The following is a 144,179-nucleotide window of genomic DNA, read 5'->3' as shown; positions in this document are numbered from 1 at the left end:
GCACGTGAAAATATTTAGTAATATCGAAATACAGTTCTTGCAGAACCCTTGCACACAACGTAACAAATTCACGTAAGATATAAAATGACAAGTGAAATTTGCCCGCTTTCAATGATCTAGAGGACGCTGTTTAGAGAACGGCGATATCTCTTCTTGATGAAGGGCTATTAATTTGTAAACTTCATGCCTCTATTTTTTCCAAGCCTTCGAATACTTGAAAATCTTTTATATCAAAATTGAGGCCCTAAATCGTAATTGCGCTTCGAATAGTCACTAGAATTGAACTTTCTCTCTGAAATGCAACACATTTCATTAAACTCAGTTCGCGGGTTATCTCAGAAAACCATCTTCTTGCGTTTTATATGTTTTTGAATAGGCCAAGTTGGAGTTGGGGGGGGGGGTGTGCTGAGCTAAAGCTTCCTCTTAAGAAGCTGCATGTTCGTGCTGCCTACAGGTTATACAGGGTGTTTCAGCTAACTTAGACCAGTATTTAAAGAAAGCATCGGCGCTAGGCGTTTCGATATGGCACAGTATTGTTCTGAGCCATATGGAGTGCATCACGATATCTTTTTCAAATCCGCCAGGCTGAGTAATTTATAAAGATTACATAATCAACTTTTTAAATAGTAGCTTCAGGGAAAAATCCACGATATACATCTTGTAGCACTTGATCAGGAACATTGGAATATTTCTTCTATGCTAAGATAACTGTCCTGCTTATTTTTTCCCAGTCTTTCTTCAAAGTTCGCCCAATTTTATTATAACCACGTAATTTCTGGTTAGCGTGCCGTGCTTTTGGTGTCCTCAAATGTAAGTTGAACGAATTAGCAAGGCTGCTCCGCCTGCAGAAATCAAATGAACAGGCTCTCGGTGACTGGGATAGACGTGCAGTGGCAAAAGAGGCTTACATTTTTAAGAAAGAAATCTTCAACGTAAAAGCGACCGCCACATGCGAAAGCGATATGGGACTATGCGATATGAGATTGTGTCATGATATGTGCAAGTACGACCTCTGAATTTAATAGATGTTTAGTAAACGAAGAAAAACACGAGCGAAAAAGAAGCTTCATTCTCTAGCGCACAATGAAGGTTTTGTGCAATATGACGAATGTATATATATTTAGCTTTTGGTTAACGAAAAGAACAACTACTGTAGCTCACCGCACGGATATGAGTGTATACCAGCTACACCAACATCTAGAATGAGCTTTTTGAAAACTTATTTTCCCAGCCAACAAAGCAATAACTATACACGGATTAATAAACATGGCAATGTACCTTTCATTGGATGTGTCGTGTAATATGCTTGGCCAGAAATAGAGCTAGCAAAGCGCTTTTGCATTGCTTGATTAGCTGAGTTAAGAGAGAGAGAGGATATTCACTAGTCTGACAACTGTCCTAGGACACCAAAGCGGGGCGGAGGAGGAATTATGAGATAGATACGAGATTCAAAATTTATACCAAGTTATGTTTATGTGAAGGGAGAGCCGTTCTCGATCTATTGGGTATACTTTTAGTTGCGTTTTGGAAATTTTACGTGTGCTTCTAAACTACATGCTTAATACGCAAGACGGGGAGAAATTGAGAAGTCTATTGTAGCAGGATCGAGAACACGCGCAAGTGTGTAAGTCATCGTGTGTTCTAGAAGGAGTAGGATTTTAGAACAGTTTGCTTCCGAACCATTGTAAGGTCGCCGGTGTTGCTGCAATTTTTTCGGCAGTGTGTCGCTTTGCCGCATGGCATCGGGTCTTTTCTACGGTGGCACCACTATACCCCAGAAAGTCTTTTTGCTTAGATAAAATTAGGTATCGAATAATTGTACATTTTTTTCTCCTGCGAGGAGCGTTAAAATAAACCTTGTTGTTACTCTATTACTACTGCTTAGTACATGATAGTAGTCGGTACTAGCAGGAATCCTACAGTCTGTTGTTCTTAATGCGGACATTCCTACGTGTTGTAAAAAAAAAAACGCAGTTCGAGTCAGTACGCAATGCAAACAGGGCAGTTTTTGTCGGTAGGATATTTGTGCTAAGATCTCGACTAGTCGGTCTAGAACAGGCGAAGGATAATGTAGCTAAGCGGATTGGGAAGCTAGAAAACTACCTGAAGAGCGAACACAAGCAGAAGAAGGGCGTAGGAAATAAAACAACGAACGTAGAAAGAAAGATGAATGCCACTTTTGCACAAAGTAATGCTGAATGCTTCGATAAGAGCACGGCGAATGGGTCTGGCACCGAAACGAGAGCCGGTAAGGAAGCCGAAACCACAACGCCCCAATGCAGTGGAGGACACGTCAGTCATAGGGGCTACCACTGACGTGCCGGCCGTGAAAGTCAACAAAGTGAAGGGTGACAATGAGGCAGGGGGGAAGAGCATCGCGGCCTTAGGTGAAGCTTTCGGCGGCTAGAGTGAAAGCGACGAGTTGTCTTTACTGGGGATTCAAACATGCTTAGAGTATAACCAGTTATAATAGAGAGGCTAGATGCTGCCGAGGGAGTCCAGATTAACGAGCTTCTGGAGAAATCAATAAGGACAGTGATAGCGAAAGCCAAGGAGCACATTTGGAACACAGTGGAGTAGAGGCACCTAGTGATGATAATCGGCGGAGTAATTGACGTACTGCTAGAACGAGGGACAGGGATCGCGAAGCAAATAACCAAAGGGGTTACCGATCTAGCGAACATTTCAAAGGAAGTGCAAATCACACTGTGCGCGGTTGAAAGGCAGGGATATGCAACTGAAAGGGCAGTACTTGCAATAAAGAGGAAAATTTGGCCAATTTTGCGCTCATTGACATCAACTGAGAAGGGCACCGAGCCGGGGCAGGAATGCGCTTTTGTGCGTGACGCGATACATTTTAGCGATAATGTAGCAACACCAGTTGTACGTGGCTTCGTAGCATGGGCAGTAGAGTTTTTAGGCTGGCCCCAGGCACTCAAGAAGGAAGGTTAAGTATTGAATGTAGCGACACACCAAGCAAGAAGCAGAATTACACCGCAGTGAGTTAAGATGCGCAAGGGATCAGTATAGACAGAAACATGCAGGGAGGTTGCAAGCAGGAAAAATGGCTGGAAATTCAAACGCCGCTGAATTACTATACTATAAACGCGTTGTCATGGACCGAAACGCATCTAGGAGATTTGGAGCAGCCACCTGTTATTGACAGCATTGTATGGAAGGAGTGTAACAGAGTGATTGGGTCAAGGAGAGACAGAGGCGTAGACATGCTAATTAAACGAGGTGCAAAGTTTCGAAGATAAACATGTAAGGAGCATTTAAGGATTAGTGGCACATGGGAAGGCAAAAACAAGTGAGTTGTAGTAGCTTACCAGCGGACAAGTAGTGATAGCAGAGAGAAACATACATAATTTATTTATCCTGTTATAAGCGATCATAAATAGTTCAAAAATCGGCCCAGGTGGTTTAGTAGGTGATGTGAATGCGCACACAGAAGATGTAGACTGATATACGGATTGCAGCGGTTCTCTGGGGCTGGATCTGTGCGATGAAAAACATGTTATAGTAATTAAAAGGGATAATAAGTGTCATGGACAGGGAACGTAGCAATGCGAAAATAGGCAGTGATGTATTGACTGCGTGTTAGTCTCAGAAATGGTTTACGAGCGGCTAGACCCAGTGATGATGCATGAACATGGCGAAAATAGCCTGGGATAGCGATCCCGAAGGTTTAAGAATAACTACGGGAGAGATAATAATGCAGAAAATGAACTAATAGCCTCAGAATTTTTAACTCGAATGAAGAGCAAATAACATAGATCGAAAAAAAAAACATAGAAGAAAATGGAAGCGTTTTCTACTAGTCTTGGAAGATAAAGAACTAGTAGACATTGCAGCAGGAGACAAGAAAGACACGGCAAAAAAAATTGTTGGATTGGAACGCGTAAATCACGTAAGCGGTGGAACAAGGAAATAAAGCAAGCCATAGAAGAGCGTAAGCAGACGTCAAGGAATCACCGAGAAGCCCAAAAGTTAGGATCACACATAGCAGCCGTGCTGCTTACATGAAAAAAATACAGCGAGAGAGAGAGAGAGAGAGAGAGAGAGAGAGAAACAACTTCATGTAGTCGCCTGCAGAACGACACCATGACTAAATGGCGCCGTGACGCGGGCCCTGACGTCTTCTCAGCGGGTGGTCTCTACTCAAGTCCAGCGTGTGTTACTCCCGCGGTCGGTCGCCCTGAGGGGCAACGTTCCCTCGGTTTCGCTTGGCCTTTGTCTTTCAAGAGCCGCCGAGACCTGCTGGGCGGCCAAAGTTTGGCTTTCGTGGTCGTAGCACTCCGCCGCAGCCGTGAGTCACGGTGGAATCGCTGTACTTGTCGAAGCATCGTCGGGGAACTTGGCGCAATCCCACAGGGTGTGCGTCAGGGTGGCCCACTCGCGCTGGCACACGCGCCACACATCACTCACATATAATTTCGGGTATATATGAGTCATTAACACTGGGGTGGGTAACGAACCAGTTTGCAATTATCTGAACAGCACCGCCTCCGCTCGGCTCAGCCCCGGGTGCACGGGTGGGAAAGTCCTTCGAGCCAGGCGGTGGAACTGTGTAACCTCGTTGAACGTCATCATGGGGTCCTTGGCACTACACCGCCTTGGACGGTCGGTTGCAGCGGCGCGGTTGGTTAGCGCTCGCGCCACTGCGTGTGCCGTCTCGTTGTAGTTATCGTGCTTCTCCGACGCATCGTTGCCCGCGTGTTCGGGGAACCATTTGATTCTAATGTATCGATTCTCTCGTTGCAGGTCAGCCGAGCACAGAACGCGCACAGCCTCACCACACACTTTCCCCTTTGCATAATTTCGCACTGCACTTCGCGAATCGCACAACACTGTCTGGCACCCGGGGTCGGCAATGGCCAGGGCAATGGCCACCTCCTCCGCCTGACACGCCTCGCGCTCGTGCAAAGGAAATTTCAATGCAAAAGTTAACTTTGGGAGCATAACATTCGCAAAAGAGAGAAAGGTGCACCAAATATATTCTGGAACCACGTAAGAGCACTCGCAGCTCCAACTAAATTTCGCAAACGGCTATAACGGATGAAGACGGTAACAACTTCGAAGCAAATGACGTGCTGCTGTACATCAAAGACGTACATCAGAGATGTGCTGCGGCACATCAGGGATTACATCGGCGAGAAAGAAAGCGTAGTTTGGACTCAGATCCAGCAACAATACAGAATCCTGAAAGATAAAGAATGACCACAAAACACGTTTGCTCTACGAAAAGCACACGAAAATGTTCCTAATACCACGGCCACAGGACCTTATGAAATCCTCATATAGTTAATCAAAAGTCTCGCTCCAAAGAGCAAGGAATTGTTGATTAATGCCATAGAGCAAGTGATAAGAACGAAGAAAATTCGGGTTGGATGGCATGAAAGCAAGATGAAGCTCGTCTGCAAAGGCAAAGGTGTTAAGAATAAGACGAGCTTGCACAGGCCAGTTACGATAATGTCGGTGATATACTATAGAATGGCAATGCAAGCCAGAAAACTAGAACTGTCGAAGTGGGTGGAGCTAAATCATCTACCGAAGGAACTACAGAGTGTGTTCCGACTAGGCAGACGCTTAGAGGATAATATGTGTGTATTAAGTTAGTGCATGGATATTTCAGCAGCTGAGAACATACCTTTATAGTTAGTATTTCTAGCTATTGAAGGAGCCTACGACAACGTAGACTGGCCAGTTGTTATGGAATATTCTCAAGCACGAAAGCATAGGTGCTGAGAGATATATATAGAAACAATCGAATGCAAATTATATGGGAAAACGGAGAATTTATTGAGTGGTGGAAATTCAGGAATGACTGAAGCAAGGGTGTCCTTTGTTTCAATTGTTCTTCACAGTTTATGTTAATGACATAAAATACCGACTACAAACAATTAAAATAGAAGGGTTTGATTTATTCTACGTGCGTAGCGGACAAATGGTGCAACAGAAAGTCACAGGACTGATGTATGCGGATGACATAGTGCTACTAGCAGACAATGCAAGATATTTACAGAGGCTTAAGTCTGCCTTTGGCAACGCATCGACCAATATATACCTTAAGTTTAGCACAGAGAAGTCAGGAATTGTTGTCTTTAGTGAAGGTAAGAGCAATTACACGGCGTCAATTCAAAATCAAGTCCTAGTCCTAATTAAGCAATATAGATACCTCGGCGTATACATATATGAAGTAAAATCTTGCTCAAGTAGCCATTAAAATAATCTAAAAATAAAAGAGAAGCGGAAGACAGCAATATTTGAAACATAGAACATTCGGGGCCACAATATCAGGTGGCACGTGGTATCGGGAAAGGAGTGATTGTGCCAGCGCTAATGTTCGCAAATGTAATTTGTGCTTCAAAATGGGTACCTTGGCTGCGTTGGAAATTAGCCAATGATTGGCAGGCCGGTTGGTTTTGGGAGCCCAAGGTAAAACCATAAATGAGGCAGTGTAACGGGACACGAGTTGAGCCTCTCTCGAAGTCCGAGGAGCGCAGAACAAAATTGGTTTGGAAGAAAAGCACAGACTCATGGATCAAAATCCATGGACAGCTATAGTGCCCAAATATCTGTGCCTGAAAAGGGCTGGCACAGAATGGAGGAAGAGTTCAAGAATGTTGGCAGCCAACTATAGGGTATTTGAAAGTGTAAATAGGCAATCAAGAGTCATTAGGAACAATGCGAGAGAATCAGAGACATCCGAATGGGACGCAAAGAACGGAAACAAGAAAACTATGGACATTCAAAAGAACGGGGAGAGAGAAATTAGAAGAGACAATATGTGCAATAACATAAATGCGAGTGCCTTGCTCTTTCAAGCTCGAGCTGGTCGCCTAAGGACAAAAACATAGCAGAGCTAATATTCGTGTAGCATCCATCGTCATCTTCCTCGGCCGCCATTTACATATGGCACGCTCCAGCGCATGTGTCTCGGGACTCGTGCCGTGAGCTGCGAGGTTAGAAAAAGAAGGTAAGAAGAATAAAAAAAGAGCCTCTGCTCCTGCTATCGGTCCGAACGGTTCCCAGGAGTTTCGCACGTAGGCCCACACACTGTGTAGTGTACCTCACCCCAGTCCCTATAATTCGCAACATGATGAGGCATGTACAGGCTGAAAAAAAGAATCCGCTACACCTTCCAGAAGTGTTTGAAGCACCAACCGATCAGCACTCCAGATACGGAAAATAACTTTACAGTATGCGTGGGAAAGAGAAAAGTAGGGAAGAGATTGATACGACGGCATCCATTACAGGCCCAGGTAGCCGTACCAGGTAGATAGAGAGGTATTGAAGATAATAATATATTGCAGATGTAAACGAAAATGCTAGAATGAAAAACGCATACAGCGCCTCTGTATAAATGAAGCAGTCTAGGTTACTATTTATCAACGCTCTGTTTCAAAGAGCACGGGAAGAACTCATCATCATAAGTGAACTGCCCATTCGGCTCCACAGGGCAGTTCTTCAACGCCGTCAACGGCCCCGTGTCGCAGACAATCTGGACTCAGCGTCTCGCGTCCAGCGTCGACCGTCGCTTCTGGTAACCTCATTTAGCACTACGCATAACCTACCACGGAGGCACTCCACGTAGCGCAGTAGAACTTACTGGAGTAATCGAATTTATTACAGTAATATACTCCAGGAAAATAGTAAAGTACAACTTACACTCAACCTATAGACATAATAGCATAGTATTGTCATTTGAATATAGGCGAAAACATAATTCTGTTAATCGGAAAGTAAAACAAAAATCCCTTTTACAGCGTTTCTACCATTCATAGACCGGCCATGGTGTCCGAGGTGCGCGCGCGCCAGCGCGTGCAAATCTCGGAGGCTACGGAACAACACGCACGGTTACTTGCAACACCTCGAGATGGTGCTCAGCTCGGCTGAATCGCGGCCCACGTAAAAGGCCGCGTTTCTACCAGAACACTCGCCTTCTTGCATAGCGTTCGCCTCCACAGTTTCCCAGTAAAAATTATGGTTACATAAGTTGCCCTCACCGTGAACAATGAGAAGCAGTCAGGGATCTTTGAATGCTACTACGTTCCTCTCTTAAAGGCAAAGCTTAAGCTTCGCGACCTCCAAATTTTTTGAGACAACTAGAAGCTGCAGAGGTCGAAGCGGGACAAAGCACCATGCTACATGTATTCAGGGGGACCGCAACACAGCGGCAGCATAAGCGGGAATTGTCTCGCCTAAATCGGGACGTCTACTCACCCTTATCCACCCCTGCATGTGTGTTTTTGCAGCTGTTCGACAAGTTCCCTTACGTCGTGCTAGTGTACAGTTCAGGCGAGGATCCAGAATTTCAATGCCTGACGAACAAGCGAACTGAGTTGGACATGAACGCTAAGAAAGCCACGTACGTCTGGATGTTCAAAGGCCATAACGGCAGTGAGAGGTAAGTTCTTCCTCATTTTAAACTATTAGCGATTATTGTATTTGGGGAAAATGGCGTGTTTACCAAATGTACAGATTAACTGAAATGTGGTTATATGAATATGTAATGTGAATGCTAACGTTAAGCTGGAACATTTCTTCAAAAGACTACGCCTTCGTAAGCCCCACTTCGGAAATGCTAGAACACATATGGGGAAATTTCATTCATGGCAATCATCCGGTCCTGTACGGCTATTTACTGTTGCAGTGACAATTTTTTTTACAGCACGGTTAATATGAACTCCATCTTTTGTGCAGAAAAAACGTTGCTTTGCATTTATCCGCCGGCGACGCACCGGACAGGGTCGTTTTTACTTTGAATAATGGTAAGTTGGCCACTACTTGAAGCTAATTATTCTCTTAAGCACCACTATTCCCCTGTGTTATTGGACATTTACAAATATTAACTTAAAATGTCAGCGATGGCGTCGGAAAATGTGGTAACCTTGTAACGTATACTCTGAGTGCTTAGGTCCTCCTAAACGTAACAACTTCAATAAATTCTTTTGACGTCAACTTGGGTCACTGGACATGTGCTAATCTTTAGTGACAAAAAGTCCATCAAAAATAAACCGGCGCTGGGCGGAATGGAACCTGCGACATATAAATCCAATATGTGCGCAAGTGCCATGCGCGCACTTCAGGGCCGTGTCGCGAGATGGCGCAGCGTGGTTAGTGAGGAGTGCAAGAGAGGAGCCACTCTGCATACTCGCCTTATGCACGACGCGTTTCGGTGGTTGCGAATGCGTCTCTAGATTGCTTCAATGCTCACTGAATTGCATTCAACATTCGTCGACAGATGGGCCCGACCTGAAATTTTTCTAAATACTAGAGTAGAGCTCTAATGCTGTAGCTTAACGTGACTGTGGTTGCTTGCATGTGTATCTCTTGCAGACACGGAGCACACCATGGTTGCCCATTTTGTGTACACAGACTATAAAAACTGCGTCGTTGTGGAGATTCCCTACGACGGAGATCGTAAGTGAATTTACTGATACATAGGCGTTCCCTAAATGTCTTTTCTTCCGATTTAGTTTCCCACTTCTAAAGCGTTGATCCCGTTTCAATACAGCCTGACATTTCTGCCTGACTAACGCGTCTAGTTTGTCACTACTGCTGGAATTGCTCTTTCGGGCAAAGAACAAACATTTAGATGAAAGATTTTCGGGCTCTCATGGCTATTTAAGATGGCCTTAGCAGAATTTAATTCACGCCCGCACTAAAAGACTGCTATAGCTCGCAATAAAGCCGCCATTACCTGAGCAGCCCCTGTGGGAGCGAGCACACTGCAAGGCTTGAATAGCTTGAAGGTAGGTCTGACAAAGCTATGCCGCAAGACAGCTGAGCCATCGAAGGCACAGAAATTTGGCTACAATTTTGCAATACTATGTTGCAATGTGAATCACAGTGGGCAGTATCTCTTTTCAGAATGCGACAAGCCTTTCCTGCGAATGACTGGAATTGTAACAGTGCATTTGAGTGTGTTTTCTTTTTGTTCTGTAGAAAAGAGAATATTTGCAGCTACAACAAGATGTTTGAGCGATTATTTTAATTGCGTTCAACCTGAATGTGAGGACATACCTAAATTAGTAAAGATGTAAAGGCGAACCAGCCGCCAACAAGATAATTGCCGAACTTAACCTAAATTCGGCATCATAATGCTACATAGCAGTAAATGCGCCCGTTCTTAATTGAGAATGGCCCGGCAGTTCTGGAAGAGGAAATCCTTCCATGATATCAAGCGACATAAGGCGCTTACTACGGCAGTGACACATCATACGTCACGTACTTCTACACGTTTGTTAGGGCTGTACTAAAAGTTTTTGTAGAAAGCTCGATACACTTCTCAAGCTTTCCTGTGTCAACGAGAGCATTACAGGATATATTTAGGAGGCTCCTGAGCCTATTGCAAGCGGGCGCTGGAACCCGCTCGTCAAGATAACTACGGCCCCTTCACAAATACATATAATTCCACACAATAAATGAAGGTTATAACACACACGATCTGAGCAGGTAAAAGAATATCATTGTTTCGTTGTGCAGCTTTTCCATTTTAGACTAATGGAACTCGTTCTCATACCACACACACACACACACACACACACACACACACACACACACACACACACACACACACACACACACACACACACACACACACACACACACACACACACACACACACACACACACACACACACACACACACACACACACACACACACACACACACACACACACACACACGCACGCACACACACACACACACGCACACACGCACACACGCACACACACACACACACACACACACACACACACACACACACACACACACGCACACACAAACAAACACCTACGTGAACAAGGACAACTGACTTGAAGCAAGCAATGTGGTTTTTTAGAACAAAGGAACTGAAAGCTTTCAGTATTCATAAGTTCTATGTCACATTGTGTGAATGTTTTTACTTAAGCGGCGCTATTTCTTCTGCGAAATAAAGTAAAAGATAACAAAGTGAGGGCATTCTGCGGACGTCAAAAATTGAAATTCCGCACAGGGAACGAGAATCAAGATTCTAGGCCTTGCGCTAAGTGTTGCTTATAGGCATGTGGGAGTGTGCTCCATTCAAGTTGGGGCTTACAAGTCAGTGATACACAACCTAGATGCGCTGAAAAAAATATAAATATTCAGTGTGAATCGTTCTTAGTTGTTTGCTTATTATTGTGGATGTATAATTTGGTGTTTTTGCTAATACCGAACACTTGGGAATACCAACCAGTGTAGCCGGCTTGACAGGAGTGAGCACTGCTTATTGTTACCATTCCTTTTTTTTAACCAGAATGCCAGCTATGGGTTTCGAAGGAAGTCGAAGACAACATTCCCCAGCATTGCTTGGATCACCTCGAAGATATTTGTGACGTCTCCAAGGAAGAGTACTCGAAAGAGCTCTGCCAGAATGAAGTGGACGACCTTTGAAGGGTGAAGAGAACAAAGCCGCTATGTCCGGGTACGGCGCGTAAATACCTCTTGTAAATTTATTCTTATAAATAAAGAATTGCAGTCAACGTGCTGCCGCAAACATTTTTTTTCGAAGTAGTGTTATCATAACGAAGTGCTGTGTAAGTCTTTCACAAGCTTGTACTTCGTTTCGCCGATGACATCCGCAGTGCGTCGTCTGAAGCAAGGTCACAAGGCGACAGTCAATTTCTTTGTCTCTCTACCACGGCGCCACCTTTTTATCCAGGCAATAACCTAAGGTACATGCAGGCGAACCTCCACTCTACCTTCAGCTGTGCTTGCGCGCCTACAGTAATCTCTCAGCCGCTGATTTTGACGTCTGCTGCTTGCATATTCATTGGTTTTGCCACTTGTTGGAAGAATATGCCACTTGCCGTTGTAAGAACTGTTACAGCACGTCTTTCCGCATTTTAGCATCGATTCCTAATGGTGACGTTATCACGAGAAAAGCACGGAGTCCAACCCTTTAGCGGCATCTTTGTTTACATGGACCAGTGTGATCATCACTCGTCATTCGCGTGAGATATTACAAAAAAGGAAACCGGGGACACCTAAGCACTTCTTATCAGTTGTGAATGCGAAATCATTAATGCCCATTTGAACGCTGCTAAGCAGTCCTTGGAGGTATAATCTCGCGCGCAAGCGAGCGCATTAAGAGGCTTGACTGGCTTGGCGTGTTATTTGGAAATACTGAGACTCAGTTAGAAGGCATGTGAGATCAAGTTTGAGCCGTCATGGAACAGGTGGATAACACATGCTTCCGAGAGCGAGAGCGAGGGTGATGTGGTGTCATGGTGATGCCCTCTCCCCTCACGCAGCACCTGGCGCTTTTGCAGTTCATTGCGGTCGCAGGTGCTCCCTTTCTTTCGTTTTTTTTTTGTCGTTTAGGCGCGCTCGTGACGTGGCCTCGCAGCCAATGGGAATTTAGAAGCACCTTTTTCTTGTTTGTTTAGACGACAGCGCCGGCTTTCTTCCTCAATGGAGCATTTGATGTTTTCCCTTCAAAATTTGATGCCTTGCGATGAAATGACTTCGGAATGCAACTAAACGCCGATTGTCGCCTATGGGCAACGTCGTACCATTCCCAGAAGCGCCGGTATTAGCATTTTTTTTGGCAGCTGTAACAAGGAGGCCATTCTATTGTATCCCATTACCAATTATGGTAGGTGGCCTTCGCGGTTTATAACCATTTTCGAGCATGCAATTTGTGTATTAGGTGATTAGGTTGAGTAGCCTTAGATGAGATTCTGGGCGAATCATCGCTTGTTTAAGAGCGTGTAATCGCGAGAGCACCAATATCAGTAACGGCGCTGCTGATATTCAAGCAAAGCAAGTGTTACGCAGCTATACCGAAGATGCCACCTTTTGTGGCCTCTTTTGTATGTAGGCCACACCAGTGTGCCTTGATTTTTTTCGTTATGTTTCTTTAGTTTAATTCGTACACATGTATACTTATGTATAACTAGTTGCACTTTACGCAGAGAAGTGGCGCGAAGGGTGATTGGCAGTGTTCTGCAGCGGCTACATATCGATGTTAAGAACACTCCCCTTATCTTTCCACCTCTTTCAGAAACATCTTTCAATGAAGAGACCACTGTTAAATTATCATGGTATAAATTCAGCGCCAAGGTGCCTGTGTTTTTCCGTTATTGTTCCGTTGCCTTGCCGAACTTTTGTGTATATTGAAATACGGGTTTAAACCCAATTCTCTATTCTTTTATAAGAACTAGGTGAAATTTATAAGTCACGCGGCTTTACTACTAGTTTAATTATATTATCTGCTATATGCTACTAGCATAAGTATACGTGTGTGATGCCATCTAAGAATAGCGGAACTACTAAGTTAGTATGCAAAGGCATGACCAGCAGACGACGAACTAATGTTTCCAGTAACTTGATTTGTCCAGTAGATTGGTATGCTCCCGAAAAATGCACCGCACATCTTTGAAGCCTCCAGGGATGGGTGTTACACATCACTGGCAGTACTTTCTGCCAGTGAGTGACTTCTTTATATCAAGATCAAGAAGCCGCGTGACTTATAAATTTCACCTAGTTCTTATAAAAGAATAGAGAATTGGGTTTAAACCCGTATTTCAATATACACAAAAGTTCGGCAAGGCAACGGAACAATAACGGAAAAACACAGGCACCTTGGCGCTGAATTTATACCATGATAATTTAACAGTGGTCTCTTCATTGAAAGATGTAAAGATCCAAGGTACCTTTGCTCACTGCTGTACATTAGAGCTGGCACTTGTGTAAGGACCGGTAGTGTAAAGTGCGCAAAAAATTTTAACAGAACGAATAATTGTTAGCGCTGGTGGATGTTCATTGTTCGTCGTACGCCATCCACAAAACGAATGAATAAAACATCATCAAATAAAGCTAACACAAAATAGACGCGAAGAAACAAAAACCACCAAGTTGTATATGATCAGATAACATTGCATATTTGACTGTAAAGAAACCGATACACCCATTGCGTTAGTGTAAACATATGGCTGGAAAACTAAACAGCAATGCTTCGAAAATCAAAATGCCTTTCAAAGTTGTAAACACTTTCCTGCTTCCCATTTGAATGTAAATTTGCCGTGTACGAGCATGAAGGAAGTCGAGCTCACGTACTTTTTTTTTATTTATTCCGTACTGCCAGCCTGTTTCAGAGGCCCTAGGCAGGAGTGGGATATACATATAGGCTTTAAAGCCAATAACATGTGAAACACAAGAAAAAAAAAAGAGAAAAAGAAAGAAAAGGTGGAAACAAGCAAAGCGTCATCATGGTACAATGCAAAAGAAAGAAACAACAATAAAAAGGAAGGAAGATATCAACGAATTCTGCAATAAAGCACATGTTTACACAATGGCTTATATACATACACACACAAAGAAATTAACGGTGCCCTTAACATGATATGATCTATATCACATAGTGTATGGATTAGGATAGAAATCGTGGGAAACGTTTCGGTTCATAGATTAATGAGTGCGTGCATGAAGGACGATATGGTGGAGCTTTGAAGAACGTTTTCAGGCAGGGCGTTCCAGTCATGGATGGTTCGGGGGAAAAAGGACTGCTTAAATAATGTGGTATGGTGCGAATACTCGTCTAACCTGAATGAATGTGATGAACGCGTTGGGCGCCGGCTACAAGGGGTAATATACAATTTTTTATCTAGTTTTACATGTTCCCGATGAATTAAATATCACATTTTGAGCCTGTCTCTATACCGTCTTGCCTCTAGGGTTTCCAGGTTCGCCTGCTGTAAAAGAGCGCTAACTGATGTATGACGGCGGTAGGAATTAAAAATAAACCTGACTGATTTCCGCTGTATCATTTTAATCATATTTATGCTTGCTTGGGTGTAAGGATCCCAGACAGGAGTAGCGTACTCTAACAATGGTCTGATAAAAGTCTTGTATGCCAATAATTTTATATTACATGTAGATTTAGCCAAGGTCCTCCTCAGGTATCCGAGCTTATTCATGACTTTCTTTTTAATGTGAGCTACATGACTGTTCCACCTAAGGTCCGACGTAATTACTAAACCAAGGTATTTATATTCTGTAACAGAGGATAGGTTATGGCCATTAATGCTGTATACAAAGGGTAACGGCTTCTTTTTGCGTGTGATGATCATTGATACTGTTTTTGTTAGGTTAATGTTCATTTGCCACTCTAAGCACCAAGTCGCTATTGCTGATAAAGATGAATTTAGGATCGTCTGATCTGCCTCGCTGTGAATTTCATTATAAAGTACGCAGTCATCTGCAAACAGTCGAATTTTAACTGGTATATTATGCACTATATCATTGATAAAAATTAGAAAGAACAGAGGGCCCAAGACTGATCCCTGTGGGATTCCAGATTGTACATCGGATAAGTCTGATTTCGCATCTTCAACAACGACTGTCTGTCGCCTGCCCGTAAGATACGCCTCAATCCAGTGAAGTAGTTGCTCGTTTTTGAGAATAGGTTTTAACTTTGATAACAACTTTTGGTGGGACACACGGTCGAAGGCTTTCTCAAAATCTAAGAATACCATGTCAATTTGGCCTTGGCCGTCTAGTGCTGCCGCGATTTCATGCACTGTTTCTAATAGTTGCGTTACAGTGGATTTCCTACGACGGAAGCAGTGTTGTCGCGGGTCACAGAGGCCATTACTTTCTATGAAGACTGAGATGTGCCTAAATATTATGTGTTCTATCACTTTTGATGAAGTGCAAAGTAGGGAGATAGGACGGTAAGATTGGAGCAATGAACGGTCGCCTGATTTAGGGATGGGAAATATTTTTGCATGTTTCCAGTCACGTGGAATTTCTGCACATGAAAGTGATTTATTATAAATAACGTAAAGATATTTGGCGCACCATTCGGCGTATCTCACCAAAAAAGCATTAGGTATTTCGTCGACGCCTGGCGACTTCTTTATATCAAGATCAAGAAGCAAGGACAGTACACCTGCTTCGTTTACGTCGAGATCATCGATGGGTGGAATATCATTTAAAGCAGCTATGTGCGGTGTGTTTCCATCATCCCTCGTGAACACAGAGCAAAAGTACTTGTTAAGTTCATTTGCAATTTTCAGTTTATCTTTCACTATGAAACCATCCACACAAATATCAGATACGTGGGTTTTCTTTGGCGATAAGTACCGCCAGAACTTATCCGGGGATGACAGAAGAAAATTTTTTAAAACAACATTTTGATAATAGCCTTTCGCTTTCGAAATCCCAGTTTTTAGCTGTAGACGCAGGTTGGTTAGCTTTTCGGCGTTAGCCTTTGAGGGTCGTACTTTATGTTGCTTTCTTACTTGCTTTAGTTTTCGCAATTTTTTACGGTATCATTTTGGCCTCAAGCATATTCCTTGCCAACTTTTAGCTTTGGCTAGCGGAAATCGCTGTTTTGTAAAAGAAAGCGGTGTATATTTCCACGATTTCCAATGAACAGCCACATTGCTGAGCCCTTCGCGCTGGTGGCAGTTGTGTCTGTGTTCCCTAAATCTTTTCTTAGCATATAGTCTGGTCTACGTGTGGGTTGCTTCGAGATGTTTAAATGGGTCAGCAGTGTTGAAGTACTTGACGCGCTTTTCGTGACCTATGTTTTTTATCTAACAATTTTCCAGCCTACCTTGGTCACTGGTATTTATTTATTTAGTACATACTGCCAAACCCAACGCGGTCTATTGCAGGAGGGCAAAACAAGAAAGAAAATAATTACTAATAAAGTGTCAGTACGAAGTTACAGATTTTATACAATAATTTTTGGGGTTGAGGGAGCAAAAATTATATAGTAAAAACATTACGGACATACCGCACATTCAAGATTCAAGAATTGCACTAGTACAAGAGGCAAGTTCACGAGATGTTAGCTGGGGGGAGTGTGTAAGTGATTTTCAAGTAATGTTTAAAATTTACTCAGATTTATTCAAAACGAAGAACGAATATCTGAGATAGTTTGTGTTGAAACGGTATTCTTTTAAGGTTAGTGGATGTTTGTGGCGCGATTGTCTAGTTTCACATTTAGATATAAATCTTGACCTGACGATCTCAAGCTGCTTATGAAGGAGTTGGAACAGAATTTCTTTGAGTGCGAATTCAGTTCGATTACTTAATTTTAAGAGTCCAGATCTTTCAATTTATTCTGAGGATGAATCATACAGACCATATTTGTTGTAGACAAACCGAACGGCTTTTCTTTGTGCACCTTCCCGCTAGTCAATTAAATTGTTTGTGGCCATGAACCAAACTAGCTTTGCATATTCTAGAATAGGTCGAATGAAGGTAATGTAGGCTAGAGCTTTGTTTAAGGTGGTGCGTATCGGAGTCGCCTTTTAAGGAAGAATAATTTCTTTAAGGCTGATGATTTAACATAGTTTACGCGTGCCTCTCATCTAAAGACATTTGAAATCACTAATCCAAGGTATACAGCCGGTGGTAGAATTGGTAACGCATCCGGCCGCTGGGCTGACGTAACAAGGTTCGAAGCCAAACATCGGACCAACTTGTGTCACATAGTATGTGGCAATGTGTACATACGTCCTACTCATCAATGAATCTCTTTCACGCTGACACGAATCATTGTAGATGCGCGAATCAGTAGGCGTCAAAGAAAGTCTTCGATGGCGACTTGGAGTATTCAGTAGAGGCCATACACTCTGTACTGATCTTCAATGTACCTCTTTGATGCCAACTTGGGACATTGGGTATGTGCTAATGGGTGTGTGCTGCTTATCAAGAACGTCTTTGAAGTTAACTTGGGTAACTAGGTATGCGCCACGGGGAATTTGCGGTTCTACAATAACGAAATAGGTCCCTTAAATTTCTCCGAGGTTCAGTAGAATCGAACCCTTGTCACAAGGGCTCCTCAAGGACAGCAACCTGATGCATCAGCAGCCCGTGCCACCAATGCACTGTTTATGTGCAGCTTTTTCAATGAACCGCTCGCCAACCTGGGTCATTGAGTATGTGCCACTAAGTGCACGTGAGGTGAAGGAACGATTTTAAGCGTTCGCAGTCAGTAGCGCACCATGTTTCTCGTCATGGAGGCCAAGTGTAGGCTTCTCGGCAGTGCTAATATATTGCGGAGCATGTCCAGAAAGAAGTACGAGAGAGAAGCCCAGTTATCGAATGACTCGTTTTTCAGCGTTCGCATGCATCAGCGCTTTACGAATTTTGGAGGCTACGCGCAGGCTTCGCGGCGGCGGCACTAGATGGCGCTGAGCGTTCTTAGGGCAGCGTGGACGAGGAATGCCGCTGCCCTACACGCCTCATACCACGGTGAAGGATATATATATATATATATATATATATATATATATATATATATATATATTCCGACGAGGTGTAATGTTGTTCACAACGTTGTGGAACGCTAGGTAAAGGCACTACAAGGGCTGTCCGTAGCACGGGGCTCGCTTGTGATCACGGCACGGTCCTTCGTCTTCCTCATCAGTCGGCACATACACAGGGGCGTGTCTGCTTCATTACAATGCCCCGGGATCAAAGCGTAGCCATCCTGGCGACTCGAGGCACGGAGAAGATGAGCGGGTCGTAATACGGTTTCAGGTGGTTGACATGTACTGTCTCTTGTCCACGACGACGCAGGTCTGGTGACACTGTGAGCGGCTCGACGATGTAGTTGACCGGTGAAGTGGCCTTGATGATACGGTACGGACTGTGACTCGTTTTTCAGCGTTCGCATGCATCAGCGCTTTACGAATTTAGGAGGCTACGCGCAGGCTTCGCGGCGGCGGCACTAGATGGCGCTGAGCGTTCTTAGGGCAGCGTGGACGAGGAATGCCGCTGCCGTACACGCCTCATACCACGGTGAAGGATATATATATATATATATATATATATATATATATATATATATATATATATATATATATATATATATATATAGATATACATATATATATATTCCGACGAGGTGTAATGTTGTTCACAACGTTGTGGAACGCTAGGTAAAGGCACTACAAGGGCTGTCCGTAGCACGGGGCTCGCTTGTGATCACGGCACGGTCCTTCGTCTTCCTCATCAGTCGGCACATACACAGGGGCGTGTCTGCTTCATTACAATGCCCCGGGATCAAAGCGTAGCCATCCTGGCGACTCGAGGCACGGAGAAGATGAGCGGGTCGTAATACGGTTTCAGGTGGTTGACATGTACTGTCTCTTGTCCACGACGACGCAGGTCTGGTGACACTGTGAGCGGCTCGACGATGTAGTTGACCGGTGAAGTGGCCTTGATGATACGGTACGGACTGTGACTCGTTTTTCAGCGTTCGCATGCATCAGCGCTTTACGAATTTTGGAGGCTACGCGCAGGCTTCGCGGCGGCGGCACTAGATGGCGCTGAGCGTTCTTAGGGCAGCGTGGACGAGGAATGCCGCTGCCGTACACGCCTCATACCACGGTGAAGGATATATATATATATATATATATATATATATATATATATATATATATATATATATACATATATATATATTCCGACGAGGTGTAATGTTGTTCACAACGTTGTGGAACGCTAGGTAAAGGCACTACAAGGGCTGTCCGTAGCACGGGGCTCGCTTGTGATCACGGCACGGTCCTTCGTCTTCCTCATCAGTCGGCACATACACAGGGGCGTGTCTGCTTCATTACAATGCCCCGGGATCAAAGCGTAGCCATCCTGGCGACTCGAGGCACGGAGAAGATGAGCGGGTCGTAATACGGTTTCAGGTGGTTGACATGTACTGTCTCTTGTCCACGACGACGCAGGTCTGGTGACACTGTGAGCGGCTCGACGATGTAGTTGACCGGTGAAGTGGCCTCGATGATACGGTACGGACTGTGACAACGCGCCATGAGTTTAGAAGAAAGGCCAGGAACGTGGGCTGGTATCCAAAGCCACTTAAGCGAACCAGGAGCAAAGTTGGGCGGTGGTTGTTGAGCACGGTCATGTCTTGTCTTTTGACGTTCTTGTGTTTCACTAGTCAGGGCGCGTGCCGACCGACGGCAATCGTCAGCATACTTGGCGACTTCGGAAAGCGGAGTATACTCTGTAGCGTCAGGTTGGTACGGCAGTGTGGTGTCCAATGGGCATGAAGGCTCACAGCAACACACAAGGAAAAAGGTGGAAAAGCCGGTGGTCGCTTGCGCCGCGGTGTTGTACGCAAACGTAACAAAAGGGGGTACGGTGTCCCAGTTGGAGTGATCGGATGAAATGTACATCCGCAACATGTGGCCAACTGTGCGATTGGACCGCTCGGTCAGACCGTTGGTTTGGGCATGGTGCGCTGTCGATTTGCGGTGAATTATCCTGCATTCAGCGAGTAGGGCTTGGACGCCCTCCGATAGAAAGACACGGCCTTTGTCACTCAGTAGTTATCGGGGAGCACCGCGGCGAAGAACGAAATTGCGAAGGACGAAGAAACTAACGTCACGGGCGGTCGCTCCTGGCAGAGCTGCAGTCTCAGCGTAGCGAGTAAGGTGGTCTACGCCGACAATAATCCACCGATTTCCACGGCCGCTACATGGAAGCGGGCCGTAGAGGTCGATGCCGACGCAGTCAAACGGACAAGAGGGGTACGGTAGCGGTTGTACATGCCTCGCCAATAATAGCATTGACGCAACCGTGCTTAAGTTTTGAGGACGCCGGCATGAGCGCTTAGGGGGTCAGCGTGAAAAGACACGCAGATGTCAGAGCGCATATGACGAGGTATAACAAGGAGCCATTTCCGACCATCGTGCATGTAGTTGCGGCGACAGAGAATGTTGTCCCGCACGGAAAAGTGGTTTGCTTAGCGACGCAGTGCTCGTGTCGAAGGGACATCAGATGGAGCGGCAAGGTAGTCAAGCAACATTACAAGTGTTGGGTCCTTGCGCTGCTCTGTGAGCATGTCAGTGATGGTCAACGGCGACAGTGTGGACGAAGAAGGTGGCAAAGACGCCAAATCAGGCGTCAGTGGAGAGCGAGAGAGCCATCAGCGTCGGAGTGCTTGCGACCGGAGCGAAGCACCCAACGTCTCAAGCGTCCCGACGGGTCTTTGAAGGAAGAAAGCCAACAAAGGGCATGATGGTCAGTAACGCGGCGAAAGAACGGCCATAAAGGAATTCCTGAAACTCGCTTAGTGCCCAGATGATCGCTAGGCACTCCTTTTTTGCGACGGAGTAATTTAATTCTGCTCTCTTTAGAGTACGGCTCGCGTAAGCGACGACGTATTCATCATAGCCAGCTTTCCATTGCGCTAAGACCACGCCAAGGCCAACTCCACTGGTGTCAGTATGAACTTCCGCGGAAGCATCAGGTTCGTACAGGCGAAGAATCGGCGGTGAAGTCAACAAGTGGCGCAACTGCTGAAACGCTGCATCACATTCAAGCGACCACGCTGCTATGCCGTTACTGGCGAAAAGTAAACTTGTCAAGGGCGCCTTGATGGTTGCGAAATTGCGTACGAAGCGATGAAAATAGAAACATAAGCCAATAACACTTCTCAGGGTTTTGATAGACGTGGGCTTTGGGAAGTCTGCAACGGCGCGGAGCTTGTCTAGGTCCGGGAGGACGCCGTCTTTCGAGATAACGTGACCCATGATAGCTTACTCGCATCAAAACGGCACTTTTTGAGGTTAAGCTGTAGGCCGGCAGATGCGAGACAGGTCAGAATCCCATGCAGGCGAGCGAGGTGAGCGGGAAAATCGGTTGAGAAGACGACGATGTCGTCGAGGTAATATAAACAGGTCTTCCATTTGTGGCCGCGTAGGACGGTGTCGATCATACGCTCAAAAGTAGCAGGGGCGTTGCACAGCCCGAATAGCATGACGTTAAACTCGTAGACGCCACGGGGTGTAACGAGTGCGGTTTTCCGACGGTCAGGTTCGGCCACTGGAACTTGCCAGTACCTGGAGCGCAGATCCAAGTAACTGAAATATTCTGCGCCTTGTAAACAGTCGAGAGCGTCATCGATCCGAGGCAGTGGATAAACGTCTTTTCTCGTTATCTTGTTTAGGCGTCTGTAGTCGACACAAGAGCGAATGGAGCCATCCTTTTTTCTTACCAATGCGAAAGGTGAAGACCAAGGACTTTGAGAGGGATGGATGACTACGTTTGAGCATTTCGTCCACTTGCTCTGTGATGATTCGGCGCCCTTCAGCGGAGACACGATACGGGCGCTGTCGCAAGGGGGAGTGGGAACTGGTGTCGATGGTGTGAGAAACACCGGTGGCTTGGCCCAATGACGTCTGATGACAGTCGAAAGAAGAGAGAAACTTGTGAGGGAGAGTGACAAGTTTGCGGCGATGAGATGGAGAAAGAGCAGGGTCGATGGCGTTATCAAAACCCACTGAAGGTGATGAGTCCGAGACCAAAGCGATGGCGCCAACGTGACGAAGGGAGTCGGTAGAAACATCGAGATCGTCAACGTAGTCGACCACCTGGAAGTATCCTACGGTCTCTCCACGCAGTAGGCTGATCGGGTACTGGTAGTAGTTGGTGACCAGAATCACAGTTGATCCAGATGTTATAGTAAGCACGGCAAACGGAAGAACAATGCCTTTGCGCTGAGCAAACAAATCGTACGGCATGAACACTATAGTGGCGTCTGATGCGGCATCAGACGACAGGACAACAGTCATTGACGACTCACGCGTTATGGTTGCGTCGGTATCAACAATGAGTTTGTTGGCGAAGTGATGAGAGCTGGTCAGCAGTGATTCATATAGTGGTAAAAGCGACACTTCTGCACGCGAACAGTCAATGACAGCATGGTGACGTGACAGGAAATCCCAACCAAGGATAAGGTCGTGAGAGCACGATGGTAGCACGAGACATTCGATTATGTAGAGAACGTCGTTGATGACGACACTGGCCATGCATACAGCTGAAGGGTGAATTCGCTGCCCGCTGGCAGTGGCGAGCAGCAGGCCAGAGGGAGCTGTAGTCACTTTTCGTAATTTGCGACAAATGTTCTTGTGAATGACGGAAACGACTGCTCCGGTATCGACTAGTGCCACTGCGGGTACTCCCTCTGCGAAAATGGTAATAACATTTTGCGGCGAAGAATGAGGTCTTGAAAACGTCGATGTATTTGCAGTTCTTGCCTCGGGAACTTCACCAGTCAGTTTCCCTCTTCAGTGGGAGCTCGACGACGCCGGGTCGAAATCGAATGCCGACGAGGGGAAGGGGAACGCCGAGTTTCAGACCGGCGATCATTGTCAAGACGTCGCGGTGAAAATTGGGGCGTGGCGGCGTATTGTGGCACGTAGCTGGGCATGTCAAATGCGGTACACGTAGTTGGGGCGCGGCGGCGACAAAAGCGCGCCACATGGTCAGCAAAGCCGTAGGCGAAGCAGATAGGCGGGTTGTCTAGAGTGCGCCACGTCTTGGTGGGACGAAAAAAACTGTAGTGACAGTCGGGAAACCGGAAATGAAGCCGGATGCAGGGGCGATCAAAAAGAAGCTGTCGGCGCAGGTGGCCGTGAAACCACGGCTGCATAACTGAGCGTGAGCAACGTAGGATGAGTGGCAAAGTCGGTATGGGACAGCGGCACACTCATAGGATGGGGTGGGGGGGGGGTCGTAGGAGCTGCAGGAATCGCTTCGGATATCTGAATATCTGAGTCCGGATGGCTTGCTGCAGCATTGGAAACAAAGCTGCCGTAGGTGCGTCGCTGTGAAGCAGCAACGAGAGCTACCTGGCCACCTCTTCACCAATGAAACCTTTGATATGCTGTGAGAGGGTCGAGTTGGTCATGTCGGGAGAAAGCGCGATGCTCCAGACGGGATCGGCGTTCTGAATGTTCTGGCGGGTGATGAAACGTTGACGGCGCAGCTCGACAAAGCTCTGGCAGAGGTTAATGAAGACGAATACACTAGTTGGGCTTTTGGCCAGCAAAATCTGAAATGCGCTGTCCTCGACGTCCTTGAGGATATGTTTGATCTTGTCATGCTCTGACATGCTGGGATTTACCTGCTTGCACAAATCGAGAACAACCTCGATGTTACTGGGGAATGTCTCTCCAGGCTGCTGTGCGCGCTGGCGTAGGCGCTGTTCAGCGCGTAGCTTACGCGCAGCTGGGCGATCAAACACTTCGGCAAAAGGAGTTTTAAACGGGGACCAGCTTGTAAAGCCGAATTCGTGGTTGAATAACCAAAGTTTGGCTACGTCGGCGAGGTAGAAAGGCACGTGGATCAGCTTAGACTGGTCATCCCATTTGTTATGGGCACTTACACGCTTGTACGATTTCAGCCATTCTTCAACGTCGTGTTCGGCGGTCTCACTGAAGATAGGTGGGTCGCGTTGACGAGGGACGTCGGCGCAGATTACAGTGGGAGCCGATGGTGCAGGCGACGAGGCGGCGGGATCAGGCATAGTGCAGGGCGATCTTGTAGGAAGGGTTCAAGTGCGCAGCTCCAGGACGAGGCGAAGGGTCTCAGTAACCTCCACCAAATGGGACGAGGTTTATTGTCGTTCACAACGTTGTTGAACGCTAGGTAAAGACACTGCAAGTGCTGTCCTCAGCACGGGACTCGCTCGCGATCACGGCACGGTCCTTCGTCATCCTCGTCAGCCGGCACATACACAGAGGTGCGTCTGCTTCATTACAATACATATATTATTTAGATGGGGACACTTTTCGGCTTGCTTGCGAGGCACGTCCCAAAAGATAAATTAGCAACGGCGCGCCTCCCTCGGCGTGGTCACGGCAGCAACTACCTATCGGCGGTACGACGCAACTTCACGAGAGAAACGGTTTTATCTCCCTTGGTATAGCAACCGGTTATGCGCCGGAAGTCTGAAATGATTGAGTGACGTGGCAAAGTAGGTCACCGTGCTGAGGGGAGAGCTTGGGGGAGAGGGCCTCACCTCGACGAAGCAGAGACGGCGACGCATCGCCGCATGCAGACGCAGTTCTCTGGTTGCTTGTGTTATCTGCGCGTTCCTTGACCTGCACCAACGTCTCGCTGCCTTCTGAATGAAGTTGCGTCATCACGCCGATAGGTGTCCGCTACCATCACCGTACCGATGGATGCGCGCCGTTGCTGCAATGTCAGGTCGATGGTAACGGGCGAGTGTTTTCCCTTAATGAGTGCATATCTAACACCGTGCCTCACACATAACTCTTTTCGACGGCGGTAATACGCTGTTTCGCTATATTGATTCCATGGTTACGAAACGACATTGTTTGCGCGATGACGTTTTGTGTGGACAAGATTACTCGTGTGGGTAGTATGCCTAAAACGCGCATCCGCGTATTGGGTGACATGTATACAGCAGCTTATTGTGCCATATCACCATCACCTGCCACCGATTTTTTTCTGTATCTCCCACTTCCCCCTACCCCAGTGAGGAGTAGCAGGCTAGAGACATGCTTTCCAGGCCGACATCTACTGCTTTCTCTTCACTGTAATTTACTCTTCCTCTTCCTCCCGACAGTCATCGCGAGCGGGTTTCGCTGCAATTTATTCATGTCCCGTTTCCGTAAACCAAGACAACAGCGCAAGCCAGTATGGCTCATATGATTTTGCCATATTTGATCAAAGTTTAGGTGAACACCGCTAGACTGACAAGCAGAAAGACTCTAACTTAGCTCTTATTGATGCAGTAAGTATTCTATGTAATCAAAAAAAAAAAAAAAAGAGAACGAAAGAACGTCCCAAGCAACAATGGTTATGCTGGTCTCACGAGAATCAGCACGCGTAATTGAGATTATGGCACGAAACAGGGCTTTCTCACGTAGAAATGCCAATCAAGCGCCTTGACACAAAAGTTTAACAGCATTGAATTTATTTGTCGTGCTGCTGGTTCCATCAGTAAAAATGTTGCTAGGTTGATTGAACTGCGCTGTGCTACGTCCAGTGTTCGCGTAACCATTTATATCAACTATTTGTTAAAAAAGTGCTGACGAAAAGATCTCGCTAGTGCTTGCTATCTCTTTTCATATTGTGTCAGTGCTTGCAAAAAACCGCGGCTAATTGTGATTGATAAGGCGAATTAGGTAATTAAACCATGTTGTACTACGTTTTACAACAGTGATTGGAGTGCAGTTGATGGAATTTCAAACAGTATCTAGGTGTCTTCAACAGAGTTAACCACGCAGGAATTCTTTTGAAGGTAATTACAATTTCTTCTAAATGCGTTTACATGTTCCTGTTTCATAACACTTTACTTGTTTCCTGGCTATATTTTTGTGCTACTTCCACGGGTTATTTTCTTTTGCTGCAATTCACGGCTGTGTAAGTAGCTCCTACAGAATCCAGGAGTTGTCTTCCCATTCACAAATTCAAGACATTGTTTCACAGGTCGTGCAGGGACTTGCGTAGGCCTTTTGTTACAAAAAAAAACTTCATATTAAAGACACCGTGGCAGAACATAAGAATGAAAAAACAGCCGCATAAGATGCACTAGTGACAAGCTTTACGCCAAGATTTGGAAGACTCATGCGCTTTTCAACAATAAAAATTGTGTGCAGAACCAAAGTTTGTTAAGTGAGCTGAAAGAAAAAATTAATATTATACTAAAAGGAGGTGATGTGAGTTTATTACAGTGATATCATACTATGATCAGCCACCAGATGGCAGCATATGCATCCTCAAGCGAAATGCCGATGATTATTCCAGCGGTATTCCAGCGCCGGCGGCCATGCTGCGAAAGGTGGAGCCTCGATCAGCCAGGAGGTCATATATGTGTCCACATTCTATAACTCTTCCATCTCCCATGACGACGACTCTGAAATATAATGGCGACATCCTGAATTTTCTCGCATCAATTCACTAAACGTGGCCACACTAACATCTCTGGTTTATTTTGCATGGATACCGTGAGACACGGTGTTGTTTGTTCGAGCAACCCCTATTTATGGTTATGAGTGCACTGAAAGCATTACGTATTCAGAAATATGAACCGCATAAACGTGTTCTGTTGCAGGGTATACTGAGTGCGTGTTTCCAAACTGTCGTCCTGTGTATATGATTCGATGTTCTAGCTCCGGTGTCATGAAAGGTTCTTTTTTCAAATGTGATTTGGACTATGTGTAAGCTACGTAAGCTAGAGCGACTTCTCTCACTGTTAGCATCCGCGGCGCAAAATACTGCGTCACTTTTGAAAGAAATATATTAAGTACGCGCAGTGTAATTTGATGGAAAATTATGTGTCGTACCTTTATGGTCACGAAATATGGCGTATTTATTGTACAAAATACGTCGCACATCTGAACCTGGTTACCACGACATTAGCGGAGTGCATAATTCCACGACGAGCCACCCCAGTACATAGTGCTCACGACAAAAAATCGCACGTCGGCTATTAAAGGCACAAATGGACAAGTACTGAGTCATTCGACGTGAATTTGCATTCATCGACGTGGGTTGTCGTATACGAAGTACTTACCTTGCAGAAAACTATTCAGATCAAGAAGAGCTGCACTTTCCAACATCGGGAGTGAGACGTACATGGCCGCACAACTTATGTAACATTCGCGGCGCTGCCTCATGTGTATGAAACGAAGCATAGTGTGCCCGCATCGAAACCTATGGCACTGTTCGCCGGCCACGATATCTGCAGCAATTTGTTTACAGCGACACCTGTTACGAGTACTTTAGGAGTATTGCAGGCAGTTTATAGCTGTCTTTTTTTTTAATTTCCATGTGTATGCTAGAAAGTACCTCGCAGTACCGTCAGACTGTTAAACTCAACCTGACAATTTAGGATGCATGCAATGTTAAGAAAAAAAACGCATCTGCATTCCCATCAATTTCACATACAAAAGAAAATGGAACATATTTATTTGTTGCCATAGAGCGTAGATTTGCAGAAAAATAATGAAATTATATTTGAGGTATACTTTATTAGTAGAATATTTAAATTTTGCATAATTGCTTTGTTCTTCTAGCCCCAGCTGAAACTTCACTATAGCGTATCCGACAAGTACAACTATGGGTTTGTGGTAGGTTTCCCGCACTGAAATTAGCATTCTGAGACATGAAGCTCCGCAGCGTATGTACAAAAATTGTGACCTTACAGGATTCAATGCATTTACATACTATAATAGCCAAATTTGTCAGTTCTCTGCACTTTTATAATCTTTTTGAAATATTACCTACATTGACTGATGTACAAACGCTTATAAGAGTTTAACATTATGATGTCCAGACTCCCATTCTAATCCTTGATTTTGATTAATGTTGTGGTATATTTTGCGGTTGACCCACATTTGCATAAACTAGTCACGGGTTTAGATGATGACTGCAGCAGCTCTGCTCATATTGCTTTTTTTGTCACTGCAGTTAACTGGCCACGTCACACATTCAAAGTCAGAAAGATGCTTTCACCATGGAACACGCGCGACAGGTTTACAAAATCCACTCACCGAATAAAAGATTGTCTGTCGTGAAACATGTACGTGTGTATAATAACGCCCTTGAAACATTAAGGTTACTTTCGCTTTGCAATAAGATAACTTTGCTATTGTTTCCCCTCATTCGTCTCAACAAAAGCCTCATCAAAATTAGCCTTTCGTGGTGCACTGAGTAAATTTTATATATTCGTGCAGCTCTTGTCGCTCTTTACAAATGACTACATATAACGTGGTCATAGTTTGGTGAACTAAAACTGCCGGATTCTTGAATGTGAGAACATTTGGGATCATTCCCGCTGACGCTCATGTCCGCACATGGCAATAGGCAACGATACATTTGACATGAATTTCTCGCACTCAGAGCTACAACCCGTTCGTACTTGATAGCTCCAAGATTAACGTGCATAAAATCTTCAGAAATGACGATCATATGTAGAATTATTTGCCTGGAGCCACGTGTTTCGATATATGAACCAGTGTACAGATGAATAACTTGCATATACCGATTAACAAAGGTTCTCTAGGGCAAATGCGAATGCGTTCTCTAGCGAATTCCTCCTTTTCACTGGGATAATTTAGGTGTTTACTCAAAGGCCATAATGCCTTCAAAGTTTTAGAATGGTTTACAAGAAAAAATGCATGGGTCTAGCGAAACCACGCAGATTTGACACGACTGAAACAGAATGCCAGATGGAAAGTTTGCTTGGGCGTTATAAAGCAGGCGATGCTCTTACCGGTCATAATCGAGGATTGTGTCGATGCGGTGTGCTATTGTGATTAGTGTACAATGGGAAAAGCTTTCCCGAAGGGTCGCCTGCACCCGGCGATCTGTTTCCTGGTCCATCTGTGAAGTGGCTTCATCGAGCACTAGAATCTTTGTACCACGAAGCAAGGCCCGAGCGAACGACACCAGCTGTCTCTGGCCGGCACTGCAATCGATAAAGTATAACAAAAAAATATAGTTCCAGAAAGGGATACGCGCATCGTAAGAAATATCCGAAAACTGTCAATGAAATTTTTTTTAGTAAAGTAATGTCGCAGTGCCATTACTTATGTTAACAATGTTCAGCGACCTTGTGCTGGCTATGCAAACACATAAAGCAAGGAACACGGCAGAAGCACGCCACCATTTAAGTGATAGTAGCCTGTTTTCTGTGTCGCGTTGTAGAAATAAATTTCTACAATGCGCCAGAAAGAAATCAAACAAATAAATAGGGGATTAGGGGGGTCTTCGGGTCCCTAATACCAATTAGGTGTCTGTCAGTGGACATCACTGAATCTCGTACCAGCTTTGAGGAGCGCATTGGGACAGATTACTTAAAAAAAGAATACTCCAGATTTTACGATGAGCAAAATTACCGAGAGAAAAGCCCCGCGAGTATAAAGCATGTCGCGAGCGCTATTGATAAAGCCTTAATGGTGGGATTCACTTTCAATGTGAGTAAAGCAGAAGACGTGGGAATACGGGAAATAGTGTTTTCACATGGTCTCATGCTTGGAACAATTACATTTTTTAGCGTGTGCTCAGCATACATCAAGATATGGTATTTATATCTGAAAGGTTATGTGTAACTCAATGCAGCGTGCAGTGCCGTAATTTGTTATAGGTGTAATCTAAACAACGCGGATGGCGCTGCATAATTTAACGGCAATTTGTTAACGAACTATGCAGTTTGCGCAAAGTGCTCGTATGTCAAAACTTACGTACTTACTTCGAGCTTGCGCGCGCAAATCAAGGCCATGAAATCACTCGATACTTTTGTAACAAATACGGTTGGCTGTTCTCAAGTCAGTGAAGTTCAGCAGAAAATTTGGTAGCGGGGTATGGATAGAAATTGACAAACCGCGGTTGCATTTAAACGGCCCCTAACCTGGTCTGGCCATCTTGAGCTGAGAAGCGCAGTCCATACAATGTGCGCTAACGATCGTGTCTGCTAAGTATTGCATCGCTACGCGCCGCGGAAAGAGATGAAATTTCAAAGAAAACACCATTTGCCCTTCTCCTCGTGAGCTGCGTGCTCCCTGCCGGAGAGGTGACGTATATGCTGAAGTGCGCCTACATACATGTCTGCGCTGTGACGTCGCTGTTTAATTTCGTGCTTCAATAGGCGAATTAAGGCTGGGAGAAATGAACCACACAAACCGAATTTGTGCGTGTTTTCTGTTTAACTTCGTATCATAGCACAAGAAATGTACTTCTGTTTCTTCGGCTTGTTCCCACATCGTTCGGTCGCGTGCAACGACAACTAAACTGTGTCATTTTCCAATGTGTTCCAGCCCCTGATCATGGGGCCCTATAGCGTAAAACTATTCCGATATCTTTTTATTCCAATCTCCTGACGTCAAATCTACGTAACCGCCGACGCAAGCATTGACCGCTGACCCGCAGCGTTGCCTGAACAGCCCCATCAAACGCTCTCGTCGTTTATAGGAGGTCACGTTTGTTTGCTTTCAAAACGAATAACATCGTCTACATTGAGCGGTTTTTCTTATGTAATTGGCTGACAAGAGGTGAGGAGCACGCTCAAATGGAGGGGGTTTCAATGGGGCCGAGCCAGCGCGCTGAATAGCGATAACTGGATGAAGAGGGTGGTGTCGGCGTCTGCGATTGGTCCGCTTTCCCTTACTTAGCGTGCCGTGACTTTTTAAAAATCGTGGCGCCGTGCAACGGAGTGTTTAAAATGCCACTAAGAAGGATCCTGATGAACGAAGAGTTGGCAGAACGATTACGGACACGTGCCGAAAGGGTTTGATAACGTTATATGGCCGTTACATATAACGCACTGGCCATATAACGTTATATGGCCGTTATATAGCCAGTGCCTGAGTGAACTGCGGCAGCCATCTATTCCTTTCAGAACGAGGAAGTCTCCAGCTGTTGATGAAAAGTCCCATTTAGTTCGGCATATTATTGCATTTTTAACGCGTAAAGGCCACTCTGACGGCTTATTATTGCATATTTAACGCGTAAAGGCCAGTCTGGAGAAAATTGAGGGTATACATTATGTGGTATATGCCGACGACATAACCATATGGAGTGCCAAGGGTAATGTAGGACAGACAGAGACCAGATTACAGGAAAGTTTATATGTTGTAGAGAACACACTGAAAGACATGGGGTTGAAATGCTCGGCAGCCAAATCAGAACTCTTGGTCTTTAAACATCGCAGAAAAGGTCGCAAACCAAGAGGTTACATTCCGGATGATGAGCCAAGAGTTTGCTTATACACTCATGAAGGATCCGCAGTCAGGCTAGTTGAAACAATCAAGGTTCTTGGGTATCACATAGAGGAAACCATGCTAACTATAGAACAATACAACATATCTCGAATAAAACAGATGAAGTCATTAGGTTACTAAGGAGAATTACCAATAGACACAGAGGCTTAGGAGAGGACAGCGCTTTGAGGCTAATACACGCCTTTGCTCTCTGTCACAGCACTCTTCAGGAAATAGAACAGCAGAACCAATTGGCAGCTATAGTTGATGCAGCCTGGGTGAAAGGTAAAGAAGCATATACGGCTATTGTCTAAGATTATCAAGGGAAGGTGCAAGATGCTATCACTATTTTTACCAAGGACCCCATGGTGGCGGAACAAGTGGCAATTGCTCTAGCCATCAGGAGTAATAAGTGGGCCTACATTTACAGTGATTCGAAATCCGCTATAAATTGTTTTGATAAAGGCTACGTCGCTGGTGTTGCAGCTAAACTTTTTGAAAACATTGGGATTATGAGAACTGAAATTCGATGGTTTCCTGCGCATATGGGAAAAGTGGACGAGACTCGGATAAACCTCAATGAGGTTGCTCATGACTTGGCACGAGGACTTGCTGACCGTGACAGTCACAACCGAGCCGTTCACCATCAAGCCAGGGAATCTAGAGATCATTCAATAACATACAATGACATTACCAAACACTACTATTTAGGACGCAGGTAATTCCCATTGCCCCATTCAAAACTGAACAGTGCTCAGGCAGTCTCACTGCGCTTATTGCAAACAGGTACATATCCCACACCGTACACTATTAATAAAATATATCCAGAGAGGGAAATTAAGATGGACTGCAACGATTGTAATGGCATCATTGGAATCAGACATATGCTGGCGGGGTGCCCCGCGACTCTCCCCAACCTCGTTGAAGAATGGACACAGTGGGAGAAAAGGATCCAAAGCCCATTGTTTCAGGACCAACTAAGGGCCGTCCAGAGGGCCCATGATGTCGCTGAAAGGCTTGGCCTGTCAGTGCCAACAGGGAGCGGCCCGCCTTGACTTAAGAAGTCGAGCCTCCGGTCCTTATTCCAATAAATGTTTTCACACACACACACACTCTGACGCAACGAGTTTTAGAGGTTCTGTGACGTCGAGTGACAGACAGGTGAAGTGAGTGCAGCCTGAAACCTTCTGACCAATAGCAGATGGTTAATGTCGAAAAGGCGTCGAATCAGAAATGAATATTTTTCTTTTGTTCGGCAGAATCATGCATGATCAGTGTGTACGCGTCAAGTCAGAATGGGTGCTATCGGCGTTTTCGTGACGTCGCATGACGTACAGGTGAAGTGGGGATGGTCCAAAAAAGTTTTTGACCTATCGCGGCGCACTGATTGAAAAATTGGAATAAAAAAGTTTCGAATAGCTTTACTTTATAGTGCCCAGGCTCTGTGAGCCGGTTGTATCTCTCGCATTGTTCGTGTAGCACTGACTTACACTGCTAGTTAGTTGTTCTCATGCACATTGCGGAAAATAGTGCGCTGACGAAACGAGACAAACGCAACCGCTCGCTCGAGAAAGACCGTCAGCGGAAGTGCGCAGCGCAACAAAAAGCGAGGAGAGAAAAGAGGAGGCGGGGCCTGTGACGTTTGCGTCACGCGATTCTCGAGCTCCTATATGGGATGGGAGAACGCAGGAAATAAATTTTGACTTTGGAGGCTAGACGTGACACGTGGAAAGAGTGTCTATGTTGGCGGTGACGCTCGTGTCCTGAAATAAAGAGTTTGCGGCACTTAAATATTTCTACTTCCGCTATTAATGAACAGTTTTGAAAAATTTCTTGCGGTAGAACACTCCCAAGACGTAGCGCAACAACTTACAGCGTATGCCCAACATTTTAAATGTCACCTGGCGAGGGCCCATTTAACCTTTCATTCGCTATGCCTCTTTTGCAAGCGCAATTTATTGTGTGTAGTGGGTTCGCATGCATTTTAGTGCAACATTTTTAAATTTCACGATGTGCTTTTCCACCAAGACCAGCAGCTGTGCAACCAGAACTTGCAGTTCGAGCGACTGCGAGGGGTGGAAACGACAGATATCTCAGATGGTGTAGATGCGACTCATCCAATACAAACAATAAAAAAGCTGATGCATTTGAAAGAAGTGCACGTCATTCGCACAAGTAGACGGTTAGATATTCTGTGTTAAAGTGTCGGTGATCCTTGCCACAAAATGCTTTTTCGGTGTATGCGCTGTTTACAATGCACTAAGCACATAAGCGAACACATGGACCTGCTCCCATGAAGATCCGCATAGTTCGAATACGATAAACTATTTTAGCCCTTTTGTGAGTTGTAGATATATAAAGAGTGAAAAGGCTTGTGAACACTAGCCTGGCTTCTCATTTTTAGTATGTTGCAGTAATCGATGTAATAATGATCATTGCTACCGTGAGTGAAAACTTTATGACCTTATATACCTATGACTAATCCGGATAACCGATCACTAGCATGCATCTTTCACACGTACCTTAGGTTTTCTGCCTTTTCAGCTATCAGAAAGGACAGGCCGCTGGGGTTGCTCCTAGTGATTTCTTCGAGCCCCACTTTCTGCAAGGCACTCCAAAGCTCAGAATCGGGCATGCGACCTTGAGGATCCAAATTTTCGCGTAGAGTACCGCAGAACAAGGATGGGTCCTGTGAAAAAGTGAGATATATTGTTTCAACTATAGATATTGACTTTTGATTCACCACCGCTATCATTATCAGTTTATCTTTTTATATCCTCCTCCGGCAATTTTTCAATACCCCTGTTTCTAAAAACGGTTGCATAAAGGCTGGTTGGTCCTCAGCAATAGATGGCAGGCTGCGCTGCATTGCTCTGACAACACACATGCGAAGGAACACAATGACACACATGATAAACCGCAGACTGACAACTGTTTTATTCACAGTTCCACAAAAATGTCTACGAAAGGCAATAACGATGTGGAGCACAGATTTGACTGGGCAAACTTTATTAAAGATACTGCAGGACGCACGTCAGCGTGCAGTGGGCGTCTCCCACGCAGAGACCGACAGGGAGGATCTGGCGGCCGCTGTACTAGCCTGCTTGACGACCCATTGCTGGTTTTGTAGTAGCGGCTTTCGCAGGGTGTTGTTCTCCCACTTGTACGAGATAGAATCGGGCGGAGCGTTTCTTTCTATAGTCCAAGAGCACGTTTGTGAGTGTCGCGGTGTCCTCGCAGGTGGGACACGCATCGTCAGGGTAGACGTCTGGCTAGATGATCTGTCACGTGGCGGGGTTGGGATAGGTATGTGTCTGTAACAAGCGTAGCGTTAGCGCCTGCGGTCTGTTTAGATTGGGGTGCGGGGGCCAAGAGAGACGTCGTTTCAACTAAATGTGTTTAGTGATTTCGTTGTACGTTACTGCGGCGTCCCTCTTCGCCCCCAATTCATCGAGACGCGGTTGCCCGGGGGTGACGGCGCAGTCGGTAAGCGTGCGCGCAGCGTCGTGGGCTGTCTCGTTGAGGTTGGGCGGGGTGCCCGGGATCCGACCCAGGTGGGCGGCAAACCAGATGACGGTGTGCGGCCTGAGGATGCTCGGATCAGTGCCGCGGAGGACGTGTAACGCCTGGTTGGAGACGACTCCTCTCTCGAACGCTTTGATGGCCGGTCCCGAGTGGCTGAATACTATCTTTGGCTTGTCGTCGAGCATTGCCAGGGCTATTGCCACCTTCTCCGCCCTCTCGGGGTCACGTGTGAGTACCGTGGCTGCATTTAGGCTCCGCTGCGAGAACAAGACCACCACCGCGGTGAAGGCTCGATTGCATCGGTTGGCGGTGGCGTCCACGAAAGCGACGTCGTGTCGCTTTCTTTGTGCGTTTGAGGAATGCGGTCACCCGGGCTAGGCGCCTGCCGTGATTGTGTTCTGGATGTACGTTTCGCGGAATGGGCGCGATCGTGATCAGGTCGCCGAGCTTGCGGGGAACCGGTGTAAACTCCGGTGGATCATGGGTGTTCATTGGCAAGTTGCCAAGCTCGTGCAAGATGTGACGGCCCGCCTTGGTCGTCGTCAGTCGTATCGTCTATGCTCTCTCCTGAGCCTCAGTGATCTCTTCGAGCGTATTGTGCACCCAAGCTCGAGAAGTCGATACGCCGGCGTGGTGATCGGGAGCCCGAGGGCCCGCTTTACTACCTTTCGGATGAGTACATTGAGCTTGTCACGTTCCGATTGTATCCACTTGTGCATTTCTGCGACGTAGGTAAAGTGACACAGGACTAAAGCGTGTAGGAGACGTAGCAGAGTATCTTCTTCGAAGCAATGGTGATGGCTTGCCACTCTGCGTACGAGTCGTATCGCGCTGTCCGCCTTTGTCGTCAGCTTGTGGACCGTTTGAATGTTTGATGCACCCGCCTCGATTATCATTCCCAGTACTCGGATAGAGTCGACCCTGGGGATGGGGCGACCGTCTTTGATGGGGACGGTGATGTTGCGCTCTGTCGGGGGTTTCTACCCCTTAGGCTTTTTGCCTTGTCGTTTTGGACAGTACAGCAACAGCTCCGATTTGGTCGAGGAGCACTTCAGGCCCGTGTGCTTGGTGGTTTCAACTGCCTCCTGCAGAGCGGATTCGATAAAGCCATCCTGCCCCTCGGAGCACCAGATGGTGATGCCACCTACGTATACAGTATAGTTGAGGCCTTGTATGTTCGAGAGGCGTTCGGAAAGCCCGATCATCACAAGGTTGCACAGCTTCGGCGAGAGGGCGGAACGCTGGGGGGTGCCATGCTGTCCGAGCTCGACTTCTTTCGACGGGAGGTCTCCGGCACGGACCACTGCCTTGCAACCGGTTAGGAAGGAGCGGACGAACTCGTAGAACCGGCGCCCAAATCCTAGGTCCGCGATCGTCTTAAGTATTGCCGAGTGCTCGATGTTATCGAACGCCTTCTCCCAGACGAGGCCGAGTATGGCGCGGGTGCCTCAAGTGGCCCCGGCGTCTATGATCTGGTGTTTCAGGAGAAGCATTGTATCTTTCATCGAGAGCCCGGGTCGAAGCCGCTCATGCGGTGTGTGAAGCAGTCTTGGTCTACGAGATACCGGCCGACTGTGTTGAGTACGACATGCTCGGCCACTTCACCCACGCACGACGTTAGCGAGAAGGGGCGAAGGTTATCGACGCCAGGCTCCTTGCCAGGTTTTGGAATGAGGATAGTCTGGGCGAGTTTCCAGGCGCCAGGTACAGGAACACAGATGTTTCTGTAGAATTAGTGTTGCTGTTTTGTTTTGGCCTAGCATTAGCAACGTAATTTCCAATGTAATTTAGTTAAGCATGTGTATGTAGTGTTTCTTCGTGTGTGTCTAGTTGGAGCCACCCAGAGCATATCGCATCGATAACCCCAGTTCAGCGATTGATCGCACGATCCTGGTCCTGCATACTTCCTAATCGCATCTTAACACCTACGGCTGCTCCCTTTGAGTGTGTTTTCCATGAATATCCAAAATTCTATTTTAACTAAATAATCCTTTATGTGCCAGCAAGAATAAAATATGCGTTCAGGAAACAACACCTTTTAATGCAGGATCATTAAGTGTGTCAAAGTGGAAAAATGTTTATGTGTGTGAAGTCTAGGTAGTCGGTCACGTCGTAGAACTATATATAATCGTGTGCGAATTATCAAGAAGCGAGATTTAAAAATATACAAATGCCACGTAGGAATGTCAACAAAACCCATCGACACCGCCCATCACCGAACGACACCGCCCATCACCGGACGTCGAGCAGTGGGAGGCCCAGCTGGCAAGCTCGAGCCCTGAGGACCAGCATCGCCTGGTGAGCAGGGCCAAGCTATCGGCTCAGGCCCACGGCATCCTGGACTAGGGACGCCGCCCACCTGGGACGATTTCACCGTCGGCTCATTTCTACTAATAAAGTTTATTCCTCCTCCTCCACATAATTACATAATTAGTCTAAATTATTTACTCAATTTCTCATATATTATAGTTAGATGAAACACTCTGAATGGGAAAATCGTAGAGCAACATGAAAAACACTCGATACAGCCTTCTGTTGCTCAATACGTGCTACATAAAAATGGGTTTTTCGAGCGGGAAAGAAGCTCGCGTATACACGAAAAAATTGCCGTGCGATAGGCCTCTTAATGCACTTTGCATGTATTCGCGGGGTGATTGTTTTGATAATTAGATGATTGTTTGCCCTTGCTATTTATTGAAACGTATGCTGTTCTGCATGTTGTATGCGTGATTCCAAAGAATGTATGCCCTTTTAGAAATGGTTTTAGGAGCGAAAAATAGGACGCAGACAACATAATAAAAGACACGGACAGGCGCATTTGTTTAATTCATTCAATTTATTCAACATTTATTCTGTTGTCCGCGTCTTATTTTTTTTGCGCCTAAAACCATTTCTAAACCAACTATCCCGGCAGCAGTCGTTAGTAAATGTAAGCGCTGTCTGTTTCGCTTTGCTGACGGCTTGAAGCCTCTGCCTTATGGGAGCACGAGCCACTGCTCCTTGCCCTGTACAGTCCACATTTTTGCTGACGGACGCAGACACGAAAAACGCAACCAACTAGAGGCTCACAGCTTCGCTGTAAAAAGAATATGTCGCTTCTTCTGCCTTACCTGTGGTATGATTGCTATAGCCGAGCGCAGCCTCTTAAGTGGCACATCGTAGATATCTGTTCCGTCGATAGTGATCGCACCGGATGTCCTTTGAATCATTCGCAAAAGCGCTAGCACAAGTGACGACTTTCCAGCACCTGTTCTTCCCACGACAGCCACCTGGGATGTATGGACATGGGTATATGCTATTAAAATCTTGCTTGAAAACAAAAACAAAAACAAGAACACAAATCTTAGCCTGGCTAAACGCTCATTTGTCGAATTTTGAAATTGTTTGTTGAATATTTTTTCTGACGTCTTTTCAATTGTGCACCAAACATGTAGGTTTCTTTTTTTAAGCTCTGATGAAAAGATTATTATACTGAGATGTGTTCGAAATCACGCTCTATTTGTGTTTTTACAGTATCTTAGCGACAGCCGAGCTTTCTTTTCTGATGAAGTTCCAGCCAATTGAAGTAATTTGATTTGAACAGCTCACAGAGTAGTATTGTTCTAGCGCTATTCTGGTGCATGTGACTGAACGCAAATACCGTCTATACTAGCATAACCTAGTGGACATGGCGTCCTGCTCCTGAATTCTATATCGACATCGATGCTACGAGTGTCAGTTGTACATTTCGGATGCTTGTGAAGTCGGTTATTCATGCATATTAGGTTCAAAAATTGACAGCCGCTCTGCCATACGCCGAATAGGGTGAAGGCAAAAGCCTGAGCGCTGAAGAGACATTCAATAAATTACTCCACATTTTCATTCGAATGCGTTGGTATTTTTTATTACTCTTTTTCCCCCACCAAAAGTCATGGTTTCGGGTACCTCAATTGACGCTACCTTATTTAACGGTCCCTTAATTGCCTTCGATCTAATTAACACCAAACGTCGTGGCTTCGACACCCACCATAGGTCCACGGTGCGACTCCCACCAAAAACCTTGGGTATGAGTGCCGTAATTAACATTATATTATTTAAGTGTGTCTTCGACTTATCGCCAAATGTCGTGCTTTTGACTCCAACATAGAGGGTTCGACTTCCTCAGAAGGTCATGGGTTGAAGTGCCTGAAATAACTCTATAATATTCATTTGGCCGTTTTCTTTTTTTGGAATGATGAGCGGCGTCGGATCCACCTGTGGCAGCAGACGGCCACGTGCGCGCAAGCAGTGGAACATTGCAAGCGCGTCTCTGCACGAGGCGAGCTCACATGACTTTCAGTTCCGCACGCTGCGTTTTCAAGGCCAACGTCTGATTAGGCATTTAAGAGGAAGCTTTAGCTCGAGCCCAACTACGACGTGGCCTATCCAAGTACATGTAAAACGCAGAAACGCTTTTCTGAGATAACCCTGGTCGATTTTAATGAAGTTTGTTGCATGTGAGAGAGAAAGTTAAATTCTAGTGACAGTTGTAGCGGAATATTGATTTAGAGCATGAATTTTGTTAAAAAAGTTTTCAAACATGTAAAATTCAGAAAAAAGTAGAAATTACAATTATTACAAATAATTAGCTCTAAATAGAAAACAGATACCGTGGTTCTGTAAACGGCATCCATTAAATCACTCAAAGCGGACAAATTCGATATGTAAATTTATATCTTATGTGAATTTGTTACGTTGTGTGTGAGGGTTCTGCGAAAGCTACATTTCCATATTACTAGATTTTTTATTCATGTGTAACATACATAATTTGTCCGTTTTAGATGTACTATTTGATGAAATTCATATAATTGTGATGTCAATTTTCTTTGCAGAGTTAGAGTTGTAAACTTGACAGTTTCGTTTTTTGAAAAATTTCGATTTTTGGCGATTTTTAACTAAATTTGACGTCCTAAATTAAATATGTGAAACCAGCAGTCACTAGATTTTTAGCTCTTCTTTCAAATACACCCAAATCAAATCCAATACAATCAAATTTGGTGCATTGGTGGCCGACAAAAACGAATTCTCCTTTCACATGTATTTAGATAGAAGCACCCGAGCTGATGCTCCCTCTTAAGGGAAGCTTTAGCTCGGGTGCGCCCATCTAAATACATGTAAAATGAGAATTAGTGTTTCTCAGCAACCACTGCACAGAATTTGACGAGGTTTATTGCATTTAAAAGACAGACTTAAAATCTAGTGACGGTTTGTTTCAAATTTTTGATTTATGTCCTCATTCTTTTATTTAAAAATGGCAAAAATCAAAAATTTTCAAGGAACGAAACTATCAAGTTTACAACTCTGTAACTCAGTAACGAAAACTGATAAAATGATTCTGTCAATTGCATCTAATAGTGCATCTAAAGCGCACAAAATTGATAGGTTACTCATAAATCTGAAAAAATTTAGTTATATTGAAATGCAGCTTTTGCAGAACACTTGTAAACAATGTAACAACTTCTGGTAAGATATAAAATGACACACCGAATTTGTTCGCTTTCAACTATCTGATGGATGCCACTTACAGAAACGCGATATCTTTTCTTGATGCAGAGCTATTATTATGTAAACTTCGGGCTTCAATCTTTTTCAAACTTTCGAATTTTTTGAAAATCCTTATAACAAAATTCAGGCCCTAAATCGAAATTCAGCTTCCAACAGTCACTAGAATTTAAGTTTCTCTCTCAAATTCAACAAATTTCCTTAAAATTGGTCCAGGGGTTATTTCAGAAAAGCGCTTTTGCGTTTTACATGTATTTGAATAGGCCACGTCGGAGTTGGGCCCGAGCTAGAGCTTCCTCTTAAGGCTTTCGCCTTAATAAAAGTTATGCGTGGCTCTGCTATGGCAAACACTAGACACCAATGGAGCTTTTGGAAGGCTAGTAAAGTAGTGCCAAATCGCACACAATGCGCTCGAGCGCCGGCAACGCGTCCCTACGGCGTCCGCCAAAGGCGCCTAAAGCCTGTTTCACATGATGCGATTCTCGTCGCACCGGAAGTGCGATTTCCGTCGTTTGTGATGAAAATCGCAGTCGGAGTGCCGACCCGCCGATTTTCGGCTGCGACCAACCGGTTGGTCACACAGTCGCTCCGCCGCAGCGATCGCTGCGATTTTTGTCGAAATTGCGCGGAGAGCTATCGCGGAGCTATTTCGCTGGTTTGTTTTGAAAATGGCGTCTCGCACAACAAGTACAGTGCCGGAGACGTGGATTGCCGAATTCGGTACGTACGGGAAGGGAGAATAAAAAACTGGTCCAGCAGATTCCATTCTCCCACTTCTATGCGTTTCTTGACACGCTACGCAGCAAATGAAGTGCATTTTCACGTTTGCTTCGTACGCCTTTGCGAGTTGTCACTACTAAGTGTTCGTTCCCACCAGACGACGAGGTCGTCACAATTTTCTTTTATTCAGCAGCATGCAAAAATCGCGCTTACGAAGCTGCTTGAATTATTTCAACCTCGGTAAGGGCACATGACAAGACAGCAAAGTACCCGAAGTTTCAACGTTGTGCTAAACGCGGTACCGTTCAGTTGCATTTTCTTGTCTGTTTTCAAGCGTGAATTTCCCGATGCATCTTGAAAGCTTATTTATTATTAAATTTGACAACGCAAAAGTGTAGGCTATCGTAATGAATTTGCTACAATAGCATTAAATCCGTGGCTTGAATAAATATTACATGCACGTTAAGTTGCACATCTTCTCTGGAGAATTTTCTTTTCTTGCACAGAAACCAATTAACATTAACTATGTTGCAGACTTTGTATTCTTACTGCATCTGTAATAACACTTGCTTTGAAAGGTAATTAACACTACAGCTAGTAGATTAAGTAAATTACTTGCTTGCTATAGTGGCACCGTGACAACGTACCCTCCTGCACCGTCATGTAAAACTTGTGCGACAGTGCGAAACGCAGGCAAACGGCCTGTTCTTGTGGAGATAAAACAGTATAAAGCTACACGGTGAAGAAAACGAAACAAAACTGTGCAGTGAAGTCAGCCAGCACAAGCAGTTCTTGCTCGTTCACAGTTGATCAAGTGTGCAGAATCATTTTTGCCTTACATGTTTCTAATAAGTTCGTGATTGTATATCTTAGTGTGTAAACCCATATAACGATATCTGCTGTGATTACTCTTTATAAGTGGTTAAAAGGTTAACAAAAACCCGGGGCACTTCGCCGACCAAATAAAGATTTATCTGGTCGGCGAAGTGCCCCGGGTTTTTGTTAACCTTTTAACCATGTTTCATCCCGACCAGACGGGCTTCCGTCAAACACTGAACTTCACTCTTTATAAGTAATGAAATACCATGCTACTTCCAAAACATATCACCCGAGGAATTTAGAACAAATTTCTGCATTTCAACTATTCACAATATGTGGTTTATTCAATGAAGGACCACAAACTGGGCTTTTTTGCAATGGCAAACATATTCCAAATTTTACTTACATGCAGGCAAGAAAAAAATCTAAAATCTATAGACAAAAATATTGTTCCTCACTTTATTACCCTGCCACTGTGGCTATAGCATTCTGCTGCTAACACAAGGCGAGGGGTTGATTTGCCAGCCATGGAAGTCGCATTTCGATGGGAGTCATGGGTAAAAAAAGCTCTTGCACTTAGGTTTAGTTCATCACCTTTTATTGAACCCTTAAACTTCAACATACTATTGCATAGGGAGCATGCTTATGCGAAATCTAGCACCAATAGAAAGCAAAGGGCAGAATTGTAAAACAACCATCTTTTGTGATAATTCGAGTGAGTAAATATTCATTGCATCAATATGTATTGTTCAACAGCACTGCACAAATAAGCGTAATCAGGTATAGCAAGTACTCAGTCAGGAAGCTGGTTCTACAGAAGTATAAATGTCAAGGCATGAATGCTCATACTATGTCCCACACATAGCACAAAGAAAACCTTTTTCAAGAATTGTCCCTTCTGGCAGATATGAGTGGGCCATAAGCAGCAGAAACATTATTGGAGGACATCGTGTAATACCGCTCATGAAAGAATGAAGAGAGTGAAGAGGCTTTTAACAGCAGTACCTCATGCTACTCTAATAAGAGCTACGATGAGCAAAAACATTTCAGGTAGAGCACTTAAACAGTAACTTTCTGAAAAACAGAAAATTCCAGGCAAGAGTTGGAGGTACATTTGACCCACCCACACCAACAACACAGGCATACTTCAAGAAACACTACAGCCTATGGTGTATTACAGTCTATGGGAAAGCTATCTTATACAGAAATCAAGAATGATGCAACAAGCCCTCGGCAACACTGCAAACTTTCTTGGCCAGTCTCGTCTCTCGCTTTCTGTTAAGTCGGCTTACATCGACGTCGGAAAAAAGACTACAATCAAGAACTACTACAGATTGCACATTGTGCTCCCAATAGATGGAGAAACATAGCTGCAAGTCAACATCCACAAATCCTCAGCTAGCGTAAGACCATGACAGCAGAGCCAGCATGTGGGTGAAATAATTATGCCGTGCCTGGATGCAAATTCTACACCTGGTGAAAAGAATAATCTTGAAATCATGGGGGCTGGACGAGTGGATACTATGGAAAATCGCAGATGCTGTGCTTGTGTCCAAGGTATGGTACGGTATGAATTACCAGCGCCACACAAAAAAGACAACTCGTTGAATACAGGCATCGGGTAACAGGTATTTAAGGCTTTACCATGCTTGAAGACTTCTATGAGAAAGAGCAAACGAACAAGCACCTAGACAGAGTAGAGTTGCAGCCTGCAGCACAAATTCTTTGCCTCTAGAGCTCAGAACCTGGTCCCAAGATACTGTGCCAGCTAGCATATGAGATGGAAGGACGACTACCCCTCCCTTTAGAAACAACGTCGGAAGCACCTGAACTTGAAACACAACAGGCCCATACCGTGAAATATGGGGTCAAACAGTTAGGCCAGGAGACTATATGCAACTGCCAGACACAGAGAGGAGGTTGCTAATCATGAATATGCAAGCAAACGTCAGGCACACATAGTACACTGATGTGGAAATAGCAGTTTAACAGTAGTATGACACTACATAAAACTAAACCCCAAATAAGTGAGTACCATTTCAGGTCACCCTACACCTAGAAAAGCTGAACTGAAAGCAATCAAAGCAGCACCCTGCACAACATCCTGCATGGATTCACCAGAAACTGTCTGGGCCTGCACATCACACAAGATTGTCAGGAAAATCAGGAGATTGACACGTGACTTGTAAGCACATGGCCAGAAATTAAACTACAGGATACATAGCCACGCAGATATTCCAGGACACAAGCTGGCTTATAAGCCCGACATAATAACTGAAAACTGGATGAGTTTGTGTGTTCTCATTATTAACTAAAGTGCAACAGATAGACAACCGACAAGAACGAAGCGCTCTGTGTGTTGACTTTCTTCTTGTCCATCGTATTTCTGTTGCACTATAGTTATAGAATTCCTAAGGCTGCGCAGGAGAAGAATGATACCTCTGCCCAGGGGCCCGATTTCACATCCAAATCCACGCGTGCACCACGCACGCACGCATGCACGCACACACACACACACACACACACACACACACACACACACACACACACACACACACACACACACACACACACACACACACACACACACACACACGCACACACACACAAAAATGTTGAAAGAGTGCATAGCATGAACCAGTATCAACAGGATGAGGACTAACTTTCAACTGTGGTTCATTTGTAAAAATGTGGCGAGTTATACAAACTACCAGAAAAAAAGACAATGAGCAAAACGAGAACAAGGTGAAAGCAGGAGCCAACGTTTCGACATTTGGACTTGTCGTCTTCAAGGTCCACTTGTGGAAACGTTGGCTCCTACTTTCACCTTGTTCTCGTGTTGCTCATCGTCTTGAATTTCCATCTTCCGCCTTCCCCGTGTTTTCCTCAGAAAAAGAAAGACATCTTTGAAGGATAGATAAAAACTGGTGCTTGATGCTGCAAAACATAAACAAAAATGCTACAGAAAGAAAATACAGAAAAATTCCAAGTGCAGGAAAAAAATCATTACAATTGCCAATCCTGCATGCCAGCACCTTTCAAGAAACACTGTTGTTATTCCAGTAGACAGACTGACAGCTTGCTTACGCAAGCACATTCTTCCAGTTCCATGCCATTGGAAAAAAGAATGAGTTTCCTGGAATGTATCCCCATGCAGACTTGGTGATCACAATGTTTTTTTCCCTGTACTTGTATATCTATATGTATTTTCTCCCTTTCCCGCTTTTATGTTTGGTTTCATCCAGCACTAGTCTTTATCAGGTTTTATTGCTGTACTACTTTCTGATAACCTTTATAGATCACTGCATTTTAACAATAAACCTTTTAATTTGAAGTTAGCGTACCCTGTGCTTACTGCTTCACACTATACATTCTTGCTACATTGGCCAAATAAAAGATTTTATAACGTATATAGAAGCATCACAAGGGCCATTAAAGTGACTTGTTACAGTCTAAAAAAATAATGAATAGCCTGGCTGCAAATGGCATCAGAGAACACATAGGACGAACAAGAAAACCGAGATGATCTAACAACCAAAAGTTTAATGTACACACCGAGTAAACGCTTGCTGACAAGCAATAGACCGAACATACACAAAAAGGAGAAGCAAAAATTCATGTGCGTTTCCTGACAGCAAATGCATCCATTTCTAACGGAGGCCGTGCTGGAAAGATTCTCCCAGCATTTTTAGATCTACAGCTTCCAAAACTTCTCCAGGCAGCCGATCTGCACAGAATGCTAGCTTCTTCCTCTAGAATGCACGCTCAAATGTGGAGAGTGCATTGTAGAGGAAGAAGCTAGCATTCTGTGGAGATCGGCTGCCTAGAGAAATTATGGAAGCTGTAGATGCAAATACACTGGGAGAATCTTGTCAGCATGGCCTCTGTTACACTTTCAGAGATCGATGCGTTTTCTGTTGGGATCTGTAGGAACACACATCAGTTTTTGCTTCTGCTTTTTGTGTAACTTCGATTTATTGCTTGTCAACCAGCATTTACTCGGCATGTTCAATAAACTTTCACTTGTTAGCACGCCTTGGTCTCTAGCAGAAAGGTGTTCATTCTTTTTACAGTGAAGCTGTATATGCCTAGGCAAAGCACTCATGGTCCGATACCAAAAATCCTAGTGCAGGGGTGTGAGCCATTGCATTCGTCTTGCATAATGGACAGAGAAATTGCTTGTTGGGTAGACATAGAAATGCTTATCCATACATACATTTATTTACGTATTATTGCAAGGAAGGGACACAGAGGGGGACGGGGTTAAGACAAGATCATGATGTCATTATTATCTCGCAGCAAAGGTGTGGTCGGCCATTGGCTAGACCGACAGTGACGTCGTTTCTCTCTAGCAGCAGAGCGCGCATGCAGCAGTTTCTCTTCGACTTTCCGATAGGTTCAAAAGTGTGTTCCTGTATTTAATTAAATGAAATGTGCAGCGCCGGTGCGTCACTTGGTAACTACAGTGCATAAATGAGCCATAACCATTATGATTACCGCATTACAAAACACAAATGCGTATCATAATTCAGAAAGACTTTGATAGACCCGCTGGATTAACACAATGAACCACTCATTGCACTTTGCATGATGGTGATCTTGCAAAGTGCGATGTGTCGCATTCCAAATAAACAATGTGATAAACCCAAGCCAAACATGTGCATAATCTCATTAAGAAACACAGACGTAACCAATAATATAGAAAGACTTGAATAAACCATTAAAATTCACCCAGTGATAAACACCGGGGCCGCACATTTCAGCTTCACTGGTTTACCATCTGTACAAGGTGCATGGGCAGTAATTTTTTCTCTTATGTTTGTTAAGTATTGTATAATGTTGTGCCAGTAAAACACGTTGGGCTAGTTGGTGCAATGTATTGGTACTGCTTTTTTTGCTGGTTCTTTCTTAATGTTGTGCCCTTTTTCCTTTTGTAACAACTTTTTTTATTACCCCTTGCATAATACTTCAACCTTGCAGCCTGCGAGGTATGTAAATAAACAAGTACATAAGCACGTCATTCATTCATCTGCATACATCTCGCACCATTCCTTGCTCAACATACGTCTCTGTTTTGATGTCTCGCAGCGTGCATCTACATAAACTGCCGTTTGCGTTTCGGTATGGTTTGTGAACAGTGCAATGCATAAAAATTACATACCATTAAGGTTGTGACCTATGCTGTGCATAAGCAAACCTTGGAAAAGATGAAATGTCGGATTGTTGAAAATAAGACAAATTGTATATATCGCAGTTACTTTAACAGCATTTAATTGACCACTTGACAAAAACTTCACTTCACATAGATTCCAACACGTACACTGAATCTGCAGTTCTTTTTGCTTATTAATGTAGTCGTTACTCCATGGCCACATTGTAGATTTGAAAACAAAGTTAAATAAATTCGTTTGTTGCAATATAACAATATGTGTAGATCACTGCGATTGTACACCAGAACTTGATACAAACATGCACACTATAGGATGCAGACAAATGCTCAGGACAAACTCCAGAGTGTTTGCATCCTGATACTTATGAAATTGAACGGTTTCATTCCATGGCTGTCAATGAGAGGGAGAGAAAAACTTAACTGTGTTCGTGGAACAAAAACGCATTGATAAGCTTAGACATATAATCATTGCTTAACACTTTCGAAATGAATAATTATAGCTTGCTATCGACATTGAAGCAGCCTTTCGACAGCAAGAAAAGGAATCAGTTTTTCCACCTCTGAACATTGAATTGCAGAAAATGCAAGCAGGCATAAAATTCTGCCAATATAATCTGTTTAGGAATACCAAATTGGAATAAAAATTGAGACTTTCACTTGTACTTTCTCTGGCTGAGCAATCTAGTTTGAAATGATTCCCATAAGCATGTCGTAACAATGTTGATCTAAGACAGGTGAAATGCCTGACTAGCTTAAGAAATCTGGATGATTGCTATAAATTATAGTGAAAAAACTATAATATCTAATAACATTAATAATATAATAATAATATTTATCTCCACAAAACAGGCTAACCGTGAGAGGCGTGCGAGGCTGAGCAGAAAGCTGAAAAATTCTACGGCAAGTGCGCCTGCCGTGGGCCTACGATCCTGCTTTACGAATAGCGCGTATTGATATGGTCTTCTTGTTAGAAGTTCCGAGTATACTACCAGCGCGACACACGGGACAACAAAGTGGACGAGAAGCGTGTCTTTTTGAATGCTATGTTACAACGTACAGGTTTTTACAAAAGTGACGGTAACTGCTCGAAACATTTGATGCGTGGGCTTTTGCGCCTTTAGAAATATTTAGAGACGGATCCCATGTACATATTCGCAGCGCAAGCACGGCGATGGATGAACCAGGCTAGCGCTAAGGTAGAATTTCACCACACAATTCTTATTCCACGTCGTAATCACACAGATCGTTTGAGGCTTCGTTCAGGGGCACACGCGGGCGTTCGGGTTGGTGCTTCTTGTTGCGTTTGGCGTTAGAATATGGCTAGGAGCCGGCACCACATATGCGCAATCACAGGCAATATACACGCATCTTTTCCCCAGAAGCTGACGCCGAGCACAGGTAGCGCGAGGATCTTGTTGGGCTGGCACGACTTCGTGGCAGCCGAATTTCGAATGCTGCATATGCGGTGAGGGTAGCTATATGAACTTGTCGATAGGTCACCTTGTAGATTGTTGTAGCGCAGGCAGGACGAAACGGTCATAGAAGGTAGATAAGACAACAAACAGCACTGAACCGTAGAATAAAGAACCGCTGTACCACCTGCGAACAGCTGTTTACGTGCGCGATGTCGCACTGAACTAGAGAAACCGCCGTCGCTCACTCTAAGACAAATCTTAACTAACGTTATTAAATTAGTAAACGTACATATTATTTGCTTCTAATCAAGAGAAGTCAATAATATTATAGTGTAAATGTTTATTCATTACAATAAAAGAATTATGCAGCGTGTGCCACGAAACCTGGCAGTAAGCAACCCTGGGCGTCGCACCAGTCGCATTGTTGAAATCGCAATCATGTGAAATGAGCCCTTTAAAAATCGCATTGCGACGAGTGCGACAGCACCGATTTTCGTCGTTGCAGTCGCAGCATGTGAAACAGCCTTAATACGGCTTCCGCGATTCGCGTGGCTAACGCAGTAGTGGACGCCCCGGTTCCCTCCACTTTGTACGGAGCGGCGGGCAAGGAAGACAATGAGGCATCCTAGCAGCCGCCGAAGAAGAACGCCCATCCTCCCTCACCTCACTCCCCTGCCTCGCGCGCCACAGGAAAGGGCACGCATCCGGGCCGCGTTCCTCGCTCGCGTGTGCGCCACTCCTTCTCCCCCAGGAGCTGAGTCGTGCTGCCAAAGCGCTACAGAAAATAGCGCCTCTACCTCTTCACAATCCACCTCTCTCTCTTCTCCCCCTACTAGGCTCCACCCACCCTCGCAGAGTCACTATGCAGGGCGATGCTATCTTATACTCTGTTTTAACTCTCTCTGAGCTCTCTCTCCCCCAGCTCGGCGAAGCTGCGGACGCAATGAGAAACCCAGCGAGGTTCTAAAATCGTATTTCCTTTCTTTAGATCATTGTCATTATCTCCACTGTAAAAGTAACAGGCCTGCGTGTGACAGAGTCACAGGGCAAGATGGAGGAGAGGCTCCATAGGAGATGGATTTTCAGCACGACGCACTAGTGGGTCTTCACGGCGAAGTCTCTTCGCGTCGTTCTCACGAGAACGATCTCAACTGTCCGTCCGGCGTCGACGGCGAGCTGTGGCTTGCCCTGCACCTTGTCCTGCTCTCTGCACAGCGGTCTGCTGAGCCCGATGTTGCCTGGTTGCAGCCGCGCGCGTAGCTCTATTATTCGCGTCTTCAGCCGCGGTTCGTACCTTGCGAGGAGGCCCCATAACTTGTGGCAAAGAGTAAACACAGGTCTCAAGACTTAATGGTGCACATGTCACATTCCTCAACACGGGGTACCGTACGTTGCTACTGCTGATGATTACGTTGGCTCACTGGCATCCCTTTTGACATGGGGCGGTGACAAATAGTCACGTAGTCTGCTTGAATTCGCTAGGTCCAGTTACATGCAGCATACAAGTGCTATATGAAACAGCTACATGTCGGGACACCTGATGGAACATAACGGAGCTGCAGTGCAAAGTTTGGACGTATCTACGCTGCGCAGTACGCATGTCACATCGCGTGTCAAATGGCACGATGCGATGCCACTCATTATGATTATGATTTAATTGCATTTCCTTTGAAACGGGAGGGTGGCAGTCACCTAGCTTGCTTGAATTAATCCAGTATGACATGCATGTTTTCCATTACATCAATATTTATACATCTGCATAATTTTCTTTTTCTTACTCAAGATTTCTCTATCAACGTTGTACCGCTATTTTTGCAACGGTTACATGGCGTGCCACCTGGTGTAATAATACGCAACTTCATTGCAAAGCGCGCACGTACAGACGCTACGCGGCGCGCATCTCACATCGCAAGTGGCACGATGTGATGCTATTGATGATGATGAAGAAGATGATGATGATGATGGTTTATTGGCATCCCCTGCCAAACGCGGTGGTAACATAGTCAATTCGCCAGCTTGATTTAACCAGGTACACAGTATATATTTTTGTATCATTCTTCTGCATATCTCCTTAAACTTCTTTTTCTTCCCCAGACCTACTTTAACTGTTTTGTACAGCTACCTGTGCATCTGCTACATGGCGTTATACCTGGTGTAATAATATGCCCCTGCAATGCAAAATGTGCACGTAATGACGCTACGCGGCTCGCATGTCACAACGCGTGTCTGCTCGCGAGCTAGAACACGTTTGTAAGGCTTTCTTCCCCTGCATACCAGGAAGCACTGGCATGGCTCAGTAGTAGAGTACCTGACTACTACGCAGTGGACCAGGGTTCTAAACCGGCGGGAATTGGGCATTTTTTCTCATTTCCGGTGGTAGCTGTTATGGATACCGGGCACCAGTGGTGGCGGCGGATGCGGACACCATCGCCAACCGAAACAGGCTATTGGAATAACCCCATAACAGCTCACGCTGTAACAATCAACACGTAGCATTTATGTTCGTGCACTAAATTGTGCACCACACAAATGATCTTACAGTGGCAGCTTGTCGGCTTATCGCAGTATTTTGAATAGTAACTTGTAAAGCTACGGCCCTTTTATGACATCTGTATTTTATGGTAAGACAGTACAAGGGCCAAAATAATTTGTTGCTGTTACACCCGCGAAACATTTCAAAGAGTCTACTGAATATGGATTGTTCGCAACTTACATCACGGTTCGGACAAGAGATCTGGAACACTCTGTAGAATGTTTTTTTGGTAAAGCTCAGTAACACTGTTACTCCTCAGCAGCAATGACTATTGATTCAGCATCGAGATGCGTGGCCAAACGATGCTGCCGATGGACAACCGGTGCAGTGTCATAGTGGATAATCGTGCAGACGTGTTTTATAGTAAGTGCCAGTTGCATCGCCTGTGCCAATGGGGATGGTCAGTTGCAGTACATTTCTAGGGCGTAGTAATCCCTAATAAAGGTTCTAAATAGGGATAATGTGCCTCAAGCACCTCATCCATGTTTACAACCTTTATGCCTCAATGTGGTACTTCATCAGTCAGCCCCCTTCTTGATTTTTTGATGGCAAATAAGAAATTCCACAATTTCATCTGCGTCGACAGTTTGATCGCAACCTTCCTATTGAGTATGAATTCAGCCCCACATAGCCTGTTATCTTGGTAATCTTAGGTCAATTTACGCAAAAACCATTACGGTCAGTCAGTCTTATCGGGCGCCGCATTTCTGAGCGAGAGAGCAGAGGAAATCTTTGTAGCCATTGAAATTTTGTGATCTGGTATAGGAAATTGTGCACGTAAGATTATGCTCGCGAGAGCGTCATGTCTGAAATGATAATATAAGGTTCCGTTCTTTAAACTGTTTATTTTGGCAAACGCACTGATTGACTCAGTCACAATAATACAATATTGCTTCCTTAAGATCGCTTATAGTGTCCCTATGCATATACTCGCGTGCCCTCAGTGCTCACGCTCTCCCTATTTTACTCTTTCTATTCCCCTTTCTGTTACCCCCAGTGTAGAATAGCAAACCAGACGCTTGTCGGGTTGACTTCCTTCCCTTTCCTATCTTTGCTTTACCTCTCTCTCGTAGATGCAGCCATATTGTAACGTTGTTGAATTTCCAACCTGCTTGTTACACGGCGTTACATTTACCTAAGAAATCTACGAAATCGCTCATCTAAAGTCTTTCACAATGCAGGCTACGGCGAGTAACTCCTGTATAATGACCACATTTAGGAATTCACGTGTAGTTACACTGGATGGCACTTGGAAACACACGTGCACGTACCTCTGTTTTAACTTTATTTTGCACACAGTAAAACCAAAAGCCCGCACCTTCTCTCCGGCGTTTGCCTCGAAGCAGATGTCTTTTAGAGTATCTTCTATGACGCCAGGCCGGTAGGATGCACTGAAGTTCTGGAATTTCACGACACCCTCACTGGGCCACAAACCGTCGTAAGGCTTCAGGAATAGCCGTGCGTTCGGCATGTCTAGTTTACCAAAAGGGGGCACTATGTTGCACAAAGTATCCTGCGTAAAAAACAAAGATATATTTGAAGATTTGTACAAAGCGTTATACCACCCACGCCAAAAAATATTGTGGTACAAATTGTACGTCAATCGCTTATCTTAATACACAGCGTAGTAGGGCAGTCAGCTTTAGCCATTTAAGGAAGTAATTTTCTTCATAAGAAGTTACCCTTTTCTTTATCACCGAGAAAGTTAAGAGCTCTAACTTAGGTAACAACAAGTGCGTTTCATCAGGGAAATGTTTCTTATCAACAACCGCATAATTATAAAAGAAACTTTTTTTTACTGACTTGGTTTCTTTGTTAAATTGTCTTTTTTTTACAGCGCCAGCTACTAGCCCTTTTAAGTCGCATCTTTTTGCTTGCACAGTTGCATAAAAATTACCGCATAGTTTTTTTATTCAATGTAAACGTCTAGGGAAACGAGTTTGAGAAACAGCGTTCTTCGCAATATATAAACGTCTCGGACAATCTGTCCACATATGACAGGAAAAGAAGTGCCAGCGAGAAAATAAATGATTATCCAGAATCAATGCGCATTTCGAAACTACGAGAAGCGATACATTCGTGGAGCTGGTGATTAAACACCGTGAGACCGCTCATCTTCTGCACCACGTTTTGCAGTAAAGCAATTAAGTGTTTGCTCAGCTGGACGTAGACAACCCCCAGCAGGCCACCAACGTTACCCACAAACCGCGCATTTCACTGACTCTGCAACCAGCCCAGCTTTCGCCATCTCCAGGATCGGCACAGTTCACTAGTCCTCTTTCTCCGAGATTAGCCCATTTTACTCGGCAAGAAACATACCGAAAAGCAGATGCGCAAACCTCAGGGAATGAAAGCGCAGAAAGATTCCCCTTCAAACTAGACTTACGCATCGGAAGTCGTATATTTATTGCATTGAGGATATTTGCTTACTTTTAGTCGTTTAGTTGCGCAATTTTGTGGGCAACCGAGCCACGCACCAGCACATGTGTAGGTTAGCACCTATGGCTATATATATATATATATATATATATATATATATATATATATATATATATATATATATATATATATATATATATATATAAATGTAAGCCGACGAATTATATCAGTGCTTTTGTGTGTGTGAGCTACTCAGCTTGAACATTAACAGCAGCAGCACTCTGCGGGCCCGTTTATCAAGGTCCGGGAGCGTTTGCAAGGAAAAGCTTCGTTTTTATATGCCAGATAATAAAATCCCAAACTGAGCAGTGGATGGTGGGAAGGGCCACCACCCACCATGCAGCAGTGAGTCTGAGAGATTTTTACCCTCTCAGACGTTGCGTACACAATTGTGTACTACAATATACTGCATCAACAGCAAACGCACATATGAAAGTAGTGAACTTTAATATGTGTCGCACTGATCTTGAAACACTAATGATTGGAATTACGCTGGAATGTTGAATAACGGACCTGGCGTTGGGCTGCTGAGCACGAGATCACGGGATCGAATCCCGGCTGTGGCGGCCACATTCCGATGGGGGCGAAATGCGAATACACCCGTGTACTTAGATTTAGGTGCAGGTTAAAGAACCCCAGTTGGTCGAAATTTTCGGAGTTCTTCACTACGGCGTGCCTCATAATCAAAAAGTGGTTTTGGCACGTTAAACCCCACAATAAAAAGAAATATTACGTGTTGAATGTTTTAACAAAACGAGTGCGAAGGTGGAGGGTTGGGTGTTTTTTCTCGGTGTCGATATATCTAATGTAGTAGGCTCGCTTCTTTCATTGCTTTTCATAATATTATGCACCAGGCACAATTTTCAAGTGGCTGGATAAGTGCCTGTCAAGATTTTCAAAACACGAAATATTTTGTGTTCTCATCTGTGATGTTCCTGTAGTGAGCTTTGCATAGACTCCGCACTCTGTAAACTTCACACAACTCACTAAACAACTGAAATTCTTAATTTTTATGTAGCTGTACCTTGTTAGATTTTGAAGATGCAAGCAGTGCGGTGAAAGCAAGTGTTCTACAACTTGATGAAGTGGAGTCTGGAAGGGGTAACTTGTTCACTGCAAGCAAACCAAACTGTGGCATGGACGAACAGAATTCAGCGGCTTGTCATTAGCAATATTTGTGCTTTAGAAGGCGCCCTCCACCACGTCATGGACGAAGGCTCGCTGTAAATTTTCAAAGATCGCTGTTGACGAGGTAAAGTCGGGGGTGCCAGGTGGTGAGAAGATTAGGCTTTTAATAATTGTCTCAGCGGCAACACGAGACCCGGAACGGAAATGTACTATCCATGCCTAAAAAATAAATTATGGAGTTTTACGCGCCAAAACCAACATACGATTGCTTTTGCCGAAACCAATGCGCATTACAAGGTATGCCGTAGTCGGCGGGTCTCCGGATTAGTTTTGACTGCTGGGGGCTCTTCAACGTGAACCGAATCCACGGTGCACGGGCGCTATTGAATTTCGACCCCATCGACAGGCGGCCGACCTGGCTTAGTTTTGATCCGGTAATTGAGCTATGAGATTGCGGGAAGCGGTGCGAAGAGGTAGCGCCGTAGGCATGCATTATTTAGGATGGCCAGCCGTGGGGTCTCGGGAACGGCCGCTCAGATCGAGCGCGCTAGCCTGTTAGATTTTTGCGCTACATGACAGTGAACCGTCTCCATCTTTACCGGCTCTGGAAGCGATAGCCGCGCGGCTACATCATTGGATTATTTTTATGGATATGAGCAGAGCCATACGAAAGTGAGTACTGTCATGTTCTGTGCAGGTGCGTCCACACTCTTCCAAGGAAAAAAAACGCGTGCCAAGAAAAAACGTGAGTGGCAACATTTTCCTGCCGCAGCACGAATGGGCCAGCGAGCTACTTCTTGCGCCATCCCGCTCGCCGCTAATGGTGGAGACCAGTGATGACTAGCCGATTCATTGGCTTGACCAAACACCTCGGGGAACTACTCCCTACACACCCCTCTACCACCCCCACCACGCTTTGCACCCCTCTCAGGCACAGTGATTGCTGCTGAGATCGAATTGCTTGCTTGTCACGGTGCTGAAGACAGCCGCAAGTGGCGGCATGCCAGTGTTGGTGCGTTCTGTGCCCTGCGGCTTGCCACAGGCGCTTTCGGGCCAGACGTGCATGTTCCTTATGAGCTGCGACACGAGAACCGTGACCGGAACGACGCTCTCGAGCAAAATAAAGGAGTGAAGGCCGTTTCAGCGTTTCGCCATTCCAGCAACTGGCATACTCCCATTCTTTTTTACCGTCTGCTTTCTTCGCGGAGCGGTAATGCACGGGCCCACTTAGGAAGCTGCGGATGTCAATAGCCCTTAGCGCAGCTTGCAACGTAATGACGCACGGCTGCCGGCGCTTCGTAACTACCCGAATTTTTTTTCGAAGACAAAGGGTTTCTTAGCGAGTTACCCGTGCTATTCCGCATAAGGTGTGTTTTAAGCCTCTGTCGTGGGCCGATCCAGAAGATAGCGCAACCAAGAAAAGGCCGTAGGATCACTTGTCGCCGTGAAGTTCCGGATATACATGCGTATATATGTGTGCAAATAAAAAATCACCGCCAAAGCACTCCTTACAGATTGCTAACCGAAGCTGAAACGCGTGGGCCCGGTATTTATCACTGGGCTAATCCGGACAGTTCATTAAACAACGGCTTCGTAGGCTGCCGGATCTTCGGTACGCAGTTGCTGCTTGCGCTCGGCTACACGAGCCTGTTCTCGTGTGTTCTTGCTGGTTCTGCTCGTGGCGTTGCTAATCGAAAGCTGCCTGTTCCTCAGGAGTATGTATGACGCATGGCCTTCCCCTTTGAAGCGGGAGAGAAACTGCTGCGCGCGGTCAGCTGCGACGGAGAGCAATGACGTCACTACTGGCGTAGCTATTCGCGCGCCTCTTCGCTCTTTTTTGTTCGCGCATGCGCATGGAGTCGCACCGGATGATTTTTCGGCGTGCAGGCGACAGACAGACGCACGGACAAATCGGCTAGGCATATACAGCTTCGCTGTAATAAACATGTCCGCCGGTTAGATTCTATCATGGTACAGCCAACATAGAAGCAGATGACTGTAACAATTACAACACAAAGACATGCCTCAAGAAGCAGAGTGGAACATGCTTACGAGTTTACCGCATGTACACAGCTCGTGTGGGCGATTTGCTCCTTTACTGAACGCCAACGGTTTCCCACCGGTCTCACTTCCTTGCAGCGTCCATGTGCGACGCACGCAACATCACTGCTGGTGGTCTTCATCATGCCAACGTTGTCAGACGCTTCGTAGCTGACAGGGCGTCCAGCAGTAAAAGCCTTAAGTGCGGCGTCGCGCCATAATGTCGCAACGGCGAATATTTTGAACATAGGTTGAGGAGTCCAAACACAACCATGCACCTTGCTACTGCAGCCAACGGTACGTCCTTCGTATAATATATAAATATATGAAATTGTCCGATGACCTAATTGGAAACCTGTAGTGTAACCCTGTAGTGTAGTGTAACCTGTAGTGTAGAAACCCTGTAGTGTAACCATTACGCCATGGACGATTTTCCCACACAACTGTGTGCCTCATAATCGCACCTCAGTTTTTACATGTCAAAACGCGCAAATTATTAATATATTTGACATGTAATCATGAAACTAAATGTGGCCTGATCTCGAAAATAGTTCAGTCTAACAGTGTGAGCCAATCCCTAAGATAGTTTAGACTAAAGATCCGTGCAGATCCCGAAGTTAGTGCAGTAATACATTCGGGCTCCCGACGCTCCTCTTCCTTCGCGCGAAGGGTGGCGCGATATCGTGCTGCGCGCAGTTACTTCGCCCTTACCTCAACCCCAACACACTCAGGAAGACTGAAGCATCGACTTCCACTGGAGGTGGAATCACCTTCCAGCTTTTCATTTTTTTCTTTATTCTGTGTTGGTCCGGCAGCTGCACAGTGGTTCGACGCTTTATTTCAGCCAAAAATTGCAGACGACAGAAGTTTCGCTTTTCTAGCATTCCTGGAAGGGCGAAACACTCTCCACTTTTTTTTTGTTGCGATAGCAAGTATACGGACACTACAGGTGCATTTATGCCGTCGCTGTCGGTGTAGCGATTGCCGTGATGTTCCGTATAAACTCCAAGGGCGATAACATCGCCTCCGCTCGCCCTACCTGTATGCTTGACTGAGAGCGTGTGAGGGGAGCCGAAGATCGCGGCTCCCTCTCGCCCGCGCGTAAGGGAGGAAAGCGTGGAGCAAGCGCGCCATCTTCTGTGACGAGGGATTTACCCAACGTTGCGAGGAACCGGGGGGAGGGGAGGAAGGGAGGGCAGCGTTCTACTTTGGCTGCAACTGCGCATGTTGTGGCTGCGCGCAGTCGCGCGGCCGTATCTTCAGGGCGTCGGCGGCTCGAAGCTTTATGCGTGCTGTGTGTTCCCGCGCTCAGCTTGGGTTGAAGCGCCAGAGAGCACGCAGGTCACTTCGCTCGCTGCTACTGCCACGTTCCTCACGCCAGCGTTTTGACAGTGAGTGTCCGCAATAATCGAGAGTTCGCTGTGCGCTCTGGCACCATGCTTCATAATTTACTTAGCAAGCGAATGTTTGCAAGTTGATACATGCTACAAAAATATCATCCTTACTTCGTATGGGTGTCTAATAGTTTGCTATCGCAATGAATACTTCGCCTTTCGGGCGATACTATGACTTTTTTTTTGCTACAGCGCTGCTCAAGCCACTGCTTCCGCATTATAGCTCATACTAAACGTTACAGTACGTTCACATTTGATAGCTTTATTTTTACTGTTCATCTTCGCCTGTCTTCAATGAACGATAAAGAATGGTGGAACCTTTTGTACAGCGAAGCTATCAGTGGCTAGGATCCCGGGATTCGTTTGTGGCGTAACGTCGACAGAAAACTGTCTTCATAAATTGTTCATACGCCCAAAATGCAATGGCTCACACCACCGTAAGGCAGAGGTTACAACCACTCAGCAAACTGGAGGGAGCAGAGAATACATCCTTTGGAGTCGCGCATACAGTATAAAAAACAGCATACGTTTCAACAAAGAATGAACTCAAAATAAGCGGCGAACCATGCACATAACTGATGATAAAGCTCTCCTGCACCTACGTGCAATGCGAAGCACGTAGCGCTGCCCGCATAAGCCTCCCGGTAAACATTGCTGTTGTGCAAGCTGCCGCAGCGACGTCAGCTTGACTGTAGCATACGAAGCAGAAAGTGACATAACTGCACTTTCATACGTTAAAGAAGAACCTGCCTTGCAGCTGATTTCTGTTGCGACAATGCTGTAGGAAAGCCACGTGTAGTGAGGACTCCCGAAGAGCACTGCGCATACGATTCGCGGCAGATTTCTCTTCTCTGTCTGGTCCACTCTTGGTATACGCGCACGAAGTAGCGGCTCAAGCCACGTCGCAGGCTGTCGATACGTTTTAGGCTAACAATTAGGCAAAGTGCTGGTGAATGTCGCCACTTGAATAATTTCAACCTACGCCGCAATGAGTTATCGTTCTTGTTGTCGTTTTACAGCTTCGATTATCAACCACTGCTACTAAGCATTAATTTATCATTTGTAATCAATTGTGGTCATTACAAGCCGTCCTTAGACATATTGGTCATATCATAGTCATTAGTAGTCATTACAAGTCATCAGTTACCATTATTGTTGGTTAGTAGTCATTATTAACTTCTACTAATCTCTATTATAATGTTATCGTTCACTAATTGTGACAATCAATCTATTTTCACTCTTTTTACTGTCTTTAGCCTGTCTTCGCATGGCGTGATGACGCTTCGGCGGACACTCCGACGCTCAGGTTTGCTGGCACAAACTTCACCATGAGCCTAGAAAGGCTTTCGCGTGGATTGGAAACCATTTTTGTTTCATTTAGTGTTTATATACTGATATTTAATCAACAAAATAGACGCAATTAGGATTTGCAATATTTTCCCTATTTATAAAGCAAGATATGTTAGGAGTTTTGAAAAGGGATTTGGACAGTCCCAGAGAATGCATGCAGGGTTGTCTTACCTCTTCAATAGGCAATTCCGTGTATTCCAGTGCACGCTCCAGCGCCACAAAACCCAGAACAGCCCAAAATAGGACCATGAAGACACCCGTCATGGCAAATGGTACCTTTATGCAAAAAGAAGGTTTTAAATTTGACAAACCTGCGTGCATTTCAGTTAGTTTATTAGTGAAGTGCCTTACAAAAATATATGCACTGGTGAAAGATTCTTGTTCACCCATGAACGTTTTTAGTAATGCAGCAGAAATGAATAAAGTATTCAAGAGCTGCTGCGCATTTTTAGGACCTATTATAGCTTAGGATACTGAAAAAAGTCTATTTAATTGGAGCGTTGAACTAAATGGAGCATAAGATACCCACTTAAGGCTATTAAAACTGTGAGGTGTCACGCCAAAACCCCGATATGATTATGAGGCACGTCGTAATGGGGAGCTCCGGTTTAGCTTTGGCCACGTGGTTTTCCTTAACGTGCACTAAAAGCCCAGTAAACGGGCGTTTCTGCATTTCGTCCCCATCAAAATACGACCGCTGTCACCAGAATTCGATCCGGCGACCTCGTGCTTATTGTTAGTAGCACAGTGCCGTAGCCCCTAAGCAACCACGACTGAAAAAAATATTCTAAAAAATTAGAGGGTCTGTTAGGATCTATCCTAACAGGCGAACGGCGAAAGCCATTTCAGTCATTATTAGTAATTACTGGTAATTACTAAGCATATGTAGTAATTTGTAATGAATCGTAGTCGTTACAAGTTGCAGTTAGACATATTGGTCATTTCGTAGTCATGACTAGTCATTGCAAGTCATTTCAGTCATTATTAGTCATCGCTACTCACTACTAAGCATTTTTAGTGACTTGTAATCAATTGGGGTCATTACAAGCCGTCGTTAGACATAATGGTCATATCTTGGTCAGCAGTACTAATTACAAGTTATTCCAGTCATTATTAGTCATGACTGGTCACTACTAAGCATTGTAGTCATTTGTAAGCAATTGTGGTCGTTAGAATTCGTCTTAGACATGCTGATCATTTCGTAGTCATTACCAGTCATTACAAGTCATTTCAGTCATTATTAGTCCTCAACACTCACTACTAAGCATTTATTTATCATTTGTAATCAATTGTGGTCATTACAAGCCGTCCTTAGACATATTTGTCATTTTAATAGTCATTAGTAGTCATTACAAGTCATTAGTTTCCATTATTGTTGATTACTGGTCATTATTACCTTCTACTAATCTCTATTATAATGTTATCGTTCACTAAGTGTCACAATCAATCTATTTTCATTGTTTTTTCTGTCTTTAATCTGTCTTCGTATGGCTTGATGACGCTTCGGCGGCCACTCCGACGCTCAGGTCTGCTGACGCAAACTTCACCATGAGCCTAGAAAGGATTTCGCCTTAATAAACGTTGTATTAGTCAAGATAATTTACAAAGGGGCCGCTTGTATATTCATAATTATTTGAGTTCACTTAGAAATTTATATTGTAGCAGATTGATATAAATTTGCTGCCTTAAAATTAGGCTACTAACGAAGCACTGGTCATGTTCACTGGTAAAGAACTCACGCGCCATGTAAACAGGATCAATTAAATAACCGATATTAGAAAAAAAGAATGCGGTGCTGTGAATTCCTAAGCTTTTGTGCATTCTAGAAATAGCATTTGACGAGATGTTATGAAAGCCTTCTGTTTTCGGGGATGCAAGAAAAATAGATAAGCATCAGTAAACATGTCTTTAATAGAGTATTCACGTAACGTGTTGCACTTATGAAAGTGATGGTGAAGAAACTACATTTGCGAACCGTCGTTGCCTTCTGATGTCGCACGCAGCCGTTTAGCCATCGTGTCGCCGCAACAAGGAAACCGATTCCGTAATGTGCAAAGTAACCAGATACGTGATACTATGCATTAAAACGGAGAAGGGAAGCAATAAAAGAAAGTGAAATGAAAAAAGACGCTTGAAACAGCATCCTACGAGACCACGTTGAATCACTTTAATTATGCAGTACCGAAGAAAGGTGCGTGATTGATTGAATACGCGGGCTCTTAATTTGCACAGCCTTTCTAACCTGCGGCACCTTTGCATTATATCAGAAGCGTATCACATTTTGAAACTTTGCTCCTGGGGAAAGACTGGAGCTGCCGTTGGCGTGACGGGGCATTAGAAATCATGCAGACACAGCTAGACGAGAAAAAGAATAAAACGGGGCAATGGAGGGCAAAACTGTGCTTCGTTGAGTCAGCTCTTCGTTGCCCGAATTTTCTGTCTAGTTTTCCGGTATGAAGATGTGCCAATGTTATAGAATAGGGAAGCTTTCAAAATATACCATATGTTGTGTATTTTGATAGATTCAGCACGCTTTTTTTTAAAAATAATCGCAGGCGAAAGAGCAATTTAGCCAGTTCAAGGGGATTGTCTGAAGATGCGGATACTATTTGAATGATAAATCACACTGTACACATAGCTAATTAAAATATCCGCGAGTTGCCTTTCAATGAGTAACTATGGTACGTTCGGAAATAATTACAATGCGCAGCATTGAGCTAAAATTTGCTCACCAGAAATCGGAAGGCCAGTGCCACTTAGGCCATATTGATCTTTAAGATGTTTTAAGATGTACTTTCTTTATCTCTACTTTGTTATCACTTCCCCCCTCCCCTCTCTCGCCAGTGTAATATAGCAAACCGTATTTTCCCATCTCGTTAACCACCATGCCTTTCCCTTTTCCTCTCTCTCTCTCTCTCTCTCTCTCTAAGATGTGGCATAAAATTAAAGGCGTTCCGGTTAGCCGTCTTAAGAAATCCCCATAACGGTGTGGAATAGTACAGGAGAGTCAATAGATGTTTCAGCAGTATTGAGGGAACGAAAATATCGAAAATGATACTATGCATGTACGACTTCAACAGTTCCCGGTTTGAATTTTGTAATTTCCACAAGTGAATAACAGAAGAAAGATTATCAGGGAATCTTTTTATTTAGCAAAATAGAAATTTCAATTCTTTGTAAAAGTATTGTCTACCTCTTCTAGTATTCTACCAGTAAAAGCCAGACTGCGTTATCTTCCACAGGCTATGTTAAAGAAAGGCCATTCAAAACAAAATAAAGAAAGAAACAGCTGGTACTGATTGCAGGGAAACAAACATCACATACTGATGTAAGTAGAAACGCGCAGTCACTTGCCTAAGGCAGTATGATTGCCGTATTGAGTCGTCGTTGACTTTGGTTGTACAGACACTATACAACACTAACATTCTTCACATTTTACTCTCTCAACTATTGCTGCTTTTGCACAAGAAGCCAATTTGGTGGACATACTCACAAAGTGACAATGCGTTGTATTTTGTAGAGACAGTGTCTGCAAATTATTGTTTACTTTTGGTTTGCCCAGGGCCATTATTATGGCAATGAACAACTTCCATAACTATCAGGGCACTTACAGAAACGCCCAAATGGGTGCCTGCGCGGTGTTTCAATTGGACGCCTGCAATGAAACTACACATAGCGAACCGTGTTATTTCTCATACTTCGTTAACGAGCCGCTTCTAATGCATTGTGCCAACGTATGTACTCGGGCCCAGTTGTGGTGTATGATAATAATATATACATTAGGAGTACTGACTGCTGGGCAGAGTTGGTATTCCATACTGACGAACAACAGCGCGTGAAAAAGAGACGAGAAGGCAGTTGTGGTTGTATTGGAAGGTGTTGTGCTAACAAAGATGCACTATGCTGCCAATTATTTTGTTTTTGCTGGGGCGAATGGTTGAGTACGTGCTACAGTGAATGTGGTGAGCCTATTTAAGGAGAATGTTCGTGGTGTGAACTTCAAGTTTAAAGTACCTAAGTAGGGTTGCATCGAGTTTTTGGATCTACATATCCGGATTTGTTGTGATCGCACTTGTTGGTTGTATTCGCCGAGGTCTGTGAAGCCTACTGTGGATTTGCGCTCTGGTCACTCGAAGTTAGTGAAGAACGGTATCTGCACATCTTGTTTGGAATCTGCTTTGCGCGAGTGATGCCCACATCGAATGACTGAAGCCTTTTCTGGTGAACTAAAAAACCTAAGCAGTCAAATTATCCAATGAGTTCTTTGGCTTCCCTCAGTGAACGATTATTAAAAAGTGAAAATTGAGAGCAAAGGGTGCCATGACAAGACAGGTTAACGCTAAAGAAAAGCCAGTCGCTAGTATTCCGCATCTGCGCGTCTTTTCTCACTGCATGAAGAAGTTGGGAAGCCGATATAGCATAAACGTTGTCCTTTCGACAAGAAATAAGTTGTGCCGCGTCTCCACAGCACTAGAAAGGAAGTCTGAAGGCGATAGCCAAAACTGGAGTGATTGTGCTGTTACAAACCCTGATGCATGCACTACATCACCCTGATGGGATGTAGTGCATCACAGGCTCTTCTTCTGCTGGAGGTAGAATATCGTTCAAATCAGATGGTGTTTGAATAACCTATTAATGGACCACAGAGCTCCACTAAAAACGCAGCCGCCATATAATTTGTGCCTACATTGCAGACAATGCAAGTGTAAACCGTTGATACAATAAACTAAGGTATTGTCCCGACGCAGACTTAAGACCAACTACAAATGGAAGCTATGACACACACTGGCGCCAGTGTGTGTCGTATCTTCCTTTTGTGGTTCGTCTTAGGTGTTTGCGCTGTAAGTTTAAATTCAGAACTAAGGTATTCTCACGGCACAAAGATAGGATTGCGTGGGAGATTGCTCAAGCATTCTTTATTGACAAATCCGGTGAGATGTGCGCTTCGAAGTCATCTGTGATGCTGGATAAGCAATAAATGGATTATTTAGCCACTAATCTTTAAGATTTTACACGTGTTGTGCCAACGTGTAAATTTGTGTTTCTGTCAATAAATTGCAGTTGCAGTAGCAGCACCTGTATCGTATTTGTTTATCGTTCCTTGTCTTCCATGCGCTATTTCTCGTCATTATATCTTGCACCATGTGTCAGATACAGGTGGGAACATTAAAAGTCTTGACACGGCGAAAAGAAGGTGCTTCTTCTTGCTTGAGCACACGTTCTGAATACACGCCAGAGGATCAAATTACAAGCGCCTGCGCCAAAAAATTCAGGAAACTGTTTATCGTCACGAGACAGCTGTATACACATTTTCGGTAACTATACTAGAAGAGTAAAAGCAGGCCTGCTTGTAACCCATTAAAACACATTTGTACTGCATCCAGATCACGTCGTTTATGTGGCCGAATTTAGTCTCATGATACGAAAAAAGAGAAAATGTGCTTTTTTAACAGCCACAAACGGAGCAGCCGCAGCCCAGTACCGATTGTTATTTCGCAGCAATGACGATGCCGAGATCTGAATAATGACTGAGCGGCCTTTCATGAATTGTAAACATGATCGCAATAGCCTGGGATGTTGGAATACCTGTCAAACTTTACGGCAATGTTATGCCTAAAATAAATATTTTTCAAACAGAATGGGGTTTCTAAGTTATCGTATTTTTCGAATTCTCAAAGCACTAACGAGCTTCAGAAAGACTGGGGAAAAAGTTATTACTGAAACGGCAGTTGAGGCTATCGCCCTTGCTTTTGAGGAATCACACTTGTAGAACCTACCGTCAAAGCCGATAGAAGCGACAGGCCAACCGTGGCTGCAGATTGTGGGTCCCCTTGATTCGGCGCCACAACGACGATCACAGCGAGGAAAATAACAAGCACGCCAAAAAAGGTCACGATGAGGCGGGTGAAGGAGTATGACAAAATGAAGGCATTGAAGGCTTCTGTGTAGTCATTGATGAGTCGCCTGAAACGGGCGCAAAATTTCTCCATTACCCGGTAGCAGCGAATCATCCCCACAGAATCCAGAGTCTCCGTAAGGAGCTGCAGGAGCCTAGACAGTCTTGTACTCTCGTATTGCCTGCCAATAATCGTTGCTGTGATGACGTGGCGCTGGAAATGCGAGAAAAGCAGAGCATGCTATTTTACTTTTGAATTGATAAAAGAGACTGATAGCTCAGTGGCAAACTCAAGTATTCCTTTCTATAAATATTTGTTGTGGTTCATTCGTCCTTAATTTGAATTCAGACTGTGGAACAAAGTGAGATTTATTTAACCGCTATTTGAGTATTTTTTGATCTTGTATACCTAATTATTACATTTACAGTTACTGTACATGACCGAAGATTTCTTCATTGATTTTTGAGTACTTCGTTTCTGTTTTTTCACTTTACCTTTTCAATACTGTATGTGTGCGATTCCATTTACAATGTGGGCCTGAATTCACTGTCCATGTTTGCATTAGTCCATGTTTGCAGACTCTCTGTGCCATTTTCTGTTTATTTTCTTTGCTTCTTTGAACGCATTGTATACACGAATAATATATTTACAATTTCAATATATTAAATTGCATCGGACATGTGCACTTTGTGTGCTTGCAAGGTTGGGCGGAGTAAGAGCCCTCATCTGGCTTCGTGTCTTTAGCTCATACTATATTTTCTTTCATGTTCAAAAGAAAGAATAAACTTCACGAAACAATATAAAATTTTTATTACCATAACATAAAACTCAATAACCAATACAAATGATTGTATATGTTAAGGTCTAATTGGTTTCATTTAGTTGTTTGTTAACCGACACACTGTCCAAACTTCAAAGCATGAATTGAAAAAAAGTATTGCACTTTTGTGACACTAGCTTTCTTGTTCTTCATTGGTAATCTTAAAATATATGGTATTGACTTTTGCGTGAATTCATATTGATATTCCTTACAGGAGTAATTTTCACTCTCTCGATGACTGCAGTTTTCTGTGTGTATTACAGTAAAATGCTGCGATGCGTTTGAAACACATTGTAGATGTAAATATACATATCCATGCTGCGCGGAGCATAGCAGAAACGCGGCACTACACGACTCATGCAAGCAGCCACTGCACGTGCCATGCTCAGGGTGCCACGATTAGTCCTGTGAGCAGCTGCATCGTTTAAAAAAAGGCTATTCATTTGCTGACGTGAAATCTGTTTAGCTACATTTACGTGGGTGGTGCAACTGCACATAAATGTAAATTGATGATAGCAAAAAAAAACAAAAAAAGGAAAGTCTATTTCGCTCACGAGAAATTTTTCACTTGACCCTACAGGTAACACTTCCATTGAGAACAAAAAAAAACTCTTTTGCCTAAAGAAGAAATGTTTTTCAATCAGAATAATTTTCTGTCTCGGTTCAAACGAACTGTCCAAAAAACGTACTTTTTAGTTTTTCTCAAGATAAAGTAGTCTTACTAGCTGTTTCAATGGAATTGTATAAAAATTGGAGGACGCTTAAGCTTCGCCTTCAAGAGTGGAACGCGACAGCGTTCCCGTCGACCCGCCAAGGGGTGTAAGACAATGGGCTACGGCGCAGCGACTACGCGCCCCGCATCGGACGCGGTGAGCGTCGAGCAACGCAGCGTTCGGCGCGATAACGAAATGTGCGCCTGAGCAAGCGACGCACGCCTGAGCCTTAAAAACAGCTCGTTTCTAAGACAACACCGCGTTCACTAGAGGTGCTTTTGTACCGCTTTGAAGCATCGAACTGGTGGCTCAGTGGTAACGTCTCCGTCTCACACTCCGGAGACCCTGGTTTGATTCCCACCGAGCCCATCTTGGAAGTTGCTTTTTATTTATGAAGTGCCTGCCGTGATTTATCGCTCACGGCCAACGCCGCGGACGCCGACACCGACGACACCGGATTTTCTGCGACACGAGCTCCTTAACGCTATCGCGTTAAAACGAAGTCAATTAGAAGTTTATAGTGTCTGTTCAATAGGAGGCATTTAGACATCCTCGTGACTGCAATTCCTAAACACTGAAACTCAATTGCACTTATCGTATCAATGCGAATAGCATTTTTTGCCCACTTCCGCCTTTTTCTATCTATCTATCTATCTATCTATCTATCTATCTATCTATCTATCTATCTATCTATCTATCTATCTATCTATCTATCTATCTATCTATCTATCTATCTATCTATCTATCTATCTATCTATCTATCTATCTATCTATCTATGGATGCAACCATCCTCTTACGCCGACGCAGCCCAAGTTGTCGGCCTGCTTGAGCCATTAGGTATGTGCCCCGGGACCTGATACCGTCGTAGTCCTTCCATTATCGTCATCTAGCTTCGTAATATTGTCGGGAACCAAGGAGTCGCAGAGGAGCGCAGCGCCAGAACAAAAGGACCACCGTAGCAGGCTTCTAGAACACAACTGTCCGTGCCGTGCTTGCGCATCGAGCACGTACAGCCCATCTTTTTTTTCCGCTACTTTTGCAGCCGGCAGCAAGGCGCCGGCTCAGCGCGCTGACCTTAGTCCCCGCAATGCGGCGTCGGTGGGCACTACAGCGCTCCTCGCCAAGAGGGAGCAGTGAAATGCAAGCGTCGACGAGGCGGGGATAGGGCTATCTTGGTGGTATGCATATGAGTGAATACGTTGGTGACATCTGTGGGGAATTGTGTGGGAGGCGTCTTCGAGGTAGGCCGGTTTGAAGTGGTCTAACGAGAAAACCTTTTCCCGGCCATTTAATAGCATGGCGACCGACTTCAGCGTCTTCTGGAGGACATGATCGTAAGAGGGTGCAAACAATACCTCTACAGCGTTTCGCCTGAGAAAACGTGTGCTGAAGACGCAAACTCCGGATGTAGAAAGATGCTATGGTCTGGTGATCGAGTCGGGACAGGGCACACTTGCTCAGTGCCATGCTGTAGGCGTTAGAAGTACTGCAACGGCTGGGGCAAAGGGGCCGAAGGAACAAAGAATTCTACAGCAAGCCGCGGGGTTCAACGATGACGAGTTCGGCCGCTGAACCGTCAAGCTCACGACGACAAAGAAGAAGGACGGTGCGTGGGCCAAGAAGCACCATACGAAGGTGGTCGATCCAGTGTTCTCGATACAGGCACGCAGTGAGGGCAGCCTTGAGCTCGCAATGGAACCGCTGAACCTTGCAATTGGCACAGTGACGGTATGCCGTAATAAAGCAGTGCCTTGTGACAAGCAGTCAGTTGAGGGAAGTAAAGAAAGTACATAAAAAGTGCCGGCCGCCATACGTTTTAGCCATGCTGGGGCATCCGAAACGGGCAATTCATGCTGAAACGAAAACTTTGCCACCGTTTCCGTAGTGATTTCCAGAATGGGCATGGCTTCGGGCCAATGACTGAAGTGGTAAATCATTGTCAGAATGTACCGGCAGGCGTGAAGGGGAAGAAATCGTGCAACCAAATCGAGTTGCACGTGTTCAAAGCGGCAGCCAGGTGACAAGAAAATCTGTGTGGTAGACTTGGTGTGGCGGGTAACTTTGACGGCCTGTCAAAGCAAGGCACGAGGGGGCCAACTAGCGAACATCGGTGTTAATACTCGGAAAGACGTACCGCAGTGTACTGAGGCACTGCGTGGCTCGGATGCTGGGACGACAGATTTCGTGAAGTGGCTGGATAACCGCTTCATGACAGTTTGCCGAAATGAAGAGACGAGATGCAGCCGCTGACACATCGTACCAGAGTAAGCCAGGCACAAACGGACGAAGAAAAAGCTGCAGACGGAGGGAACGGGAGTGATCACGTAGCGGTTGCAACTCAGGCTCTTCCATCTATGCCCGACCTACGGTTTCCCAATCCGCAGCAGATGTAAAAGTGCCTAGGCAAATAATGCGTGAGAGCGCGTCAGCTGCCTTGTTGTCGGTGCTTTTGATGTGCCGAATATCCGTTGGGAACCCTGGTATACAGGCCATTTGTCGAAGTTCATGTGCGACATACTTGGAAGAGTTTGTACGGAAAACGTCTACTAAAGTGTTGTGATCGGTTAGAACATAAAACGGCTGGCCTTCCAAGAAGTGTCGGAGGTGTTGTATGGTGGAGTACTTAGCGCGAACAACTCGCGTGCAAAAGCATTGTAGTGAGCCTCGACAGGCTGTAGCTTCCGAGAGAAGAAAGTAATTAAGGAATGAATTTTCTTTTGGAGAACGGCGCCGATGACCACTCTTGAAGCATTCACCATGGTGCGAGTGGGCACGTTAATCCGTGGGAGGATGAAAAGTACTGAGTCGGTTACGGCTTGCTTAGCAGCCCTAAAAGCAGCTTGAGCTTCGGGAGAGCAAGAAATTGCGTATGACGCGCTCTTAGTTGTGTAAAGGTCACTTTGTCGCTGCAGAAGCTTGGCATAGAGCGGAATACATTGGCGTGAGAAATTCACTAAGCCCAGGCATTCAGATGGACTAGGGTAGTGGGTGCAGGGAAGCCTTCTGCTGCCTGGACGTGAGAGGGCTATGGACGAATTCCCAGCGCCGAGATATATGGCACAGGAACTCAAGTTCGGAAAACGTGAAGACGCATTTCTGGGGGTTGATAACTAGGCCAAATTGTTGAAGGAATTGAAAGAGTTCCGAGTGGTGACGCCCACGAGCTTGTGTAGTTAAATTTCCGGACTATACATCTCTTCAATGTAGGCAAATATAGCAGGGAGGCCACGCATTACCTTGGTAGGAATCTTTGGAGCGTTGGAGGTGGGTTGCGTAGCACAAAAGGTATGCGCTCATACTCAAATAGGCCGAAAGGTGTAGTAATGGCCGTTTTCTAGATATTGGTAGGCTCAAAGGAGATTTGGTGATAAGCATTGACAAGGTCCACTTTGCTAAAGATGTTGCATCATTCTGAGTGGCTGCGAAATCTTGGGTATGTAAGTACAGGTGCCTTAAAAGTGCGGTCACTTTTGAGAATACCACTATGCGGACCTCAGCACCTGTGTGTACAAGGTAGCGCACGCTGGGAATGCGATCCGTGACTAAGAAAAAGGCGACCGGGTTGTAAGGCGAGGTCACATACCGCCATCTATGATCTCGTGGTTCGTATGTTGACAAGGTTCATGAAGACTTGGACTGGCGGGCACGGTGCTTGAAAGTGAGGTGATACCAGCAAACAGGCAAGCTTCGAGGACTGCGCGAGTTAAGACAGCTTGGGGAAGACGAATGGCGGCTAAGATTTGAGGTGGAGTCGCGCTGATCAAGAGAGGATGTCCTCAGGTGGTCGATAGGAATGGTGAGTGAGTGAATCAGGGACATTAAGCGGTACATGACTGAGGACTCTGGTGTTGAAGAGAGGGCGGTGACCAAAGAAGTCGTGTCCTGGAAACGATCAGTGAGCTGGGAGAGGCGCTCGAGGGTCTAGACCATTGGAGCAGCGAAGACAAGCTGAATGGACTACGGCAAGCGCTACAGGAAGGTCTCCCTCAACAGCGCACCGTTCGAGTTGAGCTTGCTTGTGCCCATGAGCTGCCACATGCTGTTGAGCAGCTCGGAGGGGCAGTGTTCTGAAAGCTTCTCGGATGTGAGCAGGCGCTGGAGGCGCGTGCTCGCAGATGCCGGGTGCGATCTAGAATGCTCTGCTTAAGTTGCTGGTACGGCGCATCGCCCAGCAGCGCAGCGATGATGTCCGCCACCTTCTGGACCACCTCAGGAGAGAAATTGCAAAGTAAATGGCGAAACTGAGAAGTCTCTGAGATGATGTTGTGCCGATCTAAGATGGCTTGGACCTGGGCGAACCAAATCTGTGCGTGCTTGCGCCAGGACGTCAGCAGGCGGAGCTGGTGAGCTGCGACGTCCCGTGTGCGCGAGGTAACTCCAGAAGCAAGGTTGCCTGGGTGTGGTAGGTTGCTGTAGTCAGTGGGTCACCTATTCGGCCGTAGACACCGCTGTCGGGAACCGAGGAGTCGCAGCGGAGTGCCAGAACAAGTTGACGAGCGTAGCAGGCTTCTAGAACAGAACTGCCTTTGCCGTGCTTGCGCATCGAGCACGTGCCACCCATCTTTATTTTTCGCAATCTTTCAGAGCCGACATCAAGGCGCCTGCTGAGAGCGCCTATCTCAGCGTCCCCACGTTCTCGAGTCGGTGAGTGCTGCAATAGCTTACTCTCGTCATGCCGTTGTCGTCACACCTTCTACCTGATCCAGTGATCAAATTTGCTCAATACCTTGCGCCACAAGCCCAGGCGCCATCACGACCAGAAGACCATAGGCTTGTGGTCGTGAGGGAGCCGTGGTCGTTGTATGGCCGTCCTTCGTGATTTGTCGTCTAACACCCGTAGCGACACCTTCATCATGTCATCAGCGTCCCACAGTCGTCATGACTTCATAGTTACTCTGACATAGTGGGACATTCCGGGGCCGCCATTCCAGCTTCGTGATTTAATTGTCGTCACACTGTCATCATCACGCCTTCTACTCAAACCCCGTGACTCTAGTTGCCTAATAGCTCGGGCCCCTAGATATGTGTTCGGGGTCGTGATGCCGTCGTAGTCGTTACATTGTCGTCATTACAGTTCTCATCCGACTCTCTTTATGCAGTAGACATCATGACATGGTCGTAAGACTGTCGTTGTCATGCCGTCGTCGTCACGCTGTCGTTTTATCATTGTCATCACAACAGTAGCGTCATTCAATTGTCACACCGCGGTCGTCATATCGCCTTCATCGTTCCAACGACGTCAATATTTCATCATTGCATTGTAAGCGGAACGACTTAGCAGCAGTGGTTGCGGTAGCTCGGGCACATGTGTAAGCGTCGTTCTTCGCTGTACAGTTAAAATAAACTACTATGAATAAAAAATTTCTAATGCTGGTAACAACATCAAACGGCAATGACGAGTGTGCCATGTCATTGCACACTCGTCGTCCACACTTTGCCCTCATGCCATTGTCAAGCCATGGTGATCCCTACATTGTCGTCATAGAGCCGTCGTCCTCTATACGTTGTCGAACAATCACCGGGATCGAGTTACGATCGTTCTACCGTCATCATTTTAAGTTAGACATCGGACTCCCACGAAGCCGTCATCGTGGTACCATAGTCGACATACCACTGTCGACATACATGTCGCCAGGTTCAAAAATGTGTGCCTGTCTTTAATTGAGATGTGCCGCCCCGGTGCGTCACTTGGTAACTACATTGCATAACCGAGTCATATATAAACACTATGATTAACGCATTACAAAACAGAAATGCGTAATATTTTCAGAAAGACTTTGATGAACCCGCTGGAATAACATAATGGACCGCTCATTTCACCCCTCCATGATGGTAATTATGCGAAGCCATATGTGTCGCATTCCAAATAAACAATGTGATAAATCCAAGCCACACGTGTGTGTAATCCCATTAAGAAACACAATGACGTAACCAACAATTGAGAGAGTTGAAGAAACCGTCGGAATTAACCCAGGGATAAACACCAGGGCCGCACGTTTCAGCTTCGCTGGTTTGCCATCTGTACGGGGTGCATGGGCGAAATTTTTTTGTTCGTCTTGCTATTCTAATCATGCTATCGCCAGTCAGTCTTTATAAAACTGCCATTATCAAGACGTCGTCGTCATTGAGTCATCGTCACATAGACTATACAATGCATAGTTTGTCATAATGGATAGCTTGTCATAAGGTATAGTTGCCTTCACGAATGCCTATTCAGCGCTAATTGGAATGGCTGATAGTCCTGCATGTGATGTTTGCTGATGTGAGGAGACAATTGTCCACTTATTGTGCCATTGTCCTCAATTTCAAGCACAAGGACAATCTTTGTCCGACACATTGAGGAAAATAGATGATCGTCCTCTGAGTGAACAGACATTACTAGAGCACCGTCCCCACGGATCCTCGGCTCAGAAAGCAGTGAAGGCACTTCTGTGCTTTCTCAGAACCTCTGGTTTGCGTGAGCGGCTTTAACTCAAGTACTGTCCGTACACGTCTCTACACCTTCTCTGCCCCTTCTCTCTCTTCGCCTTCGCCCTTCCCCCAGCGTAGGGTGGCCAACCAGAATCTTCACTGGTTAACATCCCTGCCTTCCTATATTTCATTCTCTCTTTCTCTTGTCATGCTATCGTTATCATGCCATCTTCGTCGTGCCATTGTCATCATTTCCGCTTTTTCTTCTGCTTTCGTCATACGTTGTGGTCTTGTCATTACACCACTCCACCTTCGCCATCCGACTCTTTATGGCATTGTTGTCATACAAGTGTCGTGACACAGTCATCGTGACACCATTTTAATTATACATTCGTTTTCATCGCATTGTTCTCTTGCCGTTGTTGTACCATCGTCGAAAACCCATCGCGGTCGTTCCATCGTTATCATTGTAACTTCTACATCCGATTTGTCATACCATCGTCCTAATACCATTGTCATTATGGCATCGTCGTCACGCTGCCGTTTGATCGTCGTCACCACTTCACTTTAGCCAATGTAGCCATAGCATAGTCGTCGTACCAGATTCGTCGATCCATGAACGTCATTTCTTGATCTTACTGTTATTGAAATCATGTAATCGTAATTAAGTCGTGATAACTCTACTGTTCTCATGAAATCATTGTCATTGCGTCGTCTCCATATGGACAATACCATTAATCTTTGGCCATGCCGTCATCATCATGAGATCTTCGTCGTGCCATCGTGGTCGTGCCATCATCGCCACTTCAGTTTCTTGAACCGACTCTCGCCATGCCGTTTTCGTTACGCTATTGTTTTCACGCAATGTCATAATAGAGTCATCGCCACTCCACTGTGATTATACACTCGTCGTCACCCCATGCTCCTCATGCCGTTGGCATGTCATCGTTGACATACATACGTTGTCACACCGTCGTTGGAATGGCCTCTTTGTCAATTGTCATCATTGTAACTTCGATATCCGACTTTTATCATGCCACCGTCATGCCACCATCGTCCCACTATCGTTACGCCATCGTCAACACTTCAGTATCGTCATGCCATTGCTGCCACTCCATCGCCGTCGTAAAACTTTCGTAGATGTATTGATGCCATTCGTCATTTATCGTTGGTTATTTTATCCTAATCATGCTGCCGTCATTCAATCGGGATTGTGCCGCTTTGCCGTGCCATCGTCGTCATTACGCCATCGTCTCCTATACGCTGTCATGCATCCTTTGCGACACCGTCGTCCTCATGCCGCCTTCATCGTGCGGTCGTCATTCCCGCTTCTTCATCCGGTTGTCGTCCTATTGCCGTGGTCACGCCATCATCGCCACACAGTTCTCATCTCGTGGTCCTTATGTCATTGTGGACACGTGGTCGTCGGTATTCCATCACTATAATTTAGGAATGAAAATCTCCTTGCTGTCATGCCGTCGTCATAATACGCCTTTGTCATTTGAAAAATATGATTCCTTCTATATTTCATCGTCTATGCGCCGGCGTCATACAGTCGTCGTCACTCCGCCATGCTGATTGTTGACTTTGGCAAGAGCTTGCAATAGCAAAGTTGGACGATATCGGAGTATGTTTCACATATGTGAAGTAACGAAACTATAATAATCACCACTACACGTTTTAAAGAAGTGCGACTTAAGGAGTATGACCTACCACTACATTGCTGGTTGGGTATTCGCATTAACCTCGACAGTCATCTTGAGATCAGTTCTGCCGTAATTTTTTCATAAGGTCTGAATGCGTGTTTAGTATTTTTTGAAAAACCTTTTCTATGTTGCAGTTGCCTAAATCAGAAACTTTAATTCAAAGTCGGCTATCGATAGGAGTATTTCCATCTACTCAGATGTCCTAGTTTGGTTTAACAAACTAAATTTCCATTCAGCATGCTCAAACATGTCTGCTTCCGTTCGCAAACTAGCCTGCAATGGGCAAATGCACCACATACGTTTTAATGTTAGGGATAGGCACTTGCTCAAAGACGCCGTTGTCAGATAATATGAACAGCTTCATTCACCGACGCCAACATTTTTATGTTGGACATACCAAGATGGAACACCCAGTCAAACCGATGCAGCCACGCGGTAAGTCCGAAAGAACACTTGTTTGATTTGCATTATTCTTGAGAGCAGTACTGGGACGGCGCTAACGGGTAGCCGCGTCTCTTTTCTATATTACCGGCCTTCCTTTTAAAGACGGAAAAATAAAAACTATGCATGCAATATATAACGCGTCACAAACGATTTAATTTTATCAGTTCACACACCAATTGAATTGGCATAGTTGCCCTAAGTATAAATAAAAAAGTTAAAGTATAAGTAAAAAGCATTTATTTGGAACAATGCTCAAACAGTAGTTGCCACTTCACGCTGCCGTCAACAACATAAAGTTGGTTTTGTCCTCACAGGCAACCTTGCTTTCTTTAAAAAACTTGTTGCATTATAGTTGAGGCACCCGATATGGACAAGATGTACTCCAAGCCATGATTTGGCCGGCAAGTAGTCTTTAAAGAACTGTTTGAGGCTTCTTCAGAAACGCTAAGCACCAATCTTTAAAATTTTCTCGCACTAGCATGAGAAGGTTCACTTTTTAGAGGCTGTATAATAAAAACTAACAAAAATATGATTAAGTAAGGAATGTCGCAAGTCAGACATCAAGCAGCTCTGAAAGAAAGAGATCATGGACATGGCTCCACATGACAGATGCCTGACAACTTAACAAAAAGTACCGTGAGTAGAGGTAGCCCTAGCTTTCACCAATGCTTGAATAATTTCTGCACTAATTTTCACACCTCGGCCGAAATTAGTGTTACGAAGATTTGCTTACTTCAATCTGTGTAAATAGACTGCCTATTGACCACCAAAGAAGAAATAAAACTACGCACGCAATGTTTCCTGGAGGTCGAATTTTGTTCATTACATCTGATTATTGGCTGATGCTCCCGATGAGTTAAGTTTCAGCGTCCGGTTATACGCTGGTGCTTGGCAATCGCCAATGACGGGAATAATGCTTTCCCTAAAAGCATTACGATATTTCTGCTTCTGCGTCCTCAACAAGCATTCCTCAGCTGATAGTGATTAAAGCGCGATAAGAGGTGAACGAAAACCGCCGTACTCACCAATATGAGGACAAGTACAATCTCTGCACCACAGGCCAGGAGAAAAACGATAAACGCCTGCGTTCCGATGACGGCGAGCCGTGCAACGACGCTGAGTAATGTCTGGTACAGTTGCTTCATCGCGACGAACCCGCGGCTGTCGTTCATTTCCAGGTCCACGGAAAAGCGGTTCAGTATTCTTCCGCGCGGCGTGGCGTCGAAAAACGACAGCGGGCTGCTGGCCACGTGACTGAGCATCTTGTCGTGGAGGCTGAGGGAACAGTGCCGAGTGCCCCGAGCGAGCAGAATTCCCCCGACCAGTCGGGACAGTACTGCGTGGCAACATAAGAGAGAGAGAAAGCAAGCTCTGGGGGCGAAGGGGAAACGGGTCAATACTGAAGCAGCGAGAAAAGCAATCTCAGCGCAGGGGAAACGGGTCAAAACTGAAGCAGCGAGGGGAAGAAGATGAATTGAGGCTACCCTCCGCCGGTAGCTTAGTGGTTGCGGTGTTGGGCTGCTAAGCACGAGGTCAAGGGATAGAATACCGGCCGTGGGGGCACATTTTATGGGTGCGAAATACGAAGACACCTGTGTACTTAGATTTAGGTGCACGTTAAGGAGCCCCAGGTAGTGTAAATTTCCGGAGTCCCCCCCTACGGCGTGCCTCATAATCAGATCGTGGTTTTGGCGCGTAGAACCTCATAATTTATTCTCTTAATGAATTAAGGTTAGTACTGAGAAGAAACGTGGGAGCATATTTCACTGAATAAAAAGTTCCAAACTTACAACTAAAAGTTACCAGGTATTGATATAGGTGGTTGTATGTAAACATTTCCAAGAATGTACGAGAGAAAACGTCAGCATAGATACTTTTGCGTAGATTCGTTAAGTAACGCATCTTATCAGCGTGCCGCAATACGTTGAGCTATACATGGCCGCAAGTGATGCATGAGATGTGAATGTTGGACCCGCTTACCATCTCCTATGCAGGTCAAGGCAAGCCACACTATTACGTTGCGACTGGAGTGGCTCACATCATTTTCACGGGTCTTGAGTGCCGCCCACGCTCTGATGCAGACAAACTGCCCGGCCGTGAACGTGGCGCTGAACACAAAACAAAGCAGTGCCAGCACTGTGCAAGGGCCTGAGTGTTTTATGTATGCTATGAAAATGTCCAGTTTGCCCTATATGTGAGAAAAGAAAATATAACAATGGTAACTTGTGGAGAAACGTGCGAAATTTTATATCAAAAAAGTATATTTTGTGATGGAAAATATTCTAGAAAAATTACTGGGGGGGGGGGAAGAGGGGCTGTGGTCCATAAAGAATACGAAGTAAAAATGAACACTGCAAAAAGAATTACAGCACGCATTTGCGCGCACCAATTGATGATTATTCATGTAGGAAGGCTGGTCAGCACATACTGCACTGATATGACTAGGGCAGCAGCAAATGGTGCAAAAAGAACTTTGTAATTCTTTTTCAAAGAACGTAGCAAAATATAACGCGTGTGATGGCTAGGCCGATGTGCCTGTATAAGGCTTGTGGATCTTCTAGCACACTACTTCAAATAAATTACAAGCTATGGCTTCGGAAAGAAAGTAATAATTGCCCATTTATATTCTGCGCATCCCATCATGTTGTGAAATATATCCGTCGTCCGTATATACTGCTGTGATATTTCAAGGTATTTTATAATGACCAACGCAATGAAGTTTTGTCGACAAAATTCGTAAACAAAACAAACAGAAAGAAGACGTTACCTTATTAGAAGACAGACCCTCTTCTTTAAGAACCGTTACTGCTTCCTTGTTTGTCACCATTCCTACGTCGTCTTTCCTGAAAAAGAAATGATCTGATCAGTACTCAATATATTTCTCGGCACAAACTTGGGAATTTATTGTTATGGGAGAAAATATTTTATTTTGATGACAGTCAGTTTGCGGGTAAGAAATGGCAGTGCTTTTGTGCCACATATATCCAAGTTTATTGATCATTGAAATAGTTGAGTTCTGGCAACGTATTCACTACTGGTAATGCACATGGCATATTAATATACGTGAGGTTTCTTAGTCTTAGGGTGCGCATAAATAACAGCTCCCTTGGCAAATTACTAGTGGAAAGTATCGAAATATATGAGGTGCTTTTGAATGTGAGAACAAATCATCGGCGCACTGCTAACGAGTTTTGTGTACATCATCGGAAAATTACATTGGCACATTTAATATTCCATTACAGGCTAATTCTACTGCTATAAGTTCACACAACTTAGCGTTTTTATCGAAATGATACTATGACTTAATACTGTTTTAGCGCAGAGTTTACAAAAAACACAAAGGGAGGCGAGCGAGACAGGCGCTACCATTCAGCTAACAGCAATTTCAGCTCACAAACTCTGAAGTATTCAAAGACCTTGTAGCTAAACATTCATGGGCTTTGCACACGACGCGAAGAACTTGCAATATGATCTTCGTGCATGTAACAACCGCACGTGAATTAGTGTTCACCTTATTAGGTGCCATCTAAATGTTTCTTTAGTACCGAAAAGCTTTGTGCTTTTCCTTACCTTTCCTCCGGTTCGATTTGGCGGACTGGTTTACCGTTCGATTCTTTGAACAGTTCCGTTGGTGCTCCCGAGTGCTGCTTCAGCTTGTTCAGATCTTCGAAGAGCACTGCCGTCCTGTCGTTCATAAGGACCCATTTATCGGGACTGAACGGTAGCTTGGTGTTGTTGGTTACAAAGAGGCGTGTCTGGAGCATGAAAATCAAGGCGTCAAAGTGAAGAGCTACATTGGAGAATTACAGCTAAAGAGTACTGAAAGGGGGTAGTGTGTCCAAGGGGGCGGGGCATGCGCCATGCATTGCCGTGAGGCGGCAAGAGTTTAGAGGGCGGGCACTTGGATGCCAGCCCACACGACAACAGTGCCCCCTCGAGCATCGATAGATCCGTCGCTCGTTCCTGTCAGTTGTGTTGGTAGAACGCCGCTAGCGCGTATGTCGATGTTTGAGTTGTATGTGTTTCTTTTTAGTTGATGTAATTGAAACGACGCATTGGTTAAAATAAATGCTGGAATTATCCACAGCGGTTACCACCGCAATATAGGGAGCTGAAGGAGATTAATTACTTGCCGAACTATTGAAATATGTTTAATTACTTAATTTTCGAAGTAAGTCAGATAATAAACTTGTGATTATTAATTCATTAATTGATTATTTGAAAAGATAATATTCTGCTCGTTTGCATTACTCATATTATATAAAGAATTGAGCAAATAGGTGAATAATAATTTTGTAATTAGTTACTTTTGGTATATCCAATAGATTGTTGATCCAGTGATTTAGAGATAAAATAGCCAGTCTCCTTACATAATACTTTGAGTATCGTATCAAGTAAACGGATCCTGGCTAAGCCACGATGCATTAGAGAACTTTTCCAGGATTTCCAGACAATCCTGTGAATAAAGTGATCATCCCACATCAACATAGTTCCTGATTGTTATAAACTGCTTGCCATATTATAGCATCGCAAAGGCACTCAGCTCGGGCAACGTAGAGCTGGATTAAGAAATGAGTTCTCTTCTTCAGCCTTGCGATGGATCCAACCGAGAAGCCAAACCTAATTATTTGAACGATGTCGTCGAACCAGGGACGTGTTATCGTTGGCGTGTTAGCAATTAAAAAGCAGATTCTTAGGCGTGTGTGTGCAAAGCGCCGTAGCGCATCTGAAAGGGCGCATGATGCGACAGCTGATGCTCTGGTGGTGCCATCTCGTGATTTTTGACATCAAGTGCGGCAGCCGTTAGCCCTCGCTGAACACACTACCCATATTCTAGTACACTACACTACAACTCTACAAGCAGAGCACGAATAATAGGCGGCGAGCGAGTTATGTTCACAATTCCAAAGTGTAATTTTAGCGACCATATCAATTGGTCGTAGAGCATGGCAACGCTCATGCACCGCAATTAAAGGGCGCTACAAGCAACAGAATAGTAGACTTGGTGAGTTGGTGACCACTCACTGCATGGCGGCAACGCTAACGAGACGAAAATACAAGGAAGTAGAATAGGCACATGCGCTGGCTATCAGCTAATCTTTTGTTGGAAAATAAAAAGGTTAGCATGCCTACAAATAAAAAAAAAAAGTCATATGTGCAAGATATGAGGGCGTCGCGATCGCGACTGTGCAATAAAGTAAAAGGTTAAACTGATGGTATCCTGGATGTGCTAGACACATATTCAAATTATTTGACGCTGATAGTAATAGACGCTTGAATAACTCAATCGTTCGCTGTCCTAATATGGAAGGCTTCAGCGACTTCGCCGAAAGGCGAGCTGTGTCTTGTGAGGAAATATTTTGGACCAGTCATAGTCCGGCAGCTGCCCAGAGGGAATAATAATGGAAGAAATTCTCATGTGGCGCCCGCGCTTGAGGTTTCAAAGAGTGTCTGTGGCTCAGCCGAAGCATTCGCGTGATCGTTGTGACGGAGGATGAATCTCACCATTTGTCGCGAATTTTTATTGCATTAAAGGAAGACTTCGCCCACTATAGCAATACCTAACAGAAAACTCCAGGTATGTGCAGCGTTCACGATAGCGTCACAGTACGGACGAAATCGCAAGGGAGATTCGAGGTATAGAATCGTTGCATCGATGAATGGGAGTGCATTGTCATGGCGTGTGCATTACCCACACGCGCGCAGCTGTCGAGACATCAAAATCATCCCAATCTAGGTATCCTCTCGCCAACTTAGAGATGCTATGGTGCTGAGTTCTGGACTAGTTATTTTTCAATTGTTCTATATCTTGAAACGTAATGCATTTTCGAGGGGAAACGCCAGGTGTGTCCAAGGAATCCCCGAGTCTGCGCTACCGCTGAATTGTGGTAGGCGAAAGGCGGCACCCATCGCGTGAATGCGAATTCTGGCGCGTCTGCCCTGCAAGAGGAAAGTCTGGCCGGTTTGACAAGGGAGGCATGCGTGCATTTTAAAATTTCTGTATCGTAGCGTACATTGGCGTAATACTTCCCAGACACGATTACTACCGCGTCATCTTTGCACGGAGCTTGCTTGGCTGTAATAACCAATGATAACGCGGATTACATGTATTAGCACAGAACGGGCCATTACGGTGCCGAATGAAACTTGTCCGTCCATGAAACGGCAGCACAGGGCTTTATAATGCTCGTTCTAAAGGTAAAGTGCGCAGATAAAATATTTTCGCAACGCTAGCGCTTTTTAATATGAGGGGTTATCCGTGCACAATATAGCATTGTACAACATTTTCTAACGGAAGGTCCAGAATTGCCATTATGGGGAATCGAATAAGGTAAGCACAAGATTGCACTTGTATAGTACAATGTATATACGCAGTACTGTGGCTTTACAGGCCCTAACAGCATTTTTGAAACAAGTTGTCGAATTGCCTCACAGAAACACCGAAACTACTATAAGACGCGTCTTTCTTTCCAACGAGTGAGTGAGTGAGTGAAGTAACTTTATTTCGGTCCAGAGAAGACGCAGGGGAGACCCCGCGCCACCCGGCTAGTCCCACGTAGGTACCGCCAAGCCGACTTGACGGCCCGATCGAGGGCACTCTGGACGGCCAGGGTTTGGTCACTGAGTTCGGGGCTGCCCAAGAGCGCAGCCTACCTATCCTCGCTGAAGGAGGAGCCGATGGCTTCACACTCCCACAACACATGGTCCAATGTTGCCCCTAGTCCACAGGCAGGGAAGTCCGCACTGCGATATCTTTCAGGGTATATGGCATGAAAAACCGCGAGGTTAGGGTACGCACGGACATGTAAAAGTCGAAGGGTAACCACCCGCGCCCTGCATAAGGCGAGAACAATATTTTTTACATATTTTAAATTTCCTGGCACGTCATATTTTAACGTGGTTAGCATCCCCATCAAACATCTGCACCAGAAACTACAACGAGGGAATAATTGTTCTTTACCGGGCGAAATCGTTACTCATCTTTATGTCGTTTCTCACATGGTCACCTGAACTGTAAAAGCAATAAGTACCTTTAATGCGAAAGCATCACATGCCTTATTTGGCGAAAATGTGGCAGCATGTGGCCAAAGAATGGTACGAAAAGTAGCCGACGGTGGAAACAGTAAAAATGGTAGGCGACCCTAATCTTTGACTTAGGTGTCTCTTAGTGGCATTGGCACCTCGGAGTTGGTGCTCCTTAGGTTAAGCGAGCCAACGTATTTCCTTTGGCACGATATGTGGGCGACGAGCGAGGGAGGGCGAGGAGGAAGCGCAGTGCGCGCCACCTGGCGGGCGTAGCCTCCAAGCGAGCGACGCACGAAGCGCACCTTACGAAGCCTCTCCGGTGTTGACGTCAGATCATGTAACGAGCGCGCGCGCGAAGCTGTTGCGACCAGGTGAGCTCTGGAAGAGGAGATGCGAGACAGGAGGGAGTGGCGTCACATCTCCTCTGCTATACAGACGCTCAGTCTACGCCAGGCAACCGCTTTCCATTAATTAGCCGTTTAAGTATCGTGCCACCTTCTGTGTGTAAAGTCATTAGTGACGTCAACACTTGCGCTTTCGACTTACGGGTTTGCAAGAATTTCGCCAAAGTCGTGCTCACGTGGCGGGTCTCTAATGTCTACGATTCGGTGCTTCGGTGTGCGGTAACTAGTGATTTTTAATTAATTCTAATTATTCAAGACACTTCAGTAACTCAACTTGTTACTAAACAAATGCTCTGATATCATATCTTTAATGAAACCCACGAATATTCTAAAATACTATATTTTTCTATTCTTTTCTGATTTCTTCTGAATTTCATCTTGGGTCGTGTCAGGTGGTGAACCGGAAGTACTGCGCTATAACATAGAGTGTCAATTGATGCTCGAGCCACTAAATACGCGCCAAGAGCTGCCTGGATTAACGCCATATTTCTCAGTGTCTTACATAACCCGGCATCGCGACTTCGCTATTTGGAAAGGCTAATGCAACACTTGATGATGATGATGATGATGATGATGATGATGATGATGATCTTAATATATTTGGCTCATACCCACTCACGACGATTGGCTAAGAGTCGGCGAGATTTTACCTATGTGTTAAAGTAGTAAATTTAGAAAGCTGTAATTTCGATGGATAAATTAAAGCGAGTAAAGTTCAAGACGACTCAGTTGGCAGCCATTCAATGTAAAAAAATGTATATATAGTTATAAATGAGGCAATATTGGAAGAATGAAATGAATAATACGGTCAACAACGAAATCGGTTTGATTAAATAATATATTTTGATGACGTGCGGGTCAGCGTCGTCGTCGTCGTCTTCTCTCACGCTCTAACAATCCTTCAACGCGAAACGACATCGCTGTGCACCGCGTACTCATTTCTTGGCCAATCGTGCATAGCATGTAGAAGCCACATACGTGACAGGAAAACATGACCAACAACGAGAACCACCGTCGACGCCCAATCATATGTGTGCGAAATAGGGTATACGACCGCCATCATGTCTCAAACGGAACGTCGTGCAAAAGTTCATAACGTGAACAACGATGCGCGGATGAATACCTAAGTAAAAGCTTTTCACCAAAGCGACTCTTAAGTGTCTCTGCCGAATGTTATCATCGTGCACGGGCAGTGCTGCTATCTATATCAGACTATACGGGGGAGTAGCGACACATAAATATTCAAACAAATGCTATAAAATACCAATGATGACGTGCAGCTCGAAAAAAAAAATGACAAAAGTGTCTGACTTCTCGAAAATCCTTAAAATTGCTCTAACGGAGAACGCGGAGGAGCAAGTTATATATGTTTCGCGACAAAAGTGGTGCCTCGCAGGACGAATCAAATTGTTTCTAGAGACAGGTTTGTTTTGCGAGATGTTCGCTCTTCTGGAGACGTTTCACCACCGTGTATTGTGGGAAAGCAGGCGAGTCGTTTGCCGATTATGATTATTTATGCGAGAACGCAAAGCGGGTCACGGCACATCATAAAATATAATTTACAATTTACCCAAGATGGATGCTCGAAATCCTGAGATCAGACGGACGGACGAAGGTGACTAATTTTGACAGCGGCGCTTCGATGGGGGTGAAGTGTAAAAACGCCCGACTACCATGCATTGGGTGCCAGTTAAAGGACCCCAGGGAGTCCCGAAGTACACCGCAATGGCATGACTTGTAAACCGCTGTACAGTTTGGAAACATAAGAACCCCACGAGTGAATTTTTTTAATGCTTATGATGGCACTGTAAACTTGTCTAATTAAATTTTACGTAAGTTTCACACCGTTTAGCGCGATGTAATGATGTATACGCAAATAGTTAATGGCCGCAAATACCTTTATATGATGTGCACTAACAAACACATATTTCACCTTTGTTACGAGCAGACCACGTGGCCCAATGACTCGCTCGAGGATACCGCGTGCAACACGGGCATCTTGAGAGCTGGTGGGATCGTCCAGAAGGTAAATGTCGCTTCTTGAGTAGACCGCTCGGGCTAAGGCTACTCGCTGTTTTTGACCTCCACTGAGCATTTCACCCTGCACAGGGTGAGAATAAAGTAACAATTTCGGCGTCACGTAAGAGGTGACAGAAGAGAAACATTCACGAGCAAACCTTTCGCACAAATTTCTTGGAAGCAAAGGTGCCAATCACGGAAATATTTCTTTATAGCGAAAGCACCAGGTAGCAGCAGCTGGACTCGAAACAAGTGGTAGGACCAGACGTAAACTAGGAGTAAAAATATTCAGAAACGTCTGTTCGACTGTGCTGGCCAGTGCTTTTCAAGTAAGCGGTAATAAGGCGCTTGTTCTATGCTTTACCGATATAGCGCGCATTTAGATACTTAATATACATGAGATACTTATGGTACTCGGCTTAGCCAGCACTAAGCTGAATTATGTAATCGGCTCATGTTCTTCCGTAAATATTAGTCACCAATGCAGTCCAACCTGCGACAATAGTATAACAAAGGCATCAAGAACCAAAGCTCGCAAGTCATTGCGAACTGCTTAACTCCAAATTATATTGCACATTTGAACACTTCATTTTGTTTTACATTATAAAATATTACGCTGACGTTGTCCAAGCGAGCGCTGCCCTTATCAGGGCCCCTAACAAAAACGAGCACATCAAGCGAATACTTTTCTGGCATGCGATGACGAAAAGAAGCCATTTCTCGCTAGAGTTATTTGCGGAGAAGCGAGATGCATAATCTGCCTCTATCAAGTGCGATTGATCCCAGGAACTACACAGTTAGTAACAGCCGCTTCAGAGTAAGAAATAACACATTGGTCATGGCTTGCGCGTTATTCAGAACCACTTATTTAGAGTATTTACCATCTATTGAATGTATCTATTGAATGTATAATTCGCGCACAATAAATCCTACACCAAAGTTCTGAAACGAAACAGATGTATCAAACGAAGCTGCAAAATTATGCATTTTCTCCGGCATGCAATATCGTATCCGTTATCGCTACTATACTATCAGCTTTATATAAGAAAACGCACGCAGAATCACGAGCACATTCAGGTGCCACAGGCTTGTAAAAATGATTTCCTAAAAGGAGTGACTTGGTATTGTACTGTGGTTACACCCTGCTTTAGCGTAAAGTCTGTCCCAAATATTATAACACCTCTGAAAGCTCTGCATTTGTGATGCCTTATCTGTAACCCCCTCCCCCCTCCGGTATACTGTCACCTTACCTTCTCTCCTGCTTCAGCCAAGTCGCCAGCCGGGAGACTCTCGATGTCTCGAATCATTTGACAAGCTTTCAGCACTTTCCAGTAGTACAATTCATCAACCTTGCTGCCGAAGATTATGTTGTCTCTTATGGTCATGTTGAACACATGAGGTCTTTGACATACAACACCAATTGTGCCCTGCGTAAACGTACCGCAGTAAATAATTGGGTGCTTGTGGGAATACAGTTACAGTATTTTTTTGTCATCCTGGCGATAAAAGCAACTAGAAACGGTTTCTTTGCAACTTACTCGATAGTTTCGTGGCAGCTCCATTGACTCAATCAAACAATTGTGATGCAGGAGCTGTGTGTACATAAAATTTTTTCTAAATGCCAAACCACAGAATGTTTTGCTGTAGTGACGACGAAGAAGCAAGTACTATCCAATAGGGGAGTTACGAATTAGTATTGTGTAACTTGTTCCCAGAAAAACAAGAAACAACCAAATCACAACTGCGGCGAGCACAATAATTTGTCGTCGAATGTGAGCTGTCGTCGACGGCGTAGTGGGGGACTAAGGTTTAATGTTTACTTGGTGGCATTTAACGTGCATCTGAAAAATGGCACACAAGGGTCCTTGCATTTTTTTCTCCATCATGCAACCACCGCGGCTGACATTTAATCCACGATCTCGTGCTGAGCAGTGCAAGGCCACATGTGAGTCACCACAAGGGGGTGACAGTATTATTAACAGGTTCCACACAGGATGTTCGAAAAGAGCACACCGAATTTAACATCACGGTGGCACTCACCAGGTAGTGCGTTGCTCGACACCTACTCTACAATGACAACGACCGTTAGCGAAACGTACTCCTTCGTGCGGTTTCCTAAACCCTGGGGCCTACCAATGGTCTGATATGCATTTTAGTACGTCTTTTCTCGCATGGCAATGCAGGTATGAATGCACTACGTCATAAAAGCGAAAGCTCCTGTGGGAAAGATGGCTGCTCTTTTGTAGTTTACAGAAAAGATCGGCAGGCAACTATTTTTTTCGACACTCGCGGCGTTTCTAAGTGGTTTGTGCATAGTGTAAAGGAACGCTAAATTGTGAACAAGCGAACCCATACAAACATGCATAGATGAACCAAAACTCCAGAGTAGGACAAGCGTCCACGACACGGGAAAGCGCTCAGCGAGGACAAGACCTGATAGTGGCAGATCGTTCTTGCTGTCAAGTGGACAGCATGCTTGAATATTACGGCTGATTAGACGTTGAAAAGAGATGCTTGGCAAAAAGTAGATCTGCAATGAGAGTGCTGAACTTTCTTGAAACACCGTGCTAGGGAGTGATGAGCGTTACAAAAATTGGTCATGCGCTAACTTTCCGTACTTGAGTGGGAGTTTGACTTTACTTATCACAAAGTGATAACGTACAACGTGCAAGGCGGTAAAAAAAGTGCGGTAATGCATAACCACTGGTTCCGCTTTTAATATTACATTAAGCTGTACAGGCGGCAAGTAACTGACATATAGCAGGAACAATCTCAAATGGACGCAACACAGTGAATACACTAAAAAAATTACCTCTATACAAAACTAAATGCGCATTTTGCAGTAATACTTTACAGCTGTCATCACTTTTCTGTGCTTTTAATAGTTGCTGGAAAATAAAAAATTGTTGCAGACATTTTTCTGTGCCACTAATAAAATAAAGAGCAGTTGTGTCATAAGTAGAAACGGTTGTGTTGCACTATCAGTCGCTTGCTGTAGGCATTAGCACTCTCTCAGGAGAAAAAAAATGCAGTGGAAGCAATAATTGTAAATTTAGACCCTACTGGCCTCGAAGGCTAAAGCAGTGACGGACGGAAGTATGCGCTAAAGAAATGCAGAGGAAGAGGTCCCTCATCATGTCGAGAACGCTGAAGCACGTATTAGCTGTAAAGTTGCCGTGTAATGCTCAGGGTTAAAAACAAGATTGTAAATAATCGATTAATATCTACTGGCCACCTTCTGATTGTAGTTTCCTTGCCTACTGTTTATACCTGTTGTTATCTATTAACGGGAAAGAATCGGGCTTCTTCTCGTGCAGGAATTGGTTTCCTGACCTCTAGCTTGCAATATTATCAGAATAAGCGCGCAAATCGGAATGCAGCTGTGCCATCAACTCATCTACAAACAGGTGACAAAGAGACCTAGTTCGTTGATCACTCACTCTAAGCGCTGTGGATCCCCTCAGGCGTCTCATGTCACCGGAGACAGCAGACAAGAGCGAAGACTTCCCGCTTCCTACAGAACCCACGATGCCCACAATGGAACCACTGCTCACGTTGAGGCTGATATTCTGAAGAACGGGAGGATCCAGCTTCGAGTCTTCTTTTGCCCAGGCAAAGGAGCAGTCACTCAAGGTGATTTCTCCAGCTGCAAAATAGTGTTATGCAGAATAGTTATTAGCAAAACGCGACTGACAATTGAGCCCCCTATGCTATAGCAGTCGATAATTTCACGAGCTCAGCATTAACGCTAGGAACATTGTACAATTATTTCAAAGCGGGTAAAGAGAAGTGAATTGGAGCCCTCTAACGTAAAACTATTCCAATACGTTTTTATTTCAATCTCCTGACGTCAAGCCATTGGGCGGTCACCCGCAGGGTTGTCTGAATAGACCAATCAAACGCTCCGCTCGTTCATGGGAGGTCACTTTTGTTTGCTTGAAAAACGAACAACATTGCGTACACTGAGCCGGTTGTCTTATCTAATTGGCTGCCAAGAGGCGCGGAGCAAGCTCAAGTGGAGAGGGATTCAATGGGGCCCCGCAACTGCAGTGAAAATCAACAACTGGATGAAGAGGGTTGTGCCAACGTCTGCGAACGGTCCGCTTTGCCTTACATAGCTTGCGGTGGTTCGTCAACAATCGCGGCGGCATGGAACGGAAGGTTAAGAATGGCGCTAAAACTGATCCTCAGCAAAGAATAGTTGGCAGAATGAGGTCGCAAACGTGTCGAAAGTTCACGAAAACGTTACATGGCCACGAAAAAGTTTTGTTACACGCAAATCACCCCTTGCTTTCTGGCAGCGGCGAGTAGCCAGTGCCTGAGCGATCGGCGCCAGTTATATTTTATTCCTTTCGGAACGGGGCATCCTTCGGCTATTCAGAAGAAAATTCAGTTTTGTTCGGCATATTAATGGATCTTTAACGCGTACACGTAACATTGACGCGGGGATCTTTCGCGGTTTCGTGACGTCGCGTGAGAGGCAGGTGAAGTGGGTGCAGCCTGAAACACTTTGACCAATAGCCGAAGGTTAATGGGGAAACGGCGTCGAATCAGAAATAACTATATTTCTTTTATTTGATCAAATTATGCATAATCCGTGTGTACACGTCATATCAGATGGAGAGCTATCGCAGTTTTCGTGACGTCGCGTGATAGACAGGTGAAGTGGGGGTGGTAAAAAAAAAGTGTTATAGCAATCGCGGAGGGCTGACTGCAGAATTGGAATAGAAAAGTTTGGAATAGTTTTACGTTAAAGCGCCCCTGAACTGAATATTCTAATAACCCAATAACCCTAAAGCGCTTCGCCGAAATTTGCAAATTATATTGCAATGTTACAGGTCTCGTAATTTTCTAGTGATATTATCACAGGCTATTCCCGCATTCTGAAGAAGGCGCTCAGCAGGACGATGAAGAAGACGATCGAAAGAGCTCGTTCGTGGTTCGGATTATTTTGCCATCTTGGCTTGGAATTTACGTAGCGGGGGCCTTAGTCCTTGGCATAAGAGACTTGGAGACGGTCAGTCGTGCGTGAAAAATTGACGGCATTTTGCATATATAATTTTCCCTACACTTTATCTACGTCATATCTTTCGTGGAGGTTCGGGGTAAGAACTTGTTACGATGGAGCTCCACAGCGACCGTCACTTGTATTTTCACATAATGGCTGAAGAGACGGCCACTTCGTCAGCGGTGGTAACGTCAGGGCTTTTCTTTGCGCATCAAAGAGATCGAGGCGCGTCTTCTGGATCCGATGACGGCGATATTGACGACTGGTTGGCCCTATATATGAGTGTGTAAGTAAAAATAACCGATGGGACGGCACGGTCATGCTGGCAAATGTTATATTTTAGTTACAATCAACAGCAAAAGTCTGGTTGGGGAATAAGAAACCCGAAATCGTAAGTTGAGATTAGTGCAAAAGAAATATGCGCGATCTGTTTGGAATAGCCATTGTTCGTAGGGCCGCGCCAAAGAAGGCGCTGGTGTCACGGCCCAAAGATATACGGAGTCCTATCTTTCTGATACACAGGACGTGCTGGCCCTTTGTCGCGAAGCTGAAGACAACACCACAGAGTCACACGAAGTGGGGCATGTTTTAAATGAGATAGCAGATGATTCATTCAATTTCCTCATTTGCAAGAACGGAAACACTGAGTAATACTTGTTGGGGAGCTAGTTGGTGCATGTTTCCAGAAGAGGGCTATAGCGCCGAAAAAACACAACACACAGCAAGCGAGACCCGTCTCGCTTTCTGTGTGTTGTGTTTTTTCGGTGCTATAACCCTCTTCTGGAAACTGAAACACGACCGACTCCATCATACGGGAGTGTAAGCGATTTGAGAAGGTCAAAAGTCGGTGCATTGCTCACGTTCGTGCGACGGCCTAACACGACAGCAACATCGTCGTGTGAAGACGTACCTGCACCACAGGTACCGTTCACCGCGGCGCATGTCACAAAGATTATCGGATGCAAAAAGGCTGTTTCCTGCTTGCACGTGCTTCCGCGCCGTTGAGTCTACGTCCCCGAAGTTACCACGTGTCCAAGGCATGGCTCGTCAGGAGCTGCCCAATGTTGGCTTGGACTCTGTGTGTGCTGTCGCCTGTTAACACCCGACTGACCGTCTCCAAGCCTCCTATGCTCAAGGGCCAAGGCCCCCGCTACGTCGTCGAAAGCGGGCCGAATAGAGGACTACCGATGACCGGCCTTTTTGCTTTAGTTGCGATAGTATAGGTCACGTCATCCACTATTGCTACAGACATTGGCGCTGGCCTTCTCATGCACCCTGTGCCCATAACCGTCGCCCTGAGAGCAATTCTGACTGTTTAGAACGTCACTCTGTGCAATCGCATACCACCACGCTCCCACCATGTCACATCGATGCTCACCATCTCTGCCTGGACACCAGTCCTGTTCGCCGCTCTCTAGTGGTCTGTCATCTCGCTCGCCATAATTCCGCCGCCCGTCGTTCGCCTACTGGACGTCTGCCTTCGGAAAATAAGCGGCGCAGCGCCCGGAGGTGATGCTGCATTAAGGAGTGGTCCGCAAAATCCTGACCACTCTACCGATTACACGTAACCTAATAGACGCTAAAATGTACGGTGTACGCGTTGCTGCTTTCATCGACCACAGCACACAGATGTGTGTGATGTCTCCAGAGGTTCGTCATCGCTTGAAAAAGGTCCTCACACCAACCACGTTGTCAGCCAGCCGTGTCACCGACGGTGGATGTCCCTGGGATGTGCTCAGTACGCATCAGTGTCGTCGACCACTCCACGACAGTACTACTTTCCGTGTTCGAGCAGTGCTCCCGTAAGCTCATCCTTGGCATGGGCTTTTTATCAGCCCTTTCCGCCCTGTTTGATTGTGGAATTGGTATTCTCCCAGCTCGACCTGCTTCTTCACTCTGATGCTCCGCCCATACGTCAACCACGTTTGTGCTTGGTCGATAACGTTCTACAGCCACCGAACGTGAACTTTACTGCCCTACCTTCCATTTCCGTCAATAATCATTTCTTGACTCCGATAGGTGTATACCCAAAATATTACGGTTCCTCCCACCCTCGTTACAGTCACTAAAAACAGTGTCACTGCCCATCTTGAACGTTAGCTGGTGCAAGAAAATTATTCTAGTAGGTATGGCTCTGGCCAACGTCTCTTGTGTCGATGGACATGCCATTTATGAATTCGCTTCACATGATTCTTCGTCTTCCGCTACGCCCACCTCCTCGTCCAGTTCAACAGATGTCAGTTTTTACAAAATGATAGCGCCTGACCTAGTCCCAGCACACGTAGCAGACCTGTGGCACCTGTTGGTGTCCAATCGCGACACCTTTGACCTTGACGACCACCCGTTGGACACGACATCCGTTGTAACTCATCGGATCCATACTGGAGACCTCAGCCCCATCAGACGACGTCCTTATCAGATGTCCCATGCTGAGCGGCAAGTGATTCAGCGCGAGCTCGACTAGATGCTCACCAAAAACGTCACTGAATTTTCCTGTAGTTCCTTGGCATCACCTGTCATCCTAGTAAAGAAGAAGGATGGCAGCTGGCGCTTCTGCATAGACTACGGGCCCTTCAACAAAGTCCCACGTAACGACGTCTACTCGCTGTCACATTTTGATGACGTCCACGACTGTCTTCACGGGTCTAACTAAGTCTCATCCATCGAACTTCTATCAGGGTATTCGCAGATTTTTGCTGACGACCTGAACCGCGAAAAGACCGCATTTGTAACACCCGATGGTCCCTTCCAATTCAAACTTATGCCTTTTGGGTCATGTAATGCCGCCGCCACGTTTGAAAGAATGATGGATTCTCTGCATCGTGACAACAAATCTTCGACAAGCCTTTGTTACCTTGATGATGTGGTCATTTTTTGCCAGTATTTGAGAGCCACCTGAGCCAGCCACCTACTGGCAGTGCTTGACGGTTTCCGACGTGCTGGCCTTTAGTTGAACTCTTTGAAGTGCAGATTTGGCCGACATGAAATTACTGTCATAGGCAACCATGTGAGTTTTCGCAGCGTCTAAACTAATCCCAACAAAATTGCATGCCGCTTTCGGCCAAGGACGTCCAGAGCTTTGTTGGCTTCTGTTCTTACTTGCGGCATCTTGTGAAGAACTACGCCGACATTTCCCGTCCGCTAACAAAGCTCCTGAACAACAAAAGCCGATTTTCATGGGGTCCTATACAGGCCGATGCATTCCAAATGCGCACCAGGTTGCTTGCGACTCCTCCCATCTTTGCGCATTTTGACCCCACAGCGTCTACCCAAGTACGAACGGAGGCGAGTGGACTCGGCATTGGCGCTATGCTCGCAAAGCAGCAACAAAACGAAGACTGTGTTGTCACCTACGCCAGTCGCCTCCTCTCTCCTCTAGAGCGCAAGTTCTCCATCACTCCAGTAAAGTTCTGTTTCAGGTTATTATTCTTTAAAGACAATGAATACGCAAGAGACAATACACAGACGAGAGTCCCAATGTGAAAGATTGCAATGGGACCCTTGATTATTAATAACAATGGCGAGATGTATTAAAGCGGAGCAAGTTAATTAATAGAAACGCGAATGCCTTGCTCTCGTTAGGGCGATCGCAGAATTTCGACCGTACTTGTTTGGCCGCATCTTTTCAGTCATCATGGACCACCCTGCGCTGTGCTAGCCTTCGTCTCTCAAAGACCCGACTGGACGCCTTGGTCAATGGATGCTAACCTCCATATTCCTAAATGCACCTTAACTTGAAGCCCATGCACGACTTGATTTAAATGACGCTTGTCGTGAACGCACCATAACAAACGCAATGATTGTCTTGAACGTGTTGGCACTAGGCATCATTTATATCAAGTCAAGCATGAGCTTTCAGTCAAGATGAATTTCTGAATACGGGCGTAATTCAAGAATACAATTTTGATCTTTACATGTTCGGCACCGCCTACCAGGACGCCCATTGCCTATCACGCCATTCCGTGGACTCTCCCGATTCCACCGCCCACGATTCCGACACCTGCGTCCTCGACATCTCCGACATTAGTGGCATACACAATCAAGAACTCAGTGATTAAAATTAGCGGTCCATCATTTATCGTCTACGCTGTAATCGCAACAACCAATCCCTCCACCTGTTCGTGCTAAGCAACAATATTCTCTACCATCTCAGTACCAACTTCGACGGTACCGAGCTTCCGCTCGTGGTACCTATGACCCTCCGTTCTACTCCCCCAGCTGCACGATACTCCAGCAGCCGGCCACCTCGGAGCATCCGGTAAATATGACCGCGTGCGGCATCGATTCTTTTGGCCAGTCCGTTACAGTTCTGTGCGCCGGTACGTTGTTGGTTGAGAGTCCTGCCAACGCCGTAAGCGTTTGTCCTTGCAGCCTGCCTGCCCACTGCTGCCTGTACACATTCCAACTAGACTGTTCATTCTACCACATCAGCCTTGATCTCGTTGGGCCGTTTATAATTTCTATTTTGGGCAACAGGCGGATCGCGGTAGCTGCTGACTACGCGACACGATACGCCATCACACGGACACTACCGACCAGTTGCGCCGCGGACGTTGCTGACTTCCGGCTGCACAACGCCATCCTCCACCATGGCACTCCACAGCGGCTGGTGACAGACCATGGTCGGTCTTTTCTTTCGCACATTGTCGGCGATATTATTCGTTCTTGTTCCACACGTCACAAGGTAACCTCCGCCTATATACCACCCCCAGAACGCCTTAACCGCAAGCTCATCACGATGCTATCCTTGTAGGTTTCAGCAGATCACCGTGATTGTGACAAAAGTTTGCCTTATATGATATACTCATACAAGTCCTCCTATCACCACACAGCTGGGTTTTCCCCCTTTTATCTGTTGTTTGACCGCCACCCCACCTTGTCCTTTTAGGCACTACTTCCATCAGCTCCGCACGCTGTTACATAATATGCTCGCCACGCTATTGCTCGCGCTCAGACTGCTCATAACATCGCACGGGACCGTCTCTCTGCCTGGAAGCTGACTCAAAAGACCCGTTATGAGAGCCACCGCAGAATCGTTCATTTCGAAACAGGCTCCTTGGCCCTTCTTTGGATCCCTTGCCGCCACGTCGGCATGTCTTCGAAAATTCTTTCCCGCTACTCCGGACCCTACAAGGTTCTACAGCAGCTCACCGAGCTCACATACGAGGTAATCCTGTTGTATGGCCACTAGTCATCTTCAGTTCCCCGCATCAATTTCGAGCATGTGTCCCATCTCAAGCCGTGCGTTTCAGCCTACAGCCCTTCCCTTTTCTAAGCGCGTATACGGCGCTCCGACCGCCTGGGGTTATGTCACAGGCCATTCCCGCGTTCTGAAGAAGGTGCTGAGCAGAACAACAAAGAGGATGGTCGAAAGAACTCGTTCGTGGTTTTGGTTATTCTGCCATCTTATCTGCGAATTCTCTGTATATATCTATTAAATATAATTTTGCCTACTCGTTATCTACGTGACATTTTGAAACAACTCGGTTGATATGATTTAATCAACAGACGACACATCAGACATTTGTCGGCCACATAATTGAATAAGAATGGTGTTGGAGGTGGGGCGAGGTGGCCATCGAATTAGTAGTACTCTGTAGAAAAAGTTTCCTATGCAAAATGGCCTCCTCGACTGATATTGTGTGAAATTACGGAAATATTAGCCGACAGCTGCTGCAATAAAACCCAATTGTTGTTACCAGTTATCACTGCTTGGTGCTTACTGCTCATCGCCACTATGGCCGCTTAAATTGCATATTCATTTTTCAAGCAGTTCATTCTTTCAACTTCCGGGTGGGAAGTTCATCTGCATCGCACTTGTTTTTTTCGGCTAAGCGCTTACATTTGTATTTGGCTGGAAAGCGACCTAAATACACGAGGCGAAAGAAAGAAATTACATGTTTCTCGTATTTATTAACACACTTAAGTTATTCACAATATAACTAATATTCACGGGCCCGAAGACAATGTGAAAGACAATAAGCCAAATTACGCGTACGTTTGAATGCGTCATTTCTCTGAACCTTTGCCGGTCATTGTAAAATACTGCGCCTTTTGAGGTCTTCTGAGTGATGTGCATGGTTCTACTAATTAAAATGTGAGTAATGCGCTGCAATGCTGGGCTCTTTGGAAGACCATTAGATAGCTGTTGCTTCCTTCCGCACATCGGGCACATCGGCGTCGGGTTGCCGCTCCCCCCCGCACCCCCCCAAAAGAGAAAGAGACACGAAACAAATAACATGTCATGCGTGTTCCCAGCCTTTGAAAGAGCGGAGGAACTGAAACACGGTAAAAGATTACAGTATAGGGCGAAAACGGTCGTGGAACGAGAACTTGAGCAAAGGAGAAGCGTAGGTAAACCGCTCACTGATACAGACGCGCCGACAGTGAAGACAAGTTACCGTCCAGACGAGTGATATTTTCATATACAAGAGCAAGTTGAACACAAAGAGAAAAAAAGTTGACCACATGTGTAAAAATATTTTGTAGCAGCGGATTTTTACACGGTACAAGAAAGTGACCGTTTATTATCTCAATTACCTCTTCAAACAAAGTAAGTAATTACACTTACCGATTACTGTCCCACAACGCTGAGGAGTTATAAAAATGTAATCGATTAATTTTACGTTGTTCTCATCCCTATTTTCTTTACCGTTGCACAAATTCAATAAATCAGATGAGCTGTACTAACGTTTCCAATATGTCCTCTGCAGTCCTTCACACGTTGTTAACATTACGAAGAATTGTTTGCCAAAAATGTTATTCGGTAACATTCCCTCGTTTTCTTGTGAGGACATACATGCAGAGACACCGAAAGCTCACTCACTGTGTGCGCCGCAGCGAATGGCTGTGTAGTAACGCCCAAACACTTTGCTCAAGACATCGTGATTGCTCAATGCTCTGTAGGTTGTCACGAAGAAGAGCGCTTCAATGTTGCTCGGCCTAATGGTAAATGCTCCCCACAGGGCCAGTGAAAATAAAAAAAAATTATGTTAGGGGATGAGGAACGTTCTAGGGGGCCCCAGCAGCACGGATTTAATTTGATTGCCAACATGTGGTAGACTTCCTCTCGGCGCCCATAAATCGTTTTCCATTTATGCTTGAAAGAGGAATCGCAACGGACAGCTGCAAACTTACACGTTTCTTGATGAAGGGGCCAAATATGCAATGTTTTCATTATGATGCTGCATATTCTTGCCTTCTAGAAATACTGTTCCTGTGCTGCAATTAAAAAAAATGTGCACTCGAGTCCCGTAAATTAAACCGATAGAAGCCCATGAAAAGCTTCGGTGTACATCAGGGAATTGATTCACTACATTAAGCGAAAAATTGAGGACCAGCTCTAACTGCTTTAAAAGGCCGCCGTCCTGCGCCTCCAGGAGAAACGGAAGTACATTTATTACTAGATGAAAGTACAGACGTCGGAAATTCAAGAGAAGCTGCAAATACGGAAGCCTGCCATGTTCAGGTGATTTATTCGCGGCTGCAAAACGGTTGATACTGGGAAAGAGGCAACCTATGCACATGTTTTCATCCCTGTGGACTCTGTTGTAAAACACGTTGTGGGGCTAGTTGGTGCATAGCTTTCAATAGGTGAAACGCGTTAGGTGAAATAGGTGAAACTCTGTTATTCACACCAAATCTAGGCGCTCAAAGCTGCATCTCCTGTCAGAGCTTCTTTCGTCACAAATATAGCGGATTACATGTAATTGATGACTAAAGAAAGCAACTCAATTACAGTTAGCTTACTCAGTAAACAAATTAGACATTAAATTACAGAATTACCGAAAACATAATTGCTCACGAGTTATATGTGTTTTATATGTTTACTCACAAATGTTTAATACTATAACATGCTTTTCACTATTTCGCATTTCCTTTTGTACGCTCGTGCAAGTTAAGAGTGTACGACAAATATGTTGATGCACGTGATGTATCTTACTTGCTTTGTACTTGCAACTGTTATTTATTTTTCATTGGACCCGAAACTAGCCTGTGGCTATGGGCCCAACCAGTTTTGGTATTTCTGTATGTTCTAAGTCTGCCAATAAAGAATTGAAATGAATTAAAGGTAATTGTCTACATGCAAGTCAGCGAAGCGGATATCATGTGCAAGCGGTTAACTTCAGTAACAATAATAATGGACATACATATGGCGCCGCTGTTGTAATTATCCTTGCTTCGCATAATGTTTATTTGACATGGTGTGAGTTCTGCCGGACATTTCTTCCACTAAAGGAGCAAGGCATTTAGAAAGAGGTGGGTGATAGCGTTAGATGAAAAGAAATGTTGTACCACTCCATTCATAGTCAATTTGAACGCTTGCACGATTCCTAGTACATTACGAAAAAACAAAATTATGTGCGCAACTAATGACGGGCCGTCAACTTTTCTACTGTAAATTCTTTTAGTCTCAAGAGAAAAAGACTTACTGGCAGTTTCACGTCCTCCAGTGCTTTCAATTGCTTGAGAGTTCCATTCTTCACAAGCGAAAAATGACATTAGTCTTCGACAGCTGCGAAAAACCTTAACAACGTAAAGAAGAACGGAATTGAGTCATTAGGAACAGCTCCACATAACCAATAAAAAATGAAAGATCGCTTGATAAAACCGTTCTGCCGAATCCCGTTATTTGGACAAAGTGTCATGCAAGGGAAAAGTTTTATCCACCCGATTGTAACATGAATTTGCAAAGGACACTCATTCTGGAATCTCAGGAAGAAGGCTTCGTAGTTGTGGAGGCCCCAGCTAGCCTCTCCGGTTTTCTCAGAGGGCAGGGCAACCGCCTCTCGAAGGCGTGGGTGCCAGGTTCGAATCCTGCAGCAGGACAAATTTTTCTACAACTGCGAAGCTTTCTATTAAATTTGTTAAATGTTAAATTTGGGTGAATATCATGTTACCTATGTGTTTATTTTTCAAGTGTCTTTGCATCACGCCTTTCATATTCTCTTTCCTTCTTTTTCATCATCATCAGCCTGGTTACGCCCACTGCAGGGCAAAGGACTCTGCCATACTTCTCCAACTACCCCGGTCATGTAATAATTGTGGCCATGTTGTCCCTGGAAACTTCTTAATCTCATCCGCCCACCTAACTTTCTGCCGCCCCATGCTACGCTTCCCTTCCCTTGGAATCCAGTCCATAACCCCTACTGACCATCGGTTCTCTTCCCTCCTCCTTGCATGTCCTGCCCATGCCCATTTCTTTTTCTTGATTTCAACTAAGATGTCATTAACTCGCGTTTGTTCCCTCACCCAATCTGCTCTTTTCTTATCTTTTAAAGGGACAGTAAAGCGAAACAATAAATAAGTTTAAACTAGTGAAGCATTGGTTGTGAACCCTGCAGGTGGTCATTAAAAAAATTAGTTTGATTATTAGATGAGAAAATGAAGGTCCAAGTATCAGTATCTGAATTTCGCGCCGAAACCCCAGCGCCGGTACGTCGGCGTCACGTCAGGGATTCAAAAGTATCTTTTCGCATTTGGTTGCCGAAACTTGCCTTGTTTAATATTTTGTTCCTTTAGAACAGAATGTAGTCAATCTATGCCGCTGTATATAATTAGTAGACCCTAGAAGATGCCATCAAAATCCAAGACGTCACAGCCCCCAGGTGCGGTAACTTAACTAGGCGTCGCCACCCGTATTTCTTTCTTGCGCTTTTTCTGGCTTACCAAACGTCTTATCGTTGTAAGAGTGGTGCTGTAGAACTGTAATTCACTGATGCAGAAGTCATAATTTTTCACTTTAGTGTCCCTTTAACGTTACACCCATCGGTCTTCTTTTCATAGCTCGTTGCGTCGTCCTCAATTTAAGCAGAACCCTTTTCGCAAGCCTCCAGGTTTCTGCCCCGTACGGGAGAACTGGTAAGACACAGCTGTTATACATTTTTCTGTTGTATTCATATAGGAGGTTGTGCCGAAGTACTGCACCAGGGTGTCCAATCCTGCTCTGGTGAGGGAGTGCGTTACCGGTTCTGGTCACCGGGATCATGCCGCACTCCAGGCCTGTTTATGCTATTTTACCAACACGCGGACTTTTTTTTTAATCTGGTGGAAAATTGCGCGGCACCGGGATTCACACCACAGTTCTCTTGCATGCGAGGCAGATGCTCTACCTCTACACCACCGCTACATTCTTTCTTACCTAACCCTATAGTAGCGTCAACTGTCTTCCTGAAGCCAGGCTTTCTTTTTGTTTTCCCTCTATTGCGTATATCTGCTAGTTTACAAGGCTAAATGGGTAATGTTCAGTTAGATAATAGGTAATATTACCCTTTTCAGTATAACAACGCCCATTTATTAAGTAACAATATTCTTTGACACCATTACGACACTCGACATCACTAGGTGTCGTGCATACAAGATCGCAAGCAATTTGAGTGCTCTCTGTCAGCACGGATCCAGCGTTATTCCGTCCTACCATGAGGTCGGTACCTACACAAATTTCATATCGGTAAAGGTGGCCGCTGAGACTTGTTGACAGCTGAGTGAACAATTCCTCTTCTTTGCTGTTGCTTACAACGTTGCTTGATTTCATCCGGGTTTCCTACTTCTCTGTAATTTTTTCTTAGCTTTATTGGTGTTACAAGTTGAAATCGCACCTATTTTCATCTGCTGGTGGTGACTGAACCTGATTACTACACCTGGTTTACCTTGGTACGATTCATTACTACGCAGGTAGGTTGCTTCGGACAACTGCCCGTATCTTGTTTACATATCTGACCTCCGGCTTAAGTTTGCGAAAGCAGCAGTTATATTGTTTAGCTCATTGGTTTTTGGCTATCCTTCTGCTTATTTGGTAAAGCAGAATTATTTCCCGGAACCAGCATCCTGTATCCATATTTCGAGCTCTATGAGCTTGACGTTCATTTTCATACAGGCTTCCCGCTTTCTCCTTGCAAATGAAACCTAGGAGCACTGCATTGGTCAATGCACCTTGCCTGGAAAGACGACAAAGATGTTGAGTTTTACGAGTGGCTAGACATCCTCTCTGGAACTATTGAGAACGCGAAAATACGCAGTGCTGAGCCAACTCTTCGAACGAAGCACTACCACAGCATTGCCGTCGGCACACGCGTTGAGCCGCAGCAAGCAAGTTTGGGGCAATTTTTACCAGCCTCAATTGGCAACAACTTGGAATTTCACTGCGTAATTAGCAGCAATTAACTACGCTTCCTTGTTGTGACGACGGCCTACACGGTAGCACAACTACATGTCTCAGATCGTATACGATAGGAGTGCTACAGGAGAGCGCAGTAGCGTAAATGCGTAACTCCCTTCATGTATGATGAAAAAGTGGGGGCGTCAGTGAGACACAACGAGAACGCTGTACCTAGGCGCATGCGAAGATTAAGAGGTTTCTGTGGGCCCTGTGGGATGTGTTCTTAATGCAATATAGCCGTGATGGTTAATGAGATCTTAAAATCTCAATTCGACAATGACACCACTATTCCTGCCTGTATTTAACATTCATTTCATAATGCGCATCGAGCAGGGCACTTCTTTTTCTTCTGCTTCGATAGAGTGCTTTTTTTTTACTCACCGGGCTCTTCAGCCTGACAGCATGGGCCATTGTATTTGTGAAAACATCCATCAGTGTCAAGATGTACATACATGAGTATATTGTAGCTGGGCTAAATATTTTCTCCGGGTTCATGAACGTAACGATTGCAAAAGCAATAATGATCATCTGAAATAAACATTTTAAATTTGAGGTTCCTATATTTTGGAACTACAGCAAACGAGAAAGAATTATTCAAAGCAGGAACATCTTCAACGTTAACTTCTTTAAAACCTTGTTCGGTTAACCCTCCTTCTAAACAATACGCTGACACACGATAGCTATGTAGGTTCAAATCTACTCAAGGTATATTGCTTCCTGAGGGAAAACATCACAATCCGGTTTATCACCACTTACTCTGGAAATGCAACAAAGATTGCAGTGTCTGTACACTGGCACCAGGCTTCTTCACCTCGGCTTGAGCGCCCGACAATCCACTGCCACGGCAAAAGCCACCACGTCCCTGGACCGAGTAACTCTGCCTCATTCAATCCTTCTTTCTGCTTAGCACACCATCGGGATTTTCTGAGTCCTTGTTTTCGACGTATGCTGCTTTCAGTTAACATTATTTTTCATCATCTACGGTTGTATTGTGGAAGCCCTTGAACGGGAACAAAATAAATGAAGCAAACGTAATGACATACGCCTAATCCGACATAAAACAAGAAGGCAGTTATAGCTTAGCGTGGAAACGTGAGTGCCAAGTTGAAAGCGAGCATGTTTTATCAAGGACGAGGCAAAAAAGGGGTTATCATTTCTCTTTCCCGTTTTTTTGGACTTGATGTCAACTTCGCAACATAGATCAACTTATCTAAGAAATCAATGAGCTAGCAATATCATCATCAGCGCGCGTCGAGTGTAGCACACAAACAATTTGAAAATTTCCCAGGTAGCCGGACACTTGATATACAAAAAACACTCCGTAGCCACGCATGTCGCACACTCGCTACTTCATCAAAGATTCTCGTGCCGTGGTCCGATTTGCATTTCCCTTTTCACATTTCCGGTCGAGAGACTGCAGCGCAGGTATTTAGGTTTGTCAATTGTTCTCGTAGCTACCCTGCAGTGAAGTTAATATGGTGTCAGCAGGATACCGGCGTCTGTGTTGAATATAAAATGTTTTTCACTACTTCGTGTAAGCACACTTCATTGTACCTGCTATGTATGTATGCATATATGTGCGCGTGTGTGTATGTGTGCGCGTGCGTCCGTGCATTTTTGTGTTTTTGAACAGATGCGGACACACCTTTGAGGCATTTAAGGTGAGACTTCTGCCGTCTTCAGTTCAAATCCACTGCAACTACAACGCAAGCGTGAAGCTTGCGAGTCATACCTAATGAATAACCTGTTGTAACTAATTGTGTCAGCTTCGGAATGCAGGAGTTATGCTCTGCAGCCTTTTTTCGTACACTGCTAGAAGATTAGGACTGTGGAACTACGTACGTCTTAAAAGCATTAACGCCCGTGATCGTATTACTATGCTTCGGACAGGCCTTAGTACGGGCACTACGCCCGTGGTGTCCATATATAGTCACGACGTGTTTTCCGTTTTTATTTGATGTTGAACTGGGAGCTTTCTTCGTTTCGTTTCAAACTAGTTACTCTGCAATGCTGCACAAGGACTGTAGCATAAATGCTCGAAGATGCTCTCGTTAGGCATGCCAAATGATTCTTGATAAAACAGCGTTCCCCGCTGAAACATCGCAAAAAATAAGTGTAATCTTTTTCAACATAGATTTCTTCACGAATATATATAGCCGCGTAGTTACTAACCATTTGTGCATCAGAAGAAAGCAACCACGTAAAAACTCGAGGGGTAGATAAAGAAGGCTTCACTTAAAAAAGAACAAAGTATTCGTAGGTTTGTATATCAACCGCAATACAATGGAATTTTAACGCATGGCCACTTAATTTTGGTGGCTTGATGCTGCGAGGAGATATTACCCCACAAATAAGTGCGCTCGCGTGTAACGCTTTGATCGGTGCTGGATTCAGCCATTATAGACGTTGACATGGACTGTTCTCTGCTCCTTAATCTTCTATTTTCGCTTAAGCGCTACCACACTATTTCTTCGCCTTTAGGTGCCCCTAACTACATCACATGAATAAACTTCTTTCTGCTAATCTGTCAACAAAATAAGCAACGGAATCTTATCGTTAATATCACAAGCAGTATCTTACTAAATTGTATATACACAAAATACAAATGACACAGTTCACCTTCTTACCACAGATGTAGATGCACTAATGAAAGTCTCCAGAAGGCTGTCCAGTACATTGACGCAGTACGCTTGGTCTATCTCCTTCAGTCTGAGTTCAAGGAGCTTACTTCGAAACACGTCTTCAAGTGCAGACATCTTCACCAGACGAAAAACGGACAGAAAATCAGTGAACTTTTTCAGTCGCTCATCTCGATATCTGTAAAGGATGTTCTGCAGAAAAGAGGAAATGTGCAGAAACTGTAAGACAATTGACGAAAAACTGTGAAATATAGTTATTTAGGAAAATGAATAGACAGGTTTGCTGCCGAAGGTTATTCAGAGCACTCATTTGCAGTACACGACGTTCTCTTTCTTAGCTCACTGTACGGATTAGTTTCGGTATATTTTCTCGGCGTGTGAGCGGCGATGGTTGTCTTCCAATTTTTAAGCGGTGGCACGCTTTGGTGGCATTTTCAAGAACGTTTCATTTATTAAAGTAGAAACTAATGCACCGCTTTCTTTTTTGGCTGCTAAACATGCACTGCCAGTGCGGTGACACCAGACGCACGAAGCCATAAAATCGGTTCATCTCACTCGGTGCTAAATCACGTGGCCGTAAATAAACACATCTACTCTTTTCCCCCCATATATACAGGGTCTCCAAACTAAATTTAGCCAGAGCCTAAAAATGTGCCGATGCACCAAACGCATGCTGCTTACTGTTGTATGTAGTTAATCAGCCTATTTTTTCTGTTCTGCTTTTTTGATAATTAGTCCTGAACAACAAAGTTCAGCGAAAAATTCGAATTAGAAAGTTGTAGAGTGCTTTCCAAAACACCCAATTAAGCAGTTTCTTACTTTCTAGATCATCATCATCATCATCATCATCATCATCATCATCATCATCATCATCATCAGCTTCATCGTCATCATTATCATCATCAGCATAATCATCATCATCGTCAGCCTATATTTCGTCCACTGCAGGACGAAGGCCTCTCCCTGCGATCTCCAATTACGCCTGTCCTGTGCCAACCGATTCCAACTAGCGCCCGCGAATTACCTAATTTCATCTCCCAACCTAGACTTCTCCTGTCCTCGACTGCGCTTCCTTTGAGTTCAGTTGAGTTGAGTTGTTGTAGGCTACTGGTGGGATTAGCCTTGCAGTTGCTGCCGGCAATTGCTCCACCGTAGCGACACTTCAAATAAATATATCACTTAATCAGACAAAGACCTCACAATTACAAATCGTCACTCCTCAGTTCACCATGTGGAGGCCAAATCCTTGTCCTGTAGGTAATTTAAAAGAAGGCGAGAGACCTCCTTCCAACACAACCGGTTGCCGCGCGGGAAAACAATGCCCTGAAGAGAACTGTGAGTAACTCCTGTCTTCTTGAGGGACCCGAAAAACACCCTCCTTTCCGCGTTATACACAGCACAGCACATTATGTAATTTTCTATATCACCGCACACACCACACGTTGAACATAATGGTGGCCAGTCTTATACATCCACGAAGGGGTGCGAGCAGAGCCCGTGCGAATGCGGAGCAGTAAGATGGCTTGGTTTCTTTTGCGACCCTTGATCACACATGGCTTGTGAGGTGAGCTCCACAAAGCACAGAAGTGGAACAACACCGCTTCTCTGAAGAGTATGTTGTCCTCTTGAGGCACTCTTCTCAATGGATTCCCAGACAGCACTCTATGGGCGAGGCTGTCCGCCATATCGTTGCCTATGATACCTATGTGCGAAGGCACCCATTGGAAACGTATGGAGAAGCCTTTGATATGGAGATTGTGCACCGAGAGCAGGGAGCTAAGACATAAGGTATCAGTAGGGAACCCGTGCTCTAACCTTTGAAGGGCAGATTTTGAATCTGTGAGAATGACAACAGGTTGAGGCGCACAAAACCGTAGTTTCTTCAGAGCTGCCTCAATTGCAACGCTTTCAGCCGTTGTGGAGGACACTACTGCAGTGAAGCGAACAGGCCAATCATACTTCAAAGAGGGAATGTGAAAAGCAACTAAACTAGATCCTTTGACCTTGTCCACAGAGCAATCAGTAAAGATTTGAAGATGCCGTGCGTATTCAGTCTCAAGATGTTCCAGTACCAGCGAACGCGTTGCCGCCAGAGGAGAACTCCGCTTAGCGCGAACTAGAGGAATTGTCAACGAACAGTCGAGACACGCGAATGACCAAGGTGGTTTAAACCTCTTAGTTCGACCTCTAGCGTCAAGAACCACGTAACCAAGAGTATTTAGTGCCAAGTACGCTCGGGACTCAGATCTCTTTCGAAAGCGCTGTAGAAGGGCACGGCCGGCTGTCGTCTGTTTGAGGCGGCCAATTTGCATCAATAACCTTTGTGAAGCACCTAGGCTAAGAGGTCTCGATAGAGATTCATAAAGTACTGCATTGTTAGGAGCAGTCTGCGGAACGCCAAGAGCCCTTCTTAGGCCCTTTCTCTACAGAACCTCAAGTCGCTCCAGCTGTGATATCGATGGGGAAATTAAAGGGAGCTGATACATTATTCGACTCGTCACTAGTGCATCGTACAACCTGATCATTGAAGAAGGGTGCTTACCCCATTGCTCACTTGCAACTCTACGGATCACATTGAGACGCGACGATATCGATGTGACAACCGAGTCCACAGCTCGTCGCCACTGTAGGCGGTAGTCAATTATGACGCCCAGAAAGCGCCTGTGTTTCAATTGTCGAAGGCAAGATTGATCAAGGTCTACCTTCAGCCGCGCATACCTTCTTGCTCTACCTGGAAACATGATGAAGCCAGATTTTTCCACCGAGAGAGTCAACCCAACACCTTGAAGGTAATTTAGAACTGAAAGTAATGCCTGTCGAGCTATCAGAGCTAAACGCTTGTGTTGATATCCGGTTAACCAAAGACAAATGTCGTCCGCGTATATTGACATATGGACATGCCTGCAATATTTTTGCACTTCAGCGGGAAGACCAGCCATTACAACGTTAAAGAGCATTGGGGGAAGAACACTTCCCTGAGGTACACCTCGCGATACCGCCCTTTCGGTGCTTGCGGTACTTCCTAACCGCCCTTGAATTTTACGATCACTGATAAATGAGTGAATGAATCGCAGAAGATAGCCCTGTACGCCCATGGCCTGCAAACTATTTAGTATTGAGCTCTGAATGACGCTATCATAAGCCTTTGATACGTCTAGGAAAGTAACTAGTGTTGAAAGGCCGAAAGCTCTATGATGTTCAATATGGCTTATCAAGTCCAAGACGCTATCTTGCGCGCTTAAACCTGTTCGGAATCCAGTCATGCATGTTGGCAGAGCCCTTTTATCTTCGAGCTACCAAGATAAGCGCTTACTTGCCAGCTTCTCAATGAGCTTAGCCACGCAAGACGTTAGTGATACAGGACGATATAAAGCCAAGTCTGTCATTTCTTTGCCTGGCTTCAGCACTAGGACAACACAAGCCACCTTCCACAAAGGAGGAATGTCGCCAGTCTCCCACACTCGATTGAGATAGCTTAGGAGCATCTTCCGGTGTTCCAGAGGTAGGTTCTGCATCATCTCGTTGGTGATGGCGTCAGGACCTGGTGCACACCGACGCCGCAGGCTGCTGAGTGCTGTCTGTAGCTCTCGAAGTGTAAACGGGGCGTCCATCACAGACGTAGATGTTGCAGGCAGAGCGCAGGGATGAATTCCTCAACTTGCACTTACAAATGCATCTGCAAATTCCTCTGCGAAGCACACGAGAGGTTTCTGCTTGCGCAGTGCAAGCGCTTCGAAAGGTTTACTAGGACGAGAATCACCAGCAAGACTGCCAATGACTCGCCAAATTGTCGTCATCGGTGAGAAAACCGTGAAGATAGCGCAGGAGGACGCCCACTGCGGCCTACATAGCTTGTTCGTATGGCGTCGAATGGCAGAGTTAAGCCTATTGAAGGTCGTATTCAACGATCTGTCGTCCTTCTTCCGCATCAGTTGTCGCTCCGCCCTTCTGCGCGCTGCTCAAAGGTTCTTGAGTTTTAAATCCGGAGTCGGAATATGATTAGCAACTTGACCGCTGTGGCAGCAGCCATCTTACCAGAAATCATCTTGTCTATCACATCACCAGAAACACATGCATGTTGCTGCCTGTATTTGTCCCAATTAATAACATGGCTAATTTTAGAGCCGCGCATATGGAAGTCGGCAGTAAACACTAAAATTGGATAGTGATCACTTCCCATGCGGTCAGGTGCAGTTGACCACTTCACGCGGACGTCAGATGAATGTAAGGTTAGGTCTATAGATGTGGCTGAGGCTGGAGGCCGGAATAAAGTGGGACTTCCGTCATTGGCCACGCACAGGTCCAAACTGTCGATAACTTCTACAAGTTTGCGTCCGCGGGAATCTGTGTTCCTGTCACCCCAGACAGAGTGATGGGCATTGAAGTCCCCACAGATAATTCGGGGCGCTGGGCAACGGTCACAAAGCAGCTGGAGAAACAAGTCTATTTGCTACATTCTTCTGTGGAGACACGTATACGGAAAGAGAAAGAGTTCGGAAGCCAAGCCGTATCCTCACAGGCTCTACCTCAATACTATCGGTGCAAAGATCGGTGACGTTCAAAGCCACATGAGGAATGGCTCTTCGTAGGTAAAGGGCGGTACTTCCCGCGGGAAATGACTTTATGCTGCAGTTCTTATGGGCGACATATCCAGACAAAGATCTCCCGCTTTCTAAGCCAGCCTCTGAGAGGGCCAATACTGGAACACTCGTATCTTTCAGAAATAATTTAAGTTCTGCTAATCGACTTATAATCCCAGCGCAGTCCCACTGCATAATAAACGGCACTTTTCGGTAATTTTTACTTGCACGAGGTTGAAGAAGACTAGCCATATTATAAGGTAAAGGTCGCTGCGAAGGTGGTAATCATGGACTCAAAGGAAAGAACGAGCTGTAGAAAGTTCTTCAGGGTGCCAGTCTTGAACATAGAACGCAGGACTTCAAACAAAACTCGCAGAAGGTCGGACAGGTCCTGATTTTTGATCTCCTTATTTTGCTGTACGCACTCCCTCACAGCTTCAACAAAAGTTGCGGACTGGGACCCACTCTTGGCCACTGCAGCTGGTTTCTTCATCTCTTCTGAAGCGAGGGAATGTCCTCCATGTTGTCGAGTCTGGCTGTGATCTGGTCGCTGAGAAACTTAGACACTTTTGCTGCAGCAGATCGGACAACCGACTCATCCACAGAGGACTTTGCCGTCTTGCTAGGCTGAGGTCGCTCACTGACGTTGCTTGTTACCACGCTACGAACTTCCGACTCTAACGCAAGGAAGTCAACTTCCGAATCTAACACCGGGAACTCGCCACTTCCAGGTATCCGCTTCTCAGTAGGTGGTCGTTTGGGACCACTAATGAAGGACACTCGGCGGTGTAAGGCCCTTACACGGAAGGGGCAGTCACCAATACTCGCTGGATGGTCACCACCACAATTGGCGCAAGAAGAATTTGCCTTTGAGGCTTTGTAATCGTGGGCGCCACCGCATCGTTTGCAACATTGATCTTTGATGCGAGCTTTGGCTACATGCCCAAAGCGTTGGCACCTAAAGCATCGGGGAGGAGGTTCAACGAATTCTTTGACTGCATGCTTCGTAAAACCGAGGTCAATTTTTTCGGGGGGCTCGGTGTTGGGAGGAAACATTATCACAAAAGAGTTAGTAGGTTTCGATGCCCTTTCTTTTTCTTACCCGCCGTGGTTGCTCAGTGGCTATGGTGTTGGCTGCTGAGCACGAGGTCGCGGGATCGAATCTCGGCCATGGCGGCCGCATTTCGATGGGGGTGAAATGCGAAAACACCCGTGTGCTTATTTTTAGGTGCACGTTAAAGAACCCCAGGTGGTCTAAATTTCCGGAGTCCCCCACTACGGCGTGCCTCATAATCAGAAAGTGGTTTTGACATATAAAACTCATTAATTTAATTTTTTTTCTTGAGTCTCCACCCGGCGCATCAGACGTTTCACGTGCAGAACACCTTGCGGTTTCGAGTAGTCAAGAAGGTCGCTTTCCGAATATCACACTGGTACTCCCCTAATAGCACATTTGTGAGTCATGTAGGAGTGGGGCAGCCGGGCTGTAACTCTTATGTCACCAATCTGAGAGCACCGGAGAAGAATGTCAACTTGTTCTTCCGTTGCGATATCTAAATAAAGAGCTCCTTGCGTTGTGAAGCTGCTGCGAATCGGGGCAGACTCCAGTAGTACTTTAATGGCTTCGAAGAGCCTGATAGCGTTCCGCTCTTTCAAATCAACATCTTTCTCTGTTGTCAAAACTACCACTGTGATTCCGACTGTTCTTTGCTTCCGATGACTCACCACCTTGAAGCCGTCGCTGTCCACATCCGCCATATCAGCCACTTCCTCGTCAGGGTCAGGGATAGTTGTGTCATCCCCACTTAGCGATGATGACCCACTGGATTGCTTATCGTCCCTGGTGTCTGGCAGCTCCACACCTTGCGAGGCCATGGCCGCCTCCGCCACGCTGGCTTCCTTCGGATGGCGCTGTCCCTTTAAAGATGCCGGCGCCGGAGCAGCCATACTCTTCCCATAGGGACAGTACCGCCTTAAAGATGCGGCCGTTTTCCAAGGATATAAATAACTCACTTAATGAATAGCGAAACCTATGCAAAAATTACAGAGCTGAGGTGACAACAGATCGAACAGCGTCGTCTTCCTCTTCCTTCTCTCTCTTGGCACGCATTCTGTAACCCTAATGGCCCACTGTTTATCTAACCTGCGCTTTTTTACATGACCTGCCCAGCTCCATTTATTTCTCTTAATGTCAATTAGGATATCGGCTACACCCGTATGCTCTCTGATTCAAACCGTTATCTTGCTCTCTCTCAAGGTTATGCCTAGCATTCTTCGTTCCATCGCTCTTTTATGCGGTCCTTGTTCTCAAGCGTCGTTGTCAGTCTTCAAGTCCCTGCCCCATATGTCAACACCGGTAAAATGCGCTGATTGTACACCTTTCTTTTCAATCATAAAGGTAAGCTTGAAGTCAGGAGATGACAATGTCTGCCGCATGACATCCAAGGCATTTTTATCCTTCTATTAATTTTCTTCTAATGGTCAGGGTTCCCTGTGTATAATTCTCTGAAAAACGGCAGGTCGGATGCCGTTTTAGCAGTTGAACAACTACCTGGTTTATCCGTTCAGTAATCATACTCTTGTCTCAAAGATTAAGCCACGCATGTCTGAAAAAATAAATTATTAAAATATGGGTTTTTACGTGCCAAAACCACTTTCTGATTATGAAGCACTCCATAGTTGAGGATTCCGGTAATTTTGACCACCTGGGGTTCTTTAACGTGCACCTAAATCTAAGTACACGGGTGTTTTCGCATTTCGTCCCTATAGAAATGCGGTCGCCGTTGCCGGGATACGATCCCGCGACCTCGTGCTCAGCAGCCCACCACCATAGCCACTGAGTGCATGTCTAAGTGCACGCCGAAAGAAGGCGAAACAGCGAATGAAAAAAAAACCAACTACATATGATTTTGCTTATACCAATCTCATAAAGGTATTCAGGGAACCTCATGCGTGAATATATGTTAGTACTGTACAATTCATAACACACAAAAAATGTACAAGAATTTATCTGGAGCAACTTCCTAAACTCGCTGCCGGATATTGGTTGCTTAGATGCTCCTCTCTTGTAATCGAAGCATCCGCATCGTGCACGTTATTTATTGAACGCGAGTAGCGTTAAGGGCCACGTGTCGCAGAAAAGCCCGGCGTTGGAGTCTTTGGATTTGTTCGGAGCGAAAGTTTCCGTATATATTTAGGTACATATGTATGCCAGTGCACTTTATCGACACACGACGGCTCGGCCTTCGACGCAGCGCAAGATTGATGTATCTTTTGTTTACGAGTCTCGTGACTTTTCGAGTAAGAGAAACGATCACTCCTCCCATTCGTTTGAACCCTGCTCGTTTTAAGTGTTGTTCGAGGTTGCCGATACTTCTCGTATACTTAGCCGCGTTAACGGTAACCTGCGTACGGGAGATTTCGAAACAACGAGATTAGAAGCATTTAGAAATAATTGTGTATTGTGTTACCTATCCGATCGACCTAACCTATCCAACCCGTCTATCGCGGATAAACCAATAGAATTTTTAGACTTTTAGGATCCTCTGGGCTGGACCATAAGGTGACCTCTCAGCCTGCAGGGTTATCTGGCTTAGCTATCTCGGTTGCTCGGTTGCCGTAGTCAGAAGCTCGTATTATCGGCTTTTTTTTCTAATCTGAAGGCAGTAAGCCATAATTCACCTCCTCTAGTACACTACACTACACCTGACACCGGCAAAAGTGCCGAGGACCAGCCAAGCTATACTAATCCAAGCACAACCAAATTAGGAAGGCCCACCAGGCTTCAACAAAAGACACTCTATCACCAGAACAAGAATTGGCCTTCCTGGTACAGTATTCGGCCACTACCTCGCAAATGACTTATTCGATCAACCAATTCCCCTCAGCCCCCAGAAGCATGCAGAGCATCTGACCTAGGCCGTGGCCAGACCTGCAACGCAGCAGATGGTGCTAAGAATCTCTGGACCCCGACAGGCTGCCAGTGGAAACAGACCCTGGCAACGTTTAATACCAGAACTCTAGCGAATGAAGCTTAGCAGGACTCTTTGAGGGACTATCAGGCGCTATTTGGGATATCATTGGCTTTAGTCAGGTTAGACGAACTGGTGAGGCCTATACACAGCTGACTAACAGCCACGCCCTTTGCTATAGAGGGCTCCCAGATAAAAAGCAATGTGGATTAGGATTCTTAATCCGTAAGAACATAGCGGGAAACATTGACGAATTCTACAGTATTAACGGGAGGGTAGCCGTAGTCTTAATAAAACTTAGTAAGAGGTATGGAATAAAGGCAGTACAAGCTTACGCACCAACTTTCAGTTATGATAATGATGAAACAGATAAGTTTTATGAAGATGCTGAATTAGCGAAGACAATAGCATAAAATCAGCATAATCTGTTAATGGGCTACCTCAATGCAAAAGTGTGGAAAAGGCAGTCTGCTGAACAAGCAATTGGCTGCAGCTACGGCGTCCATTCTAGGAATGCTAGAGGAGAAATGTTTGTAAAACTCGTGGAAAGAAATAAGCTGTCCGTAGTGAACACTTTCTTCAGGAAGCATAGCAACAGAAAGTGGACCTGGAAGAGCCCTAATGGTGAAACAAATAATGAAACAGATTTCCTAGTTTATGCAGTTCCCAGCATAGTGCAGGATGTCGAAGTGCTAGGTAGGGTAAAGTGCAATGGTCACAGGTTAGTGAGGCTTAGGATTCACTTCAATTTGAAGAAAGAAAGGGCGAGATTGGCCAATAACAACCGGCCGACCTAGAAGCAATAAGGGTAAAAGCAGAGCAATCCAGGCTGGTACTTGGAAACAAATATGCAGCCTTAGAACAGAGAGATGAAGATGGCATAGAGGTAATAATGAAACCGTAACTAGGCTGGCTTCAGAAAAAGCAGTTGAACTGGGAGGTAAGACACCAAACGAAGAAGTAGGTAAGCTCTCCCAAGTAACGAAGGACCTAATAAAGACACGACAAATAATCAAAGTGTCCGACACAGAGATCAGGTAGGATTCGCAGAACTGTCAAAAGTGATGAACAAAGAGAAAATAAGGGATATTTGAAATTATAACTGAACAAAGACTGATGAAGTAGTAAAAAATGGACGCAGCATCTAATCAATGAGAAGAAAGCTTGGCATAGGACAAGCCAAGGTGTATGCCCAAAAGATGATCAGGGTAATATCAACAGCAATTTCGAAGATATAGTAAAAGCAGCGAAAAAAATTCTATACTGACCTGAACAGTATCCAGCACAGCCACGATACCTCCATTTGAAGTAGTAATGAACAGGTTACAGAGGCTCCTTCTATAGCTAGCGGTGGAGTTAGCGGTGTAGCGAAGCCTGGTAAGGCGTGAACGGGGAAAATCGGCAGGAGAAGATGAAATAACAGTCGACTTAATCAAAGATGGAGAAGATATGCTTGAGGAGCTGGCGGCCCTTTATACGAGGTCTCTCACGACTTCAAGAGTCCCAATGAAATGGAAGAATGCCAACACCATATTCATCCACAAAAAGGAAGAAGTTAAAGAACTGAACAATATAGGCCCATGAGCTTACTTCCAGTATTGTATTAATTATTCACCAAGTTAATTTCAAATAGAATGAGGGCACCACTGGAATTCCGTCAACTAATAGAACAGGCTGGCTTCAGAATGGGATACTCTACAATGGGTCACATCCATGTCATGAATCAACTAATTGAGAAATCCGCAGATACGATCAGCCTCTCTATATAGCTTTAATAGATTACCAAGAGGCATTTGATTCGTTAGAGATCCCAGCAGTCATAGAGGCATTACGTAATGAAGTAGTCGAAGAGGCTTACGTAAGTATCTTGGAAAATATCTACAGAGATTCCACAGCTACTTTAATTCTGCACAAGTTCAAATACACCTTTAAGGAAAGGCTTTAGACAAGGAGACACAATCTGCAATGCTATTTACTTCATGTTTCGAAGACGTATTCAAGCTATTAAACTGGGAAGACTTAGGAGTAAGGATCAACGGCGAATATTTTAGCAACCTTCGGTTTCAAAAAGATATTCTCCAGTCGAGACTAATTACAACAACTATAGGACCTCAATAGTGAGAGTACAAGAGTTGGGCTGAAAATTAATAGGCAGAAGATATAGGTAAAGATCAATAGCCTTGCAAGGGAACAAGAGTTCAGGACTCCCAGTCAGCCTGCAGAGTCTGTGAAGGAGTACGTTTACCTAGGTCAATTACTCGCAGGCGACCCTGATCATGAGAAGGAAATTTAAAGAAGAATAAAAATGGGTTGGAGCGCATATGGCAGACATCATCACATCATGACTGGACGCTTACCATTATCATTGAAAAGAAAGTGTACAATCAATGCATTCCACCGGTGCTAACATATGGCGGAAACATGGAGACTGACAAAGAAGCTCGAGAACAAGTTAAGGTCCGCGCAAAGAGCGATTTAACGAAAAATGTTAGGCGTAACTTCATTAGACAAGAAGAGAGCGATGTGGATCTGAGAGCGAACGGGGATAGGCGATACTTTAGTTGACATTAAGAGAAAAAAATTGAGTTGGGCCGGTGTTGTAATGCGTAGGTTAGATAACCGGTGCACTATTAGGATTGCAGAATTGTTACCAGGAGAAGGGAAGCGCAGTAGAGGACGGCAGAAGACCAGGTGGGGTCACTACATTAACAAAATTCGCAGGCGCTACTTAGAATCGGTTGGCGCAGGAGAGGGGTTTTTCGAGATCACACGGAGACACTTCGCCTTTCAGTGGACATAAAATAGATTGATGATGATGATGACGACGACGACAATGATGATGATGATGATGATGATATGACAAAACACGAACTAACAATATTTTTGAACTGCAGGCAGCCATAATTTCCTATAGACGGACAGTGACGAGAGTCACAATTTCTATAAAAAAGGTTCTGCTTCGCCGACTTTGTGCTATAAGCAGAGGGACACCACAGAATGCGCCTGAAGCAGTCAGCAGTTGAGTGATTTTTGTCTCTCTTTTGCCCTACTGTGGAAGTGAATTCTTTTTGTGCTAACTTCCACCTTAGGAAGAACCAGCTTTTCCTCTACATTTGATTGAACGAAACAAGAGGGTATGGTCTGTTTCCAAAATGCACGATGGCGATCAGAGATAACACTGAAGCTTTTCTACGGCTCATACCATACATGCACATTCTTTCACTGTAGCGCTGGAGGCCTGCTCGCGTGATGTCACTTTTCTGTTGGCGTAAATAACAGAAAGGTCATCGCCGTGTTGATTCACCTGACTCAGTACTACGCCCATGCCACGGTCACTCGCATTACATTCGATTATGAAAGGTAGCACGTAGTTCGGCGTTGGAAGAACCGTTTTGCTCAGCGAAAAGGGGTTTTCTTTGCTGAAAAGAATGTTTATGATCCGCATTGTAATGTAGAATGTTTCACACTGGGCATTCTTTAGAAGACTGGCGACATTTCAAAAGTTGCCGATCTCGTTTCTCCTGGGAGCGGCTAGAGCGAGAAATGAACTCAAATTAGTCTTTGTACACGACCAAGGAAAGCTAGTGACTACATGCATTTTAATATCAGATGAGTGGCACTTCCATAGACCCGCAGCCTGTCTAAAGTTTGAAACGTCTGAACAAGGTGAGACAAGAATTTTTAAACTGCAGGGTGAGGTCTACGTGGCACAATCTAAGAAACACCTCATTAAATCCTATTCAATTCAAACAGCTCGTTCAATCTACCTCACTGATACTGTGCTGAATATTGTAGGGAAACATGAGAACTTCCTCATACAACTTTCTCTTGCTTAATACCTGCTACGCGAAAGTGCTTTTGCGGACGTGAATGAAAACCGTGAATAAAAAATTATATGGGGTTTCACGTGCCAAAGAGAGAAAGAGAGAGAGAGAGAATTTCTTTTTGTAATGAAGCCGACGCGCCTCGTGTTTCCGATAGCAGCTCGGAGACGACAACGACCACCCGTGCTTTGATTTGCAAGAGAGCTCGGGCTGTTCGCTGCTGCTGGATGCTGTTTATCTGCTGCTTCTCACCTTTATTTAAAAATCATTGCAATTTGGTAATGAGGTGAGGTGACTTCCTCGTAGGGGTGAGCCCTTAGTTCAGGGCCTCATTAACTAGCTCAACTCCGCATGCCCGCCAGATCAGCCATCGCTGCTCTGGCTGGTCTAAGCTGGTCAGCACCGTCTCCCAGGAGGAACGTGAAGGTGTTGAAATAGGGGAGTAACCCGGAGGATGGTGGGCGCTCCCAGGTGCAATGATATACTGTGGGCTTTGCTCCACAGTAGGGACAGTATTAAGGATATTGTGCGGGGTGGAAGAGGTAAAGATAAAAGAGGCTGGGAAGGGAATTAGTTTGAAGTTGTCGCCACACGATGGCAGCTTCTCGGTTAGAGAAATTAGGTGGTCGGGGGAAGTGCCTCCTGCTATCTCTGTATTGTTGTAGAGTTTCAGTGTATCTCAGTGGTTCTGCCAGTGCGTTGTCTGGGTTGGACAGGTCTTCCAGTGAAGCCCGGTTTGTGAGCTCTCGGGCTACCACATCAGCGCGTTAATTACCATGGAGAGAGGCGTGTTCAGGTGTCCAGACGATACGCAGCATGTGTAACGCTGTGGGGTGCAATGATGTAAGGATGCGGTGTGTGTAGGGTGTCACCGTCCCTTGTCCCAAAGTCCTGCAGGCGGTCTATGAATCGGTGACCACAGTGACGAGCCCATCCGGTGCCGGTATAGTTGAAGCGTGTACGATGGCTAGGCCGATAGCAGCCTCTTCCGCCATGCCACTTTCCACAGTGTTCAGTGTGGTGGTGCCAAAACCACCATCTGATTATGAGGCACGCGGTTGTGGGGGACTCCGGAAATTTCGAGTACCTGGGTTTCTTTAACGTGCATCTAAATCGAAGTATGCGGGTGTTTTCGCATTCCGCCCTCATCGAAATGCGGCCGGCGTGGCCGGGATTCGATCCCGCGACCTCGTGCTTAGCAGTCCAACACCATAGCCGCTAAGTAGGCACCGCGGGTGAAACCCACGCATACACTTAAAGAGCCTCGAGCGGTCAGTCGCACCGCAAGTTTGCGTGTATTCGCGGACTTCTTTCATGCGACTACACGCGTGTAAGTCTACGAATGTTTCACGAAAATACACGCGTATGTTCGGTCTGATTCTATAGCAATAACCAAAATGAATTTCGCGCCAACGTGAGAAAGAACATTATTACGTAATTTATTGAAACACTGACACCTCATATATTTGCTTCTTTCAACAAAAGGCAGTGTACACACGCTCATATCAAAGCCGCCAATGTGTTTACGCCCACAAGTTAAAGGAAGAAAGGTGTCATATTAGCGGGCGACCATAGATCTTTAAGTTGTACTTTTAGCGCAATTTTTTTTAACGTAGAATAATGGTCTGTAAAATTATTACGTAATAAGGGATGCAATGTCCAGAACATTGAGATTAACACTGTTTTCAGATTTTCATGAGCTGTGCTGCTCAAAATAGTGCGGCAGGCTATGAAAAGTAAAATTTTGACCGAATCTGGCAATCAGTTTTGACTTCTCTCCAGGGAGTCGTGTCACATATAAACGAAATTTTGCCATCCCAACAGCTCTTCAGAGCACTCGTTTCGTTACGAGACGAGACTTGCATTTTAGATTACCCGTAGGAACTTCTCGACATTGCTGAAAGAAAATGGCAACAGTGGCAGCTTTTCAAAAGATACCTTCACATTGTGACGGCTCACGAACGAGCAGGGAGATGGAGAAGCGAAGGCATCTTGAATGTTGCTGTTGAGCTATAGAGATCACGTTCGCGCAAGCAAACACGATGCTTTGTTACGTCATTCACAACTCTGCTTTTGAGTAGTCGCCGGAAGAAAATCGGGACCACAGGCGATCGCATAAGGGAGGCCCACAAATATGAAAATGTACCATGGTGTCGCGTCCACATCTCGTTGACTGCAGTGTCAATGGCCCAAATCTTTAACACAGAAAAGTGGCAGAAACACCTTCACATGCGTTTTATGTTTGCCTGGCCGTCATGCAAGAACGGCTGAAGCTATTATTGTGCGCACTCGTCGTTAGCCGCCTACTATTTAATGCTTTTGTTTTGGGTCATTGGCTTAACAAACACAGCGCATCCTTGATAAGTGCAACTCTACCTTTCTACACGCAACTCAATGCAACGTAGAGTACTTTATATGCGCACCTGCTTTTCGTGTAAGCATTATTCGTGATTTTATTTCTCCTCATCCCTCTCGCCCAGTGCGGAGTAGCAGCGTAGAGCAAGCTATAAGATAGGCCAACCTCTGAGCCTTTGTGTAACAAATTTTTTATTTCCCATTCTTTAACTGAAGTGTCAAAAGACGTGTCTGTGTCGAACAATGATTGCTGCCATACACAAGTGTACCAAATAGTAGGAGAAGAGACCACTTATAAATTCCATTGTCACTTTAATATTGTTACCCTATTCGCAGCCGCGGTTTCCATATGCAGGAATAGTAGTTATATTCTAAGCAGTAGCACAACCCTGGACGAATTATGCAGTTTTGAAAGAGACGCTACATGGATTTCTCTTCTGCCTAAGAGTTTAACATTGATAATGAAATGCACACGAAAAGTACCCGAAATACTCACGCAGTACTTGTCGAGCAATGGTTCCAAAGAGAACGATGCACATGCGATGAAAACCAGCCACAGGAAACAGACGCCCGCCGCTGTGAACCCCATGCGGACACCTAGCACACCCAGCGCTGTGACCACACACACAACGCCCATCAAAGTGTTGGGCAGGAAAAAAAGGGCCACTGAAACTTGCCAGCTGTCGGCGGCCAACAGCGAAGCAACGTGACCTGTAGGATTCTCGGCAATGGCAGAGGCTGACAAGCATGTAACCTGCAGATGAAACAAATTCACTGGAACGAACGGGAAATATAGCGCATAGAACAATAAGCGACAACCTTTAGCATCACAATGAGCACCTATCGCTGTCTTAGAAGTGGTTTTGCTGTAGCTCTTCCGAAAGCTCTGGACAAAAGAGAGTCGCCTTTCCAAAATATGAAATGAAATGGTGATAGCACATGATCCTATCTCTCTTGAGGGAAGCCAATTACAATAAAAATATCTATTTGCACCAATATGCTCCGTGCACAGAAATGTTGTGAAAACAACAGCTACCGTTTTGCTCGAAGGAACTCTGTATTTACCTCCATATCACAAAACATTTGTTGCAATGAAACCGTTGCTATTAAAAGTTCATTATTGTTGCTTACTGTTTTTCATAGAAGGTCCCTTCGTAATTACGCTTCTTTTAAAACGAGAACACTTCAGCAGAAAACTTAAAAAAAAGCAACCCAATAAGGAAGGACCAATTTCGGAAAGGTAAATGATCCTGAATGTGTTTCAGTTAGCCTTTAAGACCTCCGACTGGAAATGAGCTCATTAAGCTTCTAGGCTTACTGCTATTGGGTTTTCGTAGGGGTCTCTCTCTAGTGAAGGAAAGAAAGAGCGGGATAGAAAGTCTTTGTGCGTGGTTGAGAAACAAAAGCGCTGTTGCTGTCGGATGTGACCAGAGGTGATTGTTTGATTAAATAAAACAAGAACAACTTAAGCGAACTACAGGTGTGTTCGTTGCCAAATTTCCAAGCATGCCTGCCAAGAGGCTTACCTTATAAGCGCTGTTGCATCAAAAGCCCTGAAAGGCATTCGATAGTCGACCCTGACACATCTACTTTTCACGCAGCATTCATGCTCTAACTTGCAGTGTTCAAATAGTCGCAGCATCCCTGCTATTATGTAACATCGAAACACCTTTCTTGTTAAGAGAAGTTGAATGCGACTAATGCGCGCAGATGATCCGCTGCTCCATTTCACACTGTTGGTCTTAAATAAGTGAATTAATCACCCGCGTATATTATCCAAATAGCGTAAAAATGCAGTGAATGATTAAGGAAGCTTGTATTTTATTCACAATGCGTTGATTGGGGTTGTCAGATGCACCTGTAGAATTTATCGCGTATAAAACCAACGTATGTGTTCTTTGAAACATCAAAAGCAGGAGTTCAGTGTTAGAGAAAGTTTGCTCGGTATTTTACTGAACTTGAAAGCTGTTACATTCTGGCAAAATACAATGCTTACCTTCTGAAACACGGTAGTCTGAAGCAAAATCTGTGCCTTCACTTGGTTTTGCGCAATACAGTAAGACTGCAGGCTTGACACAAGGCATTCGGCGATGCACGAGGTAGACAGGAGGGCAACAGATTGATAGAAGGAGAAGCTGCTGGTACCTTCCAGTAGGCCACTGCGCACATAAAAAAAATAAAGGGGTTACTACTGTGTCGATGTTTAGGCTGTAATTTTGAGCTCAGCACAAACTGTGTAAAACACTAGGTTCCCTACGCATCTTGCCATGTACGCTATGATTGGTTAAGGAGGTGCTCTTCTCTGAAGATGGAGCCTATGATTATCTGGTCAGATGGGATTCGTGTTGGATACACCAAAACAATATCTTAATGGCGCACTGCTTACTGAAGAATGAAGTTTGAAACTATGTGTAGTAAATAGCTTCGGCGAAGCATTTTGAGCACATGAGAGGTTCTTACTTTCATTGACAAATATTGCGTTGCTTAGGAGTCGATTACCTAAAATTCGTCTTTGTATCAGGACAATCCTTGCAGTCCACTGACAAAAGTGCTTCATGATCAAGAAAAGAGCAGCTTTAAGATTATTTAAGCCAGAACATACTACGTGGCCTCGAAACAACCGACCAGTATATTGGTGCACAAGCAAAATTGCACTCATAGGTAGCGTTTTAGTTTCCAGTATAATAAATAAAATTATTAGCAATCGTTTGCATATGCATAATGGAGAAATATGGCGTTGGTAACATAAATTAGTAACGGCAATTTATTCCGCTTTTCTAATCACGTCAACCCTTGGGCGATAGCTGTGTTTTTATATTTCACTGTTCAACATGGTCTGGTTCGTGGCAATTCTGGAAAACTTCTGAGTATAAATGAAAAAAAAAACAAAAACAGGAAGCCCTCAACATAGCCCAGAATGATACTAGATGGCCAAGGCAATAATACTATAAGCGGTATTGCTTTGTCGAAATTTCTAGTATCTATGAGGCTTTCTTGTGCGAAGTTCTGGAAAGGAAATGACATTGTAACAAAAGGTCTTCAAAGCGAAAGACAGTTTTGGCGAGCGGAGCTAAGAGAACGCAAACAATAACCCATAACTCACACAAACAGCGGAATTCGGAGCAGAAGCGATGAATAGTAGAGAAGGGTCAAAGCATTCGACCAGAACAGTTCCCTCCAGACATGTCTCAGCACCAGGCAGACGAAACGGTACGGGCTGCTGACACTTTGGCTGCAATATGAAACATCATGATGGTGTTGAGGACGGCAGATATTCAGAAGTGGAGTGCACTGCATATTGCTTCAAATTTGTATTACATGCAATATATATACGAAAGAGCATGATTCAGAACTGTGTGGTGAATGCACCAGAATGCCTTTGTTAGGCGAGCAAGGCTCTGTTACGCGGGGATGAAATGCGAGCCGAGTATTTGACAAGGCTTGTCTGAGAAGCTAGTGGTCACTTGTCACCATTCTGATCATAATACTTCGCTCGTCCTAGCATCTAGTGCCGAGTTGTTTTACATCGTGCATTGAGACAAACTCGTTATGTTTTCATTTTATCGTAATTTATACTCAAAGTTCAAGCACATCTTGGGCGTATTCTTCGAATCTAGGGCCTTAAAATATTTCAAAATTGATTCTATGAGAACATCGTCGATGTGATATTTTGACGCACTCACTGCTTCTGTGAGAGGCAGTTTTGTCCATAGTATGTCCCCAATTTAGATGCTCGGGTCCCACAGATAACAGAGGCAACATACTACCCGCCGTGGTTGCTCAGTGGCTATGGTGTTAGGCTGCTGACCACGAGGTCGCGGGGTCGAATCCCGGCCATGGCGGCCGCATCTCGATGGGGCCGAAATGCGAAAACACCCGTGTACTTAGACTTAGGTGCTCGTTAAAGAACCCCAGGTGGTTGAAATTTCCGGAGTCCTCCACTACGGCGTGCCGCATAATCATAAAGTGGTTTTAGCCCGTAAAACCTGATAATTTAATTTTTAAGGCATCATACTGTGAACAAAAGTATATTTTCTTATTTCTTCTATTAATAGATTAAAATTTGATGACTTCACCCCTAGATTTCTGTTTCGTTAAGTACGTTATTATTCCACTGCTGCCATAGACTAGTTGCCCAGCCATTCTATACGCTCAGACCAAGGGCATTGCCGGTGGCATGGGCAGAATTCCGACAGAGATAAAAAAGAAACTAGGCACTGCGAACGTTCGAAGCCTGTCCCTATAGCATCTTTCGTAGCCTCTTCTTGTTTTTAGATTTTCAATTCCGTTAGTAGCTGTCAATATACTTTTTTTATTTCAATAGGTTATGACACTATTCCAAACAATTCGTTTTGCGTACGTGTGCTTTAAGAAAGTGAAATCTCAATTCCTGTCATTATGATACTTGCGTTTCCTTGATAAATTTCTGGCAATCGTTCTCGCTGCGTGGGCAGCAGCGAATGCGTCGAGTAAGCCTCGGGATGTCTTCTGCGACCACTCCTGATCGAATAAGAGTGTTTCTGATGTACCTGCGTTAGAGAAGAAGCTAATCAAATAAAAAGAAGAATGTAAGCCCTCCACTTGGAGAAAACTGTGGCAAAGACCAAACTCATCAAATAAAGCAGCTTTTGGGCATATTTGAAAAGTAACATAAAACACGGGGTTGTAGCGTTTAAGCCTAAACGCTCAGTTTTTCAATATTGCAAGTAGCGAAGCTGCAAAGATAAAATTCTTTATGAATCGCCTACCCACACACTTAGTTTAAGAGAATAGAGGAAAATAAGCCTGCGCTATTTTGGATATTTAGTAAGTTTCTTGCTCTTGTGTAGCATACTTCCGCCTAGGGATTGCTCATTAGAATGCGAATTATTTCTTGTTGTCTCTAGGAAAATAGAATGGGCACTCACTTGAAAATAATACTGACAGCCACTTTAGAAAATGGTGAGCAACCGTCCAGGTCTTGCCGTTTTTTTCGCTGTGAAAACAAAAGTGAAAGGTGAAAAACAATTACAAGCTTCGTTTTCGAGAAGTTAAAGAAGGCTTTGCTCCTTCAGAGATGTAACAATTAGCTGCAAGACATCTTTTTTTACTTCAAAGAGTGATTATGGAGTAGAAAACAGGCCGATGAACTTGGCTTGTTTCTTCGCTGGTTTTTCACCTTCTGTAATATGCAGGGCATGACGTACCACATAAAAAGCCATATGATCATGCAGTTGTTTTAAATACAACTGAAGTTCTCGCCCCAGTTGTTTTGCGAAGGCGAATGAAGGAAAGCTCAGCGGGGCGGTGACAAAATCCATTGCTTCTTTGATTGGTTCAACGTGCACATTTTATATAGCACTGAATTGATCAGGACCTTGTGCCTGCAGCGTTATTAATTATTAATAGTAGTTCTCTTTCGCTTCAACTGCACATGACCCGATACTCAAAGTTCAGTAAAATGCAGAATTTGAGCATGTTACAGGCAAAAGTAACCGATCACAATTACAAATACTTCATTCTAATATGTAATTGATTGTCGCTACTAATTACTGCCCAAAGGAAATACCTGAGCAATTACTAAAAAGTAATCGATTACTTCTACGCAACTTTCAGCCGGACATTTATTAACACTGTCCGGATACCGTAAACAGAACGAGCTGCCCTGGCACATCCGGTGCGTTCTCTGGAGCCCTTCATACATTGCTTATCATTACAAACAATAAAGAATATGTGAAATTCCGTAAGCAGCCTTTGCAGCGCTGCTAACTTGCGCTAAGCAAGATGGCCACGTACCACGTAGTATTACTGTCAAATCTGAGAATTCGTTTTAAAAGCAAGGATGGCGTGATTGAGGGAATACAGCACGAACAGTGTCAGCACCCCGCATGCTGAGATCGCATTACAATGCTAATCCGATGTCCGTCATTGCAGTTAGGTCAAACTAGATGTAAAAGAGAAAAGCACACATGCCGAAATTTTATATCCGCTATTGGCTTTAAAATATTTCATAGGCCATCTTCCCTCCTTTCTGTGTTAAAGGCATCAACAGTGACACTTAAAACTCGCCTGACGTGCAGGCTAGGTAGCAGAGTGCTGCTGTAATGTACGAACAACTTGCGCACCAATTTGTTACTGAGCAGCTGGTTTCTCTGTAGGGAACAGCGTTCGTTGTCTCTGAGGCTTGAAGAAGACCTTCCTGCTTGGAATGACGAAAAGCTCCAAAAATTGTTTCTAGTTGATATATTGGCATTAACGCCCAGAGTGGCTTTCACTTTGACAAACATCAGCACCGGTTGAATTATTAAGTGACCTCCTAGTAGAGCCGTTAACACGAGCAAAAAGATATTGTGTTGCCGCGTTTTCTTGTCTGGACTTAAGCATCTGTGTTGCTGCTGCGTGGTATGATCTCGGGCGTTCTACTGTAGATCACGCCATATTCAGCTGCCCAAATTTTCGTCTCCTCTTTGTTTGTCTCACTAATGAAGTGACTAATTACTTATAATCGGTTACTGAAGAAATACTTGAATTACAGTGAGTGTCACTGAGTACAGCATATAATAGTTAAATTAGAATATTACCAAAAACGCAATAGATTACAGGAACATATTCAGATCTAGTTAATTACGTACAAGTTGGTACAAGCCACTTTAAAGGAGATTGGGTGAGAGTGTGTGTCTTGCACGTCCTGCTTAGCTGGAGCAGTGGTCCATCTAGCACATACAAGATCACACTTATTTCCGTTGCTTGCATGACAAAGCGGACAATGAAGTTTTGGCGATATGCTTGCCTTGTGTCTGGGTAGCAGCGCTTTATAGGCGTGAATATTATTTCTAGTCATGTGGAAAACGAAAGAAGCTAAGAAAATTACAGCTTCATGTTGATATTCATAGACATTGCGTAGCTTTTTTTAACTGACAAGGATTACGGTGCTCAATTCAATGCTTTCATTCGTGCGTCCGACCAAGTAGCGTAAATTTCTCCTTCAAAAGTATGTTTACCAATGTGTGGGCACAATAAAGCAAAATTACTACAATCTGTATTGATTCCAATTTCCTGACATGAAATTTAAGGTACCACCATGCAACCATCAGGCTGTGACCAGCACCGTTCTTTGAAAACCAAATGAAGTGCGCAACTCATTTATAGGATGTCCCTTTTTTGCCCTAAATGCGAGTAGCATTGCCTACATTGAACAGATTTCTTATCTACTTGGTTGACAGGAGGCGAGGAACACGGTCAAGTTGAGATGGTTTCGATGAGGTCGAGCCAGCGCAATGAAAGTATATCTTTCTTGCATTTCATTTGATTTATTTCATCCTTAAAGGCCCGGGAGCATTACATAAGGAGGTGATACGATTCGTGTAGAACAATGCATAATAGAAATAACTGGATGCGGAAGGGGGTGCCAGCGTCTGCGATTGGTCCGATTCCCCTTAGCTTGCGTTGGCGGGCCGAAAATCGCGGCGGCATGCAACAGACGGGCAAAATGGCCGCTAGAACAGAGTTTCATCAAAGAAAAGTTCGCAGAGCGATGTTGTACACCTGCCACAAGGGTTCCATAACGTAATATGGCAACGAAACGTTTTTTTTATTATGGGCAAATAAATCCATGCTCCTCGGCAGCGCCCAGTAGGCAGTGTCAGAGCAATCCGGGGATAGCCATCTTCTATTCCTTTTGGAACGGTGCAGCCTCGATATATTCAGAAAAAATTGCTTTGCTCGGCATATTACTATGTCGTTAGCACGTACACGTCACTTTGACGTGGTGAGAATTCGTGGTTTTACGATGTCGCGTGACGGACAGGCGAAGTGGGCACATTTGACCACTAGGAGAGGGCCAATGGCGAAAATGGTGTCGAATGAGAAATAATTATTTTTCTTTCATTTGGTCTCATCATTTGTAATCAGTGTGCGCGTATCATATCAGATGGGGGCGTTCTCGCGCTTTTCGCGACGTCGCGTGAAAGACAGATGAAGGGGAGCTTGGCCCGAAAATTTTCACTAATCCGTAGGGCCTGTCGCAGGACTGGAATTTAAACAGGCCAGAAGAACTTTGCGTTACAGATCCCCGAGTCTGAAGGCGGCCGTGGGCGCAGCCCTCTCAGCATAGCAACTAGATACCCTACCCATTAGCAAACAGAAGAATGCAGAACTGGAAAGAATAACGGCCTCACTAGTACTTATTTTATGCATGCTAGCACTCGAAAAACGCTTGGCGCCTGTGTCCTAAACATCTTGAATGTTGGAGCGCGGCAGTTTTGCAAACCGTCTCTAATGCAGCTATCGCTTTCCTTTCCCGCTGGACCCTAAGCCGATCGCTAATCGAAAGCTTTTATACTCTGACAAACTCAAGAGGAGGGTGTAAGCGTGCTTATCAAGGCTCACTAGTTACAACATTGAAGTGAAGTACGCGTAAACAAAAAGGTTAAAACAGCAATTGTGGTATGCTGCATATGCTACGGATTACCATTGATTCCTAGAATCTGTAGGATCTGTGTAATTTATTTACTGCAAAGTAGGGAAGACTTCACATATTCGGCAAGATCTCGGAGAGGTCAATGCGTGCTGTCAAAACCTATTTTGTCATCGCAAAAAAAAAAAAAAAATTCGTGTGCACCCTGTGATGAAAATGCATGCCGCGTCATCAAAAGTATACCTGTAAGAAGAACGACTTTTAATACCTTGGGATTCCGTTTATCCGGTGGCAAGTAGGCGAAGCCAGACAACAAAAAGTTTCCAAAAGCCATGAAGATGCCCCATACCAACATGGTCGCTTTTTTCGTAGAACGAATGGAAAAAATACTTTCAGATAGCTGATGCGAAAAAGAAAAAGACAAATACAGGTTGAATATTGAGCTTGTGTTCAGAAAGTGAAGAAGAATGTAATGTTTGGTCAGGTGAACAAATTGCAAGATTTATATTTTTTTCAGTCCAAGTGCGGGCACCGCAACTGATTGTTTCGTTGCTTCAAATTGTCTCTAAAGCGAGATTTTTTTTCAAAAGAGGTTAAACAATGTGTTGCAACATTAGACAGGGTGTTTTACGTGACTCGAACCACATTACAAGAAGAAAGAAAAAAGAAAACTGACACGTTGGAGTCGAATGTACGAAAGGCATATGTGTGCATTGTAGTTCAAATCTGTTTCGAAAGTTCTTATATTTCATCATGCAACTTTTAAATATTCTCTTCACGATATAACGTGCTCAAAATACTTGTACAGCTCTTTTAGATACAGCCATTAAGGTTGCCTGCGCGGGGATATTTATTCCGTGGTAATTGTTTTCATATTCTCAAGCAAAAACCACAATTAATGAAAAAAGATTCTGGTTCGACTCGTTTGCTTACTTAGAATGCAACGCTTCCGAGTGCGTTTTCAATAGAAAGGCCAAATAAAATTTACTGTGGTTTCTCAATTTTTTTAATGTTAAATGTTCATTGGCTTATCCCAGGGTTCTTGCAGTAGGTAGGTATGCGTGTAGTCAGGTAGGCAGGGAGGTTCCTGTCTTGCCTCGTTTCATAAAGGATATGCATGTGTCCGTACGTAGGGTCGAGCCATCTGACGCTTAGAACCACAACCGGATAGCCTAATCTTTAGGGCACGATTGCTTTTTTTTAAAATCAATTAATAGCGTTCATTCTAATGACACAAATATACAGTACACATGCATACCAGCTCAGCATGGGCTGAGATATAAGATGCATGCATGCTTCCCTCGTGCCAACGACCCGTAGCATTTTGATAGGAGCGGCGCGTGCGTCACATGACGTAGCACGGGCTACAACACGTGTGCCTGCGCTAGTTTGCACTAGTCAGGGAGTTACAAATCTTTTTCTCTTGGCTCACGAGTGAAAGTGTGCCAGTTTGCCCTATTTCTCTTCTTGACAGCTGGTACTTCTGTACGCTGTGTTATACTTTACCACTTCTGGTATTAGCACATATTCCCCAGTCCTTTCCTGCATTACCCTGTACCGCCTTGGGGAACACCAAGGTCGTAACAGAAAAGAATTTGTTACCTTGGTGAAATTTTCAGAAGTCTTTAAATGCTGTCTCTACAACATACCTTGCAATGAACGAAATGGTGACAGGTGTTGTGTCGCATGGTGCGATATACGTACTTCATAGCAAGTCCACAGTGTATGTATGCAATCTGCGACAAACTGCCTGTATTACATATCTACCTTGTGTTTTTACGAACATGTTTACTAATCTTCAAAAATTGCCGCTTTGAAATGAAAGCGCGCCCACTTCGGAGGCATGTTGTGTGCGGTGGCGACCGTGGGCGCACAAGGAATGCGAGATAATTATTCCGTCATTACAAACATTTTTTGATTACCTGCTAAACTTTCAATTTCAGCGGAGTGATTTATTCAGCAAAGTGGAGCGAACTCTCCTTACAAGCCATATTGACTTTTGGCTACATAAAGAAATGTAATTAACCGCGCAACTATGGCACGACGTAACTCGCTTTCAGGGTTTTGTTATGCCAGAATAAATCAAGCAAACTGCGGGACTATTTGTCACCATCCCATTACATGATCATCATCTAAGCGCGAGGGAGGAGCGCGGTTGTCACGTGACGCGTTTCGCAGCACTAACACATACTTGTATTTCGGAGGCCACGCGCAAACTTCATGGCTGCGCCGTTAGATGGCGCCGAGTGTTGTGAGGGAAGCGCGAAAGAGGGAGTCTCGCGGCAGTACACGTATCATACGCAACTCGCTTAGACGGTGGCAATACATCATATCGCTATATTTTCTCAAAGGCAAAAGCATCACCATCAAAATTACGTCGTCGTGAAATGTGTTCTGCTAAACTTTCCTCTGTCGTGTTTTGTGTAGAGGGAATAAAATATGGCTTAAACGTGATTCTGCTTGCCATCTGAATTTTCCTGGCTTTTTGGGAATTTTAGGTGCTCCTCTTACGGGTGTTACTATTTTAGGAGGATCTCGACTACAGGGTTCTTTATTTTCTCGTTGGCAACACTGACCACCAACAAGGCTCTCATCATCCCTGAGCCCGTGTCGCACTTGAAGTGACGCGTACACTAAGCTATTTCAATGCACGACAAGCAATCTCATGTTGACGTGACCTGTCCTAGGCACACTTCTGCCCGTAGAAACGCATCTGTACTTCGCGGTTTGCACCAGATTCGCCCAGATGCGCACCAGATCTACCATAGCACCATGCAAAAGCAGAAATATGCCGTCTGAATATGTTTCATACTTGTTCTTTGTTTTTCTTTCTGCTTGCCTTCATTTCCACTAATTTTCTGTCCCTTCATCTTCATACAATATATTGTCACAGGAAAAGTGTGGAGGCAAAGATCAAGAAATTTGAAAGAAGTGGGAATATGAGAATATGGCGACGCGAGAACACAAGTGTTTGATCGCCGCCTAATTGCAAAAATTCTGTCGCTTCCCATGATTGCAGCGCAGGGAAGCGCCTTTGCGGTGTCAACATCCTGTGACACGGTGCACAGTGCAAACTGCTTTGTGTTTGTTCTGTTGCAATATAGCTGCGCACAACCTGATGGATTGTTTTCTTTGCGTCATCAATACTGCAGCTTCGAAGTGCAGCGTCAATGGGCTACAGCGTCAAAGTTGGAACTGCAAAGTCCGCTTCTGCTAGGCGGCATTTCAGCCGAGTACTCTATGATACTTTCTGCCGCTAACGTTACAGTCGCATCGAAAATTGCTTTCACACATGCGGACATTGAAGCCTTCAAGCTTCAATGACACGTCGCCGTGCAGTGCAGCACACTCCTCACGCAATTCGAGGTTACGGCTGCGTGGAATTCCCGAGCCTCAGTCACGAAACCACCTGCCTCGGTCGGCTTGAAGTGCCTAGAAACTTTGCCTAGTTATTATTTTGGCCGCTACAGCTAGAATTTAGAACTTTTTTTCTTGCCGCTTTGACAACCGCCACCACCTGGGAACTTAAAACGATGATGAAAGGGGCTTGTTGGTGGTTGTTCACACTTTCTCATTTTACTAAGTACAAAAACACCATGTATGTCCCCGTTTTCTTGTTCCCATCTTTGCGTACATAGCGCAAGAAAGTACGGCGTACGGCCTGAAAGAAAAAGAATGTTGTACGCCATTATGCTAAAGCACCGCCGACAGCAAGGAGAAAAATGACACCTGGACATGGACGTGCTATGCCCTGTCAAGCACAAGGCCTTCCATATAGTTTTAAAGCGTTGATTTGTACGCAAGTATTTGAGAATTCGATCCGACGACGAAGACATGTAAAAGCACTTTAGAATTCACATTCAGCCTCGACCCAGATGATACGAGTGATTAGGAAAAATGGCTACAGAAAGGACAACACTTGCATGTGCTCCGAACGTTTTCGAAAGGGGTCTTTGCGCACCACAGACTCATAGTGCCCCGTCCTCGCCAAGTGACTTCTAGAGCCTTTCAAAGTTGGCGCAAACAAGGCTTCTTAGCGCATGACAACCGACCATCTTATGACGGGCCACTGCATATTTTAAGTGAAGCCAGAAGAATATTTTTGCTAACACTTTTGTTAACGATTTCAAATGTAGGCTGTTGTTATTGCCTAATTGCGTGATTTTGCCGCCTTTTAGAACTTACAAAACTCTTCTAGTTGCCGCAATCGCTGTAATAGCAACCAATTACTACTTGCTACAAAGTGTGGCACCAGACGCCACTTGGTACTTGCTTGTGGGCCTCTAACAGCAAACGTTTTCAGCCTCACGAGATACCACGAAGCAGGAACGCTTTCGCTGGTGGTAAATGTTTTAAATAGATGTGTTGGCAAAGCCGTTTCACCGATGTTTGCCCATTATCACGAAGAGGCTCTAAACAGCAAGAACACAGATTCCACTGCGAATGAATTAGGAGCCATTTTCCTGCAGCGTGATTCATAGTCGAGCGTGGTGTGCCCACGCTATTGCCTACGTCAGATGCCGACTAAGGGAGCCTGAAAGTCGACATCGCTCATGAGAATGGCAGTGCCTCGCGATTGTGTGGGCGATCGAAAAGTTCCACGATGCTTGGTATTGACGACATAGCGCAACACGTCGCGTGAACATAGACGTCATCGGGCGTACGCTACAACAAATTTGGAGATGACTTACCGACCAGCCTATATGTGTGGATATATATATATATATATATATATATATATATATATATATGTATATAATTGCGCTGTTCATCATTGTGACTTACATCGCTCTGAAATGGCTTCACACAAAATGAAGTTTGACTCCGAAGCTTTCATGTCGAAGCTTGGTGCTTTAATAGGGCGAGTTCTCTGTGCTTCATTGCAGAAATAACAAGCCTATTGGTGGTCTCTATGCGTCATCGTAAATTTTAGAGCGGAACATCGATGCGTATATCCGTCCGTATCTGATGAGCGAACTACGTATGGCTTATAACAAACATCTGGCCATGAAATAAAAAAATACTCACCTTGGAGGAGTACTCATATTCGACTGCCCGAAAAACGTCACTTATCGACGTTGTAAGAATCATGCCGTGAACAACGCATATGATACCTGGCACGCATGCGCCTCTAACTCGTCGCTCGATAAATATGACACACATCACCATCTATTAGAAAAGAAAGAAGCCACAATATACAATAAAAAAGTTGCTTTCTTTTCTACATAAATATTAGACACAGCGCGCACTGGAAACACAGACGAAGTGTAGACAAGCATCTCGAGACCTCAACGATCCCACAACTTTCGCACAACCTTCGAAGGTTGTGGGATTGCTATCCAAGGGCGGCAAGTTGTTTTTCATCGACTTTCATTACCATTACTTTATCGTTTCTTTATTTCATTCATTAAGCACAAGTAATTTCCACTTTGTTGTCCTCGGTTTGTTGTCCTCGGTTTGTCCTCGGTTGTTGTCCTCGGTTTGTTGGTTTTTTATAATATGACTAAAAATCGGGCGCTTAGGTTAACCTCCTTTCTTATCGTTTACTGACTAAAATAATACCACAAGTAGTTCGCAGACTTTAGTTAAAAGCCACAGTCGACCGTAGCTGATTCCCTATTCATAAGAGCAAAGCGTGTGGAAAGGCTACAAGTTTTGTGGTACGAACCAAGCACTATATAGCACGGTACAAGACAATATATAGTTATTTTGCGAGCCATAATTCCAGAATGTGACAAACATTGAAGCCAAGAGAAGGTAATCGTAATGGTTTTTTGAAATGTAGACATAATTGCGACGTCAAGTTGGAGGAAAAGACAACTAGCTGCAGGTCACATCTCCGCATCAAGCTTGCGTTGCGATACTTGAAAATTTCATTGGCATCCCTTTAGAAATGGGCGGCAACAAACAGTCACGTAGCCTGCCTGATGTAATTAGGTCTTACTACATCTATCACCTTCAGTTATTTTGTCCATCTCACCTTGATTCGTTCTTTTTTGTCTATAAAGCTCCTTCTGATTTTAACTACTCCGATTCTATCATTCTCTTCCCTTCTTTTTTTTTTCACCGGCTTAATTACTTATCTCGACTGCGGACCCGTTAATACTTCCCTCCGCGTAGAAATCCAGCGCTTCTTCACTTCTTTCACTTGTTTAATTGCTTATTTCGACTGCGGACCGGTAATACTTCCCTCTGCGTACAAATCAAGCGCTTCTTCACTTTTTTTTTTCACCGGCTAAATTGCTTATCTCGACTGAGGACCCGCTAATACTTCCCTCCGCGTAGAAATCCAGCATTTCTTCACTTTTTTTCACCGGATTAATTGTCTATCTCGACTGCGGTCCCGTTAATACTTCCCTCCGCGTAGAAATCCAGTGCTTCTTCACTTTTTTAACGGGCTTAATTGCTTCTCTCGACTGCGGACCCGGTAATACTTCCCTCCGCGTAGAATTCCAGCGCTTCCTCAGTTCTTTTTCAGCTGCGTAATTGCTTATCTCGATAGCGGACCAATTAATGCTTCCGTGCGCGTAGAAACCCAGTGGATCTTCATTTTTTTTTTCACCGGCTGAATTGCCCATATCGACTGCGGACCCGTTAATACTTCCCTCCGCGTAGAAATCCAGTGCTTCTTCACTTTCTTTTTTCACTCTCTTAATTGCTTATTGCAACTGCGGACCCGTTAATACTCCCCTCCGCGTACAAATCCTGCACTTCTTCACTTTTTTAACGGGCTTAATTGCTTCTCTCGACTGCGGACCCGGTAATACTTCCCTCCGCGTAGAATTCCAGCGCTTCCTCAGTTCTTTTTCAGCTGCGTAATTGCTTATCTCGATAGCGGATCAATTAATGCTTCCGTGCGCGTAGAAACCCAGTGGTTCTTCATTTTTTTTCACCGGCTGAATGGCCCATATCGACTACGGACCCGTTAATACTTCCCTCCGCGTAGAAATCCAGTGCTTCTTCACTTTCTTTTTTCACTCTCTTAATTGCTTATTGCAACTGCGAACCCATTAATACTTCCCTCCGCGTACAAATCCTGCACTTCTTCACTTTTTTAACGGGCTTAATTGCTTCTCTCGACTACGGACCCGTTAGTACTTCCCTCCGCGTAGAAATTCAGCGCTTCCTCACTTTCATTTTCGATTTTCGCCGCCTTAATTGCTCATATCTACTGCGGACCCGTTAATACTTCCCTCCGCGTAAAAATTCAGTGCTTGTTCACTTTGTTTTTCACTGGCTTAAGAGCTTATCTCGACTACGGATCCGTTAATACTTCCCTCCACGTAGAAATCCAGCGCTTTTTAATATACTTGAAAACATAATTCTGTTATGCGGAAGCAAAAAAACCGTTCTCCAGAGCTTCTACCATACATAGATTCGCCACGACGTCTGAGAATTGCGCGCGCGAGTGCCAATTTGAACGTCGCGCGCAGCTGAAGTTGTTCCTTGTAACAACCCCAGAAGGCGCTCCCCTCCCCCACATCGCGGCCCCCGCAAAAGACCGCATTTCTATCAGAAAGCTCGCATTCGGGCATAAAGCTCGCCGCCAGTGTTTCCCGGCAAACATTACGGTTACATAAACTGCCTTTGCCGAGAATCGTGAGAAGCAGTTAGCGATCTTTGAAGGCTATCGCGTTCCACTTTCGAAGGCGAAGCTTAAGCTTCACTCAAATATTTTTTACAGCGAAGTTGTTAAGGGCTACTTTTCCCACTATCGTGTCCGCGTGTAGAGAAATAACCCGAAGATAGTGCAATGCTGGGCCGATTCGCGGCGGAAGTGAAGCAGGCGTTAAACCCTCCCCGTACGTGGGCTGATCCAGAAGTTATTGAAATGCCAGTCCGACCCGTGGTGGAGGTGAAGCAAGCGTTGAGCACTCGCCATATGTGGGCCGATACCGAAGATGGTGCGATGCCGGGCCGACCTGTGGCAGGCCCGTGCAGTTCGCCATTAAGGGGCCCACATACACAGCTTTGCTGGTCCTCCTTGATCAAAGAGTGGAAGGGCACTGAGTTTTTTCTCCTGATATTTTTGTAGCCGTATTTGTAACTCTTCATGACCTTCTTTATCCAACCAATTTGCTGTTTCTGTTTCTATACCACTTTTTGGGGTATGGATGGCCAGTGTCGCTCGCAGCCATGGACGTTGAATGGCGCCATTATTGCTGGGGAAGACGGGAAAGGAGAACATGACGAGATACGCCCCTGCGAGAGCAATGACATCGAGGTAGCCTAGTAGGTAGACTACCGCGTACTAAATGCAGAACGACAGGTTTGGTCCTCACAGGCTGAGAACTGTCCTTTGATGCGCTCTCATTTCCCCTTACCCTGTCAGTTCTACATATAAATTTAAGATTTATCTTCTCCTAGGCTTTCTCTAGCTTCATTGTGAGCTAGTTCGTTCCAATGCGGCTAACAAAGAACGAGACCATCGTTTTTCAGTTGTTCTTGCTCCTACAATCCTTGTGACAGAATTTCCATGATCATGCGAACGCAGAGTTCGGATGTTAGGATATACCTCAGAAGTTGATAGCACTTAGAATAGAGCACCAAATTTTGGTGAAGAAGGAAAGAAGGTCTTATTTTTATTGACGCTTCCTTTGCTACGTGCTCATTTGTCGAAAAAACTTGACCATCAGCAGCAGTCTGCAGCGTTCGTTCATCGCTGCAACTTTCCTTATCGATTTGCAATGGCCACAAGACACGTAGGTACCGTAGGTTCACAAGCACGTAGGTTCACATGCAGTACGTGAACTCGTGCGGCATCGCTCACAGCCCTTGTCCTGTTATCGCCGGCCTGTGTTGTGCGTGTGACGTCACTACGGACAGCTGAGCAACGCTACGTACGCCAAGCTGCATTACCACGTGATGTCTCCCGAAGTGGATATTAATGACATCGCAATAAACAGGGGCTTTTTCTCTTTTGCCACCCACAGCACAGCTTGTCGACTGTCTCTTTCCGGTACGCTTACGCGGTCATATGTAGTGTCACCACAGCACTCTCAAAAACTGGCCCGGAAAGTGTCGCCAAACCGAAGAGAGCTCATGGTGCTTAGACGTGTCAACAGGGCCACTAATAGAACTAAGCAGACAGTCAAGTGCACTGAGGGTTGATTGCCACAAATATTGCCTGCAATTCGCATTCTAGATTACTCTTCAGCATGGGAGATAGCTTGCACGGAGCACAATACCAAATACCTACACTTAGAAATTGAATTATGGGCTTTTACGTGCCCAAACCACTTTCTAATTATAAGGCACGCCGTAGTGGGGGACTCCGGAAATTTGGACAAGCTGGGGTTCTTTAACGTGCACGTAAATCTAAGTACACGGGGTACACAGGTGTTTTTGCATTTCACCCCCATCGAAATGCGGTCGCCATGGACGGGATTCCATATCGCGACCTCGTGCTCAGCAGCCTTACACCATATCCAGGCTCTTTTGCAGCCAGCAGTCAGTGTAACTGCTGGCACAGGGCTTCCTCCATGCAACTCCATCTAATGAAGTCCCTTCATTTTTACTCTAATGAGTGGCGAGTAGCAGTGGGAGTAAGATGTTCTTAAGCCGGTTGCTAACGGCAAAGTTCAGCGCCTGTTATGCCGTTGCTAGCTGAAAAAAGGGGGAAACGGCATGTTCTGTCGTGGGTATGTCGAAACATGCATTGACTTATCAAAGCACGAGGCTTGTTGTGCACGAAGGAAACAGCATAGAAATATGCTGTGCAAAAATTTACCGCTGCTTATTTACCAAATAGCGAAAGGGAGAAACCTTTTCTAGTAATCTTAGCATAAAAGACGACCAGGAAGAATGACTCTGACAGCATGTGGAACGTGGCATTTCCATGTGAGGTACAACAATGCTACTACGAAAAAGGGAGAGGAACTTTTTGAAAACAGTTGCATACGTTTTCTTCTGCACTTGTGCAAGGAACCAGTGTGCAACACAAATAGGTCGACGAAAGCAAGAAAAATTGCAACCACTACTTAATTTGAAAGAGTACTCTATTTACAACGTGATCATATACAATTGAGCTGCTCACATGTACCTCACATGGTTGCCTATGTGAGCCATACGTGAGTTGTATAGGGTGCTAGCATGTTCCAGCACATGATAGCGACAGCCCTACTCCAACTTGTAGCCACTTTCTAAAACATGCTGATCTGTTCGCGACCGTCGTGCTGTCGTCACAGGGTTGGCCGTAACGAACACAAGGTAACACATACGAGTGCTCCCACGTGATACAAAATGTCCCAGGGCTACTTACGATTGCGACGCAGAACACCAAGATGAAGACGACGTCAAAAACTTGACTTTCAGTCCAGCTAATGCCTGCAGCGCCGTTGCAGAAAACGTAGTATATTTCTGATATATATACGGAACATGTCGCAGCACATGATACCTGTTGGAAGATAAAGATTTAACGGAGAACAAAGCGCCATTTTTATGGTTGCGTACTAGCCATGAAACAGTGATATAGGAGCTATATTATGATATCCGTGATTAGTGAATGTAGTTTGTGCAACGAGCTGCGCCCGTGTTAATTATTTCTGCAGTGTTGGCATTATATTTGATTTACTATATAGCACAATGGTGGCATTGCATTGTTGCTGCAAAGAAAACTTCTTTTTACTCGTGACACGTCAAAATGGAAGCACCAGGTTCAAATACTTCACTATAAAAGCAGTTAACGAACTCTTTGAGAAGTTCAGAACGAAAATACGCATCTTACCAAGTATGCAATGTCCATGAGAGTGTACAATAGAACCTTTCGTGAAGTAGATGGGCCTGTCTTGATAACTTCCACACCAGCCATAAAAAAACATCCTAACGCTGCAAATTTCAGAGTTCGGGGTATGTCCAGAATATTCATTCTGTCTGTGGTAAAGAAACAAAAGATACACGGATGTCTTGCATTAAAATGAAAATTCGAATAAATTTGGAAATAATGCACAATGATTATTATGGTCAGACGTACAATGCACAAATCGCAATTTAACTGCAAATCATAGCGTTTATGGGCCAGCATTATTCTTGAATAATTTCTGCTATATTACTCGTACGTTGAGAACAGGCATGTACTAGAGAAATATAGTATTTGCTTTTGGTTGTTTTAAAAAGAAAACACACAAATTTCAAACACTGAAATACTTTGAACCCTTTGAGTCCTCAATTAGCAGTGCACGCTACAAAAAAGTAATTCATTTGCTGTGATTGTTTACTGAGCCAAGTAAATTAAACACAATAGAAAGAGCACATTTATCAGTTTAAAGTTATTACACAATGTCGTTTGGGATGATTGAGAATTGGTTGTACTGAAGTGAGCATTTTATCGCGCCTAAAAGAGTGGTGAGAAATTATTACCACCGCAGTTAGTTGCAACCGACACTAGTTATAAGGGTAATGTTAGTGCTGCCGCTCACATAAAACCGTTATCTCGGTTTATAGAAGCATAGTTCTGCTATAACATCAGCAATAGTCCTAGACGCTCACAACGTGCTGAAGTGCAACTTGCATGACGTAACATTCACCACACCATATCAAATTTTAATTATGAAAAAAAAATTCAATTTGCAGTTGTCTGCACGGAAGCGCCGGATTTCTGCACAGGGTAAACACTTCCTTATCAAGCACAGTTCTCAGATAAAATATCTTGAATGAATGTTTCCAAACGCCGATAAAATGCTACTACATCCAATGGCCATAGTTTGGGATTTAGCCGGAAATTCAGATCAACGAGACCCCTATACTTCCTCTTCAACGTGCCACTCTCTCTTTCAATGCTTTTCTCAATATAGACATCAACCGCAGTGTTTCTATAGCTTCCAATGGGCACTGTCATCATCCTAATAATTGATTTAACTACCGAAACATTATATTTTAGGTGCGATGACCAGTATTTATTTCTGCAGTTTATCCAAAGATCTAATCTTGATCTGACAAAGACATTTTTTGTGATGGAAAAGCTAAGAGGTTCGCTTGAATCTAAGTTCTGACGTGCCCTATTCATAAAAACGAAATATTCCGTTTTTACCTCCCTTTATGATGTAGGCTTCGTGTGTTGGCATGCGCGAACTGCAAAAAAAAAAAAAAGAGGGACTGAATTCACGAAGGTTATCGTTTGCACATGCTGCTTTCCATTGGCTGATCGCCCTGATTAACAATATATCCTACATCCCTAATGGCTGACACGAACGCTCTTATCGTAAGAACATTTTGTGAATACGGGCCCAGCTTTTTTTTGTGTCTGAGCGATAATGCGTTAACGAGCAAGAAAGTTTGCAGACAGCTAAAATATGGTAATGCTTGTCATAGGCGCCCTGCAGAAACAACCGAGTAGGTAACAATTATGACGAAAGGAATCACGTTACTTTCGAATATTCTTCAGGTACACAGGTAAACTATCAGATGTTTTACTTGTGGCTGTTTTTAGAGGCTCGATGAATATAAATATTAAAAAAACATGTAACGGTGCTTTTAAGTCGGGATTCTCGAGGAGACTGAGATGATGCATGCATGCTTGTAAGCCTGTAAAAGTGAAGTGTTTGTGATATCGCATAGATTGCATTTCACTTATGGGCCGCAAGAACAGTGGCAGCATATCAAAAAAATAAACTGTCCAAGGCAACGTCGCACGCATGCGTGAACAATCCAGTTTTTCTTAAGGTTACGGTAAATCTTAATGCAGAAACGGTCTTCCGTAACTGCGTGCCGCAAAGCTTCGCGCAATCCAAAGTACAGTAGTTACAATACTTACACAGCTATTCATCATACAAGCATACATTCGCGTTATCAAATTCGCTTGGTAGATCCTGCGCAACTAGGAGGAAAGATATACGTGACGTAGTGCATTTCTACGGCAAGCAATGCTAGCACAGCTTAGAGCTCGCTATTCTAACGAAAGAGGAGTTTCGATGCGACTCTCGGGGCCAAATGTGCTATTGGATGAAACGTAAGTGCGGAACGTATGAATTGGGCTTAAGAATGACGGAATAACCGAAAATAATGAGGACGCAGTCCGAACAGTTTTTGAGCAGTGGATCCTATATCATCTGGAGAAACAGCTACGCAAGCGGCAATGGTGGCGTTGCGGTAGCATCATTCATTACCTCGTTGCAGTCGCGGGTGAAATTGCACGTCTGACCTTACTTTTCTTTTGGGGGGGGGGCAATTGTTTTTCACGTGGCAAAAACCTTTTCTCCATTCAAATCTGACACTCACCAATCTCAGCAAGCCGCGCATCCTCACGGCCGCTCTCCAACTACATCGATTGTACTGTCGGACCATCCGTATAGTACGTTCATTGCACGGTTTTCACACTAATCTTACTGCGTTATTTTCTTTGTGTTCTCTAGTAGATGAAAAATAGCGCAATGTATTTTCTAAAACGCGTGGATGGTCCGATGGATGTAGCTATCGGGCAGCAGTGAGGACGCACTGCTTGCTGTCACCTTGCCATCTCATATGTAAAGACGAAAGAAGGTTTTCGCCACGTCAGGAAAACTGGCGCAGGAAGAAAAATAAACGGAAAAAAACCCATTTAGTGATCTGGTATTGATATTGTATACCAAGCATAGCAATCGGGAGTTTACTATACAAGTTTACGATATGGAGCGAGACACTGGCAGGGCTAAGGGAATACATCTACTTAAGACAGGTAGTGACCCCGCATCCGGATCATGTAACTGAAATAATCAGAAGTATAAGAATGGGTTGGGGTGCGTTTGGCAGGCAGTCTCAGATCATGAACAGCAGGTTGCCATTATCCCTCAAAAAAGAAGGGCATAACAGCTGCATCTTACCAGTACTCACATACGAGACAGAAACCTGGAGGCTTACAAAAAGGGTTCTACTTAAATTGAGGACGACGCAATGAGCTATGGAAAGAAGAATGATGGGTGTAACGTTAAGGGATAAGAAAAGAGCAGATTGGGTGAGGGAACAAACGCGAGTTAATGACATCTTAGTTGAAATCAAGAAAACAAAAACGGGCATTGGCAGGAAATTTAATGAGGAGTGATGATAACCGATGGTCATTAAGGGTTAATGGACTTGATTCCGAAGGAAGGGAAGCGTAGCAGGGGCGGCAGAAAGTTAGCTGGGCGGATGAGGTAAAGAAGTTTGCAGGGACAACATGGCCATAATTTGTACATCACCGGGGTAGTTGGAGAAGAATGGGAGAGGCTTTTGCCCTGCAGTGGTCGTAACCAGGATGATGATGATGATGTGGATGAGCATGCGAAAACAGTCCAGCAGCGGTTTCGTTCTGCGCTCCTCACCAAAAAGATGCGTTGTCTTCTTGCTCTTCCTTTCGCCTCAACCAGGACGTTACATTCCGCTTTTTGCAGACGAAGCCCACTATGGGAGTTAGAGCTGAGTGATAGTGTGATATCGCTCGAGGCGCGTAACGTGCGGAACTTGAGTTGCGCTAGAGTAGCGTCCTGGTGGCCAGTTAGGGGCGAGCACATACGTTGAAACACTAATGCGGTCAATGACTTTGAAAGAACTGGTACACTGAGCCAAGAACGTTAGGCATAATCCGCGTCAGCCCTGAGGTGTCCACAGAGCCACACCAAGTCACCTTTTTCAAATGAAACCGAGTCATGACGGTGGTCATACGGCTCTTTGGAGCAATCTTGTGATGCCAATGTGTGCAGACGAGCAATTTGTCGGGCTTCTTCTGCACGGCGCAAAATTTCTGCAACTGAGTCCTCTGTATGGAGCGTAAAAGGGAAAATGGTATCGAGACAGCTGCGCGGTGCCCAAGCGCAGAATAGGTAGGAAGGTGTGAAGTCCGTGGTTTCGTGCTTCGCTGTTTAGTAGGCGTAAGTGATAAACGGTAAGATGTCAAACCAGTTCTTGTGATTGGATGATACATACATAGCCAGCATGTTGGTCAGGGTTGGCACCCTCGAAAAGGTCAGTCGTCTGAGGATGATATTGACACGTGTACTTATCTTTATCGGGAGACCACGTTTCGCCGCCTAACAAGTGTTCTCGCACACTGCGGGACGCGCCTGCATGTATCCGAAGTTTCTGGAAAGTTATCGATGCTTCTACCCGGCTGTCTGTTGTCGCCGAACCTTGTGTTATCTGGTTTCATCGCGTGACGCGAATGGTGTAGAACTTTGTGGAAGGCACGCGGGTCCCAACGATTAGTCTGGAACATTCGACGACTGCTGTATAAAATCCGACGCACTTGACCCGCTGATCAGATTTTCGACGATCGCCGACCGTGTTCGCCGCTATCGTTATGCTTTAAGTGTAGCCTGTTTTGTGGGCACAGGTTCGCCCAATGAAAGTTAGTTTTGTCTTTCACAGTATTACTGTTGCATTCGTCAACGTCACCACCATCTGACAATATGGTGTTGAGTGCCGGAACTGTGAAGTGCATAGCCAAATCAATTCTTGTACGACGTGGCGGCGAATTGGCGACTACGGTCACTGATGATCACACGAGGCAGACCGTGGCGAAGAGTTACATATAGTAACAAGGAGGCAGCGATACAAGCGGCTGAGGAGGAAGATATTGCAGCGGTATCCGTCTACCTAGTAAGGTGATCGACACAGACGATGACCCAGAGATTATTGTTCGAAGATCGTGAAAATGGTCCTAGTATGGTCGATATCAACTTGCTCAAAAGGTGTAGTAGGCGCTGCGGCCGGTTCAAGAAGGCATTGCAGAGCGCCTGTAGGACGCTTGTGACGATGGCATTTGTCGCAGCTCCACACGCATTGTTTAATAGAATGTCGCATCTTAGTCGAGTAAAACCGCTCCTGCATTCGATGTAAGGGGCGAATGAATCCAAGATGGCTTACGTCGGACCATCATGCGTGGCACGGAGAACGTCACATTGCTGGCTTTGGAGAACAACCAATAAATACCGTGCGCCACTTGCTGAGGAATTATTGCGGAATTAGATGGACGCTCCAGGTGCATTTTTGCTGTCGGGGTCGCCGTGAGGTTCCGTATGAGTGAAAACTTGTGAGAGGGAGCCGGCCAACGCGGTTCAATCTCGCGTGTTGTTGCGCACTCCAGGGTAGCGTATCGTACTGCTGCTGAGAAGCAGCGGCGCCTGCCTATCGAAGCTCGACCGACGTTACTTATTGGGTGGCATGGCGTTGTCGGCGGGCTGCCGGCATCCGGTAGACCATGGCGACCAAGCAAGGGCGAGGCGATTTCTAGTGCGATACTTGCACGGTTTATTCAAAAGTTGGTGAAAGAAATTGAGGAGAGCATGAAGTTATCAAAAGTACATTTGGGAGCCCCTTAAATAGGCTCTCTACAATCGTGGGAGGGATCTTGCTTCCGTCGACGTGACGTGACCGGCACAGAAAGAGGGCCCCTCCTTCTCTGGCTATACCGAGTCTGCTGCTAGGAGGAGGTTGTCCCGCCTCCTGTAATTGTAGACGCCTGTCCGTCTCTTTTGCACGTTACGTGTCCGTGGAAGTTCTCCTGCAGTTTGTTCGAAGAAATGGCCTCTCTGAACTTGCACACACACACACACACACACACACACACACACACACACACACACACACACACACACACACACACACACACACACACACGCACACGCGCACGCGCACACGCACACGCACACACACACACACACACACACACACACACACACACACACACACAATGGTCATGGAGAATTACGAAGTCACGCTTCATTTCGACGAAGCCTTGTGGAAGAAGGTAGGGTGAGAGAAAGTTCTTGCAGCACTTGGTGCGGGACGCCAACCATCGCAGGAGAAGTCACGCCTCATTTCGACGAAGGTGGTCGGAGAAAATTCCTTTCCTTACGTGGTTCGGGACGCCAACCATCACAGGAGAAGTCACGCCTCATTTCGACGAAGATGTTTGGATGAAATTCCTTTCTGCACGTGGCGCCAGACGCCAGCCCTAACAATGTGCGAGCGAGGAACGTGGCCTGGATGCTCGCTCTCTCCTGTGGCGCGCAAGGAAAGGGAGTCAGGCGACGGAGAAGGGCCGTTCTTCTAAGGCGGTTGATGCGTCTTGATGTCCTCCTCGCCCGGAACTCCGTACAGAGCTGAGACATTGCGGCGTCTACTACGGCCTTGGCCACGCGAATTGCGGACGCCGTAGTACACGCCTTTGGCTGACGCCATAGGGGCGCGTTGCCGGCGCTCTGTGTCTTGAAAGCAATCTGCGACTTGGCCAAAGTGCGCGCCCGCAAGCGTCTCATCTTCAAAGCGATCTGCGTCGTTTGCAG

General features: G+C 45.0%; 2 protein-coding genes across 2 annotated transcripts in view; one reads left to right on the top strand and one right to left on the bottom strand.

Moving 5' to 3' along the window:
- Nucleotides 1-11,451, top strand: part of LOC142584267 (uncharacterized) — a 13,901-nt gene extending 2,450 nt beyond the window's left edge. The window contains exons 2-5 of the mRNA XM_075694409.1: nt 8,259-8,410; nt 8,707-8,774; nt 9,343-9,426; nt 11,286-11,451. Coding sequence (XP_075550524.1) covers nt 8,259-8,410; nt 8,707-8,774; nt 9,343-9,426; nt 11,286-11,422 — 441 coding nt within the window. The 3' untranslated portion in view covers nt 11,423-11,451. The remainder of the gene's footprint in view (nt 1-8,258; nt 8,411-8,706; nt 8,775-9,342; nt 9,427-11,285) is intronic.
- Nucleotides 11,452-26,475: 15,024 nt separating this feature from the next.
- On the bottom strand, nt 26,476-132,094 carry LOC142586219 (multidrug resistance protein mrp-7-like). The gene is made up of 24 exons (XM_075697469.1): nt 131,974-132,094; nt 127,214-127,345; nt 123,458-123,525; nt 122,960-123,079; nt 121,654-121,782; nt 120,547-120,709; nt 119,047-119,304; nt 103,809-104,012; nt 101,563-101,709; nt 98,456-98,549; nt 88,456-88,661; nt 86,266-86,442; nt 84,930-85,097; nt 79,137-79,321; nt 78,334-78,409; nt 77,547-77,754; nt 76,592-76,902; nt 65,352-65,684; nt 59,746-59,850; nt 52,542-52,736; nt 38,157-38,315; nt 34,044-34,210; nt 29,037-29,231; nt 26,476-26,675 (listed from the first exon to the last, which is right to left on the bottom strand). The coding sequence occupies exons 1-24, from the start codon at nt 132,034-132,036 to the stop codon at nt 26,558-26,560; spliced, it is 3,981 nt and encodes a 1,326-aa protein (XP_075553584.1). The 5' UTR covers nt 132,037-132,094; the 3' UTR covers nt 26,476-26,557.
- Nucleotides 132,095-144,179: the final 12,085 nt, after the last annotated feature.

This window comes from Dermacentor variabilis, chromosome 6 (genome assembly GCF_050947875.1).
Source record: "Dermacentor variabilis isolate Ectoservices chromosome 6, ASM5094787v1, whole genome shotgun sequence".
Lineage (NCBI taxonomy): Eukaryota > Metazoa > Arthropoda > Arachnida > Ixodida > Ixodidae > Dermacentor > Dermacentor variabilis.
The sequence above is the reverse complement of the archived record's forward strand: the minus strand, read 5'-3'. Positions and strand labels throughout refer to the sequence as shown.

Bases quoted from the DNA above. Each gene is read 5' to 3' on its own strand.
- LOC142586219 (XM_075697469.1), bottom strand. From the start codon at position 132,036: ATGATTCTTACAACGTCGATAAGTGACGTTTTTCGGGCAGTCGAATAT. The intron at 86,443-88,455 runs GTGAGTGATCAA...ACGTTTACGCAG, and splicing joins GGGGATCCACAGCGCTTAGA to GGCACAATTGGTGTTGTATG. The intron at 78,410-79,136 runs GTAAGGAAAAGC...TTTCTTTTTCAG, and splicing joins CAAATCGAACCGGAGGAAAG to GAAAGACGACGTAGGAATGG.